The sequence below is a fragment of the Acomys minous genome (genome assembly GCF_964271855.1).
Source record: "Acomys minous genome assembly, chromosome: 1".
NCBI lineage: Eukaryota > Metazoa > Chordata > Mammalia > Rodentia > Muridae > Acomys > Acomys minous.
The window spans coordinates 95,934,978-96,077,633 of NC_140483.1; the positions used below are offsets into that span (position 1 = coordinate 95,934,978).

Below are 142,656 nucleotides of genomic sequence, written 5' to 3' on the forward strand. Positions count from 1 at the left end.
GGCAGCTCAGCCACAGAAGAGAGGGCTGGCCGTGCGGATGGGATGGCTGAAGCAGGATGAAGGTGGCTGCTGGGGGAGGGGCGGGGCGCCCTGAGCCTTTCTGTTTTCTGACTTCTCTCTTTGCAGGTGCATTGGAGCGCGAAGCCGTGGTGACGCTCACGGAGGATCTCCTGGGCTCCAGGCTGGCCATTCGCTATGGCCCCCTGGGAGTCTGCGACTTTTCAGTCCTGGGACGGGAGAAGAGAGGTGAGAGGCCCGTCTTGGAGGCTCCTCTTGGCTTCCCTTCCCAGCCTCACCTCTTGCAGCCTTTGGAGCCTTTTCCTTTCTTGCCAGATTTAGAGGTTCCTCGGTTCTTCCTGCAGCCCGGGCTCTGTTTCCCTGGGGCTGGAGGCTGGTCCAGCCGTCGCATGAGCTTCTGCACCCAGGGCTCTGCTGGGTTTGCGCAGAGCTCAGCCTGGGAGTGCTTCCGGGGCGAGAACCTGAGGGTTGGAGAGTAGCACACAGCTTTCTTAGTCTGCCCCCAGATACTCTCCCAACTCAACCACAGCCTGCACCCAACCCTTTCGGTGTGCTCACAGGATTGCTGGGATGGGGCAGCCCAAGCTTGGCTCTTGCTTCCTGTAGCCTCGGACAATGCTGTAGGGGATCTTCCTTTGGCTGTACTTGAGGCAGCAGTCCTGACCTCCCCCATCACTGCCTGCAAGGTAGGTGCAGAGACGCAGGGGCTGCTTACAAGGTGTCCCTCTGGCCCCCTTCCCCAACTAGAGCCTCTCCTCCCTCCTTGGTACCTTGGGTCCAGGGGATGCAGAGAGCCAGGGCCAGGCTAAGGAGGCTCAGAGCCAGGGTCTGAGCCATGGCTGTGGCTGCGTTGAGGGTGAGACCAGAGCTGTAGGTGAGATGGGGTCTGTGTGTGGGCTGCCACTGGCTGGCTGCCTATTTATGCAGTCCGAGACTTTCGCTTCCCTCACTCCCCCCCCCCCTTTTCCTGCCAGTTGGATCGGATGGATGGCGGATGGCGCTAGTGTGAGCGTCTCTAGTCAGCTCCTAACTGCCTGTCTCCTCATCTCTTCCTGGTCCTTCCAGCCGCTGTGCCCAAGGGCGATGGCTTCCTCACTGTCTTCCAGGCCCCACACACTTCCTCCCCGCCCAGCAGCTAATCACCTAGTGACTGGTTAAGATATATATATAGATATATATCTCCCTGATAATAGGCCGCAGTTTAGATTCATGGCGTGCAGATGTATTCTCTGATTGTATGGGTCTCCTGTTGGTAGTGCACACAGTACGAAAGTTTTGTGAAGTCTACCCCACCCCCACCAATTAGCTGTGGTGTTGATATCACAGCATCATAAGAGTGGAGGTGGTGAGTGAGGGTGCAGCAATTGAACTCTGCAAAAGCAGTGTCTGTTCTTGTCTTGCCTTTTCTTTTCTTTTCTTTCTTTCTTTCTTTTTGTTTTTCGAGACAGGGTTTCTCTATGTTATCTTGGATGTCCTGGACTCTCTCTGTAGACCAGGCTGGCCTCGAAGATCGGTCTGCCTCTGCCTCCCAAGTGCTGGGATTAAAGGTGTGCGCCACCACGCCGGGCTGCAGTATCTGTTCTTAAGGACTGATCCATCTTTCTGGCCCTCCCTCATGTTTTGTTTGCTTGTTGCTTTTTAAAAAATTTTTTCTTTGATGTTTTGAGATTACAATATAATTACACAATTTCCCCCTCTCTATTCTTCCTAGGGATTCTAATAGAGAATGTACCTATCTGCGGACCTCTTAGGTTGGTGTTGTTATTTTAGGAATAGTAAGTCTTCCAGTCCATGAATAAGGGATTAAAAAATTTTGTTCAGTGCCTGCTTTAATTAGCAATATTTTGTATCTTTCAAAGTATAAGTCTTATACCTACTTGATAACGTTTGTCTATATGTATTTTGTTTGATGCGGCTATAAATGTAATTGTTTTCTTGATTTCCTTTTAGGATTTTGTTGTTGTTACTTTTTTGAGCTAGCTTCTCTGTGTAGGTGTCCTGAGACTCACTCTGTAGACCAGGCTGACCTTGAACTCACAAAGCTCCACCAGCCTCTGCCTCCTGAGTGCTGAGACTATTAAGTGCTAATGCATAGGGTCCAACCGATATATTTTGTGTTTTGGCTTGCATCGTCAAGCTTTGCTGAATTAATATATTAAACATGTGTTTTCAACATACAAAGTCATGCCATATATTAATAATTTTATTTTTAATTATGATCTCTCCCTCCCCCCTCTCTCCTGTAGCTTGCACTGTTGGGTTGAGGTGAGCCTGGGCACCTTCTCTTGTTCCTGATCTGAAGAGAGTTAACATCTTTGCTCGTTGGCAGTGATGCTCACTGTGGGTTTCTCGTGTGTCCATTGCTGTGTTTTTCTTTCCCTCTTCAGGAACCGAGTGTTACTTTCTTATCATGAAAGGGCACTGGAGCTGCCTTTTTAGTCGTGTGGTGAGATCATAGAGGTTTCCCTTTCATGTTAATGTGACTTTTTATTTTGAGCTGTTGTACCCTGAGAGAAAATTCCATTTGGTCATAGTATATAATACTTTACTATGCTGCTGAGTTTGTCTTTGAAAAAATACTTTGTGGAGGACTTCTGTCTTTGTGTTTTCACTTATAAGGAATGTAGGTCGGTTTATAGTTTATAGTTTATTTATTTATTTTCCCTTTGGGTGGCTTTGCTGTTGTTTTGTTTTATTTTTGTATTTTGTTTTCAAGACAGAGTTTCTCTGTGTAACCAGGCTGGCCTCGAACTCACAGAGATCAGCTTGCCTCTGCTGGGATCACAGGTGTGACCACCACACCTGGCTTTCTAGCAGCGTCTTTATCCAGCCTTGGTGTCAAGCGATGCTGACCTCGGAGAATGTGCTAGAGAATATGCCAGCTCTTTAGCTCTCCACAACATTGGGCACAATCGATGAGCAAACTGTTCTAAATGCCCGACAGAAGTCACACGTGTGCCTTTAGATCTGGTATTTTCTCAGTTTGGTATTTTAAAAATGTTATTCCTTATTCAGTCTCCTTACTTGGTGTGGACCCATTCAGTTTGTATGTTTCTTCTTTAGCAGGTTTTGGGCGTTTTTGTGAGTTCTGAATTTGTCCATCTCACCTAGGTTGTCTAACTTGTTGGAGCAGAGTTGTACATAGCACCCTCCTTTTTTTGTTTTTGTTTTGAGACAGGGTTTCCTAGCTTGTCCTGGAACTCACTTTGTAGACCAAACTCAAAGAGATCCTCCTGCCTCTTCGTACCGAGTGCTGGGATTAAAGGTGTGCACCACCACGCCTGGTTTATTGGACCTTCTTACAACTCTTTTTATTTGTCAAATTGTAGTGATGTCCTGTCCCTACTTTGATTTCTGACTTTAATGACTTGATCTTTAAAAAAATTTTTTATTTTCTTTCATGTGATGGGTGTTTTTGCCTCTCTGTGTCTGTGCACGTGTGTATGCAGTGCTCCTGGAGGTCAGAATCGGATGTCAGATCCCCTGGCACTGGAGTTACAGGTGGTTGTGAGCCACCGAGTAGGTTTTGATAACTGAGCCTGAGTCCTGTGGAAGAGCAGCCAGTGCTCTTAACCACTGAGCTTTCTCTCCAGCTCTTGAAAGTTTCTAAATTAATTTCTTTGAGACAGGTCACTTGATATAACCCTGGCTGTCCTGGAACAAATATGTAGATCAGGCTGGCTTTGGATTCAGAGATCTCTCCTCCTAAGTGCTACTATTAAAGGAACTGATTTTTTTCTTTATTGTCTTTCTATTTTTCTCCCCCTCCTCCTTCTTCCTTGGTTTTGTTTTGTTTTGTTTGTTTGTTTTTCAAGACAGGGTTTTTCTGTGTAGCCTTGGCTGTGCTAGACTCTCTTTGTAGACCAGGCTGGCCTCAAACTCACAGCGTTCTGCCTGCCTCTGCCTCCTGAGTGCTGGGATTAAAGGCGTGCGCCATCGTGCCCATCTGTCTTTCTCTTCTTCATTTCATTTATCTCCGCTTTAATCTGTATCATTTCCTTCTTTTTACATATTTGGATTTAGTTTGTTCCTTGTCTTTTGTCCTTTTAAGGACCTTACAGCTGTCCTGACAGCTAAGACGCTAAGACACATCTTTACACATTAGTGGTTGTCTTTTTTTTTTTAAATAGTAAAGAAAAATTTTATTACTAGGAAAATAAAGATAACACACAACTCCAATTAATCAAAATTGCAGGAGGCTGAGAGGTCTTCGGCATCGGCTCCATTCACACACACTTCCTGCTTTCCTCACACCTGGGAAACACACAGACCACCTCAAGTCTTCCCTTACTGTGCTCGGGGACTCATCTGGTGGCTGTCCTTGAGCTGGCATCTCCCTACAGGGCTCAGGTCAGCCTTGGCCTCGTCCTGGCTGGTGCCCAGGCTGCCTTTGAACTCCTCATCCTGCGGCTGCCTCCTAAATGCTGGGTTAAGGCTGTGAAGCACAATTTCTGCCTGTCCTCAGCGTTTTCACGCACTGCTTCCTAAACTTCCTATTTCAAAGGGTGGGTGGTTTTCCGTATTTCCTTTACTTCTTTACCCAGGGTTCCCTTCAGCCGTCTGATGGTAGTTAAGTAACAACAGTGTAAACTTCTCACTTAGTGTGCCTGTGGTCTGGGTTTGCCCAGTGATTTTTTTTTTTCTCTCAGCAGATTTTTTTTTCTTCCTGTGAGTGAGCTATACTTTCCTGTTTCTTTGAATATTTGTAGCTTTTTTTGATGACTACTGGAGACTCAGACCACTATAGCGTTGGATCTTTGGACACCAACTCTTATGTTTCTCAGAGGTGGATGACATGGCTAGCTTCCAACTTAGCTATCCACCTGCCTCTGTCTCCTGAGTGCTGAGTGTGCCACCGTGCCTGGCTGATGGCTCTATCTGAGGACTGTGCCTTCCACTTGTGACTTTTCCAAGCAGTTTTCTTAAGTGTGCTGCCTTTGCTGTACAGGGTACTATTTGAGTGTTCCTTTGCAGGAAGAGGGGACGCAGAGCCCACAGGCTGCTTACCTCAGCATCCCAGGCTGGCACTGGCAGCCTAGAGGGGTCCATGAGAGCCGCTGGTCTTCAGATTGGAAGGCAGTTACCCGAAGGGGTTACCTACACTTATGGTGTGTCTGCCCAGTTAGTTAACACACTCAGGAGACTCCTGGGGCTGGAGAAATGGCTCGGTGAGTAAAAACATTTGTCCTGAGTGCCCGATGGCCTGAGTTCAGTCCCAGAACCCTTGAGAAAAAAGGTGTGGCTGCATGCCTCTGGAGTAAGATGGGAGGCAGACACAGGGAACTATCCCAACAAGGTGGAAGGCAAAAACTGTCACCCAAGAGCTGTCCTCTGACCTTCACGCACGTGCGCGCGTGCGCGAGCGCGCGCGCACACACACACACACACACACACACACACACACACTTAAAAAAGAAAAAAGGCTGGCCGTCATGGCGCACACCTTTAATCCCAGCACTCAGGAGGCGGAGCCAGGCAGATCGCTGTGAGTTCGAGGCCAGCCTAGTCTACAAAGAGAGTTCAGCACAGCCCAGGCTACACAGAAAAGCCCTGTCTCAAAAAACTAAAATCAAAACCAACCAACCAAACCAAACCAAACAAAAAACCAAAAAAACAAAAACAAAAACAAAAACAAAAAACCCCAAAAGCCTTCACAGGTACTCTTAGAGGCTGATCTTAATCTAGATATTCCCTCACAGGTGTGACCTGGAGGCTTATATCTTAATTCGAGATCCGGTCGGGTTGACAACTAAGATTAACCATTAGAGAGCTTGGCATGGGTGCCCCCTGCTCTCCTAGAGTTCAGCTATCAGAAGGTCAGAGGGACAAAACGTTTTGCCTTTTGCCTGCTTGCCTCGAGTCTTGCTGGTGAGCTCACCTAGCCTGTTTGGGAGTTCATCTTCTCTGCTGCTGCTATCAGAACCCAAAGCTGCCAGCCTGAAGCCCGGTGGCTCTCATGGACGCCATCGGTGCCAGCCTGGGATGCTGAGGTAATCAGCCCTGTGGGCGGCAGCTGCCTGGATGTCATCCTGTCCGGTGTGAGGCGGCCAGTGTGTGAAGCACCAGACGGTACCTCGTAAGCCAGACCAATAAATAGCCTTTTTAATGTGTGCTCATTCTGTGTGTTTGGCTCCTCCCGAGAACCCTACTATGGTAACCCGTCCCTGAGGTTTCTAAACAGGAAGAGCATGGGCCTGGAGCGAGAAGGCTTATAGACGACAGTCATCTTGTGGTGGACTCTTTTCCAAACTGGCTGCGCCTCAGAATCACCTGGAGAGCTTGTTAAAAATGAAGAAGCATCAGCCATTACCCCAGGTCAGCTTAAGTAGAATGTCAGAACACTGCCAAGTAATCTTGGTTTGTTTTTGTTTTTGTTTTTGTTTTTAACCCAGGTTGTCCGGGTAATTCCGAGCATTTGATGGGTGAGGCTGAAGGAGCCACCGGAGCCAGCTCCGCTCCCGTCCCACACTCCAGATGGGCCAAGAGCTTGTGGGCGGGAACAAAGGTGGGCTGAAAAACTAAAAACGATGCTTCCCCTTCTCCCGAGAGAGGCTACTTTCCAGCCATGTATAGAAAAATAGAAGGGGGGGGGGGGGTGAAGAGTAAAAAGATCACTGTATTGCTTCCACTCCTAAACTCTCTAGATGCGTCTCTCTCATCCGAGATCCTGACGTGGCCCTGTCTTTCCTTGTGGCGCATGGTTCCCCCCGCAGGTCCCGTCGTGCCCACGTTCCTGGACCCTGAAAGTGCTTCTTAGCTAGCACAGGCCAGGACCCTCCCCCGTTGAGCTTGAGCCAGCAGAGGCAGAACAGCCTGAAGGAGATGTCCCGTCCTGGTGTCGCACGGGGAGCGGTCTTCCTGCTTGTGCCTGGGCTTAGTCTAAGGGAAGGAAGGGCCTGGGGACAAGTGAAGATTTGATGGGGAAAAGCCAGAGGCAGGGGTGGGTGGGGGTGGGGGTGGGGGGTGGGTGGGGATTTCCGCCTTAAAGACAAAGACAATGATAGGTTCCTGCCCTGCCTGGTCTATGACTGGACCTGGGGGCTGAGAGAGGGACACTGTGGTGGCCTGGGAGGAAGTAAGGCCAGCGAAGAGGTTACGTAAGGAGGTAGAGTCACCGTTCCCCAGGACTCTAGGGACCCACGCACAGTCCTCTGCCCTTAGCTGCTGGCCTGTCCCCACATTCCACAGCTTACATCCTAGAACCTCTTTGGGTCCTTGAGGCAGACTGCTTGTAAACCTGGGGGTGGGGTGGGAGGTGGTAAGGACGCGAAGACCAATGGCTGCCAATCAATCTGAGATTCCTGTGTCCACTCAAGTGTTCCAGTCCTTACTGTGAAGGTTTTGACAGTAACTAGAAACCTGGTTACCATTTGATAGCCCCGTGGAGGACCAGGACCAGAGGATTCCTACACTGGTACCTGGGCCTGAAGGGTGGGGCAGGTACCGTGGCTGATGCCCACACTAGTGATGAGGGCAGAACAAACACTCTGGCTCACCAGGCCGAGCCTCTGGAAAGTTGAAGAAGAACTGTGTGTGTTGCTGCCTCCCTCGGCCTCAGTTTCAGCTGGCTCACGGCCTCTCTGGGACAGGTACCTGGGGGCTGTTCTAGGGTAGATGTCTTAGGTGTTGCAAGAGTCTGGAAATTCCCGTATTGGAACAGCCACATTCCTTTCGCCTCTGGGCCTGCCTGCTGCTGTCTGGGGGCTCCAGGGCAGCAGCTGCTCCCCCCGCCCCAGCTTGGCAGACAAGAGCCAAGGGGAGGGCATGGCGGGAATTTCAGCACAAGAGTTGGGCTAATCCTGGAAGAGGCTTTGGTGTGGGCCAGGACCCCTGGGCCTGCATATTGAACCAGAGTCAAAAGTCCTGGGCAACTTGTTGCTCCTGGGTTTCCGGGAGAACACTGAGCCATCCAAAAAAGATGGTGGCTGTGCCAATAGGAGTGGTTGAGTCCCTGAAGGTGTGAAAGTTGTGTGCCCAGCATAAAGGTGTATGTTACCCAGTGTGCAACTGTTCAGGGGTGGGGCTGGAATTAGGTGGATGCCTCGAATAAATGGTGTTGACCTTGCGGGTATAGATCAGCATAGTGTAATGGCCAGCCCAGGGAAGGATCCTAGTGATGTCAAAGTAGGGTCTGGAATTGGGTTGTGATTGTTGCTGATAGAAGCTGGCATATCTTCGATTGATCTTTTGAAGAGGGAGCAGTTTGTTCATTGAACTGAGGTTTGAGGTTAAGACTGGCCAAGGAGTTACCTTGTGTGCTGGAGGTTGGTTCTCAGCTTCTAAGACATTCTAGGGAGAGACGCACGGTTGTCCGCCACGTGCGGCTCTGTTCTGATATGGTGGAAGCTGGTTGGCTGCTTTTTTGGGCTCTCTGTGTGTGAAGTTCTGAGTCTCTCTAGAGCCATCCCACTCAGGCAGGTGGCCAGCTAGGTCCCAAGTGAGAAAGAAGACCACAGCCTTCTATGATTGGCTCATTTGGCCATTCCAACGTCTTGTCAACATTCACCGCGCCACCTGTCTCTGGAACACGGGTCTCTCTCTGGGAATGAGGCTGGGGTTTGGGGTGGGGGGGCGGTAAGGCTGGGATTGTAGCTAACATTAAGGGTTGACATAGATATATAAAACGGATTGTGCTTTGTGTCTGGAGCCCCCTTCCTGGGCACGTGGGACTTCGATGGTTCCCTAAGGGTAGTCTGGATTTGACATGTCTGTCTGGTTTGTTATTCCCGTGTGCTTGCTGTGTCTGGAGTTTGGGGGTGGAGTGGGAACAGTAGTCTGCAGGCATGGCGCCCTGAGTAAACTGAGGCTTTTCACAGTGATACCCAGGTGAGCCGTATGTGGGCTTCTAAAGTGGGCGGTGGAACTGATACAGCACCTGGCTTTGGTAAAGTCTTTTCCGAGACAGGGTTTCTTTCTCTGTGACTCATTTTGTGGACCTGGCTGGCCTCGGACTCACATCAATCCGCCTGCCTCTGCCTCCCTGAATGCTGGGATTAAAGGTGTGCGCCACCACGCCTGGTGGTCTTTAGTAAGTCTAAGGGTCTTTTTCTGGTCTCTAGTGTTCACCTCTCTTTGTCATCACTAGTAGTTTACCATTCTCAAGTGTTAGGGGACATTGTTGTTCTGAATCCCCGCCACCCCCATACTTGGTATTGAACTGAGGGGCCTTGCATATGTAAGGCAAGTGCTCTGTCACTGGGCTAGCACCGCCCCCCCCCCCCCTTGGTGGTTCTTTACAACCTAACAGTCAAGTTGCATATATGTGAATGCAAAGCTCTCCCGTTAAGGACAGGCAATAGGATAGAAATTCCAACCCAGATTTAAAGGAAGGAGAAGGGCCATCTTGGTGGCACCGCCTTTAATCCCAGCACTCTGAGGCAGTGGCAGGTAGATCTCTGTGAGTTCAAGGTTAACCTGGTCAACAAAGTGAGTTCGAGGAGAGCCGGGGGCTGCATGGTGAGACCTGGTCTCAGGAGAGGAGAGGGAGAGGGGCTCTTGTGTCTGTGGATCTGTGTGACAGGCTACCTATGTGTGTAAGTCCGTCTTTGTTTCTACATGACTTGCCTATGTCTGCTCCGGCGTATCTGACTTGGGGGTGTTTATGAGTCTATGTAGGTAAATTTTCTAGACAAGATTTTTCATGGTCTGATTCAGTTTTTGAGTGGTGTAATTGACTCTGTCACATGAACCTGTGTGACTGGCTCTCTATCTTTGTGTGAGTTGGCTTCAGTCTCTCCTTTTGACAACACCCCCCACCCCCCCCATCCACCCCACCCCCGCCTTTTCCCCTGACACATCCCAGCTGCCTGTGCTATTTACCGCAAATAATGGCTTCCCTTCCCACTGTCTGGATTCCCGTGGGTACGGCTGCCTGCCCAGGTCGCTGGCCCTGTGGCCTCTGAAGCAGCCTGACCTTGGGAATGCTACCCTCTGGAAATCCCCAGTGCTTCTTGCCTGGGTAGGGGCTGAGAGAAGAAATGTGGAAAGGGAGAAGGCAAGACAGGCAGCAGCTGGCAGCACCCCCCCCCCCCGGAAACAGCATCTTTTCTTGATTCTTTCCTGGGCTGCTGCCTCTCCCTGTGCACTCTTCCTAGCCATGTGCCGAGTCTCTGGGTATGAGAACAGACAGCCCAACCCGAGCCCCGTCCTGTTAGGCGCAGCTCTGCTCTGTGTCCTGGCACCCACGACCCCTGCTTTTTGTCATGCCTGTGTTGGCTGCAGTGAAGAGGCACAGAAATGAAGCAGACAGACTGACAGGCACACACAAACATACATACTGTGCCACACACATACGGTCACACGTACAAGACATATGCGCACACATACATACATGCACACACACATATACACTCACACATAGGCATAGACACTCACACACACAGTCAGAAAAACACACAGTCACAAAACCATACATGAACATACAATACCCATACACATGTACACACTCATACATGCACCCACATACACACAATCACATCCCCCCCACAATCACACACACACACAGAGTCTCTCACACACTCAGTCACACACAGACACACACTGTGACCCACTGCTTAACAAAGCTGGTGCAGTAGAGAGGGTCACCTCATGTCTACTTATTTTCAGTTGCTCAAACTTTTTTCTTCAGGAAATTCTGCTTTATTTTTAAAATTTTCTTTGTGTTCAAAACCATATTGGGAACTGGAACCAGGGCCTTCCATACAAGAGGCAGGCACGTTACCACTAAAAGGCATTCTTTCCCAATAAGATATAGATCTCGCAAGATACATTTTTAAAAAAGATTTCTTTTTTTTTTTTAAAGATTTATTTATTTAAGTATACAGTGTTTCACCTTCATATATGCCTGCATACCGGAAGAGGGTACCAGATTTCACTATAGATGGTTGTAAGCCACCATGTGGTTGCTGGGAATTGAACTCGGGACCTTTGGAAGAGCAGGCAGTGCTCTTAACCTCTGAGCCATCTCTCCAGCCCTAAAAAAGATTTCTTTATTACATATACAGTGCTCTGTCTGCATGTACACCTGCAGGCCAGAAAAGGGCATTAGATTTCATTATAGATGGCTGTGAGCCACCATGTGGTTGCTGGAAGAGCAGACAGTGCTCTTAACCTCTGAGTCATCTCTCCATCCCTCAAGATACATTTTTTTTAAAAAATGTATTTTTGCAAAGTATGGTGGCACATGCCCTTAGTTCCAGCACTCAGGAGACAGAAACAGTCAGACCTCTGTGAGTTCGAGGCCAGCCTAGCCTACATAGTGAGTTCCAGGACAGCCAGGGCTGCACAGTGAGACCTTGTGTCTTGGTTAGGGTTACTATTGTTGTGATTAGACACCAGAAGCAAGTTGGGGAGGAAAGGGTTTATTTAACTTATCTACATCATAGCTAATCACTGAGGGAAGTCAGGACAGGAACCTGGAGGCAGGAGCCTGATACAGAGGCTCGGAAGGGTGCTGCTGACTGGCTGGCTCCTCAAGGCCGCTTCAGGCTGCTTTGGGATAAAACAAAGGACCACCAACCCAGAGATGGCACCACCCACAGTAGTCTGGGCCCTCCCCCAGGGTAAGAAAATGCCCTAGGGGTTTGTCTACAGTCAGATCTTAGGGAGGCATTTTCTCAACTGAATTTTCCTTCTCTCAGATGACTTCAGTTTGGTTCAAGTCAACAAAACTAGCCAGCACACCTGGTATCTTTTTTTTTTCCCCAGGTGGTGGTGACACACACCTCTAATGCCAACACTTGGGAGACAGCAGGCAGATCTCTGTGAGTTCTAGGCCACAGTCTGGTCTACAGAGTAAGTTCTAGGACAGCCAAGGCTACACAGAGAAATCCTGTCTCAAACAAATAAACAAAAATACCCTTTAAGTTTTGGAGAATTTCATATACACAGTGCATTTTCCTTTTAGTCAACCCTCACTGCTCCCCCTAACTCCTTCAAGACCCAGCCGAGATCTATACCCATCCCCCACTTACCAACTTCATGTCTTTTCCCCCCCCCCCCACTTTTTGTTTCGTTTTGTTTTTTCTTTTCTATTTGGTTGGTTTTCTTGATTTTTCAAAACAGGATTTCTCTGCGTAGCCCTGGCTGTCCTGGAACTCTCTCTCTCTCTCTCACTCTCTGTAGACCAGGCTGGCCTCGAACTCACAGAGACCCGCCTGCCTCTGCCTCCTGAGTGCTGGGATTAAAGGCGTGCGCCACCACCGCCGGCAGCTTTATGTCCTCTTTAAAAATTATTTTTTGTAGCCCACTGAGTCCAGTTGACCATAGAGTCACCCCCTGGAATTTAGTTGGCTTACCAAGGGCCACACCCTTAAATAAACTGGATTTTCTCCTTTCCAGAAGCCAACAACTGTCAATCACTGTTCACCTTGGAGTGGTGCTTCAGGTCTTCCGGGCTGTTCATGCTCTTCTTGTGGGGTCTTCCCAGAAGGTCAGTGCCCTTTATCATCATGACAGGAAGTGCCTGGGTGATCTCACCTTCCTACTCAAGGACTGGCACATTCCTAGCACCTACCACTGTAGATTCTTAAATCTGTGCCTTCACGAGGCTTTTGCTTTTTCCAGTCTTCCCTCTCTGAAGTCCGAGGAGAGGGCACGGGAGGGACTGCACTAGGATTGTGGGAAGGAATGGGAGGCTTCATCCTCCATCAGCGTCCTGCAGAGTCTTTGCCAGGAACTCAGGATCCCCAAAGTCTGTTTCTGTTCATCTCTCCAGCCCTTTGCTGTGGGGGGTGGGGTGGTGGTTGGTCAGCAGCATGAGCCCAGGGTGGGTTATGACAGGCAGGAGCCTGTGGGGTGCTCCATCCTGAGACAGGATGTGTGCACAGTAACCTGCCTTCCTACCTTAGGCCACCATGACATCTGAGTCAGTTCCCTTCATTGCCCCTCGCCCCCTGACTCCTAGCTCTGTGGCTCTCTGCCCGGCTCCCACCAGGCAGAGGATGTGCCTGTCACAAGACCTCCTTTTCATCTTTGGGGTGCTCCAGGAAAGCACCTGGGGGAATGTCGGCTCAGCAGGCCTGGTCTTGTGTCTCTCTGGCCTCTGGATCAACTGGGGTCTGGGCTTGCTTCCTTTGTGTGCAGGATCGTCCGTCATTTCAAAGTAGAAACATGGCCATGTCTATGCCATCAGGTCTTTCTGCTGTGGACACTTTATACCAAATAATCGTGTTGTGCAGGATTAAGTAAGCCTTGCCTCTGCTTTTTACTGGTTTGATAAGTTGGTTACTAATGCTAGGTTTTCTAAAGACCAAAGGCATCCCCTTACCCCTAATACCGCATTGTAACTGAGCCCAGCAGAGTTCTTGGCCTCTCTGTGTCATGTTGGGAGAAAGCGGCACATTCTGAGGGCTCTTTGGTGGCCAGTAGGCATTAATGAAAATACTTTGCGGGCCCAAAGACAGAAGGTCTGTCCCTTAACTAATTTGAGTACAGTCGATGACCTTGAGGGGTCTTTACTTGCTGGGTCTCTCCCCTGAGAGCACCCCTCCCTGGGCCTCTGCTGAGCACCCGGGCGCTCCTCTTAGGCTCTGAGCACGCGGTACTTTTCCTGGACTGCCTTGCAGTGCTGATGCTCCACTGGCACCTGCCACAGATGCATGAGCTCTTCAACTTCAACTACTTCTTCATGGGCATCTGGGCTCTCATGCTGCCATCAAATCTTTGTGCAATAGACACTTCCATGGTAAATTAAAGAGTGCCTTTCTTCCTTCGTCTTTTTCTTGTCTTGGCTCTCCTGAGAAGCCATGTTCCCTCCCTAGATTCTCCGTCACCCGCAGAGTCCTCGTCCACGCACTAATTGATTGATGGAGAAACTTGCTTCTTTTGGCCCAGGAAGGACTCTCACTAATTCTATGTTCTATTTGTGGGGGTAAAGTCTTTTCTCTCTCTCCCTTCTCTCTTTGCCCTCTCTCTCTTTTTCAGAAAAGCTCCTGCTATTTACGCCAGCTGGTCCTTGAACCCACCATCTTCCTTTCTCAGGCCCCCAATAGGCATAAAACTCCATATGTGACTTCCACTCCCCCCTCCCCCACCCCCAAAACCGTTCAGTCAGGTCTGCGTGTTTTACCCATGCAAGACTGTTCTTCTCAAGGTCTTAAATAATCCTTTGGTAGCTAAATTGGATGTTCTGCGTCTCACGTGGCAGATTGGCACGTCCCATGCCATTCATCACTTTGTTCTTGGAAATCTGGTCCTTTTCACTTCCAGTGTGCCCCAGTCCTCTGTTGGTTTTGCTACCTTAGGGGCTACCTCATTTTAATATCTTCTGTTTATTAGACTCTCCTCCATTTTCAGATTTATACCTCTACATCACTTCTAGGGACCATACACAAGCTTAAGCAAGTGCTCTACTGCTGCCTGTATCCCCAATCCTCTAATTTAAAAAGATTAATTTGATTAAAGATTATTTTATTTTATTTTAAAAATAACTTGTTCAGATTATATCCCGATGATTATCTTCTCACTTGTATCTTCCTGTTCCTCCCTTCCTCCCTTCCTCTGTCAAGTCCTTCAATTTTTTAAAGTAAAAGCATCCTGAGGCCCAGTCTCCATTTTCACTGGGCCTTCAAGTCTGGAAGGCCTTTACCTCAGTTTCATTACTGAGATTGCAGCACACCTGCCCTGACGGCCTAGCTGAGTTTCTGCCTTACCCAGTCTTGTCTTTGAGGAACAAGGTAGGACATAACTGCGTTCCTCATCGGAGGGTGACTTCTCATGAATATGAAGCTACCAACCAGTGAAAGAACATTCTGGGGTGGGCGGGGCGTGTTTGGGGACGGGCGGGGCCTGGGCGTGGGATTTTTGTTTGTTTTTGTTTTTGCTGCGGTGTCTGGTACTCTCCTGAGAAGATATGGACTGTTGGGATTGCCCGATGGCGTGGAGGTTGAGAGACACCTTTCCTGTGAGGTGGCCCCACGCAGGTTTCAGGAAATCTATGTTGTAGCCCTGAGCCTTACGGTAACCCTCGAGACCCCTTCCGGAATCTTTCTGGCATCAGATGAGGACCTTCCTGGATTTTTTTTTTCTTTCTGGCATACGAATCAGGGTTTGGTAGCCTGTACATCCTGTTACCACGTTCATCTCCACAGCCTGTCGGAACCTTAGTGTTTTCTTTATCTACCACTTTCTACCCTTGCACTGTGGACGACCAGTTCTTGGGCTCCAGGGCTCACCGGTCCCATCCTGAAATACGGGCGCAGAAGAGCGTGGGCGAGCAAGCCTCTGTGAGCGCCAAGCCCATGGCTGATCGAGGGCTGTAGACATTCTTCTCGGGGGAGGCCTCTGATTTGCAGCACCTAACCTTCCAGTAGGATTTCCCCTCAGAGGTGGGAAAGCAGCAGAGCACTGAGGAGGCAGCGCTTGGGCAGATGGGAAAGTACTCGTCGCCTCCTCCTCCTCGAAGGGCTGAATTGTCGGCGCCGCACCGTCCAGCGGAAATAAGACACCAACAACCAGACTTCTTCTCGAGATCTTTACTCAGGATTAAGCTCAGTGGGAATGGCCCTGAAGAAGGGAAGGGCCAAGCTTAAGTACAACTCAAAGGCCAATCAGCTCATGCCAGGTGCCACCTCCTCATAGGTCCGCGTCAGAGCAGGACTGCTCGTCATCAGATCACCAGTTACCCTTGCACAGCTTTTTGCCATATAAGGACTTGTTTATCTTAGAGAGCGCTCGCCGTTGGGATAGCGGAAACCTGTGCCTTGTTAAGGCTTGGCACCTCGCAGCTCTCCACACTGAATGGGGTTGGAAAGCGAGTCGCATTGAACAGTTACATCTACTTAGTCAGCTCTGTAATGTAAAGCCAGCAGAGGGCATCAGACCCTCTGGAACTGGAATCAGATAATCGGGAGCCACCGCATGGGTGCTGGGAATTGAACCCAGGTCCTTGGGAAGAGCAGCCAGTATTTTTATCTGGCCTTTATCTGCTTCCTTTAGTCATTTTCGCCACAGTGTATACGAGTTGAAACTGGGTATCAAATAATTCTACTATACTCCTTTCCACTCTTTTCTAAACTTAATAGGTGTTTAATGATAATCTACGTAGACCGATCAGAGACAAAATCTGCTAATTAAAGGTTCTGCTGTGCCAGGATTCTAAATTCTACATTAAAGGTAGAAGCTAAGTTTATATATAAGACCTGTGGACCTGCAGTACTGCTGGTTACCAGATTCTTTGTATAAAGGGTGTATTTACGGCCCGAAGTCTCCTAAAACGCTGTTTAAGGAAACACTGAGATGATGGCCTCCTCACTAAAATCTATTAATAGCCTCTCAGGTTCCTACTTCTGTCCTCCCAGCTGTGTTATGGTCATTACTGTGCTCTGCGGTGATGGCAGCAGCAGAGGGCGCAACAAGAGGCGGAGTCTGCGTGCTGTTTTGGTGGTAGCGATAATTGGATTTGGACTCTTAGATGAAAAAAAAAAAAAAGGCAAGCGTTGGCACCATTGCTTATGGCCAAACAACTGGGAAAATGAGGCTGTCATCAAACTTCAAGAAAACCTGACTGGAGTGGTTGATACAGGTGAGCAACAGTGCGTTTGTGTGTGTGTACATGTGTGTGTGTGTGTGTGTGTGTGTGTGTGGTGTGTATGTGTGCATGTCTGTATGTGTGTGGTATGTGTACATGTGTGTGCATGTGTACACGTGCATGTGGTGTGTATGTGTGCATTGTGTGCACACGTGTGTGTGTGCATGTGTGGGGTTGTGTACATGTGTAGGGTATGTGGGTGTGTGTATGTGCGCATGTGTGTGTGTATGTGTGCATGTGTTCATTTCTGTAGAATAATGGGATTCAAAGCGGATATGTTGAATGGGCAATTTGGGTATGTCAAGATGACTCCTGCAAGAATCCAGAAACTGTTGTGTGGCAAAGCCTGGGCCTTGTGTTTAGTATATCACTGACACAAAGTCAAGCACCTGGCCCATAGTTGACACACTTGTCAAGCACAAGGTCTTTCTCAAAGTCACACGTCTGGAGACCTCTTCATCATCTGAGAACTTCCTCCTGCATCAGGACTCCATACTCTATGGCATCCATGACACTAATGTGGCGCTGGACCCAGACTATGGCTACCACTCTCAATCTAGCAGCGGATGCAGTAGCAGCTGCTGTCCCGAGCTAGAAATGAAGGCATCTCTGAAAAAAATAAAATCCACAGTGCTGTTAGATACTAGCCAGGAGGACAGGGTTCTCAGGACAGGGGGTTCATAGCCCCCAGCAGAAGCTGGGGCAGGTGACAGTTGGGGAATAGTCATCATCAGAGCTAAGTACATTTTTATAAACTTTGTGGAAAGAGTTGTGTCCCATGATGGCTGTGGACGAGAGGGGCAGGATCATGGGCAAAGGTGATGTTTTGGGAAAGGAGGAGGCGGAGGATTGTGTGAACTTTCTCTTGTCTGAGACAGGGTCCCACTGTGTAGCCCTGGCTGGTCTCGGACTCACTAGGTAACAGGTGGGCCTGGTACTCTGCTGAGATCAACCTGATTGCCTCCCACGTGCTGGAACTAAAGATGTAGGCCATTCTCCTGGGTTCCTACCTAGTTTCTCCTGGATTGGCTGGAGCTAACCATTTTGAATGTTCATGCACCAGGGCTCAGGAACAGTGAGACAGAATTGGGGAGCTGGGCATGTCACATCTATAACCAAGAACAGAGGCTAGAAAATGCCTGTGTGCCTGCTAATGCTTAGCTCACCTTTCTATTCTTACTCCCTACCCCTGAGTACATTTTTTTAAACTTACATTACATCTGGATTATAATCCTCTCACTCTTATCTCTCTGTTCCTACTCCCCCCCCCCCAACCTCTGAGCAGGGGGATTCACCTCCCCAACCATCGGACCACAGCCTATCAGGTCTCATCTTGGTAGCCTGCTTCCCCTTCCTCTGTGTTCCCACAGGGCCTCTCTGCCAAGGGGCAGTGATCAAATCCCGGGCACCAGAGTCTATGTCAGAGTCAGTCTCCTGCCCTCAAGCCTGCCCTGCATCTTTAATGTATATTACACAAGAGATTTCCTTTCTGGTCGAGTCTTTTAATTCCTGTCCTAGGCTGACTTGTCCAAAATGTGAGTTTCAATCTCCTTCCCAAGATGAGGGCAGACAAGTGTCCTTCTTCATATCTTCCCTTAATAATGCACACAGAGACAAAGAAGACAAACAACTCATTTAGAGATATAGAATACATTTTGGGTAGTGCACCCCCCCCTCTTGTTCACTAAAGAAAATGACAATAGTGCTCTTAAAGGGTTACAGAAGTTGGGGAGCCTAGAAACTGTCATCACACTGGGCATTCTCCGTTAGCAGAACCACCTTTCTGAGGTGAACCCTGGCACCTACCGTGGGTTTCTGTGTTGGGTGTTACCAGACAATTTAGGACAGTGCCGAGGGCAATGGCGGGGTTGGCCTGGTACTGAGGCAGAGCCAAGCTGTCGGGCACGTGGTGGTGGGAACTTACTGTCTGGATTATGGGAAGCAGTTAAGGGTGTGATCGCCGATTTCTCTGAGGATGCAGATTGGGCCTTGGGCCCCCTGGAGTTCTCTGTCTTAGTTTTCCTGGTGGGGCTTTTGGCCTGAGGCAGACCCTTTTCAGCGTTTCCTTTACTGGGTTTGGCCACTTTCCCGGGTGTGCAGGCTGTGGGTGACTGTGTGTGTGGTTTGCCTTTTACCGTGGGGTTGATAGACTGGAGAAAAGATTTCACCTTGTTTTTCAAGCCAGCCTCTGGAAGAAGGCTGGGCCTAGTGTGAGGAGACACTGGCATCACCTGCCCTGGTGAGCTGTGACCTTGCCAAGTCTGGCCCAGAAAAGGCTTTCCCTGAACTGGTGGGCGAGGCAAAGGAACGTCCTGGAAGGCCTGGGAGAGCCTGAGCACCATCCTGGCAGGTTCCTGGGTGACACTCGCCTTGCTTTGACCGACTTGCACGCCGCCGCCGTGCTTAGATTTGGCCTCCATAAGTACTTCTGGAGGTGGATCTGGGAACCCAAGCTCAGGGGAGCCCCGGGGGCTGGGACGGTAGGTGCTATGGCCGTGTTGTGCAGAGGCTTGGGCCATCCTGTGCTTTTTCCGATCTCCATCCTGGTGTGTTTTCTCACTGGCTGGGAAAAGCCCAAGACCTGCGACCCCTTCTCCAAGGTTCCCCACTGCCTTGGGTTTCCTTGGCTCTTCCCTCTTTTCTGTCCGTGTGGGCACAAGGGCTGAGTACCGGCTCTTGCCAGGGCTTTGGAGCTCAGTGCTAAAGGGGTCCTTTGGGCTGGGCTTTTCCCCAGTGGTCTCCATCTGAACACTGGGCACTTGGGCTTTGATCATATTCCTGCTGAATTGTGAGGCCTTGGGGCCGCCCTGGGCAGAACCATGGGGCGCGGCTTGGGGACTGGGTTGCTTTGGCTCTTGGTATGCAGCCTGCGCTGCAGCAGCCTGCTGTCTTTTAAGGTGGACACTGTTTGCCTGTGGCGCTGGAGGAGAGTCACACGCGATGGGCTGTTCTTGCAGCACCGGGCTTTCTGGGATGCTTAGACTCCTGCGAGGCTCCTGTGTGGATTCACTCTCCTCTACGGTTAGCTCTTTGTACTCCGTTTCCTTCCCAGAAACTCCAAATTGCATTGCTAGGACCTTTTTTTTCAGGTAGAAATTCAGTTTTGCCATGGTCTGGGCCTTTAGCGTGCCGGGGCTCTCCGGGCGAGGCTGGCTCTCTGATCCTCCTTCCACCTGTGCTTCCTGCTGCAGATGTGACTCTTCGGCAATCTCCGCAGAAGCCTTGCTGTCACCCTGAGTGCAGGGCTCAAGCCGGCTTTTAAGTGCAGCAGTTTGAGTCGGAGCCTCTGGTGGTCGTTTGACAGGCCTGGACATCATTTCTGAGATTCGAGGTTGGGTAGTGACTGCTGGGGACGTGGGCCTAGAGAGAGCCACGCAGTAAAGGGCAGGCAGGCCTGACAGGAAGGCCAGATACTTATGCCGTAGAGTTGTCTCCAGTTTCTTAATGGTTTCCTCAGGCAAGGCTTGGGGACGCTTACAGTGTTCAACGAGGGCGCCCGATAAGGCTCGCTTCTCCTGGATGTGGGCCGTTGGCTTCCAGGGAACAACTTTGCACTGTAGGTCAGGGGTGTTTTCTGTCTGTGACTTCAGGCTTTGGCCTGGTGGAATGCAAGAGGAGGGGGCCATTGCTGGCAAACTCCCAGTAAGTTTGCCTTGCCAGGAGCTTTGGACACAGGCTGGGACCTTGCCCTTAAGGATTTGGTCACATTTGGAATCAATGTGGTGCTTCAGCACTGCCCTGGCTTGGGCAAACAAGTGCGGTGGGAGGATTGACCTGCTGCTGCCCACTGTGGGTGAGAATGTGTCACCAGACCCATCGGCCTTCGGGTCCCCTGGGATGCTCACATTGGGCAGCGCCCTGCTGCTGCAGGACAGGGACTGCTGCTCTGTAGAGGAGAGGAGCAAGTGGATGGAGCGCTGGATCTTCTGGGGCAGTCCCCAGCGAAGGTGAATCAGCTGCTTCTGGAGGTGGAACTCCAGCAGCCTGCGCGCATGCTCAGGGAAGAAGAATTCCCTGCTGGGATGCGAAAAGGCCTTCCTTGGCCACAAGGTTTTCACTGTCTTGGTTTTAACACACAGTTCGCATGGCAGGCGGCTCTGAGGGCACCGCTTTCTCAGGAAGACAGTTGGCACGCCCCACTGAAGCTTGGCCTGCCTCTCCAGGAGGTGGCGTTCCAGTGCCTCACACTCATCTAGAGTCAGAATGGGGGCAGCGGTCTGCGCCCCGTCGCGCTCAGTGGGAGAAGCTGAGGAAGAGGGCGGGGGTGACTTCCGTGGCGTTTTGGATAAGGAAGGGAGTGAGAGACCCCTTGAGGGATGAGGATCTGTGGAGGGCTTGGACATGCTCTTGTCCTTGAAATCCAGGGACTCACAGTGAAGAGATGGAAGGCCGCAGAACAGCTGGCTGTAATATTGGCTCTGAAGACCGCTCCCTGAGTTGTTAGCTTGTGATTTGGGGCGTGGCCAGGAGTCGCTTCGGCGGTCAAGTTCACGAGAGGCCAGGTAAGTATGGATTTGGTGCGAGTGCTTTCTTTGTCTCAGGTTTATAAAAGACCATTCGGAAACCCAGTAGGTCGCGGTGGGCTGGCCTGCCAAATATAAACCATTGGTCTGGCGGGACACGCCCCCAATTTTGTCCAAAGTGACCTTAGAATTAGTGCTCAGAACGGAGGAGAGTGGATTTTTTCTAGTTCGACAAAATAATGTTGGGTCTGGCATAAACTGCCTCAGGGACTCCTCCACACGTCTGGGAAGGCCCCACTTCTGGAAATGTATCCATTTTTTAACATGTAGTTCAAGAAGCCTATGGACTTTAGGACTGAGGAATGGCAGGTGGGAGGGCAGCACCGAGTTCATATGTGTCGAGTTAGCAATCTCTGGTTTCAGGGATAGTAAAGAGGCAGAGGACGTCAAGTGGTGGTGGTCTTGGCTTTCCTGGTCAAGCTTTGTCTTGCTTTGCATTATTTTTTCCTCAATCATTAAAACCACAGGCTCCTCGAGCCTTGACGGAGCCATAGTCTTTGAGACTGCCTGGAAGCATGGCTGGCCTCCCCCCGCGTCTGCCAGCTGCACTGACTGTCCCGGCAGCTGCATTAGTGTTGGAGTCCTGGGCAGCAGTGGAAGCTGTCTGGAGTGCCCGATGTAAGGCTCCAGATTCTCTTCCGAAGACAGAGTGGATGTGTGCAACAGCTCCACGCAAGAAGAGCCCTGCGGCAGTCCCAGGAACACAGGGGGCGGCTGGCTTTTCTCGCTCTCCAGCAAATGCTGGATCTCTAGGGTTGCAGCATCACAGACTTGGCAGCCAGGATCCACACACAGGAGCTGCCTCACATCTTCCTCCTTGGGGAGCCAGCTTTGGCTAGGAAGAGAGAAATGGCAGCCATTGGTGACGGGATGACACCTGCCTGCTCAGAGGAACGTGTCTGGGGATTGCTGCGTCCTTTCCTCCAGTCCCACAAATTCTGAGCCTACACTGTGGGGAATGAGGTTCTCGTGGGAACCAAAGCATGGGGTGTCCCTGCCACTGTACCCAGAAACCCTCGGGAATCACTCATGCTCTCTAGAAATTAAGTGGAGGGTAAGATGTCGGGGTGACGGTGTCCCAGCACCTGCTCCCAGGCCATGAGCACAGACAGGAGGTAACAGCAGCGGGGTCCAGCTAGTTAGTCCCAGGGCTCTGCCCTTGAAAAGGAGCAGCTGGAAGGAGGAATGACAAGGTGACTTCATTGTGCTAAAGCCACTCTCTTGGCAACTTGGTGTCTGGGGGCAACTCCAGCAATGTCTGTTCTGAGATGCAGAACTGCTGAGGCCCTAACACACAGACTGGCATTGGGTGTCTCTTCCCTGCTGAGGTCTGAGCTGTCTCAGCCAGTGAAACTGCCTCCCACAGCGAGGTTTCCCTTCCACCGGTTACCTCTCTCCTCACCCCTGGCCCAGACCAGGTCAAGAGTCATCAGAGCTTAGACCCCAAAGGTCAAGAGGTCACCTTTTCATGACAGAGAGCAGCTCCCATGGCTTCTCGGTTTCTTCTTGGCAAAGTCTCCTGGCTGAGGAATCAGGATACAGTGTTATGTGGCGAATGGGCGTTTTGGGGGTGTCCTATGGGAGTCTGAACAGGAAACCCTTAGCTCAGCAAGAGGACTCTCAGCCCCTAGACTTGGTGCTCTATGGTGTGTTTGTGTATACCGTTTGGTCTTCACTAGGATGTGAGGATCACCTGCATTTTGCAGATGGCTGAATAAGTTATATTTTACAGGGCCATAAAACTAGTTCTTAATCAGATTTTTCTCTTTCCTATGACAAAGTACCTAACTACAAGTGACTTAATGGCCAAGAGTTGGCGTGAAGCGCACGGTGCCTGGAGCACCTGTACGTGAAGCTGTGACGGTGACGCCCATTTATAACAAAGGCACTACGATGGCGGGGATGCCAGAGATCGGGACAGAGAGCTGAACAAGGAATGGTTGTCACTACTCAACGTAGCCAGTCCTAGAGAAAGCCTACATGTGTTGCCAGTGGCAGGGCCATAGGAATGGGCCTTCAAGGACTGCAGCCTTACAGATGTGCCCTGATGTGAACAGGCCACACTGCAAGCCACTCAGCCACTGCGCCTTCCCTGCTGTGACGGAGGGAGGATAAACTCCTTTCTTCTGCTGCCTTTGCCATGCCAGGAAGTAGTAAAGGCTAACCGCTAACCTTGCTGCACGGTGGCTGCCATCACTTCCTCACCTGTTCCTTGTCAAGGAAATTGGGTTGAACACTTTGGGGCATTCCCATGCCCCCACGCCCACCCACAGCAATCTTCTGCGTAAACCACAGGGTGTAGAACCAGGAGCTTCAGTAGTTAGAACACAAGGGTCTTGGCAGCGGGGCTCAGAGAGGGACGGAGACGGTGAGAGCTGTTCTGGGCGGGGGGTGGGGGGGTGGGGGCGGAGGGCAGGGGACACTGGGACTTTACCTTTTGACGCGGCTTCTCTAGCCCTTTGCCTGACTTTTCGGTGACGCTTAAAAAAAGAAAAAGTATTCCTGTATTTCACACGCTCCTTCACACAGCCTCGCCCAGACTCTGCCTCTCTTTCCACCTGAGCATCTCCCTTCTCTGCTTATTTCGGATTCACTTAAGGCTCTCCAAGCCCCTCCCTCGTGTCTCTACTCTCATAAGAACTTCTGCAGAGAGGACGGCACAAGGGGGAAAGCTGAACGGACTCAGAGATGTTTCCGACAGCCTGAGGGCCTCTCTGCTCACAAAGCCCTCCAAGTAGGGAGCCTCCCCTCCCGCCCCGCCCCGCCCCCGCCCCGCCCAGCCCCTGCCCCGCCCAGCCCCTGCCCCTCGCGCCCCGACCAAGGTGGTCTTCTGAGATCCAGTGCACTAGAATTTTTCTATTTTCTGATTTTCAGCTCAAGACATGCAGGGAGATTGTTGGCATTTGGATTGGAGTTCGTTGCAGGGAGGGCCTGGTAAGGAATTATTCATAGGCCCTTTGTAACCACTTCCTTTCTTTTCTAAGTCCGTTGGCACAAACTGGGAGCAATCTGGGAGAAGCACTTAAAATTTAAGTTACTCATAGGCTTAAAGTGGTTCAACTATAGTCAGTGGTTTCCTACCCGGCAGCAGCTCTTTTTAGGTTCCAACCTCAATCCCTGGTAACTGCGTCTTATTTGCCAGGCAATTAGGAAAATGATGAAGATGGAGCTATAGGTACACAGAGGATAACTGATGTCCCACAGAGAACATGCGGAGACCAGCATGGCCTAAATCTCATTAGCGTGAGGAGACCAGTCACCTCTGTATTGGACATTTAGGGGCCTAAGTGCCTAATGGCTCGAGGCACTGAGCACTGCATGGGCTGCCTCACAGAGGACGGAACTGAGGCACCAGAATGCATCACAAAGCCCTGTGTTCCACAGAGGTTGTCCCAGGGGCGTTTCATTCCGTAGCTATGTGTGGTCATCTATAAAGGTTATGGAGCCTGAGTCTAGAGGTGCCATCTGTCTATCTGTCTGTCTGTCTGTCTGTCTGTCTATCTATGTATCTATTATCTATCTATTATCTATCTTATCTATCTAATCATCTGTCAATCTATCATCTATTTAATCATCTATCAATCTATCTATATAATAATCTATCAATCTATTATCTATCTATCTATTTATCTATCCTATCTATCTATCTATCTATCTATCTATCTATCTATCTATCTATCTATTTAATCGCCTACCACTATCTATCTCCTACCTTTACCTCCTTTGTCTCCCATACCAACCTTTTTGTTCAGTCTCCTCTCCCACAGCTGTATGGTCACTTATCTTTGGCACACACGGTTACCTTGTCAGAAAGAGTGGCTGGCTGGGAGAGAGTGACCTCCGCTAACTCTACACCTGACCTGGAGACACACAGGAGTTTAGAGAGGGGCACAGCAGGGTCACAGCTTAGAAATGGAGAGCTTTGATGTTTCAAATAAAGGGTGACCAGAGATCAAAATTACAAGAAGGGACGGTTACGGTTGATGTGATAAAGCTATACACACAACCCTTTAAGCAATAAGGCACTGGTGGCCATAGACTGAAATGGCCACTAAGCCCTCTCGTGAATATTCGTCACCCTGAGCATGCAGGAGGCTGCCATGTGGGTGGAAACTTGAGTCTTGAATAGAGTTCCATGAGCGTGTGACATCAGTGTGCCTTGAAGGAGTATGTTGTTTACAGTTCATCTCCACCCACACACAGGGGCATTAGTTGGGTACCAAGTCTTCAAATACATGAGCCTATGGGGGGGCATTTGTTCGAACACTATGCATCTTTCAACAAAATACTATTATGTGGTAATCATTCTGATTGGGTAATTTCAGCAGAGAGGATAAAATAAAAAATCTGGAAATAGAAAATATGCTAACATGGGCTGGATAGATGGCTCGGTGGTTAAGAGTACTGGCTGCTTTTCCAAAGGACCTGGGTTCAATTCCCAGCACCCACACGGCAGCTCACAACTGTCTGTAATTCCAGTTCCAGGGGATCCAACAACCCTCACATAGACACGCATACAGGCAAACCAAAAATAAAAAAATGCTAACAGAGATCGCCTTTGTCAGGTTTATCAGTAGTCTTGACAGTAGCTTAAAGGCGATTCAGTAGATGTTACCCAGGGTGAAATACAAATAAAAGACAAAACCAGCATCCAAGAGTTGTGACATATATTGAAAAATCATATATATAACAGACATCCTAGAAACAGGCAGGCAGACAGACAGATGGATGGACGGACACACACACACACACACACACAGAGAGAGAGAGAGAGAGAGAGAGAGAAAGAGCGCGAGCGAGCGCAGAGATAGTTCAGTGCATAAGGACTTGTGTGGTACAAGGAGAGAATGCCTCTCTCTCTCTCTCTCTCTCTCTCTCTCTCTCTCTCTCTCTCTCTCACACACACACACACACACTATATATATATTAAAGGAAAAAAAAAGAACAGATCTTGCCGAGATAAGGTAATATTTGGCCTCAGGACATTGCCAGCAGGTGGAGGGGCGATGTCTGCTATGACTGTGCAAGGCTTGTTTTTATCCCGCTCCCTGACAAGCTCATTAATCTCTCACTCCAGCCGCCAGGCAGGTGCTCAATCTGGGGCTTAGTTACAACTAGTCAGACAGGAACACCTTAGCACCCAAGCCGACATTACTGCTGACAAGGGTGCTAACAGAGTACCAGGGTGTACTGAGCACACAGAAGTGGGGGAGGGATTAGAGCAAAGCCCAGCGAGCTGGAACACCACCCCCACAGCCCAGGAGGGCTCAGATGTGGGCTGAGTATCTGGTTCTGAGCTGCGGCGGGGGGAGGGCTGCTGCTTCCGGTCATGCATCCCCTTCCTGCTCCCCCATACCTGGTTTCTTGCATAGGAAGCTTCATTTGCCAAGACTGTTAGCCACGCTAAGAGCAGCAGAGAGAGCAACTGTTTCGTCCTCTCATCTGTCACCTTTGCTGCACTGGTACCTGGCTCCCTGGAGTGAACAAAGTAGCTGCAGCTCTCACGGGAGAGAAGACAAAAAGACTTTCATGGCTTTTTGGAGAAACGATATTTATAGGAAGATGTAGCTAAATGTCCTGGATAGTTTATTATCAACTCGACACAAGCTAGAGTCATTTCGGAGGCACTCTCAATTGGGAAAAGGCCATGAGATTTGCACGGGCACAGCTAGGCCAGAGTTTCGCATCAGGAATCTTCCTCAGCTGCTCTCAGTGAAGTTTGAACTCACCAGTTCTGCTAGGCTGGCTGATGGCTGGGCTCCAGGAACCTGCCTGTCTGCACCCCACTTCTCGTCACTGGGAGTACAGAGGTGGAGCTCTATGTGGGTGCTATGGATATGAATTCAGGTCTGCGTGCGTGTGTGACCAAGACTCCCCAGGTAAACCGTTTCACCAGCCCTGCATATTTCTGCCTTTAATGAAAAGTCCTTTCCGTGTGGAGAGCGGTTCCCTTCCATCACCTGTCCTTTAACACATTACTCACCTCTGCCTTCCCTGGGACTGTTTTGGAGGAATGGCTGGTGAGGAGCACGGTGTGATTATGGAGGAGACACCAAGGAAAAATGCAACTTAATTCACTATCAAAATATTAAGATTAGGCTGGGCAGTTGTGGCGCATGCCTTCAATCCCAGCACTCGGGAGGCAGAGGCAGGCAGATTTCTTGAGTTCGTGGCCAGCCTGGTCTACAAAGTGGGTTCCAGGACAGTCAAGGCTATACAGAGAGACCCTGTCTCAGAAAATGAAATACATACACATTAAAACTATTAATTTCTGTCTCCACTACAAGACGTAGGCTCCAAGAATCCTGGGGTCTCTTGGTCTGCTACTGTTTTACCACCAACATCTTCAGGGCCTCATATCCAATCAATAATTGTGGGAAACCACAAAAGAGATGAGAAAAGCAAGTATCCTAAGCAGTTTGTTCTCCTGGTCCTGGGATCCTTTGAAGGATTTTGAGCCGAGGACTAACGGGGCCAGGCATGGCCACTTCAAGTGTTTTGAAGCTGTCACAATCACGATAAGCAGCTGTCTGTATTATCCCAAGTGGCAACTGTTAAGGACCAAGTGACATATACAGGGAGAAGTCATTACTGTAAATAATAAAAACTGAGAAGTCTTCTGCGAGGAGATGAGAAAGATTTATGAGGTGCAAATTACCTCAGGCCCCTGGGACCACCACCCTCTGACCACTGCTCCCCCTTAACACTGGGCTCTGTAGTCAGCCGAAGCAGCTGCCACAGTTCATGCTGAGACTTAGATTCCCTGCCTGCTTTACTGTGGCATTTGCATTTCATACTAAATTTGTCTATAACATTATAAATTTCACACCCCTACATTTCTGTTATAACATCATCGTCATCATAAAAAATGTCATTTTCGTCTCCTCGTTTTTGCAAGTGAAATGGGCATTTCCAAATATAAATGGAGAAGAGAACTTGCTGGTCATCTCCCTAGGTGGTTTTGGGGGGGCTTGCTACAAGGCTGAGGTGTAAGCGGAGGCGTGGAAGGGGCCACATCTCTGTGGGTTGTCAGGGTTCTCATGACTTCCGTGCTCCCTGGTTGGTTTTTCTTTCACAGAACCTGAAGGAACCTGAGAGGAGACACGGTTTCCAGGCTGCCCTCTGCAGTGTGGTTTCCAGGCTGCCCTCTGCAGTGTGGTTTCCAGGCTGCCCTCTGCAGTGTGGTTTCCAGGCTGCCCCCTGCAGTGTGGTTTCCAGGCTGCCCCCTGCAGTGTGGTTTCCAGGCTGCCCCCTGCAGTGTGGTTTCCAGGCTGCCCTCTGCAGTGTGGTTTCCAGGCTGCCCTCTGCAGTGTGGTTTCCAGGCTGCCCTCTGCAGTGTGGTTTCCAGGCTGCCCTCTGCAGTGTGGTTTCCAGGCTGCCCTCTGCAGGTTTCCAGGCTGCCCTCTGCAGTGTTTACTGTTTAGCTTTCCTAACTGCTCTCACAAGGCCTCTGACAGAGGGAGGCTGACTCACTCAAGAGTGTGTGTAGAGCCCCACAGGCCTAAGAGAGCTGGGGAGAAAGGAGGGAGGTGGGGAGGGGCTTGTAGCTAGTGCTCCCCTCAGAGGAGAAAAGGATGTGTGCAGAAAGGGGCACCAGGATCACATTTCTCTGAAGACCAGGGTCATTTCCTGACCCGAGTATGAAGATTTCTAGTAACCATATGAACTCCTACCCCAGGAAGCAGAATCTGTGAGCAAGACAAAGAAACTACTGGCCACATCTCAGACGGGGTGAAGGATGGGGAGAATTAGCCCTAAGAGAAATTAACATTTTCCTCGATGTTGTAATTCAATGATAGCCTTCTAAAAAGATTCTTAAGCCTTGTATCAATGTCTGAAAAGTGAGAGTTCGAGGCCAGCCTGGTCTACAAACTGGGAACCCTCATCCCAGTTGGAGAGGAATCTAGGCAAGAACCAAACCAGCGCCGGCCTTGTCAGTGGCTGGAAAAGAAGCCATTTCTCTGGACAATTCCAAGCCAGCGTGGTTCGAGGTTGTCCTGAATGGACTGTGGCTTTGATAAAGCTAAAGGACAGGAAGATGTAGGAGTCTGTGTCAACAGGGTAACAGTGGTTATTTATAATTCTCAACTGTTCTGTTTCAGTCTTGGCTTCCCTCGGTTGTCATGAGCTGTCTTCCGTTGCACCTGTTTCTCTCTCCTCTCTCTCCCTCCCTCCCTCCCTCCCTCCCTCCCTCTCTCTCTCTCTCTCTCTCTCTCTCTCTCCCCCTCGCTCTTATCTTTATCTCACGGCTCCCCTCTCGTCTCTACTTTACTCCTCGCCTTCTCCTTCCAGTTCCTTCTGCGCATGTGTGCTAAGGCTGATGCTGGCTAAGTCTGTCCTTGAACTCGCAGAGACCCACCTGCCTCTGTCTCCTGAGTGTTGGAAGTTAAAGGCAACAAGCCACCATATCTGCTCTCTTTCTGCTTCTCAGTGATAGCTCCCTGGAGCTTTAATGAACCTTTAAGCTCCATGTGTCCTCGCAGTACGTGTGAGGTCCACGTTTCAAAGCCAGGGAAGGGTGAGAGTCAGAAGGTTGAAGAAGCTGTGAGGAGCTGGAGACAGGGACGACATCCTTCAGTGGCCGTCACGGCCCGAGGCACATGCTGGGACACGCGGGCTGCACTCAGGAAGGCAAAGACACACGTAGACCAGGACCAAGGCGCGCGAAGGCAAGCACACAGGCCTGCAGATGGGCACACAGACAGGCTGGTGACGGCCCAGGCAAACGCCCTTGCCCTCGGTGCCATATTCTTATAAAACCCCACCAATATGGCATTCTGCCAAAAGTAGCTAAAGAACAGATTGCATCACTGTTTACTTTTGGGTTCTCGGATCATCTAGTGCCTACCGTCATTGTGCTGACTCAGCACCGACCACCGACATCGGCTATTTTGGACCCTGCCAGGTATCTGTATCGTGCTTGTTGCTTAAGTATAAACCGGCCTATGCTTTGTTTTCTAACTTTACTGAGGATGTAAATAAAGTACCCAAGGGTTTTTTACTGCATTATATTATTGCTGTCTGCTTTTCTTACTTCTCCCACCCCACCTTTCTATTAGTTCATTGTATGTGGGTCTTCCCTCATAAAACCTCACTCATACCCCATTCTCTTACCTGAAATCATCTAATAGAGTAAGTTAAAAATAACTAAAGAGCTGGGCGTAGTGGTATATTTCTTAAATCCTCGTACTCGGGAGGCAGAGGCAGGTGAATCCCTGTGAGTTTGAGGCCAGCCTGGTCTACACGGAGAGTTCCAGGAAAACCACAGCCACATAAAGAGACTCTGTCTCAAAAAAAAAAAAAAAAAATAAATAAAGGAAAAATATAAACAAACATATAAAAAACAGTCCTGGTCTCCCAGGAAGAAGTATTCTTGCCACCTGTCTTCCTCCCTTTCAGATGGTGTTTTCAACAAGTAAAGGTCTTTGCCTGATGGCCTGAGTTTGATCTCTGAGACACACGTGGCAGAGGAGAGATGCCACCCCTGCAGGTTGTCCACTGGCTTCCACGGGGCACTGTGGGATGTGTACTCCTGCAACCCCCCCATAAGTAAATAAAATGTAATTTAAATAATCTAAGTTCTAAAGAGGGGCAACTGTACCACTCTCCCTTTCCTTAAAATTGTGGTGTTACCAGGGACACGGAGGAGGGGCTTGAAGCTGATCGTGATGCCGTCCTACCCGCAGGCCTGCTCACTTCCGGTTAGCCACCCCACAGTACTGTTCCCAATAGCCTGCTCACTTCCGGTTAGCCACCCCACAGCACCGTTCCCAATAGCCTGCACACTTCCGGTTAGCCACCCACGGCACCGTTCCCAATAGCCAAGGTATGGACTCATCCTTAGGTGTCCTTTTACAGAGGAAAAGATGAAGACACTCTGGTGTATCCACACGCTGAAGCTTTACTCAGCCACGAGGGAGACTGAGACACCATCCACAGGAAACGAATGGAACCGGAGACGACACAAAGGAGCGTGAGCCAGGCCCAGAAGACAAATGGTTAAAGGTTTGCTTTCCTATGTGCAACCTGCGGGCACGCACACACAGAGGGTACGGAACTAGAAGTGGAACTGTATTGGAAGAGGAAAGGAACTTTCAGGAAGCGGGTGGGAGGGACAGGGGAGGGTGACAAAGGAATGGATATGATCAATGTACTTAACAGGAACGCGCGGCTTCGTGCGATGATACATGCCGATAAATAAATAACCTAATGTTATCTTTTAGTCTCCACAATGGCTACTTCTATCAACCCATGTATCTAACCTAATAGCTTCCCCGCTTCTAGATAAGATTCTTGCAGTGTGCTGACACACTGTGCTAACGTACAAACTAGGACGGTGCTAACAAGGGCTGGGGAGGTGGCTCGGTGGGTGAAGTGCTCGACCTGTAAGTGGGGACCTGAGTATAGTCGCCCGGAAGCTACGTAAGAAAGCCCAGGATGGTGTGGGAGGTGGTGGAGACAGGAGCGTCTCTGCTGCTCACTGAACAGATTGTCCAGCTGAGTCGGCGAGCTCCAAGTTCAGTGAGGGAACCATGTCTCAAACAAAACAAAACAAAACAAAAACAAAAACAAAAACAAACCTCAAAACCGGTGAAGAGTGCTTGAGGAAGACACACCTGAGACTGACGTCTGCAACTCGTATGCATTTACATATGTGTGCATATATGTCTCCCTCCATCTTTCTCTCTCTCTCTCTCTCTCTCTCTCTCTCTCTCTCTCTCATACACACACACACACACACACACACACACACACACACACACTCAAAGTGAGGCAGGGAAGACTAGGAAACAGTTTTAGTAAACCAAGACTTCACTTGGTTTGGGTGATACACAGACCTGCCTTTCTAGTAACTAAGATGCTCTGCAGCCTAGGAGCCGCACCCGCATGCACCATGCACACACCCGAGCACCTAGCAACACCTTAGCAACCAGACCCTCCCCACCTGCCTCAAGTTGCGCGCACAACTCCTCTCCAAACAATGGGATGATGTCTCTTCCCTTTAACAGCCGTCAAACAGACATTTCCTATCCGAATGCACTCCAGTTGTACCTGGGTACAAGGACCAGTGTGGCTTGAGCTAACTTTAGGTCCACGTGCAATAGGGCAAGCCGTGTCTGCTGAGTGAACAGGGGAGGGTCTCCTGTTCACAGTCCTATACATATGCATGTTTGGGGTCCATGTGATTGAAAACTCAGGTGCATCGTGGAAAGAGACATGTGCAAGAGGAGAAACGGTTCCATAATTCAGACCTGTCAATCAAAAAGAGAACGGTCCAGTTGTGCCTTTTAGTAACAGCTCCTTTGCTCTTTCGACCCCATGAAAGATGCCCCAGGTGTGAACCTGGGACCCTTGAGTGCTCTCTCACTCATATGGCCTGCCGTCACTCTTATTAAGCAGATTTCTGATCCATCCTGTCATCTTGGTTTTGAGTACTTTTCTGTCTACTTTGCAGTCTCCGAGTGCTTGTTTCAGTTCCTAAGATGATGTCAAGAACCCAGAGGCACCTGGCCAAGACACGGATCCCTGATAACAGAACAGCACGGTCATACACTGGGGCTGGAGGGATGACTCAGCAGCAACAAGCACTTCCTGTTTTTATGGCGGACCCGGGTTCAGTTCCCAGAGCCCATCACTGTGGTCTGCAAATCCATCTCTAGGGCCTCCAATACCCTTTCTCACTTCCGTGAGCACCAGGCACCTGTGTGGTGAGTGCATAGACACAGATGCAGGCAAAACACTCAAACCCATAAGAAAAGACAAGTGTAATGAAAGAATGAACGTCCAAACCCTGCAGAAGAATTCACCATCTGAAGACCCTACCTGTCAGTGTGCTTTTCTCTGTTACTACAAAGTTTCATATCGTTGGGTAGGGTGGCATATGCATCTAATCCCAGCACTTGGGAGGTGGAGGCAAGTGTATCTCTGTGAGTTCAAGGCCAGCTCAGTCTTTTTTTTTTTTTTTAATATTTTATTTAATTTTAATTTGTGTGTGTTGGTGTGAGGGTGTCAGAATCTTGGAGTTACAGACAGTTGTGAACTACCATGTGAGTGCTAGGAATTGAACCCGAGTCCTTTGGAAGAACAGGCAGTGCTCTTAACCACTGAGCCATCTCTCCAGCCCTCAGCTCAGTCTTCATAGCAATTTCCTGATGAGTTAGGGTTGCACAGTGAGATCCCATCTCAAAAATTTAAAGGCTCACATAGCTTCTTCCGTGGTGGAACACGCCATCCAGTGTATCTGTGTTCTAGGCCAGGTCACTCATATTTTTGTCAATAATCAGGTATTTTATTACTTTATTAAAGCCGAGTTGTTTATGTTGGCATTTTTAATTTATTTTATTTTTTGAGACGGGGTGCCTGTGTGTAGCCCTGGCTGTCCTGGAAGACCAGACTGGCCTCTAAGTCACAGAAATCCTTCTGACTCCTCATGCAGAGGTAACTAAAGGTGTGTGTCACCTTGCTCAGCAATGGTAGAGCTCTGTATGAGCCTTGTGCCTCACAGATCCGACCTACAGATGGAAACTGAGCATGAGGCCTAGAGAGGTACACAGATGTTTCACAGAGCCCAGCCCTCCCCGCAAAGGAAGGGATTTTCCTTCCTCTTAGCTCTGAGAAGCCCAGTAACCATGGTGAAATAGATCATGGTGCATAAGGGGAAACTTCTGCTGTGCCCTGATTTGATTGTGGAGGGAAGCAAGTGGAAGAGGAGGGCCTACTTGGTGGTACTCTACAGGCCACAGGACACAGAGTATTCTGCAGCTTTGAATGCATATTACAATCCCATCTCCAATTCTAGCATTACCCCTCAGGCACTCAGGCATCACTTCTTGCATGTGGTGCAGCCAGACCTGAGCCAGCCCCTGCGTCCTCCTGCTCTAACAACTTTCCCCATCATACACAGTCTTGTCCCCTCTTATGTCACCTTTGCTGGTTCAGTGTCTACACCTTCTTTTGTTAGGGTGTTTTTGTAGCAGGTTTAAGTGTTTAAGAAGGGATGGGAATGGAATGGGTCACCCGTGGTTAGGGTGATGGATGTTTTCAGTCAAATAACGACACTAGCTCACTGTTGAAGGTGTACACGGCTATTGGACAGGGATAGGATCTCAGCTGGAAGTACTTCCCTGTGTGAAATGTCTAAGGACCCAGCAGCCCTCAACAGAGAAACCTTAAAAGACTCAAGAAACTATATGGGCTTACTTCATGTAATTACTTGTTGTATTAGATACTTTCCTGTTGCTGAGCTACAACACCATGACAAAAAGGAACTAGGAGAGCCAGGCAGTGGTGGCACATGTCTTAAACCCAGATATCCTCCTGCCTCTGCCTCCTGGTCTACAGAGAGAGCTCCAGGACAGCCATCTAAAAACAACAAACAAACAAACAAAACCCTTGGGGAAGAGAGTTGTCAGCCAGTGGGTCCAGAAGGATAGCCTCACAGTGGGAACGGCAAAGCGACAGCAGGGCAGCAGAAACAGGAAGCTGGCTGACCACCATCTTCATCCACACACAGAGGGAAGGGAGGAGAAAAAGAAAGATTGGAGACATGAGAGAGAGAGAGAGAGAGAGAGAGAGAGAGAGAGAGAGAGAGAGAGGGAGAGAGAGAAAGAACCGGAAGTGGAGTGGAGTTAGGGTGTAAAAATCTCAATGCTGGCTCTCAGTGAGGTACTTCCTCCAGCCAGGAACCTTGGGAGGAAGGCTTCATAACTTCCCCCAACAGCACTGCCATCTTGGGTCCAAGTGTTCAAATCCACCAGCCTTAGGGGAACAGTCTCATTCAAACCCCACAGTTGTGTTCAGATGGTCCCACCTTATGGAAGCCAACGGAATGCTGAGAGAGGCACAGGGTGCCCCCAGTGGCAAAGAACCCCAACACAGTCTTAAGTACAACCTCGTTATTTCTTATAATGTATTTATTTCATGTTATGCGTGTGAATGTCTTGTCTGTATGCATATATGTGTCCGTGTAAGTCAGAAGGCGGCTTCGGATTCCCTGGAGCTACAGTTACAAGGGCATGTCAGCCACCATGTGAGTTCCAGGAGCTGAGCACTGGTCCTCTACAAGAGCAAGAGCATCCGGGCCTCTTGACTGCAGAGCCATCTCTCCAGCCCCTCATTTGTTATTTACTGATGTCTCATGTAGTCTAACATTATCTCATGGTACAGGAAGAGCCTAAGAAGTGTCTGGAGTCTATGTGAGAACCACAGCGGTAAAGAGAGGTTGTTTCCCACACGACAGAAACTGTGCTTAAAGAAGGCAAATAGCTGCCATAAGACAGTAACTAGACACAAAACCCAGGCAGCCTTTGCTTCCCTTCTCTTTCTCTCTCTGTCTGTCTGTCTGTCTGTCTGCCTCTCTTCCTCCTTCTCTCCCTTCCTTTTCTCTTTCTTTCTTTTTTTCTTGAGGCAGGATCTCTCTACATAACCTTGGCTATCTTGGAACTCACTCTGTAGACCAGGCTGGCCTCAAACTCACAGAGATCCACCTGCCTCTGCCTTCTGAGTTCTGGTTCTAAAAGCATGTACCACTATACTTGGGTCTAGTATTTATTTTGAAGAGCTTGTATTTTATTTAAGAAGAGCATAACATCCTTGTACAATCATATCCTTTGTTGTAATTCTAAAATCATGAAATCTACAGCTCTAAAAATGATTAAATATTTTTATTACAGTTGTAGTAGGAGCAGATGTGCTCTAACACAATGTCTTTTGTGTAAAACAAAGCAAAAAAAAATTTTTTTTTTCAAGATCTAATTCTGCAGAGGAAGTGAAGCTTGTCCACTGGGGTCCTCGTAGCCTTCGGGACTTCCTTACATCGAGAGCCATTGCTAACTCTAGGGACCCACTTCCAACAGACCCAGAAACTATTTGTGCCTTTGCAGTGCAGATAATCCCTATCAGGTGGGGTCTCAGTTCAGAGCACAATACATTAAGCACATCCCACCCACCCTCCTTCACTCACTGAAGCTGGACGCTGGGAGAATGCACAGAGCACCGAAGAAAAAGAAGACGGCCCCTAGGTCAGAGGGAAAGGCCAGAGCTAAAAGTACAACACCAGAGCTGGTTTTAGGATTTTTTTCCCCTCTGACTTAAGTTTAACTCAGCCCGAAAGTTCGACCTAGACACTAGCATAAGCAGAGAGTGTCTAGTAGAAGCCCCGTAATAACTTTCGTTCAGAAATTTTCCATCACAATGGCATGGCACTAATCAAGAAATTTCTATTTAGAGGAACTGAGGTCCCTAGAGGATGGGGTGTACCCCCATAGTGTCCCCCTGCTGTTGGGGAAATGGGATAAACAAAACACTGGCTTTCTCTTACTGTAGGATCAGGAAAGAAGAGTCGCCAAACATAGATAGTGGGGCGATTTCAGCTCGAGAAGGCAATTTGGAAGTTGTTTCTGTCCCTCCAGAGTGCACAGCATGGGACCAGTGCTGCTCCCGTGGACTGGGTCTGCAAACAGTGAAGACGAGAAAAGAGAGGTGGATCCGCGGTAGGGAGAATTGAGCAGGCGGTGAACGGCTGGTTAAGGGAAACCAACCGCTGATGAACAACTAGTTAAAGTAACTAGCTGTTAAGGAGAAGTTGAGGAACAGAGGAAAAAGAAATACTAGACCCAGGCAAATGCGGTACAAGCTGAAGGTTTTAAAGCCCAGGAGAACTTTATTTTTTCTGTCTCTGTCTCTGTCTCTGTCTTGCTTGCTGTCTGACTTCTTGCTGTTCTCTTTGGGCCAACCCCAATATTTTATTTAAAGTGAAGTTCAGTTTTTTTCATTACAGATTACACCGTGATTTTTCTCATATTTTATAATCAACAGGGCATTCAAAAATCAGCAAAGTAAGAGAACAATCTAACAAGGTAATACAAAAAATTCTGTATATCCTACAATAAAGCATACAGCAAAAGTCAATCAATTTCCAAGCAATGGTCAACATAACCTGATTATTATTTCTTAAACAATACTTGGGAAAGTTTTCATAAATTTCCCCAGCTAAAGCCATTGTGTTTACAAGATGGTCATAGCAACATAGATTGAGCTAAATGTTCTCCAATAAGGAAAACAATCTTGACTTACTCCCTGTTCCAAACCAACAGGTGTGCTTCCAAGCCTAGGCTAACTGCCAAGGGGTCCCCTATTGTAAAATATCTGTAAAGCATGACATTCCAAGCACACCTTCTAGTGCTCTCAAAGCAAACTCTAAAGAAATATTTCTACAGGTAACAGCATCTAGCCAGATACTGTTATACCAAGGTCTTAATTTCCTTTCATGCAATTTCTGCTTGGGTGCTCACAGTCAGAGCAAAAAAAACTCTATCATTGTCTCAAGCCTTTGGCCAGATGCCCTCTTTCAACATTCTCTGTGGAAAAAAGTTTTCCCGGTATGAATTTCTTTAAGGTTGATAAATAAAGGGAAAAGACAGTTTTAGGAGAAAAGGAAGATTTTTAGACAAAATCACACCTGGACCATACATAATATTTAAGTGCAGTGATGATCAGCCAGAGATCTTTGGAACTTTGTCAAGCAAAGACTCTACAACTTGTCCCCATGTCTGTGACAGCCAACACTCAAGAGTGTACGTAGTCTCTTTCTGTGGAAACAGTGCTGTCCAAATCCCACACTGGACACTTGGTGGTGAATACGTGTGAAGGACTTGAATAGTGTTGCAAGGCTTTGAAAACTGACCTGACGACACAGCTCAGTAAACGTCATTTAGAACTTAGAGTCGGAATTCAACTGTATCTAGTGTGTGCTACAGCTAAAACATCGACCTCATCAGTAAGACTTAAGTAAGGCCCATAGAATAAAATTTGAGATCTCTGGCATCAAGGCAGTTAGTCAGCTTATGAAAAACCAGAAAAATCTCTAGTAGAAAACATAAATCAACAATGCCAAGGTTAGCCAAATACTGAAATATCTAAGAAAAAGTTAAAGTAAATGAAACAAAAGGAAAAAATAAAGAAAATTCCTGTAAAGAAATAGGTTTTGCTGGGTATGGTGGCAATACATACCTCTAATCCACTGGGGAACCAGAGGCAGGTGGCGCTCTGGGAGTTTGAGACCAGCCTGGTCTATTTAGTGAGTTTGGGACAGACAGGGATACATAGTGAATCTTGCCTCAAAACCTTTTTTGTTTTTTAAAAAACTTCCCAATTTGGAGAAAAGTACAAACACACCAATTTAAGAATCCCCAAATACATGGGTCAGGAATAAATGCAAAGAGCTTTATGCCCAGACCCATAATGACCAAAGTGATGGAAAACAGAGAAGCAGGAAAAGTTTTGAAAGAACAAAAAGCAATGTATTATGAGGCAGAATAAAAGCTCAGTGATGATAGACTCTCATGAGAAACCATGGCAACCAGAAGACAGCGGAACAGCGCTTTTCAAATGCTGAAATAATTACCAAGACTGAATTCTGTAATTACTGAAATATTCCTCAGAGTGACAGTAAAAGGAAGACATCTGAGAAAAAAACGAAGGAAAATGAAGAATCTGTCGTTGGAAGACCTTGTCTGTGAAAACTGCTTAAGAGAGAAACAGCACCAGGAGGACTTAGAGAGCCATGCAGGGAAGAACAGGACGGACCGAGTTAGAAAGGACAAGTGTGTAAGTGCTAGTCCAGTGCTTGTAGCCTCTAACCGGAAGAGCAAAAAGGTTTGGCCCGGCAAGCCTTTTCTCAAGTGAAACAAATTCTGGACTATAAATGTCTGACGTGGAACTGGAGAGATGGCCTAGAGGTCAAGAGCACTGGCCGCTCTTGGAGAGGACCCAGGTTCAGTCCCCAGCACCCACATGGCAGCTCACAACCCTCTGTAAGTCCACTTCCGGGGGACCCTATGCAATGCCCTCTTCCGGCCTCTGTGGGCACCTGTATGTACATGATGCACATACAGGCAAGCAAGCACACATATACAGAAAAAAAAATTTAAAAAAATCTGGTTTAAAATCTGTGCAAGCTGCTCTGGGAGTTAAGCCTCCCTGTAATGGACAAGGCTTCCCAGCATCCTTTGCATACCTTACATGTCAAGAAGGGCGACCCTCTAGGCTCTTGTTTGATCTGGCTACCCAATACAGAACCTCGAAGCTTGATGCCTGCAGGTGGGTGAGTTCTGCTGGCTCACTGCTGACTGGGACTAGAAATCCCCATTCATGAATAGCCCGACGACAAACCTCCTCTGATTAGACCTGGGAACAGCCAGCCACCTCCCCCCTCCGCCACCTCTCCAACCCTCTCAACCCTCCCCCCCACGCACACACATCTCAGCATGCTGTCTTCAAACCACATCTCAGGGAATATGTGTGTCTCGTGCTCTAGCACCGAGACATCTAAAAATACGTATTTTTTATTTTTGACTATAAATCATGGAAGAAAGGCACGGATGAATTTCCAGGCTACAAAAGAGGCCCCTGAGGAATTTTGGTGCAAGTTCAGCTTGTCAGTCAAGAGCTCTGTTTCAGGTGGTGACAAGTGTTATCGTCATTCAGGTGGGTGGCATTTTAAAACTTCCTACTTTGGGGAAACTGGGAGCAGCCTTTGAAACATTTGGAACACTCCGGACAAGTATCTTTTTAGTAGATCTGGAAGTCTCAAAACAAACTTCTTTAGTGGGAAATCATTAGTTTCTGAATTCTTAAAACAAAACAAAGCGCCCAACAACAACATAAAAGGTAGCAGTTCGCTGACATCTTGGGCTCAGTAGTATATTCTGATTAACTTAAAAGGTCAGGAAAGCTGAGGCAGGAGGATGCTTGTCTGAGAGCTCAAGGACAGTCTGAGCCATACAGTGAGACCCTGCCTCAAAAAGCAAACAAAACAACCACCTTGTGATTGTTGATCTTTGTTGGTAGCTGGCTGGGGTCTAGGATCAAAAGATGTGCCTCATTCTGCTTTGGAATTTCCTGTAAAGATGGACCAAGCCTATAGGCATCTCGGTCTCCATAGGGGTCCCCTAGTAAGAGGAGCAGGGGCTGTCCCTGCCATGGACTCTGTTGCCTCTTAGTCTTTGATCACTCCCCTCTGGCGGGGGTGGGGGTGGGGTGTGGCCTTACTAGGACACAGAGGAAGAGGATGCTGGCAGTCCTGGTGAGTCTTGGTAGGCTGGGGTCAGTTGATAGGGGAGAAGGCCTTCCCCTCCCCACCTCTGAGGACTAGGGGAGGGGCATAAGGGAGTAAGATGGAGGGAGCATGGGACTGGGACTGACCAAGCAGGGAAGACCCTTTCTCGGAGCCTGTAGAACCTTTCAACTGCACTCCAGGAACAAAGTGATCAGATGGAAAAAGAGTGGAGCTTTGCGCCTAGCTGCCTCTGTTCCTTGCTGGCAAGTGTATCCACCCTGGCGCTGCCGTTGCCACCCTTTGCTGACACGGAAACCTAGCCCTATGGAGCCCCTGGCTCTCGACAGCTATGGTTGGACCACCAGCTGGTATTGTGTAAAAAGCAATAGAATAGATTCTTTTTGTAATATCTACTCATTTTTTTTGGTTCCATTCCTCAAAAGAAGTCTGACTGGTATACACTCCAAACCAAGCCAAAGGGATGGAGCTGGCTCAGAGAAAAGCAAAGAGGTGAGACGTAGCATGCGAAAGCCTGGCTGGAAGAAGGAGCCAGGACTGATTTCCTTTGAAATTCGGCCATTGTGTGTGTATCCTGAAGCAGGAATGGCTCACTGTTCTCCTAGGTGTACAGGACAAAGCTAGTAACTCCCTCAAATAGCCCAACACTGTAAGCATCTTCCTAGAAATGTGCTAGCATGGGAGATGACCAGAGCGCCGTCTCCAACTGAGTCAGTCATATTCTTGGCTCAAGAACTAGCTCCGTGCAATAGGCCCTTTTACATCCTAAAACAAGATGCACGCTTTAGGGCGAGTATTATATAATAGTCTAAAGCAATGCTATCCGTGCTAGTGTGAATTACTGTTATGTGATGCTCAGGATGATGTGCACAAGCATCCCTTCACTCCAGATACAGCACCGAGAGTAGCTTAAAGAAGTCCCACCCACGCCTAGCTTGGTGAAGTAGCACGTTTCATCGGGGTTACTTACAGGAGCATGGACAGCTATGCCAAGAAAGGAAAGTCTCCTCCCCCAGCAACTGGGGGTGTATGCATGTGTCAAGATGGAGTCTCTCTATGAAACCCTGGCTGTCCTGGAAGTTGATATGCAGGCCAAGTTGGCCTCAGATTTTCAGAGACACTCACTTGGCCTCCCTCAGCCTCCGTCGCCACCTCTGACTCCTAAGTGTTGGGATTAGAGATGTGCACTACTGCCATGCCAGGATGACCCCCAACAGGTAGTAATGGGTCCCCAAGCCACGTCATGCTCCCTTCCTGCCAGGGACCAAAAGGCCTGAGGCCGACTCCCACCCATTCAGTATTTGCAGCAAACATCCTGCTGGGCCACTCATTAGGTATGCAAGGCATCCGGCTTAGTCCTGAGAAGACAGCGATCTGATCCTAAGATATTCACAGAGACATCCTGCTTTGTCTCACCTGAAAGACCCCTCCCCTTGCAAATGTTCCCGGGGCTCAACCCAGAAGATTTTGTACTTTTCCACTACTCTCCTTGCGTACCCCCGCCCTCACTAAAGCAGGTTTTAAAAAGCCTGCCCTTACCTTTAATAAACGAGCTCTTGACAAGCAATTGTTCGCTTGAGCTACTGTCTCTCTCCCGCCCATGTCTTTATGTACAGGTTGCGACCCCCCTCGATCCCCCAATAACTGACCAGCTGGACTGGTTGGTGGACTAATTATCGTTACATGGATTAATTTCATCTGGCGACCACGAAGGGACTCGAGGTGCGGGTTTCTCCCCGAACGGATTAAGGGACCGGTCCACAGGAGTTTTCATGACCAGCCGAGCTCGCCCGGCCGGCTTCGTCATTAGGTGAGTCATCCGTTCGCATATCTCAAGAATGGGCCATTCGCTGTCCAAGGAAGCAAAGTTCATAAAAGGCTTAAAGGACGTACTCAGAGAGAGAGGTATTAGGGTAAAAAAGAAACATTTGATTGAGTTTTTTGTTTTTATTGACCAGACCTGTCCCTGGTTCATGATTGATGGACCTACTATTCATTCTGAAAAGTGGCAGAAGGTGGGGCGTGAGCTTAATGCACTTATTAAAAAAGATGGTAATACAGCGGTGTCGAGCAGTATTTTTTCTTATTGGGGCCTTATACGGGACATAATTGAGTCCGGCGAAAACGAAAGCGGAGAGAGGCAGCTCCTCTCCGTGGCTGAACTCTGCCTGCGCGAATCTCTCCCTCCTTCTCGTGTTCCTTCCTGTTCCTCTTTGCAGGGTTCCTCTCTTCCTACATCCTCGGAGCCCTTAAAAAATCTTTCCCCTGCGCCTGTGTCCAAGCCTTCTCCTTCCTCCCGCCGTCTCTATCCGTCGCTTCCTCCCACCCATGAGGACCCCATTTCCGCTATGGAACGCGGGTGTTCACCACTTTGTGCCCCTGTTTTTCCTCCAAAAAGGGCACCCTCTGTCCGATCCGGTCCGCCAGCCTCTCCTGTTCCCCCTTCACGCGCCTCGCGCCATTCCGCCATTTTCCTTTCTCAGGCCCCAGATGAGCCCTTGGATCCGGATGCTGCTGCCACCCTTGAGGAGGAGGCTGCTCGACATCATTCCGATGATGGCCTCCTCCGCGCGGCGCCAACCTTTCCCTCCTCTACCTTGCTCACTCTTCCCCCTCCCCTTACTAAGCCCTACCCTGCCTCCCGGCTCCCGCCACCTTGTTCCCTCCCAAACTGCTTTTGCCAGACGGAGGCTCATCTCCAACACCAGATCTCCCATGCGACGAAGATTCTTCAGCTTCAACAACGGCTTTCGCTTTTAACAACGCGCATTTCCTCCACAGCTCCGTTTATTTTCCCTGTCACCCGTTCCCAGAGCCAGCCCGCCCTGAGCGGGGCGAAAACTGAGGCCATTGATTCAGGCGCTGCTTTGGGAGACCCACCTGCCCCTACACCCTCCCAGTCGTCCGCGGCCCTTGTAGATTCTGATAGTGAGCATGATTCCTCAGGTTCGGAGGGAGAACAGAAAGGTGGTGGAACGGCTCCTGACCCTACCCCCACTGCTTATCATAAACTCAAATTTAAAAAGCTAGAAAAACTTAACACGGCTGTCCGTAGTTACGGACCTAATGCGCCGTTCACACTCTCCCTCCTTGATGATTTGGCAGATGGAGGTCATCTAACGCCCAACGAGTGGATCACCACTGCACAGACTGTCCTCACTCGAGGACAGTTCCTTTCTTGGAGGGCGGACTGGGCTGATCGTTGCCGTGACCTTATCCGAAAAAACGTACAGCAGGGACATCGCGAGACCCGTGAATGGTCTCTTGACAAACTCCTTGGCCAGGGCAAATATGCCACTGACGAAAAACAGCGTGCACTCCCCTTTTCCTTACTTTCACATTCTAGTTCTGCCGCTCTCGCTGCTTGGAGAACTATTGCTTCCACGGGCTCCGCCCTGTCCCCTATTACCAAGATTCTTCAGGGACCTCAGGAGCCCTTCAGCGACTTCGCTGCGCGCCTCCTGGAGGCTTCAGAAAGATCCCTTGGTCCTGGCCAGACAGACAGTAAATTTCTTACACAATTGGCCTTTGAAAATGCCAACTCAGCCTGTAAGGCAGTTCTTAGACACAAATATAAGGGCAGGGATCTTGATGAGATGATTCAGCTTTGCCGAGAGGTTGATCCCCTAACTGATAAGTTTACCAAGGCCATTATGGCCGTCGGAGCCCTCCCTAGCGGGGCCTCCTGTTACCGGTGCGGCCAACCGGGACATTTTGCCCGCGCCTGCCCAAATGAGCGTAACCGCCCACCCTCACAGGCTGGACAGCCGCCGGTCGTTCCGCCACCCACTGGATCCCGGGGACCTGTGGCCCGGCCCCCCCCTACTACGCTCTGCCCTCGTTGCCGTAGAGGTCGTCATTGGGCGAACACCTGCCGTTCCACTGTTGATGCCATGGGTAACCCTCTCCCCCCGCGTTCGGGAAACTCCTCTGGGGGCCAGTCCCGGGCCCCTCACCCTATCCAATTCCAGCCTGCGTCGGGACCGGTGTCACAGGCTCCCCCCAATTTACAGACCCGCTTCCATCCACAGACCTCCTACCCCACCTCCCAAACCCAACCTCCTCCCATTCCAGCGGCGGCCCCTTGCCCTCCCCCACAGGATTGGACTTCCGTGCCACCACCTCTACAATACTGACGCCCGAGGATGGAACCTTGTCCTTGCCTGTCGCCCTCTTTGGAAACCCTCCCCCTCTTCCCCTCCTGGTCCTCGGCCGTGCCTCTTCTGCCCTTATCGGGCTACTCATCTATCCCCTCGTTTTAAAACACCCGCTCCCTTCTCCTACGCTCCTCCTTGCCGCCGCTACCCAGGGCCCTCTCTCCATCTCTCCTGGTCAGATTCTGGCCTGGGCCCTTCCGTTAACCCTGGCTGACTCTGTTGTCTCTCCTCCCGCCACCCCGACTCCCTCCCTGCCCCCCTCCGCTTTTTGGGTCCAACGCTTAACTTCTGATAGACCCCATCTTACACTAAGGCTTGATGGCCGCCCCTTTGAAGGCATCATTGATTCCGGGGCAGATTCGACGGTCCTGTCCCAATCTTCTTGGCCCTCGTCTTGGCCCTGTCAGCCCTCCCTTACTCACCTTCAGGGCATCGGAATATCTACCAATACCCTTCAAAGTTCTAAGGTCCTTCGCTGGACTGACCCTGATGGCCAGACAGGGACGGTGCAACCGTTCATTGTCCCAGGGTTACCCGTTAATCTGTGGGGCCGGGACATACTCTCTCAGATGGGGGTCTTTATCTATAGCCCCTCCTCTCCTGTCACGCATCAGCTTTTGGATCAAGGCTATTTGCCAGGCCAGGGCCTCGGCAAGCTGGGACAGGGGCGTCTCGAGCCCATTGTCCCTATGCCTAGGATTAGTCGCCAAGGGCTGGGATATGAACAAAATTTTTTATAAGGGCCACTTCTCCCCCTGCACTCCAGGCCGATAAAATTACTTGGAGAACTGATTCTCCTGTCTGGATCGATCAGTGGCCCCTTCCTTCCCGTAAACTGGCCGCAGCCTCAAGGCTGGTGCAGGAGCAACTTGATGCAGGCCATGTTGAGCCCTCTACTTCCCCCTGGAACACCCCCATTTTTGTCATCCAAAAAAAGAATGGTGCCTGGCGACTCCTCCAGGACCTCAGGGAAATTAACAAGACCATGATGCCCATGGGAGCTCTGCAGCCTGGTCTCCCCTCTCCTGTAGCTATCCCTAAAGGATTTCATAAACTTGTTCTCGACCTTAAAGATTGCTTCTTTTGCATTCCCCTACACCCTGACGATTCCAAACGTTTTGCCTTTAGCCTCCCTGTTGTTAATCATGTTGGGCCCTCACCCAGATTTCAATGGCGGGTACTTCCTCAGGGCATGGCCAACAGTCCCACTCTTTGTCAAAAATATGTAGCCCAGGCCATCGACCCGCTACGCCTTAGGTACCCACATTTATATATTATTCATTATATGGATGACATCTTACTTGCTGGCCCTAACACGGCTGAGCTCTCTCTCGTCACCCAGGAACTTGTTAAGAGTTTGGGTCATCTGGGACTTAAAATTGCCCCAGACAAAATACAACTACACCCCCCTTTTCTTTTTCTGGGCTATGAACTTGGGACCTCTTCAGTCAGGACCCAAAAGGTCCAGCTCCGCCGAGACACCCTTAAAACACTTCATGACTTCCAGCAGCTTTTGGGGGACATAAACTGGCTGCGCCCCTACCTTAAGCTCACTACTGGAGAGCTTAAACCCCTTTTTGATATTTTAAAAGGCAACTCTGACCCTTCTTCACCACGCAGTCTCACTGCTGAAGCTTCAGTGGCCCTACAAAAGGTCGAAGACGCCATCTTCCACCAGTCCATCTCCTATTATGACCCTACCCAGCCTTTCGCGCTCATAATTTTTCCTTCCCTCTTTGCCCCCACAGGACTGCTCTGGCAACGGACCCCTCTCTTTTGGCTCCATCTCCCCTCCTCCTCCACTAAGGTCCTTCCTACCTATCCTACTCTGGTTGCGTCTCTCATTCGACAGGGGCGGGAAGCGGCCACCAGGCTTTTCGGAAGGGACCCTCACTCTATTATCACGCCTTACTCGGCCACACAAATAAGGTGGCTTTTTCAAAATTCAGATGATTGGGCGGTCTCCTGTATTTCTTTTTGCGGCCTATTAGATAATCATTATCCCCCAGATAAACTAATTCAATTCCTGCAGCGACAACCTGTCATCTTCCCGAGAGTCACCCGCTCCAGACCCCTCCCCCAAGCTTCCCTGGTTTTTACTGATGGCTCCTCTACCGGGGTTGCTGCCCTTTCTGTGGACGGAGCTATCCTGCAAAAACAAACCCCCCATACCTCTGCTCAGCTTGTTGAGCTGGAAGCTGTTGCACACGCCTTTACATTGCTTCCCCATACTCCCTTTAATCTATATACTGATAGTGCCTATGTAGCATCCTCTGTTCCACTCCTCGAGACGGTTCCTCGTATTAAGCCTGCTACTAATGCCTCTCCTCTCTTCTCCCGTATCCAACAGCTTATTCTTTTGCGCTCTCAGCCTTTTTTCGTTGGTCATATTCGCGCTCACTCTACCCTGCCAGGGCCTCTGACTACACTTAATGCCCAGGTGGACTCAGCCACGCGCCCCCTGCTTTCAGGGCTGGCCGTTCCATCCGCCAGCGACTCCGTTGCTATGGCCAGGGAGGCTCACGCCCTCCACCACCTTAATTCCCAAAGCCTCCGCCACATGTTCTCCATCACTCGGGAACAAGCCCGGGCTATTGTTAAAGAATGCCAGGCATGTGTCACCTTTCTTCCCGAGCCACATACGGGAGTCAACCCTCGTGGCCTCATGCCTGGACAGGTCTGGCAAATGGATGTTACTCATTTCTCCTCTTTTAAGAAACTTAAGTATATTCATGTGTCTATAGATACTTTTAGTGGATTTATTTGCGCCTCTCCGCACGCTGGAGAGGCTACTAGAGATGTTATTGATCATGTTTTGTATTGCCTTACTGTTGCCCCCAAACCCTATACCTTAAAGACTGATAACGGCCCTGGGTATACAAGCTCTGCCTTCAAGTCCTTCTGTGCCCAACTACAGATTAAACATGTTACGGGGATACCTTACAATCCCCAAGGACAAGGAATTGTCGAGAGGGCCCATCAGACACTTAAAGCAATGCTTAATAAGTTACAGTTTTCTAAAGGAATCCTATATCCCTCTACAGCAGGGCCTCGCCTGCTTCTCAATCATGCATTGTTCGTCCTAAATTTTCTACAAAAGGATGATCTTGGCCATTCGGCAGCCGATCGTCTTTGGCACTCTTCCACCTCCTCCACCTATGCCAAGGCTCTGTGGAAGGATCCACTGACCCACCGATGGCATGGACCCGACCCAGTCCTTATTTGGGGCAAAGGTCATGCCTGCATTTATGATCAAAAAGAACAAAATGCGCGCTGGTTACCTGAGCGCCTAATCAAACCTTTTAACCCCCCTCTCCCAGGGAACTCCCCTGAGGAAAAGATGTAATTGTGCTCTTTTTTAGGATAAAAAAGATACCGCCGATTCATCATGTTGCTACTCACCGCGTCGCTCCTTTGCCTCTGCCTTCCTGAAGTGATTCTCGCCGCATTCCTGCGCCAACCTCAGCCTTATACAATCTATAATTTTACCTGGGTCATTATTAACCAAGCGGGAGATATTGTTAGTTCCTCCTCCTCTCAGGGCATTAATCCCCAGTGGCTCGATTTACAGGTTGACCTCTGTGCCCTGGCCCTGGGAGGCCCCTCTTCTTGGGGCGTGGAAGACATTTTTTTTTTCTCTCGCTCGGTTGGTGGTCCCAGTCCCGGCTGCTGTAATGACCTGGAGCGCATCATGCTCCACAAAACCTTACACCAAGATGGGATTGCTTGGGCCGGAGGGCTCTATGTTTTCCCGGGACCCTCTCATCGCTGTGGTGGGGCCCAAGATTTTTACTGTACCTCTTGGGGGTGTGAGACCACTGGCGACACGTACTGGAAGCCATCCTCTTCTTGGGACCCTTAAAGACCTTTGCAATGTAGCTCGTTCAGTCACCAATGGCTGGTGCAACCCCCTGACCATTCGCTTCACTGAGCCCGGTAAACGTGCCATTTGGACGGGTCGTGGATTTGAATGGGGCCTCCGTGTTTATAAATCAGAGTACGATTTTGAACTTACGTTCAGGTTACACCTCCTGAAAGAAGGTACCCAGTAAGGGCGCTGCAGTGGTTGGGCCTAATCATATTTTCCATCATCCTGTTCCCGTTCCTGCTCCTGACCCGCCACCCCCATGCCTCCCTCCCCTCCCACCCCCTCCCTTCCGACCTACCCTCCCCGTGGGCCCCCCCCCCATTTCGGCTGATGTCATTCCCCAGTTGACAAATGCCTCCATATGGGCCTTAAAAAAAAAAAAAAAAAAAAAAAAATGAATGACTCCTCCTTGTCATTTCCTGAATGTTGGATGTGTTTCTCCCCCTCCCCGCCCTTTTACGAGGGTATTGCTCTTCTTTCCACCTTGCTCTTTACTAATGTTACCCCACCCTCACCGGCTTAGCTCCCGACAATCGCATTACCCTCCAGCCTGTTTCCGGCATAGGTACTTGCCTCCTGGGTCCCCATATGCTCCCTCCCCAACCTCTTCCCCTCAGCGACGTTCGCGCCCAGACTGTCATTCCCGACCTCTCCCTCCCCTACATTCTCGCGCCAAATAACACCCATTTTGCTTGTTCCTCTGGTTTAACCTCGATCGTCTATGCCCCTACCTTCCTTTCCTCCAAAGACTGGTGTGTCCTTGTTATTCTTCTTCCCCGTTTTACTATTCATGACCCCGACTCATTTTTAAATTTTCTGAAAGGGGGAAATTCCCCAACCCTAACCTTGCCTCCCCCTGGCTTACTACTCTTCTCCCCACCCTGCTCGGGCCCCTCGTTGGTGTTCTCCTTCTATTATCCTTTGGCCCATGGACTTTAAACCGTCTTACAGGGTTTGTTAAAAGTCAGGTTGAAGCTGCCACCAAGAATATCCAGGTTCACTACCGCAGCCTGGAGACTGAGGACTCAAATGAGACTTCTATTTCCATCCAGGAGATTTCACCTACGCCTCAGTCGGTTAACTACGGGCGGCCTTTGCAGTTCCTATGGGCGGCCTTTGCAGTTCCCGAGGATGCAGAATGCTGGATGGTGAGCCTGGTTGTGCCCTCGGTGCCTTTGGTAAACCTGTGCAAGCCCTCCCCTATATCTTTTGGCCTGAGCCCACCTTGACCTGACCCGCGATAGTGCCTGGTAAGTCAGAGACGGAGCGTTCGAATAAGTCTCGGTTATCAGACGTCGGTCGGTCCTTGGTGGGAGGACAGACCATAGGCGTGGTAAGATTGAGCATCGATCCTCTAGCAGGCTCAGGCCATCGCGAGGCCCCCTCTCCTTGGGAATTTGGCCGGTCCAGAATAACTGTTGTCCTGAAACATTGGACATTAGTGATTCTTAAATATACCGCCATCCTGTAACAATGACTGGTGACCTCCTAAAGGTCATTCGCTGGGCTGTAAGGTCTCCCTCAGGCCAAAGTAAACAAAAGGGGTGAAACTGCCAGGGACCAAAAGGCCTGAGGCCGACTCCCACCCATTCAGTATTTGCAGCAAACATCCTGCTGGGCCACTCATTAGGTATGCAAGGCATCCGGCTTAGTCCTGAGAAGACAGCGATCTGATCCTAAGATATTCACAGAGACATCCTGCTTTGTCTCACCTGAAAGACCCCTCCCCTTGCAAATGTTCCCGGGGCTCAACCCAGAAGATTTTGTACTTTTCCACTACTCTCCTTGCGTACCCCCGCCCTCACTAAAGCAGGTTTTAAAAAGCCTGCCCTTACCTTTAATAAACGAGCTCTTGACAAGCAATTGTTCGCTTGAGCTACTGTCTCTCTCCCGCCCATGTCTTTATGTACAGGTTGCGACCCCCCTCGATCCCCCAATAACTGACCAGCTGGACTGGTTGGTGGACTAATTATCGTTACATGGATTAATTTCACCTTCCTCCTTCCACAAGGGAGTCAGTGGAGCCAGTTCCATGAAGGCCAGCCATGGGCAAGCACAGCTGCTGTTTATCTTAAGCTGGCAATGACCAGACCACGTCTAGGGGCAGAGTGCCACAACGTTGCTAAAACTCCCTTACATTTGGAAAATACATAATTCACATAGCTTCTGGAAGGAATCCCTTAGATTAAAAAAAAAAAGTTGTTTTTGTTTTGCTTTGGTTGGGCTGGGAGATGGCTCAGTGGGTAAGAGTGTCGACAACTCTCCCCAGAGAATTTGGGTTTGTTTCCCGGCACCCACACATCGCCTCACAACCATCTGTAATTCCAGTGCCAGGAGATCAAACACCCACAGGCAACGTATGCATGTGCTGCACAGACAGAGATGCAGGCTAAGCATCCTTACACATAAAGTAAAAATAAAGGAATACATACACAATGTGCAGTGTGTGTGTGTGTGTGTGTTTAAGAACACACAAAAATGCTTCAGCCCTTACGTAGAAGTGAGAGGCCCGCTTGCAGGAGTTGGTGCCTGGGGATGGAACTCAGGCTGTCTGGCTTGGTGGTAAGTACCTTTAAGCTAAGCCTTTTCAACACACACCCTTAAATTTAAAGACACAGCTTATAGGATATTACATAAGGAAGATTTCATAAACTAGAATTTCAGGTCTAGAGGTTTTGTTATTTTGGAACACACCTGACATTTCTTAAGTACTTGACCCAGGCTCTGCACTCCTTAGTATGCTCTGTTTTATTAAACCACCATGTCAAAGGTGAAAAGACTGAGACTCAGATGAACTGCCATAGCGTGGAAGTTAAATATGCTCCAAAGGTCTGTGCGGCAGGGTTCAGCCCAAAGTACAGAGCAGTTTGGAAGCCCTCGGGGGCCTTCCAGGTGTGACACGGGCTTTAGAGGAGGCCCTTAGAGCTCTGGAGATGTGCCGTCAAAGGGCATCGGGAAACCTTGCGTCTTGCCTTTTGCTCCATGGTGAAGTCACTAGGTTTACTCCACTGTGTGTATGTGTCTTTGTATGTGTGTATGTGCATGCGCATATATGTGTGCATGCATGTGTGCACATACACATGTGTGTGTGCACATGTGTGTATGTATATGTTGTGTGTGTGCATGTGTGTGCATGCACATGTGTGTGTGCATGCGTGTGTGCGTGCACGTGTGTGTATGTGTGTGTCTCACCATGGTGAGCTGGCAAACCCAGCAGAAGACTGAAATCATGCCCATCAGCTGTAAACTCTGCGGCCATCAAGCTTTGAGGTATTTTATTACAATGATAGCCCACTGACTAACACAGACTTTTCGCACAGATTTCTCTGATGTTAGAGCACACGCTTGCTTTTTGTTTTAAATATATATTTACCGAGTTAGTTGTGGTGGCACCCACCTGAAATCTGAGCACTTGGGAGGCCGAAGTAAGAGGATCATGAGATCAAGACAAACCTGGGCTGCATAGCGAGTCTCTATTGTTAAAAAAAAAAAGTGAGATGTAAACTACATACTTTAACATAAATTAAATTCACCAATTTATTCAATTCCATGGTTTTGGTATACTCAGAGATAATGAAACTACAGGTTAGAACATTTTCATCACCGTAGAAAAGAACTCCACATCGCTTAGCTGCTGTCGTCTTAGTGTTTCCTTGTGACTGTAACAAAATAGACTGAGAGGGAGTAATTTATAAAGAATAGAAATGTATTTGGTTCATGAGCGATCAGGAAGTCTGAAAGGCCAGCTTCTACTGTCCTTCCCCTGACTGCGCTATTGCTACAGCATGACGTCATTGCACGGCCATCAGTATGTTTGTTTGGGTATCTCTTCTTCTTCTTCTTCTTCTTCTTCTTCTTCTTCTTCTTCTTCTTCTCCTTTTTTTTCTTCTTCTTCTTCTTCTTCTTCTTCTTCTTCTTCTTCTTCTTCTTCTTTGTCTTCTTCTTCTTCTCCTTCTCCTTCTCCTTCTTCTTCTTCTTCTTCTTCTTCTTCTTCTTCTTCTTCTTTGTCTTCTTCTTCTTCTTCTTCTCCTTCTCCTTCTCCTTCTCCTTCTTCTTCTTCTTCTTCTTCTCCTTCTCCTTCTCCTTCTCCTTCTCCTTCTCCTTCTCCTTCTCCTTCTTCTTCTTCTTCTTCTTCTTCTTCTTCTTCTTTTTTTAAATTAAGACACATATGTCATTTGGTTCCTTACCTACAAGAGATTATCTCACCCTAATAATTATCTTCTAGAGGTCTTACTTCAAACACTATTAAGATACGAGTTTGGAATTTTTTTGTTTCCAACTGCAACTTTTTAGAGAGCACATTATAATCAAAATACCCTTGTCATCATCTCCCCCTCCTCCAGTCATCACCCCCCCCCACCCCCACATTCCCCTCCCCCGAGTCCTTAGGCAACCATGACCCATGTTCTCCACCGAGCTCACTTTTGTGAGCTAGCTGGCTGCCTCCCCCCCCCCCCTTCCTCTTGCCCCCTCTCTTTCCTTTCCTCTTCCTGTTTCTCTTGTTTGGTTTTTGTTTATTTGTTTGTTTGTTTTTGTTGTTGTTCTTATGTTTTGAGACAGGATCTTGCTATATAGTCTAAATTGGCCTCGAATTCACTATGTAGCCTAAGTGTCCCTTGACCTGGAAATCCTCCTGCCTCTGCCTTCCTGCCCCTCCCCCCTTTCCCTCACCCACCCATGTATGCTACTTCCTCCACAGAACATGGCAGCACTGAGCTGCGTCTGCTCGGCTGACCTGAGTTGCTGCTTAGGAATTCCAGGCCTTGGAGAGGCTCCAGAACCTCGGCCACAGCTCACAGGCTCCACAGAGTCAGACGGAAGGGCCTCAGGGTGCCTATCCCTGGGACCTTCCTGTGGGGAGACTGCATTGGTCCAGAGCTCATGCGTGCTGCCAAGAAAATATTCAAGGCTGCCGATGTCCGGGTGTAATTGCAGGTGTACCCCCGAGCCAGGTGCAGAAGAGCACCTGAGGAATTGGAGCAGGTGCTGGGTCCCATGAGGAATGAAGTCGCCGTCCCTGGAAAGATCTACACTCCAATGGAGTATGAGGGGGAGTGAGTGTTGTGCGATGTGCAGCTGAGGCATAACTTGGACTTGGTTGCCCACACAGTCCATGTGAAGTCACTTCCTGGCTTCAGGACCCAGCTCAGCAATCTATACCTAGTCACCTGTTGTGAGCAGACAGACGGGGATCACCGCTCTCTGGAACACCAGAGCTGGAAGCCGGGACGGGTGTAGCTGAGTGGCTGAAGATTGTCTTCAGAAGTAATCATGCTCAAGGGATTGATTGCAAAGTTTGTGTGTGACTGTTCCTTCAACAAGGGGCAGGACAAGGTCACAGCTGTCCCTAAGGCCAACTCTATGAAACGTGAGCATGGGTTGTTCCTGCAGTGACCCGAGGAAGCTGCCAAACTGTATTCCTACGGTGGGTATTCTTGGTTGTCAACTTGACTTCGTCTGGAACCAACTGAAACCCAGCAGCTGGGCACACCTGTCAAGGATTTTTTTCTTTTCTTTCAAGACATGGTTTCTCTGTATAGTCCTGGCTGTGCTGGACTTGCTCTGTAGACCAGGCTGGCCTCGAACTCATGGGGATCCACCTGCCTCTGCCTCTGCCTCCTGAGTGCTGAGATTACAGGTGTGTGACCAGATAGATTTTTTTCCCCTTAATTAAATCACTTGAAGTAGGAAGACCCACTTTTAATGTGGATAGTTGAGGTGGAAGATCCGCCTTTAATCTGAAGGCTTTCTCTGACAGTCCGTATAAAGGGCATGGGAGGAGCTTGATTTCTTTGTCTCGTGCTCTTACCTTCAATGGCAAGTTCACCCCTTCGCTGGCAGTAGAGCCTACCTCTTTGGAATTCTGGCATAGACTGAAGACCAGCTGAGACACCCAGTCTCATGGACTGAATGACCACTGGATTCTTGGACCTTCTGTCAGTAGACAGCCATTGCAGGGCCTGTGAGCCACAGCCTGTGAGTCATTCTAATAAATCCATGAGTTCTGTTCTCTAGAGAACCCTGACTAATACAACACCTAAGTCAATCAGAGACAATCAATGCGGGCAGCTGGTGCCAGGTCCTCATGACACTCAGTCTCTATGGGATCATTATTGACAATTTGGCATTGAAGTAGAGCGATGAACAGCCAAGCAGTGCGAATCGGCAAAAACGCAATTGATCTTTGCTAGTTGGACGTCCATATGGGTTGTTTCTGAACTGAAGATCATGCCCCCACATGAGGCAGTCCCCTTTCTAGTGGGCAGACATCACATGCCATCACACAAGGCTGTCACACATCCCACACTTGGGATCAAAACGAAAACGTGTTTACGTTCACTATGTATGACTCCAGTGCGTGCCTGCATGCCACCATGCTCCCTCCATGAGGATAATGGACTAAACCTCTAAAATTACAAACAAGTCTCAATGAAATGTTTTCTTTGAAGAGTTGCCTTGGCCATGGTGTCTTCTCACAGCACTAGAACAGTGACAAACACAGCCTCTATAGTCTATATGTTTGAATGCTTGGACCCCAGTTAATGGAACTATTTGGGAAGGGTTAGGAGATGTGGCCTTGTTGGAGGGAGTGTGTCAGTGGGTGTGACTTTGAAGTTTAAAAAGCACAGGAAAGGCTGTCTGTCTGTCTGTCTGTCTGTCTGCCTCTGCCTGCTGCCTATGCATCAGGATTCAGAAACTCTTAGCTCCTGCTCCAGAGCCATGCCTGTCTACTTCCTGCCGTGGTGATTCTGTGCTAACCCTCTGAAACTCCAAGCAAGCCTCCAATTGAATGCTTCCTTTTTAAAAAAAGATTTATTTATTTTATTTATTGTATATGAGTGCTTTATCTGCTGAAGAGGGCATCAGATCACATTATAGATGGTTGTGAGCCACCATGTGGTTGCTGGGAATTGAACTCAGGACCTCTGGAAGAGCAGGTGGTGCTCTTAACCACTGAGCCATCTCTCCAACCCAGAATGCTTCCTTTTATAAGAACTGTCTTGGTCACGTTCTTTTGTGACTGGGCCACCACATGCCCCTCCTCCCAGGATGGCCTGGACCTTACTATATATTTCAACTGGCCTCACACTTGTAGACACACTCCTGTTCAACCTCCCATGTGCTGGGATTGCAGACATGAACCACCACCCTTAAGTCTGATAGCATCTTCCCTAGTGGCATGGGAAAGCCCAGTTCTACCTACTGAGTAAAGAAAGTCATTGTTAATCAAGAGAGGAGTTTTAGTTAATTGATTTTATTTTTAAACCAAATGACTCTTCTAGGAATTCTCCAGTGCTGGGAAATGTAACTAGTTCTTTTCCTACTCCTGTCTTAAGAACCATTTGCTTTTGCCCATCAGGTATCTATTCTGAGATAGGCATCTTGCCTTGGGCTCTTAGAATGCCTGAATATTCTTATTGAATATGCCAAGAAGGAAAAATTAGTTGCTTCCACCCTTTGTTTCTTAGTTACCTTTCTATCGCTGTGATAAAATACTACTACCAAAAGCTGAAATAAACCCTTCCTTCTCTAGTTTGCTTTCTTATACACCCCAGAGCACCTGCAAAGGGATGGCACTGCCCAGAGTGGGCTCGGCCCCTCCTTTATCAACCATCAATCAAAATACCCATAGGCTTGTGTATAGGCCAGCCTGATGGGGGCAACTACTTTATTTTATTAAGTGTGTGTGTGTGTGTGTGTGTGTGTGTGTGTGTGTGTGTGCAGGTACCCACAGAGGCCAGCAGGGTCAGATCCTCCTGAAGCTAGAGGTACAGGTGGTTGTAATCCACCTGATTTCAATGTTGGAACTCAGACTTAGGTTCTGTATGCTCTTAACTGCTGAGCCATCTGCCCATCCCTTGGGGGGCAGTTTCTCAATTGGGGTTCCCACTCTTGACTCTAGCTTGTATCATGTTGATTAGAAATAATTAACAACAACAACAGCAGCAGTAATAATAATAATAATAACAATAATAACAACAATAATAATAACAATAATAATAATAATAATAACAATAACAACTTCAACCAGCACACTTCTCAATGTTGTTTGCACCAAGCAGCCTTGAGGGGTAAGGTAATGTCTCCTTTTAGAGAAAAATCAGGCTTGCTTTGTCTTACTTGCTTTGACAAGCAGCATATCACTAATGCCGTGTTCTACTACGCTACAGCGCACTGCAGGGACAGGCATCCATCACTCACCATTGCGATCCTGCGGAACTTGGGGAAACTGGAACAAAGACATAGGTCAAGCCTTTGCCATGGCCATGCTGTGAGCGGTCAAGTTCTTCATCTCCAGCTTGGGAGGGAGTCCTGAGGCAGGAGGAGAGCAGTGTGCTAACCTAGAAATAAAGACTCAAACTCGGAATGGTTCTTGACAATCACTGCTACCTCTTTTTCTAGATGTCAAAGCTGATTTTGTTCATTTCTCAGTTATCCCAGGAGTGTACCTGGGATTCAATTAGAGAGAGAGAGAGAGAGAGAGAGAAAGAGAGAGAGAGAGAGAGAGAGAGAGAGAGAGAGAGAGAGAGAGAGAGAGTATAAATAAGATTAATGTGTACCTCAATTAAGCATCAAAAGCTTAACTTATGGTCCAGGTGTGGTGCCACACACCTTTAATGCCAGCACTTGGGAGGCAGAGGCAGGTGGATCTCTGTGAGTTTGAGGCCAGCCTGGTCTACACACTGAGCTCCAGGCTAGCCAGGGCTCTACAGAGAGACCCTGTCATCCCCATAGCTTGCTTTCAGAACTAAGTGTATCAGTTTATAAAAACAAATTGGTATATTAAGGTTCTCCAGAGAGATGGAACCAAAAGGACACATAAATATAGGAGAAGATTCCAGGGGGTGTCAGTCCGAGTGATCACGGAGGGAGGCTGAGAAGACCAACTATAATGTCTCTAAGCTGCAGGCCCTGAGATGCTAGAAGCACGCAGGGCACAGTCCACGCCTGAAGGACTCAGGACCAGGGAGGCTGGGGATGCGAATCTCAGTCTGACACCAAAGGCCACAGAACTTTAGAACCAACTGTTATTAGTCATTGGAGCTCAAAAGCCCGGGAGAACCTGGGGCTTTTAGCATCCAAGGCGAGGAAGTTGTTTATCAGCCTCGTGCTGATGAGCACACATTTCCCTCTCTTCCCGGTTGCTGTTGGTTTGTGTGTTTTAGGTTTTTCCTAGTCCTGTGCTGACTGGATGGTGTGTGCTCACACGCAGGGCGGCTCTTCGCCTTTTCTAAGTAAGACTCATCTGCTTAATGCCCGTAAATATGAACCGCTCCTAGACACTGTTCCCCGCCCCCTCCCTCTAAGACGAGGTCTGCGCCCCCCCCCACCTCATTTCTGTGACCAAATGCCTGACAAAAAGCAGTTTAAAGGAGGAGGGTCCAACTCACAGATTCAGGGCAAGTGTGGCCACAAGAGTGGCTCATGGCCATGGGGGCAGGGGCCTGAGGCTGCCTGCTCACACCTGGGTTAGTCAGGGCCGAGAAGGAACGCTAGCATTCAACTGGTTTCCTCCTTTGTCTTCTTTTTGTTCAGCCCTTTCTTTTCTCTTCCTTCCTCTTAGTCTCAGACCCCAGCCCACGAGCACGGTGCAGCCCACTTTCAGGACAGCCTTTCCCTCCCTCCCTCCCTTCGCCTTCTCCAGAAAGAAAGGCCTCCAGATACGCTCCAGATCGGCATTTCTTAATCCAGTCAAGTTTACAGTCAACATTATAAAGCATCACAAATGTCTTACCAGTTTCTAGGCATTCCTTAATCTAGCTGAAGTGACACTTTCAGTTCATTGTTCCACTGGGCTAACTATGCTGCTGTTACTGTGAGCAAAACTTCCCAAAAAGGAAGTTGTGTCTGGCTGTGAACAAAAACTCCTGGAAGGAGTTTCCATGTCTGCAGAGACTGAGGCAGCGAATGGAGTTTCAGTATTGTGGAGAGATGGAAAATGTCTTAGTTTGAGGCTAATTCCTTTATCTTGGGCCAGTTTTAGCCTTCTGAACAGCCGTTCCCTGTCCGTGATAGTAAGTAAAAACCTCTCAGAAGCTGTTGACTTAGAACTAGCATCCTGTGATAATAAATAAAAATCACTTAGAGGCTGTCGACTTAGCGGAGCACTAGCTTCTGCCAGCCCAAGAGCGACGGATGTCATCAGACAGCAGCAGCCTGGGCCTACAGAGCGGCCGCCTCACCTCACTGTGGCCACCCTTCTGGTGTACTTGTCAACGTATTCCAAACTTGCCTTGACTTATGGCTTCCCTTGCTGTGTAAAACTATAAAACTCCATGTGACTGCTTCCACATTTGGAATCAGGGGGCAACAAAAACCTGTGACTCAGGCCTTTGTCACTCATAATAGCTCCAAAGTAAACTGTCTCTTGTTCCCTTGAAGATGAGAGCTGGGGTTCTGTTTTGTTTTCTTGAACCAGAGCATTTATTCTATGGCTGATTGAAAGCCTCAAGATGGGCGGGCTGCCGCAGCCGCTGCCCTCTTGGGTTAGGCAGTGTTTCTTCATGGAACCCGTGTCTGAATCTGCGGTGTGTAGCCTTGTGGGTTTTGCCTTTATCAGATTCTGACTAAGGTGATTTGGTGCTGTCCTCTGGGAATCCTGGATACGGGCCTGTCCAGTGTACACTGTCCTGGCCAGCATTTAATAAAGCTTGCTTCAAATTTGGCCCCAAAATTGTGGCAGGCCCCTCTTCTCCCCAGTGGGACTCACATGTGTTGGCATATACCTGTAATCCAAGGTGAGACAGGAGGGTTGCAATTTTGAGGCCATCTTGTCCATCTTGTGCTGTGGTGAGAGCATACCTAACAAGCAAAAACCAACCAAACAAACAAAAGACCCAAACCAAAAAATGATCAATGTCACCCAAGTGCCTACCCTAGGACCCCGTGACCTGGGTGCCACTATGATGAGTAAAATGTGATGAAGAGAAGGGAAAGATGGAGTAAGTGGTGGAGAGACGGAGAGGAAGTGAAGCTGAGCGGCTCACGCACTGTGGAGAGAGGTAGAGCTAGATGTTGAGAAGACACTGAGACAGCCAGGTGTGAGAAGCCTGAAAACGGCCTGAGGCCATGGTGATGACTGGGCCTGGGCTGCAGCCAAGAGCCACGTCTGGGTCCACGGCCGCACTGCAGTGGGGGTCTGTACTGGTGTCTGTGGCCCGTGTAGCCACCGAATGCCATCTGGTTGCCAGCGGTCTGAGCCATGTTGATGCCCGGAGGTTGTACTGACTGACACCAGAGGCCAAGGTCCTCTGAGAGGCCCCGGAAGTCATCTGACTTCCATGCCCGGAATGCCACTGAGAGCCAAGTCTGGGTCCGTGGTCCCCTTCCTCCCTCTTCCTCTTTTTCCTCTTCCTTCTCCAGCTGCGGATTGAACCTGGAGCCTGGCACACAGTCAGGTACCATTTAAGGTTTGTGTGCAGAACTTTTTTCAGTCAGGCATACGCGCATCTGTCCCTCTGTGCTTGACCTTCGGTTTCCAAAGACTCTTAGGAAAAAACCAGCATCAATAATAATCTGTTCATGTACCACTGTGGTTAAGGATGCTGTTTACACCTCACGTGTCACCCCTGTCCCTTAGGGAAGACCATCCATCCATCTTTCTTTCCTTCCTTCCTTCCTTCCTTTCTTTCTTTCTTTCTTTCTTTCTTTCTTTCTTTCTTTCTTGTGTGTGGTGTTTGCTTGTTTTTGAGACAGGGACTCTCTACAGAGCCATGGCTGTCCTGGAACTCACTATGTAGACCAGGCTGGCCTCAGCTCTTGACCAAGGACCAAGCAGCCAATCCGCACACATGTTCTGGGTCATGTTCTTGTAGACCAAGCTTGGAAAAGTTTCTAGGCCACATGCCCATTTTCTTTTCCTCTCTAAAGACTAGTTCTGAATGTTTTTGTTTTAGTGTTTCTGAATTATGCTTGTTTGGGGCTGTGCCACAGAGTGTCCATTGACAGGGACATTTAAGATGTCTCTGGTTTTAGTTATAATAAATTAAGCCTTTTTACAAGAACTCACAAATGTTTACAAGAACTGTGCATCAATTTCTCTTAAGTAAATTGGGATTGACGAGTATATAATAAACGTTATTAAGTTTACAATAAACTTCAAGATTGTTTTCCAATGTGACTGTACCATGTTGAATTCTCAGTGGAAATGTAAGAATTTTAGCTGCCCTGTTTTTCCTGAAGTTGGCATTATCACCCACCTGTCTTTTTTTTCTTTTTCTTCTTTCTTTCTTTCTTTTTTTCTTTCCTTTTCTCTGTCTTCCTGCCCTCCTTTCTCCTTTTTTGTAAAAACGTTTTTATTATTATATTTTCTGTATGTGGGTGTTTGGCCTGCATGTCTGTCTGTCTCTGATGCCTGCAGAGACTAGAACAGAGCGTTGGGTCCCCTGAAACTTGAGCTCTGGACGTAAGTCTCCTCATAATTGTGGGAATTGAGCCCCCTGGGAATTGAGCCCCCTGGGAATTGGGCCTCCTGGGAATTGAACCCTGGTCCTCTGAGACAGCAGAGGACCCTTGGGGGGGGTTTCTCTGGCCTCACTGTCACTTTTAAAATGAGAGCCATTTAAATAGGTGTGAAATGATACCTAATTGTGATTTTAGCTGTATCAATGACTAATAATTACTTGCTTATTTTACATGTATCTTATTATTTGTCTGTTCGTGTGTGCGTGCATGTGTGTGTGCATGTATGTATGTGTGCATGTGTGTTTGCTTGTGTGTGTGTGCGTGTGTATATGTGTGCATGCACCTGTGCATATGTATGTGTGTGTAAGCATGTGCGTGCCCATGTGCATGTGTGCATGTACATGTGTGTTTGCTTGTGTGTGTGTGCGTGTCTGTGTGCGCGCGCGCGCGCGCGCGTGCGCGCGCACACACTCGACATACATGTGGAGGTCAGACAACAACCCGTGACAGTCATTTCTCCCCGTCCATCATTTGGGTCAGCTTGTCAGACTTGGTGGCAAGCACCCTCCTGGCTGCATCATCTTGCTGGCTCAGCACCTTACTTTTCTGAGACAGGGTCTCTTGCTGCTCTGAGCAACTTGGCTGGCTGTCAGCTCCTGGCATCCACCTGTCTCAGGCCTTCAGTGCTGGGGTTGCAGGCAGGGTGGTGATGCCCAGCTCTTCATGCGGGAAGGACTTGAACACACTGCTTGCATCACAGCAGGTGGTCTGGCCCATGAAGCCACCATGCCAGCACACAGGTTTTTATGTGTTATACACTTAAGTCACATATCTGATGCATTGTTTGAAAATATCTCCCCAGTTCTTGGTTGCTTTATTTTCTGAAAAATACATTTTAAAGATTAGAAAGTCTTACTTTAATGAAGGCAGACATTACTGTTATCTTATGGATCATGTTTTTCGCTTCATAGCTCAGAGGCTGTTGGTCTAATATTTAGTTTCTGTATCTTTGAGGACTGGCAGATGCCTCCCTACCTTGCTTTCTAACAGTTCTGTTATGCTTTGTAAGTGAACTGTCTGATTCCTAAACTCTAAAAACAAACAAACAAACACTTTTATTTATTTACTTATATGAATGTTCTGTCTGCATGTCCATGTGAGAGGTAGTAGAGGCCCCATTACACATGACTGTGAGCCACCATGTGGTTGCTGGGAATTGAACTCAGGACCTCTGGGTTCTAAGAGCTGGTGCTCTTAACAACTGAGCTGTCTCTCCAGCTCTCTGATTCCTAAACTTTTATGAGTTGTCTTGCGGGTCAGCATGTGGTCTAGCATGGTAAATTTTTGGTGTGCCTATGGAAAAATATGTATCTTGCTGTTGATGGAAAAATCAATCTATAAATAGCAATTATGTCAATTGTTGGCATCTATGTTCAAATCTACAATCCAGTTCATTTTTCTAAATCTAATTCAGAACATTTTTACCTTAATTGTTGTGAAAGATATTTTTAAAATCTTCTGTTTTAATTAAACATCTGTTTATCTTGCCAGATTCTGCTTTGTAGACTTTGAAGCTGTGTTATTTAGATTGATTAACATTTATGGTTCTTGTGTCCTTTTGATGAATTGAGCCCGTTCTGAAATTGTCACTAATCCTGGGGGTGACTTTTGCTTTGTCATATACTTTAGTTAATAGTGCATGTCCATTGTAGCTTTCTCTAGGCTAATGTTATCACAACATATATTTATCCAATCTTTTGATTTTTAACCTACTTATGACTATATGTTCAGATTAGGTTTGTTGAGGCAGAGTGCCATTGGGTCCTGCTGCTTCCTAAAATCCCATCTTAACCATCTCTGTGTCTTATTGGCACATTTAAGACATTTATATTTTATGTAATTATTATAACTGAGCCATCTTTGTATTTGATTTATCATTGATATATACAAATAGGAAAACACCCAGCATGCATCCTAGGGTTTGGTACTATTCACGATCTGGGTCATCCCCTGCGAGTCTGGGGCATTTTATTGCTGTGTGAATACCTCACATTTGCCGGGCTAGCGTGTTGGCTGGAAGGCAGTAAGTAGGTCTGCAAGAGTCTCGCCTTTCTCTGCATGCCCACCGGATTCTCTGGTTTCTGAGTTAAGTGCGCATGTTTAACTCCATAACTAAGAGCCTTGATCTCAGTAGGGTGCTCATGCTGCCAAGACCAGCAGACCAGAGCCGCCCATCCTTGTGGCCTAGCTTACGCTTTGGGGCTTTGGCTTGTTCTTGCTACCTCTCGCCTCACATTCATCATTTCCCCCCAGTTCTCTGCCTCATGCACCATAGTCTCTGGCATTGGAGGCAAAGATGTAACCGCAGAGGACTGCTTAACCAGCACTCACACTTGCCATTAGGCTATATGTCTGCCACAAGTCCAGACACACACACACACACACACACACACACACACACACACACACACACACACACACACGCATACATACATATGTACTCCAGCTTTTATTTATATAAAACAGCTGCTATTGTTTGCAAATGGAATGCTCTCCACAGAGAACAATTCTCAGCTATTAGCACTATCTTGGGAGATTCTAGAAACTTTCTGGAGTTTCTATAGGACCAGTTGCGGGAAGTAGGCAGGTCACTTGGGGCGTGCCTCTGACAGCCATAGCTCCCAGCCCGTTCTTCACTCTCTGGCCCCTCTGTCATGATGTTCATCGCCACAGCCCCAGAACCAGAACAGCCGAGGACTAGGGACTGAAGGCCTGAAAACCAGGAGCCCAAATAAATATTTAGCCTTAGACGGTTTCTGTCAGGATTTGTTACAGCAACTAGGAAAGTGACTAATACAGAAAAGCAAGACCAGAGAAGTGGGGGGAGGGGGCGTGTCCCTGCCACCCCTAAACCTAGCCATGTGCTTCAGAAGCCTTTAGGAATGCTTACGGAAGGAGTCTGGAAATGCTAGAGAAAGAAGCCTTGCTATAGGCACAAGGGACCGATGGCTGCCTGTGGTGCCCATTAGCATACCAAAGTGCACGCTAGCCTCCAGGCTCCCTCAATACCACGAGCATCTACAACACATTTCAGCATCCATGCTGGCATCCGGGCTCTTCTCAGGTTCTTCACCACCACAAGCCAACGTCCCCAGCTCATGGGGACCCCTCCCCAACAGCTACTCAGCCTCCTTCGTAGCCCCGCCATTTTGGCTATGCGCTCACCCACACCTTCTTTTCTTTTCTTTTCTTTCTTTCTTTCTTTCTTTCTTTCTTTTTTTTTGTCTTCTCTTGGTGTTACACTGTCTTCCTTCTCACTTCGCTCCCCCACCCCCTCACTCCCTCCCACCCCCCTCTGCTCTGCTCTGCTCCCAGTCTCCCATGGCCAGGGTCATTCTGCTGGCCGTGCTTAGCCTACTTCTCTTCTCTTTCTGCTCTAGGCTTTCCCAGATGCCTCTGGCTGTTCTCTTCCTCATGTCTTCCCCATAGCCATGGCATGGAGCAACTGTGTCGTCCTTTCAGACGGTTAGGTACGCAGGAGATCAGAACAGCAACAAGGATGTGGACGGTGAAGGCCAAAAGGCTCGGGAGGTTCTAGCTGGGAGGAGATACTCTTGGGAATTAGACCGTGGGCTGTTTATGTATAGCCTAGGAGAGAAATCATCTGCAGTTTCTTTGCATCCTGAGCCTGTGAGGAAGGCTCAACTTAAAGGCGATAAACTAATTAACTTGGAGGAAATTTTGAAACAGCACAGTGGTCTTCAGGCTGTTTGTATGGTTCATGCAGAATGCTTTTAGCCAGATTTACAGGGAGAATTAGAACAAGTGGAAAGTTTTGAAGATTATGCAACTTGGCTAGAAATTACAATTGGTTTTTTACAGTTTTTGGATAAGAAAAGTCTGACAATAAGAGATATTAGCATCATTAAAAAGAAATAATCAGGAAAAATGTCATATGTACATCTTAAGAATGGGTCAGACCCCACCTATCACAGGCTTAGACAGTATAAAAAAGTAAAATAATTTGAAAGACTTTTCCAAGAAGAGACCTGATAGCAGTTGTGTCACTCGGATTTCTGTTACTGTAACAAGATACCTGAAACAATACTTTAAAAAGACAAAAAGTGGGAAGAGATGGCTCAGCAGTTAAGAGCACTTACAGAGGACCTGAGTTCAATTCTAAGTACCCACAGGACACCTCACGACTGTCTGCAGCTTCAGTTTCTTCTCTTGGCTTCTTTAGGGATGGGTCACGCAAGTGGTACACAGGTACACACGCAGCCAAAACACTCACGTGTAGAAAATTAAAAAAAAAAAAAAGGGCCAAAGAGGGAACACCTGTGTGGAGTCGTGCTTTCAGTGGATGTTTACTTGCCTTCTTGCTTTGGTCCCTGTAGCAAGGCTGCACAGAATGCTTGGGAGAGTGGGCTAGCCAGAGCTGGTTAACCATCTCGTGACAGCCAAGAAGTGAAAGAGAGATGTGGGGCACCACTACGTCCTTCAGGATCAGGGTCCAACTGAAAAAAGCTGCCAACAAAGCTAGGACTATGTTGCTATTCAGTGCTGGAGCCTTGTTCGGCAAGGGCAAGGTCCTCAGTCCTGTCTTCAGCACCGCAAAAGCCTCCCACTTGGACCCTCTTGTTCAAGTGTTCACTATCTCTTAACGCACCCCTCGGCTGGGGACCAACCCTAACCCAGCCATCTTTTTGGGGGGATACTTCGGATCAAAGCTATAGCAGTAGTCAACAGTTGCTCCAACAAAGGCATGTTTATGCATTTCCACTTCAGCCCTTAGCCCCACCTACTCCAGCCTGCTGTGAGGTTCCAGGCCAGGAAAGGCTCCCTGTTTGGCAGGAAAGAGAGAGAGCCCGAAGGTCGAGAGCGAGAGCGGGAATATGAGTTCAGGGGCTGAGCTGGTCCCGGAAGAGGCTTTGGGGTGGGCCAAGCCGCCCTGGGCCTGTACATCCAACAAGGGTCAGACACGGTTTGATCCTCTTAGGTTCTCAGAAGATTGTCGAACCCTCCAGAAACAGAACGTCCCAGGGACAGAGCAGCTGCTCCCAAAGACTATGTGCCCTTAAGGGTGTAAACGACACAACCCTTCTTGTGCGTGTGATGTTCCTGTGTCCAGCGTAGAGGCATGTGGTATGCAAGGCGTGGCTTCTGTGGGCTCTTGTGTCATGCTGTGGCTTGGCACACAGCATTGTCACGGTCGCAGACGGGAGCTGGGCAGCGGGAAGGCCAAAGTGACCCTGTGGATATTGGAGTGGAGTTTGGAGTTGAATTTGTGATCCTCATGGAAAAGGTCTAGCATATTTTATGCCGATGAGATGACTTAGCAGGTTGAAGGTAACTTGCCTTCACTAAGCCAGATGGGCTAAGTGATTGCTGGGGTCCTACATGGTAAAGACAAGAACTCCCAAAAGTTGTCCCCTAACCTCCGCACCCATATCGTGGCATGAGTGCTGTGCATAAGCACACCCTTGTGGCCATGCACATGCGTGCATGCACACACACACACACACACACACACACACACACACACACACACACTGTGCAAGATAAATACATTCTTAATTCTTAACATTTAAAGACCTGATGTATTTTATATTAAGATTTTATTAGGAATGGGACAGAAGACTGCTTGCATTTAGCATTGGGATTGAAATGTCCAAGGAGATATATGTGTATGAAAGGTTAGTTTTAATTTTTCTTAAACTTTTTTTATTTAAAAGAATCTTTTTAATATTTATTTTTGTTTTTTATTTATGTGTGCAGATTGTGCAGATGTGTGTGCTGGTATGAGCACATGCCACATGTATGTGGGTGTCCTTGGAAGCCAGAAGAGGGTGTTAGATCTCCCGGAGCTAACACAGGCTGTTGTGAGCTGTCTGGTGTGAGTGCTGGGAATCGAACTCAGGTCCTTTGGAAGAAAGACACCAAGGGCTCTCAAATTCCCAAGCCATCTCTCCAGGCCCGTTTAACTTCAGAGACAGTCAGCTGGGCAGGCAAGAGGCGGGAAGAGTATGGTGAGAATTTGAGCTGAGACAGGCTTGGGCTTGCGTACTCTGTGCAGCTTATTTTCTGGTTTAGGCGGGAAATTTTTGGCTGTTTTCTGGGCCCTTTATGTGTGATGATTACGAGGTCCTCAACAGTCACCCAAATGGGACAGGTAGCCATTCAGCTGCCAAGGAGAGGGAGAACATTACAGTTTTTTTGGTCAAAATCTGCTTGGCCACACAAACATTTTGTGAGCACCAGCGTACAAACCACTGGGGCTTGCGTGGTAAGGGCACATAACTGAGTGACAAAGCTTCTGGAGAGGGGAGGGGAACTTCTGCCTGGCTAGAATCTCTAAGAGTAAACAACCAGGCTGTTGAGACCCAGGCTATGTACCCGAGTCTGAGGTTATCCTGTTAAAGTACAAGCAATAAGATAAAAACCACAAGCCGGGTTTAGCAGAGGGAGGGAGAGGCCAGGTCGGAAGAGGCCCAGAGGTTTAGCGGAGGAGAGGGGCGTGGAGCGCATTTGTATCCATGGGTCTGTGTTATACGGACATCAGCACTATGTGCACAAATGAATCACTGTGTCTTTGTGAATGTCTTTCCTGTGTCTGCTCCGGCACGCCTATGTGGGGTGTGCATGTCCATGGGTCTGTATAGGTGTGTTTCCAAGACAAGATGTTGTGCTCCCTGGATTTGTCTCTGACTGGCATGGGTTACCTTTGACCCACTTGCATGGCTGAGTGTCTGTTTTGCTGTGATTTGGCTTCGGCCCTTCCTTTTTGCCTTCCCTCTGTCCACCTGACACATCCCAGCTGCCTGCACTATTTACGGCAAATAATGGCTTCCCTTCCCGCTGCCTGGAGTCCCATGGGTACGGCTGCCTGCCCAGGTCCCTGGCCTTGTGGCCTCTGAAGAAGCAGGCCTGACCTTGGGATTGCTACCCTCTGGAAATCCCCAGTGTGGCTCCTCCTAGCTGAGGACTGAAGGAAGTTATGGAGAGAGAGAGCGAGAGAGAGAGAGAGAGAGAGAGAGAGAGAGAGAGAGAGAGACAGAGAGAGAGAGAGAGAGAGAGAGAGAGAGAGAGAGAGAGAGAGGTGCAAAGTGGGGAAAGCTACAGTGGCAGCAGAGCCCAGCCCCTCTGGACTGAGCCCTGGGTGGGTTATGACAGGCAGGAGCCTGTGGGGTGCTCCACCCTGAGCCAGGATGTGTGCACAGTAACCTGCCTTCCTACCTTAGGCCACCATGACCCGTCCAGCCAGTTCCCTTCATCCAGGCCTTTTCTGGTCATAAGGCTCTGTGGCTCTCTGCCCGGCTCCCACCAGGCAGAGGATGTGCCTGTCACAAGACCTCCTGTTCATCTTTGGGTGCTTCAGGACCAGCTATTGGCTGGCCTTCTCCTTTTTGGGCACAGACACCCTATTCAGGGAGGAGAAGCATCCGTACCTCTTGGGCTCTCTGCTAGAAGTAGACAGGGTGCAATGCACTGTGAAGTCTTGTCCTATTAGCAAGTCCTCCGCTACTCCTTGGTTTGACCAGACTGGGTAGTATTTTCTTAGAAACCTAGAATAACCATGTTTCTCATACCACATCGTAAAGAAATTCAAGCACCCTTCAGCTCTTGCTATGCTACGACAGACGGGAAGGGGGTCACAGAAGTGCCGCTTTCTGAGAGACAGAAAATGTGCAATTAGAGGCCCATGATCCCCGCTCGGGAATCCCTTGTCCTCCTGATTCTCAGTGATCGGTTCTCATCTACTCTGAATCGGTTGCTTTTCTCGTTGTGGTGACAAATTACCTCATAGAAGCAGGAGCTTAAGGGAGGCAGACTGGCTTCAGCTCATGTTTTCAGGGAGTTTCAGTTCATCAAGGAGGAGCTTGTGGATGGGAGGAGCTAGCAGGTGGGAGGAGCTTGTGGGTGGGAGGAACCTGTGGGTGGGAAGCGCTTGCAAATGGGAGGCGCTGTGGCTGGGAGGAGCTTGCGGGTAGGAGGAGCCTGTTGGGGATTAATCCAGGCTAGGAAGCAAGGAGCTGGGCCACAACAAGAAGTCATTACCACCTTCAAAGTTCTGCTTGCAACCGTCTACTTCTTCCACCTCCTCAGGCAGTGGTTCTTCTGTTTGTTTTGGTTTTGGTTTTTTCGAGACAGGGTTTCTCTGTGTAGCTCTGGCTGTCCTGGAACTCACTCTGTAGATCAGGCTGTCCTCGAACTCACAGAGATCCTCCTGCCTCCACCTCCCCGAGTGCTGGAATTAAAGACATGTACCACCAACACCCAGCTAATGCAGTGGTTCTTAACTTGTGGATCTTAACCCCTTTGGGACATCAAACAACCTTCTTACAGGGGTCGCTTAAGATGATCAGAAAACACAGATATTTATTTATTTATTATTAAATATTTTAAAATTTTTACATATACATTTCTATTATTACACACATATATATACAATAAACTACCTATAGCAAAAAGAACCATGACATAATCAGGAATTATATAAATGTTACATTCTTAGTGTTTTGGCTATTTGTATTTGACAGCCTTGAGGAAAACATCTTTCCTATCTTGTGCATCTAAAATTCTGAATGTAAATCAATATCCATCATATCTTGTCATTATCAATTTAAGACATCTATCTAGTCCTAAAAACATCTTAACTCCTAAACAACTAAGCTTCTTTGTAAAACTAAGCTACCTGGTCTTCAATCCCATCAGAGACTTGAGAAGGAATAAACTTGATTATGTGAGTATGCCAGGAGAGTAGGTTAGTAGCTTCCCAAATGAGAATATGACAGAGACAGTTTGCTACCTGAATAGTCACCTAAAACTCTCTATAACATTGGAGCATCATCTTCAGCCTTCTGGCCCAGTATATCTGACAGATGTGTTTGTGAAGCAGGAACTATTGAGGACTTGCTTACCCTGTCTTGTCAGAGTTTGTCCATTGACTCTACCTGTGTCCAAGCTTGCCCATTTTTAGGCAGGATTCTGTCTGTGGTAGAATTGAGGACATTTTGCCCAGTGGCTTGTTTGCCACATTTGAAGCCATCTCCATAAGGGGGTTCTCTGATGCTCATCATCCTCTTCCAAGTAGGCTGGGTGTTGCCAGGAGTTAACCTGTATCATTGTCAGTGAATCTTTAAAGTAATAAAAACATTTTAAAATGTCATATTCTGTATGTCTCTGAGGGTTTTGAAGACCTTGTTTAACTATTTTACCTTATCTTTCTATAGAATCATATCTATCTGTTGCATCTAAGATGTATATTGTGATAAAAATAGACTAGTAATTGATATGACCATGGTGTGATCAACTAACAGTTAACTTGTATAAGTTATTTATCCTAAACAGCCTGCATTTGCACTTTCAAAGTATTGGAAGTAAACTTTGTATTATAATTGAGTCATATGGGTACAATATCTCATACTAGAGTAGAAATACATACATACATACATATATATATATACATATATATATATATAGTGTGTGTGTGTGTGAAGAATAATCTTACATTTGAATTCTATACCACTGTATCTAAAATTAAACTTATTTTGCATCTATATACAAAATTCTATACCAGTGAATTAAAAATAACCTTGTGAGGCATTAATTTGAGGAGTAGATTCAAAAACTTACTTTTTGTTCTAACTTCCATATATATTTCTATATTCCCCCTTCTTTTTTTCAACCCCTATCTCTAAATCTAACAATGGAAGATAAAGGAAAAGAGAGATATCTTTGAGTCCAACCTTGTTTTCTCTCTAAATAAGACCAATAATAAGTTGTAACCAACTCCCACTGATAATAACCCTCTATAGGCCAAGAGAGCAACCAAAAACCTACCTGACCCCCCTTAAAGGAAATGGGGTATCATTCTCTTAAGGTTTCTTCCAGCTGATTTGGGATGAATAATGCCTTTGTAGGGGCCCAAATAAAATTGGGGAAATGGTTAAACAAACTAGGAAGAGCATTTGTGGTCTAGTTTCTAAATGTTGAGAAATTCCAGGCTTAGTTAGAGTCCTATGCGGGACAGTCTGAAATGCTGGACCAATTGGGATTGGAAGCTTTCTTTGAAACAGATATTTATATAATTACTCATAACAGTAGCAAAATTAAAGTTATGAAGTAGCAACAATCTTATGGTTGGGTATCACCACACAGGAGAAACTGTATTAAAGGGTGTCAGCATTAGGAAAGGCTGGGAACTACTGTCCTAATGGCTTTGGGGCCTTCAAAATTAGTGCCAGAAGCTGAGAACTAAGCATGCAGACAGGAGCTTGTGTGGGATACCCTGTATTCAAGCCACAAGACACTCCTGATCTATCCCCATCCCTTTCTAAGAGTTAGGTCGATGTCCCTTCTGTCTCTCAGGCTCCAACCATTCAGAGATTTCTCTGGTATCCGGTCCTGGGTACCAGGAACATTGGCTTCATGTACATGATCGATGACCTCCACCACATTTTACGCCCCTGTATTAGGGTTCTCTAGAGGAGCAAAACTGATAGAATGTGTGTGTGTGTGTGTGTGTGTGTGTGTGTGTGTGTGTGTGTGTGTACATATATATGTGTGTGTATGTATGTATATACACGTATATGGGGTTTATCATAATGACTCACCGGCTGTGTTCTGGCTAGTCCCACAATGGCTTCTCGAAACAGAAAGGCCAGGAACCCACTAGCTGCTCAGTCCATGAGGCTGGATGTCTCAGCCAGTCTTCAGTCTGTGTTGGAATCCTGAATAAGTAGGTTTTAACACCAGTGAAGGAGTTGTCTCGGCAACACGATACGTGAGCTTGGCAGTGAGGGTGAGGCCAGCAGGCACAGAGCAAAAGCTTCCTTCTCCCATGTCCTTTCACGGGGGCCACAGAAGGTCTTCTGGACTCAAAGGATCCAGATTTTAGGTGTGCCTTCCCACTGCAAATGACCCAACTAAGAAAAGTCCCTCACAGCTGTGCCCAGCTGCTTTGGGTTTTAGTGGGTTCCAAGATCAGCCGCCACACCTGGTAACTTCCAGAATCTCTCCAGTTTTCAACTTTCATGGTTCCCTGCCATCATTCCTTCTGTGTCTGTGCTGGTAGTCACTTATTTGTGAGAGAAACGTCCCTTCTTCATTGCTACCGTTTCTGCACCATCTCGTTAGACATCTTTGCTAATTGTAAAAGAGGAAGGTTTTCCTTTGACTCACGCCTGCACGTATGTCTGCTGAGCCATCGCTCCAGCCTCGACTTCAGAGACTTTAGTTTGTGATAAGTGAGCTTTTGCTGCTGTTGAGTGATGAGAGGCAGTTTACGGTCAAAAAACCCCGCTCATCTCAGAATGGCCAGGCAACAAAGTGGAGATGAAGCAAGGAGCCAATCTCGCGCGCGCACGCGCACCCACCTCCTTCCCAGCAGCACCTCCCTGCCAGCGGCACCAGTCACATTAGGAGTCTGCTGTGTCAAGATGCCTGATGAAAACAGCTAAAGGAGGAAGAAAGGTTTATCTCGGCTCACTGTTCGAAAGAATACTCCATCCCAGGAGAGAAGTCGCGGTGGCAGAAGCGGAGCTGGAGGTGGCCGGTCACATTGCATGTGCAGTCAGAGAGCAGGCAGGTGGGAATGAGCACTTAGCTTTATCAAGTGTGGGGAACCCCAGGCCCTGAAACAGTACTGACCACATTTGGGGTGACGCTTCCCACCTCAGTTAACCTAATCTGAGCAATCCTTCGCAGAGAAGCTCAGAGGTTTGGTTTTCACAGGAATGCTCAGTGTCTCCAAAATGACAGTCAAGGTTACTAATCACAGGACATCGAGCTGGCAACTGTGCCTGGCGCCTGGTTCTTTCGAATACGTTTCAGACCCAAAGCACAGCGTCACTCTTCGAGTGACGGCAATGTTCCTTCTCCAAAGCAGCACTTTGCTTTGGGGTTCTCTCCTCCCTCGGTGTTAATTTATTCCTGTCAGTCAGAGCTTTCCTGCCTGACTTCCACAGCCTGTGCCTCTCTGGCTTTGGCACTTAATTATTAGCATGTGAGAGGCCCTGGATTTGATTCTCAGCATCACACAAACAAACCAACCAACCAACCTACCCTCTCTGGGGTCTCCATTTCTTCTTATGACTATTCTATACCCTCTAAGGAACAAATTTCTTGAAAAAGTGATTACTATTGCAACTGCCAGCTACTCTCTGCAGTGCTCTCTCATTTCAGTCCCCTTCAGCTGATGCAGGGAAAACTTGAAGTAAGCAAAAACAAAAAAAGAAAGACAGAAAGAAAGTTGATGCTATAAATAAGCTTGCTGAGGAGATTAAGTTAAGTAGAATTTAACTGAAGGAGCGCTGCTTCCCACAGGACAGGAAGATAAGCAGCGTCCTAGCCAGACTTGTTGGAAACTGTGAGGAGGTTTGAGGTTGCTGAGAAAGTATCTGCTACCTTCCGTTCACCAGGACTGACCTCCAGGTAGGCTCCGTTCCTATAACAAGAGGATACAGCGTTATCTTAACAGCCAGCCATTGGGCCTGTCCCTGTATCAAAGAACCAGCCTCTAGGAGGCAGCTCAGGGGTGCAGCTCGGGCTGACAGCCAGCATTATGTCCTGGCCTACCAGTAAGGCCCCTGTGCTGTGGAAATAAACACTTCAGCCAGGTGGGCCAGATGACCTAGTAACAAGGGCCCAAGACCTTAGCACACCTGACTCCATGATGGAGATGCCACTCAGCTGTAAAGCTCAGCGTGGAGACAGCACCACCTACCTGCCAGGGTGAAGAGAGAGACCGAACCCATCAACGTCCACAGTTCTGAGAAAGTCTCTGAATTGTACTAACCTTGCTTGTTGGCTTCTGTGGTGGTTCTTCTGGCTAACTGTTCTTGTTAACTGAAGTATGCCAACGTCGGCCATGGTTTTTGTGCTTAAGAGCTCACCCTGAGAGATGCTTAGTGTGTGACACTGGGATCCCCAAAGCAGGGAAGCCAAGAAAGACCTGTCTATTGGCTTTACCCTGTCTTCTCTGGTAGATACCCCGACCCCCAAACAGCCCTGACTAACAACAAAGGAACACCTCTGGCCTACACAAGAAGCAATTCTGACAGCGTCTTTGCTGCGTAAACTTCACATCTGCCCAAGTGTCCAGACTTGTAGTCCCCTGTCTCTGTTTAAATCAAGCCTGGGGCTGGGCCCTGAAAAGGATTCAAGTATGACAGTGTACATGTCATGCAGAAGGCCGCAGTGTACGTTGGTTAGTAAAACCTTCTGTGTGAGGTGAGGCTGGCTCCTCTTTGAGCGGGAGCCAGCGCAGGACCTGTGCTGTTATTAAAGAGCTTTGCCTTGCTCAATCCCTAAGCGTGTGGAGTGATGCCCCTGGAAAGGCGTCTTACTTTTCCTTCCACACCCACCTGAGGCCTGCTCTTCTGAAGACCATACATTTGCTCTCTGTTTGGGAAAGCTGACGGATTCCACCTTTCCCAGCCAGTTGGCACTTTTCACGCAGTTAGTTACTTCCTATTTTAAATGTTCTCTTGGCTTCTATTACACCACACAATCTTCTGGCTTTTCCTGCCACCTCAGTGGCTCCTGCTTTTCTCTCACTCCTGCTTATTGGTTATTCCTTTCTAACTTTTTTCTTACCCATGTTCCCCACACATTTCTCCCCCACCCCACTCCCATCCCTGTTTTTCTTCCTTCTCTCCTGTGTTTTCAATTTCTTAGAGCATCGGTATGCCTAGGTCCAGTCCCTAGACTTCCCCTTTACCGCGGTTAACTGTCAGCCTGTCTGTCAGTCTGTCTGTTTTAGGAAGCTATGACTCATCCTGAGGGTCTTCGTGTTTCTGTGTTAAGGACAGACTGTTGGTGATAGTGTTTCAGGACAAAACAGAGACTAATTACGATAGTACTACAGTAAGGAAGGCCACAGAGGGCGTGGCGAACTGCTCACAGTCGGGATGTAATTTCGAAGGAAAAGACAACAGGATTTGCTGATCACATGGATGTGGTCTGTTAGAGGGGAAAAGCCAAAGATGGCACCTGGAGAAAAAAAATGACCAAATTTAAAGGTTGGTGTTGTCAGGCTTATCTGGAACTGTCCTTGGCGGGAGAAAGTACAGGAGTCATCCTCCTTAGGGAAATTACCATGCAAACCATGGGAGGGGTGCTTAGCTGACAGAGATCAGTGCCGTTATCTGCTATGGAATTATACTGCGTGGAGAGACGGCTCAGTGGTTAAGAGCACAAGCTGCTCTTCCAGAGCACCAGGGTTTGACTCCTAGCACCTACACCCCGACTCCCAGCTTCCTGTAATTCCAGCTCCAAAGGTTCTGTTAGGAACATAAGTGAAACCATTTTGTATAACTTGAAAACCAGTTTATGTGACTTAGAATAATCTGTCTGCAAGATGGGTTGAGCCACCAAGCTCCCAAAGGCCCTAACTGGAGCAAAGTCCCCAGTGGAACCTGCAGAGGGTGTCTGCTAGTTGCTCTTCGTTTGGTGAGATGTCTGCTTAACTTCCATGAACATGGTATTGTAGGAATGCTTGTGTGGATAACCAGTATATTTGAAAGACAAATCTCATGCGGGGGCATCCTAATTGCTGATCCCCACACAGCTCTCTGCAGGATCTGACACCCTTTTCTGGCCTCTGTGGTCCATGTACACATGTAGTGCACAGAAAAACCTACAGGGAAAACATCCATATGCATAAAGTCAAGAGCTGGAGAGATGGCTCAGCTGTTAGGAGCACTGGCTGCTCTTCCAGAGGTCCCAAGTTTAATTCCTAGCACCCACATAGCAGGTCACAACTGTCCATTAACTGTAGTCTCATGAATTCTGATGCCATCTTCTGGTGTATAAATGGGCTTGCAGACAAAACACCCATACACATAAATACATCTTTTAAAAATAAATTAAAATGACCATATATTGGGAGAGTAGTAGAGAGGGTATGGTAAAAAGGTGTGTGTGTGTGTGTGTGTGTGTGTGTGTGTGTGTGTGTGTGTGTGTGTGTGACAGAGAGAGGAGAGAGAGAGAGAGGGAGGGAGGGAGGGAGAGAGAGAGAGACAGGGGCGTGGCAGTAAGGCTGGCCACAACCTATTTGCCTTTATGGGCTGAAATATGTTTACTTCTGGTCCTGTGGATCTTCGACAACAACTTTCATGCCCCATTCACTCCTTTGTCATGCAAGCATCGTGCAGTAGTCTCGCTCCTATCCCCACAGCTGAGCCTTGGCCTAGCCTCCTGCTTAGGCTTGTTTTAGTGCCCAGAGAACTGACCTTACAGCAGCTAGCTACGTCTCTCTAGGCACTCCCCCTCCCCTGGATCCTCCTTCAGGAGGCACCTATGCCACACAGCTGAAGCACAAGAACCAGGCACGGGATGAGCCCTCAGGAAGATATTCCCAACGCCGACGGCGGGACACACGCGGATTCCACAACTCAGTTGTGATATTTGCCGCGCACGCTCTGTACATTTTCTTTTTAGCTGCTTGGTTTTGGTAACCAGAGAAGTATCCCTTGAAGAAAGGTGTGCTAATGGTACTTCTCTAAAACAAGCCGTGAAAATTTGAGGCTAAATTTCCTCTCCTGGATGGGGTAGACATCATCACTTCCTTCATACCGCCCCGTAATAATGAACAGCAGAGACAAGAAAAGACAGCTATCTCTTTGTTTACAGGTACACAGTGTATTTTGGGTGGCTCTTCAATCCACCTGTTCATTAAAGAAAATGACAATAATAGTGCTCTTTAAAAGGTAGGAGGAGGGGAGCCTGGAGGCTCACCCTGAGTGGTCTCCGTTAGCAGAACAACATTTCTGAGGTGATCCCTGGCACCTACCATGGGTTTCTGTGTTGGGCGTGACAAGACAATTTAGGACAGTGCCGAGGGCAATGGCGGGGCTGGCCTGGTACTGAGGCAGAGCCAAGCTGTCGGGCACGCGGTGGTGGGAACTTATTGTCTGGATTATGGGAAGCAGTTAAGAAGGATGCGATTACAGACTTCTCTGAGGTCACAGGTTGGGCCTTGGGCCCCCTGGAGTTCTCTGTCTTAGTTTTCCTGGTGGGGCTTTTGGCCTGAGGCAGACCCTTTTCAGCATTTCCTTTACTGGGTTTGGCCACTTTCCCGGGTGTGCAGGCTGTGGGTGACTGTGTGTGTGGTTTGCCTTTTATCATGGGGTTGATAGACTGGAGAAAAGATTTCACCTTGTTTTTCAAGCCAGCCTCTGGAAGAAGGCTGGGCCTAGTGTGAGGAGGCACTGGCATCACCTGCCCTGGTGAGCTGTGACCTTGCCAAGTCTGGCCCAGAAAAGGCTTTCCCTGAACTGGTGGGCGAGGCAAAGGAACGTCCTGGAAGGCCTGGGAGAGCCTGGGTGCCTCAGCCATCCTGGCAGGTTCCTGGGTGACACTCGCCTTGCTTTGACTGACTTGCATGCCATGCTCAGATTCGGCCTCCATAAGAACTTCTGGAGGTGGATCTGGGAACCCAAGCTCAGGGGAGCCCCGGGGGCTGGGACGGTAGGTGTCCATCAGCTGAGAGCTACGGCCGTGTTGTGCAGAGGCTTGGGCCATCCTGTGCTTTTTCCGATCTCCATCCTGGTGTGTTTTCTCACTGGCTGGGAAAAGCCCAAGACCTGCATCCCCTTCTCCAAGGTTCCCCACTGCCTTGGGTTTCCTTGGCTCTTCCCTATTTTCTGTCCATGTGGGCACAAGGGCTGAGTACAGGCTCTTGCCAGGGCCTTGGAGCTCAGTGCTAAAGGGGTCCTTTGGGCTGGGCTTTTCCCCAGTGGTCTCCATCTGAACACAGTGTACTTGGACCTCAATCATATTCCTGCTGAATTGTGAGGCCTTGGGGCCGCCCTGGGCAGAACCATGGGGCGCGGCTTGGGGACTGGGTTGCTTTGGCTCTTGGTATGCAGCCTGCGCTGCAGCAGCCTGCTGTCTTTTAAGGTGGACACTGTTTGCCTGTGGCGCTGGAGGAGAGTCACATGCGATGGGCTGTTCTTGCAGCACCGGGCATTCTGGGATGCTTAGGCTCCTGCGAGGCTCCTGTGTGGCATCGGCCTCTGGGGCCGCTGCAGTTAGCTCTTTGTACTCACTTACCATTAGAGGAATTCCCAACTTTATCTCTAGGAGTTTTTTTTTAAGGTGGAAACTCATTCTTTCCAAGATTACTGTGTTTAAAGAGCAGGGGCCCTTCGTGGGAGGCTGGCTCTCTGACCCTCCTTCCACCTGCACTTCCGGCTGCAGCTCTTTGGCAACGTCACTGTCACCCTGAGTGCAGGGCTTAAGCCCACTCGGACTTGGGTCTTCAAGTGGGGTCATCTGAGAGAGGGGTTCCCATGGGCTTTGGACAGGCCTGGGCACCGTCTCTGTGACTGCAGATTGGCCAGCAGTTGCTGAAGGCTCCGTTCTAGACGGGCCCACAGAGTAACGGCCAGGCAGGCCTGACAGGAAGGCCAGATACTTATGCCGTAGAGTTGTCTCCAGTTTCTTAATGGTTTCCTCAGGCAAGGCTTGGGGACGCTTACAGTGTTCAACGAGGGCGCCCGATAAGGCTCGCTTCTCCTCGTCAAGGTCCGTTGGCTTCCAGGGAACAAGTTCGTGATGTAGGTCAGGGTTGTTTTCTGCCTGTAGCTCCAGGGGCTGGCCTTGTGCAATGTCTGGGAATGAAGTCCTTGCTGCCAAGCTCCCGGGAAGTTTGCCTTGCCAGGAGCTTTGGACACAGGCAGGAGCCTTGCCCTCAAGGATTTGGTCACATTTGGAATCAACATGGCGCTTCAGCATTGCCCTGGCTTGGGCAAACAAGTGCGGCGCTGGGATTGACCTGCTGCCCACTGTGGGTGAGAACGTGTCACCAGACCCATCGGCCTTTGGGTTCCCTGGGATGCTCACACTGGGCAGCGCCCTGCTGCTGCAGGACAGGGGCTGCTGCTCTGTAGAAGAGAGAACCAAGTGGATGGAGCGCTGGATCTTCCGGGGAAGTCCCCAGCGAAGGTGAATCAGCTGCTTCTGAAGGTGGAACTCCAGCAGCCTGCGCGCATGCTCAGGGAAGAAGAAAAGGTCTCTGGTGAGGACTGAGAAGGACTTCCGGGGCCAGACGCCTTTTAAAGCCTTATGCGGTTTGGCTTTATTGCATGGCTTATACGGTACGGGGCTCCTCACGTACGGAGACGCGGGGTTGGCCGCTGGCAGGCCCCACCGAAGCTGAAGCTGTCTTCGTAGAAGGTGCCATTCCAAGGTTTTGCTCTCAGCCAGAGTTAGAAATGGGATCCCGAGCTGAGCCCCTTGCTGCTCATGCGAAGAAGACTCGTTTGGAGATCTTGAAGGGAGCGGGGCAGCGTTAGGTGGAGTGTGGGCCAGCGAGGGGAGGGGCGGGGGCTCCCTCAAGATGTGAGGCTCTTGGTAGGACGGTTGTACTGTGTCCTTGGAGAGACCTTGAGTGTCTAAGGAGGCATAAACTAAGGACTCGCTGTGCATGGAAGGGCTGCCGCAGAATAACTGAGTGAATTTCTTTTGAAGATTGTGCCTGGGGTCGTTAGCCTGTCCCTCAGGCAGTAGACAGAGGTCATGTAGAACTTCATGGTCAGACATGGGTGAGGGCTTTTCCACACGGCTTGAGATTTGTTCAGAGTGCAGTCTTTGGTTTTGGTCCACATTAGACCACTCAGAAACCCAAAAGGTCTGGGTAGGTTGTCTGCTCATATATGAGTACCAGGTCTGCTGGGAAATACTCCCAAACCTATGAACGCGTTCTTGATGAGTATTATTATTCAGGTCAAAAGAACCCGGTTGCTCATTTTCTGGCTGGAAATACATTGGTGGGTTTGGCATAAGTTGCCTTAGGGACTCCTCTACCCGTCTGGGGAGCCCCCATCTTTGGAAATGCATCAATTTTTTCACATGTAGTTCAAGAAGCCTGAACACACCGGGACTGTGGAATGGCTGGGGGATGGTGGTGACAATAGATAAGGCCGTAGGTTGTGTGACTTGAGTAATCTCTGGGTTCAGGGTTTGAAAAGCGATCTGTGAGTTCAAGGCCGGATCATGGTCTTGGATCTCCTGGATAAAGTTTAGATCGCTGTGCATCATCTCTTCCTCAATCATTAAAACCACAGGCTCCTCGAGCCTTGACGGAGCCATAGTCTTTGAGACCACAGGCACAGCGTCTGCCAGATAAAAGTCCTGGCCTGCCTGGAGGTGATCAGCCCAGCATGGCTGGACTCCCCCCGCGTCTGCCAGCTGCACTGACTGTCCCGGCAGCTGCATTAGTGTTGGAGTCCTGGGCAGCAGTGGAAGCTGTCTGGAGTGCCCGATGTAAGGCTCCAGATTCTCTTCCGAAGACAGAGTGGATGTGTGCAACAGCTCCACGCAAGAAGAGCCCTGCGGCAGTCCCAGGAACACAGGGGGCGGCTGGCTTTTCTCGCTCTCCAGCAAATGCTGGATCTCTAGGGTTGCAGCATCACAGACTTGGCAGCCAGGATCCACACACAGGAGCTGCCTCACATCTTCCTCCTTGGGGAGCCAGCTTTGGCTAGGAAGAGAGAAATGGCAGCCATTGGTGACGGGATGACACCTGCCTGCTCAGAGGAACGTGTCTGGGGATTGCTGCGTCCTTTCCTCCAGTCCCACAAATTCTGAGCCTACACTGTGGGGAATGAGGTTCTCGTGGGAACCAAAGCATGGGGTGTCCCTGCCACTGTACCCAGAAACCCTCGGGAATCACTCATGCTCTCTAGAAATTAAGTGGAGGGTAAGATGCCGGGGTGACGGTGTCCCAGCACCTGCTCCCAGGCCATGAGCACAGACAGGAGGTAACAGCAGCGGGGTCCAGCTAGTTAGTCCCAGGGCTCTGCCCTTGAAAAGGAGCAGCTGGAAGGAGGAATGACAAGGTGACTTCATTGTGCTAAAGCCACTCTCTTGGCAACTTGGTGTCTGGGGGCAACTCCAGCAATGTCTGTTCTGAGATGCAGAACTGCTGAGGCCCTAACACACAGACTGGCATTGGGTGTCTCTTCCCTGCTGAGGTCTGAGCTGTCTCAGCCAGTGAAACTGCCTCCCACAGCGTGGTTTCCCTTCCACGGGTTACCCCTCTCCTCACCCCTGGCCCAGACCAGGCCAAGAGTCATCAGAGGTCAAGAGGTCACCTTTTCATGACAGAGAGCAGCTCCCATGGCTTCTCGGTTTCTTCTTGGCAAAGTCTCCTGGCTGAGGAATCAGGACACAGCGTTATGTGGTAAATGTGCGTTTTGGGGGTGTCCTATGGGAGTCTGAACAGGAAACCCTTAGCTCAGCAAGAGGACTCAGCCCCTAGACTCGGTGCTCTATGGCGTGTTTATAATGCATTGTCCTCTGTAGGGCTAATCAATGGTATGCTTATTTTACTGATAAGCCTCCAGGTGAAATGAATTCTGTAGGATCATAAACCTAGTAAATAACAGTTAAAGCAGAGACTCTTTCAACATTCTTAATTTCTGATTTCCCATCCAGAGCAGTCCTTTGTAAATTAACCAGGAAGTAGCTCTGGAGCCCCAGGGGTTACAGCACTTGGCACACCAGACAGGGTCATAGAGAAAAGGAGCCGTGGGAAGCTGGGGGGGGTGGGTAAAGTGGGGGGGACGACACTGGGACTTTACCTCTCCATGCTGCAGCTCTAGCCCTTTGCCTGACTTTTCGGTGACGCTTAAAGAGAAAAAAAAAAAAAATTAGAATGTGAAGCCGAAACTGTCCTCTTTTTTCCTGTCCACAGAGTGTGTGACACACCACGTTCCCTTCCCCTGTTATTATGTGCGTCATTTTCACACTCTCCTCCATCACCTTTTGCTTTCCTTTCTCTGCACCCCAATTCCTCTCCAGCCACTGAGTGACGTTCTCCTGGAGGGCGGGGGTGAGGGGTGGGGCGGAAACAGTAGCAAGGATAGGACACATTATAGGATGTGTTCTAACGTAAAATGCCTTCCACATATACCTTCCATTAACCAACTAAACTGGGAAATTCTCCTCTACTGGGAGATCCCGAGACACCAGCAATCTTCTACTCAAAGCAGTGCGAAGGGTTTTGGTTTCATGCCTCACGGCCGTCCTGGTAAGCAGAGATGTGTAGCCTCACGGAAGAAAGGTAAACACACTTGAAAGGATCAAATCAAAACCGTCAGGTGGGGTGGTGAGGTCACAGGTGGAAGGTGGGGGTGGCGGGGGTGGGGAGCAGGCACTAGACCGTGAGGCCTCCCTGTCCGCTAGCTCAGTCGCGGGGCACAGGGTCTCCCTACCCGGCAGCAGCTCCTTCTGGGCTCACACTTCAATCCGCAGTAACTCTGTTGCACTTGCCAGGTAATCAGGATAAGGATGAGGATGAAGAAACAGACATATAAGGAGTATTCACTATCCCACAGGAAGCACGGAGAGCTTAACATGGTCCGAACCTCCTCAGCGTGAGCAGACCAGCCATCCCTACTCCCAGGACATGCAGAGTCCTGACGCTCAACACCTCCCAGGGCAGAGCCTTGTCATGTCCGCCTCACAGAAAGTAGAATATGGCCACCGGACTGCATCACAAAGGCCTCCATTCCACAAAAGAAGCTTATGTGGCAATTCAGTCTATAGGAGAGGTCGTGAGGCCCTCTTTAAGGGTTATGTACCCTGGGGCTGAATATGTCACATTCACAAGCTCTGCCTGGTCCCCATTTTCACTTCATACTCGCCCCCCACCATACCAGCCTGCTGGCTTCGTTCTTTTTCTGGATAACTGGGTGGTTGTTACCGGTGGTCAGAGTCTGGGCTTGGTGCTCCCCCGTTCTTGACACCTTATTCAAGGCACTGAAGTGAGCACACACAGATTTCCAAGGTAGGAAGTAATATTCAAAGCAGAGTGATGGTATAGATCAGAAAGAAAGAGTAGTGTTAAAATAGTGACCCTGGACCACATGTCTAAAGGTACACATGGCTCCCAACTGCTGTTCGGCACGTCCTTTCATGGAATGTAAAAAAGGAAAAGTTTGGTTGCCAAAGGTTGCATATGTGTTGTTGTTGTTGTTGTTTTTTATCTTGACTCACAATGGTATCTAACCTCTTGCCTAGTATGTGTGTTCCTTCCCATTAACGCATCTCATTTTAAACATATGTATGCCCAATTATGCACAGGCATCATTGGGCTTTACTTCCTAAAAGTTCACTCAGAGTACAGACTTTCATCTTGTTACACATGCACTCAAAGTTAATTCAGGCCACATTGATCTTTCTGCCCTCATACAGGATGCGTTTGAAACATCTTTGAATAGAAACTGTCCATGTCTGATGGTTGTCGGGTGTGAGGAAACTTATTCCATTCCTTAGGGATGGCTGTGCGCACAGCTCGGGACAAGTGAGTGTCCTAGGTTGCTAACAGGCTGCTAGGCATACTGTTTGGAGAGGAGCATGTGTGTGTGTGTGTGTGTGTGTGTGTGTGTGTGTGTATGTGTGTGTAGCCCAGGCCAAGTGGAGTCCTAGCATGCTGAGCCATTCTTATGTTTGCTACTTACAAGTTACTCATCCCCAGAAACCAGGCACACTGTCAGGAAAAGTGAGGGGATGGAAGAACCTCCATGAGACTCTCCTTCCTCACCTGGCAGTGTGTCCGAGGACAAGCACACCTGGCAGTGTGTCCGAGGTCCGAGGACAAGCACACCTGGCAGTGTGTCCGAGGACAAGCACACCCGGCAGTGAGTCCGAGGAGAAGCACACTCGGAAGTGTGTCCGAGGACAAGCACACCCGGCAGTGTGTCCGAGGACAAGCACACCCGGCAGTGTGTCCGAGGACAAGCACACCCGGCAGTGTGTCCGAGGACAAGCACACCCGGCAGTGTGTCCGAGGACAAGCACACCCGGCAGTGTGTCCGAGGACAAGCACACCCGGCAGTGTGTCCGAGGACAAGCACACCCGGCAGTGTGTCCGAGGACAAGCACACCCGGCAGTGTGTCCGAGGACAAGCACACCCGGCAGTGTGTCCGAGGACAAGCACACCCGGCAGTGTGTCCGAGGACAAGCACACCCGGCAGTGTGTCCGAGGACAAGCACACCCGGCAGTGAGTCCGAGGAGAAGCACACTCGGAAGTGTGTCCGAGGACAAGCACACCCGGCAGTGTGTCCGAGGACAAGCACACCCGGCAGTGTGTCCGAGGACAAGCACACCCGGCAGTGTGTCCGAGGACAAGCACACCCGGCAGTGTGTCCGAGGACAAGCACACCCGGCAGTGTGTCCGAGGACAAGCACACCCGGCAGTGTGTCCGAGGACAAGCACACCCGGCAGTGTGTCCGAGGACAAGCACACCCGGCAGTGTGTCCGAGGACAAGCACACCCGGAAGTGTGTCCGAGGACAAGCACACCCGGAAGTGTGTCCGAGGACAAGCACACCCGGCAGTGTGTCCGAGGACAAGCACACCCGGCAGTGTGTCCGAGGACAAGCACACCCGGCAGTGTGTCCGAGGACAAGCACACCCGGCAGTGTGTCCGAGGACAAGCACACCCGGCAGTGTGTCCGAGGACAAGCACACCCGGCAGTGAGTCCGAGGAGAAGCACACTCGGAAGTGTGTCCGAGGACAAGCACACCCGGCAGTGTGTCCGAGGACAAGCACTCCTGGCAGTGTGTCCGAGGACAAGCACACCCGGCAGTGTGTCCGAGGACAAGCACACCCGGCAGTGTGTCCGAGGACAAGCACACCCGGCAGTGTGTCCGAGGACAAGCACACCCGGCAGTGTGTCCGAGGACAAGCACACCCGGCAGTGTGTCTGAGGAGAAGCACTCCTGGCAGTGAGTCCGAGGAGAAGCACACCTGGCAGTGTGTCCGAGGACAAGCACACAGGAGCTCAGGTAGAGACCATATTTAAGGCCTGGAAATGAAGAGCTTTCATGTCCCACCTAAGGCGCAATCAGACATCAGAAATACAAGAAGAGCTCATGTGGCAGGAAAAGCCAAAGGTGGCCATAATTTTTTTTAATTAAGCATGCTTTTTATTGAAGCTTGCATTGTGGTACAGAGATGTATTTCAACTGATTAGAATACAGCTTTAAAAAAAATTCATGACACCAAATCCCCACGCCACCCCAACTAATCACACAGAAATGACTACCCAATCTGCATTTTTTTTTCTTCAAGTTTTTCTTCTTGTCTTTGCTCCACACAAATTTGTACAAATTTTCAACATTAAAAAATTTTTTGTTTGTTTTTTTTTCGAGACAGGGTTTCTCTGTGTAGCCTTGGCTGTCCTGGACCCACTTTGTATACCAGGCTGGCCTCGAACTCACAGTGATCCACCTGCGTCTGCCTTCTGAGTGCTGGGATTATAGGCATGTGCCGCCACCACACCTGGCTACATTTTAAGTTTTTAATTCTACTGGAGGGAAGGGAGCAAGAATCAGACATCAAGCCAACACTGTGTCATCTGATCTATTAGGTTCAAGTAGTGGATCTACTACTGTTTAAGAACAAACTCCAGCGGGAGCGCTGGGTGCCCAGACAAGTTGGGCCGTAGCCGCTGCGCTCATTACAGAATCAGACCGCTGGAAAGCTCCCTCAGTGAAACATTTGATCAAACTCGTGCTGAAACTAAAAGTCCAGACAATGCTCCAACCACAAAGGTGGCACAATCTTTAAATGGTACAAGCCTTGGACAGATGTGGCTCACCACTAATGTGGCTCACCACTAACGTGGCTCACCACTAATGTGGCTCACCACTAACGTGGCTCACCACTAATGTGGCTCACCACTAACGTGGCTCACCACTAATGTGGCTCACCACTAACGTGGCTCACCACTAATGTGGCTCACCACTAACGTGGCTTACCACTAATGTGGCTCACTAATGTGGAGCTCTGTCCAAGGCGTTGAGTCTATCCATGTTACAACCTCTTGCCTGCTCAGGGCAGCTGATGCCCGCACAGAACGTAAGGTGGCCACTTCCAGCCTAAATCCTGAAACAGCTGCTAGATGTGGCTGGATATTCTCGGGGGAGTTTTATTTGATGTGCATTTTAAAAATCTAAGAAATGGGGCAAGTGTTTTGCAAGTCATTTCTAGGACCAATCACACTTGTGCTCTTCCCATTAATGTGTGCGTTTGTGTCCCCTGCTTGATCCCCATGGATATTATAATGTTTCTGTAAACGTTCAGGATTTCGGAAAAGTCTTGCCTGGTATCTTGCCCGGTAAAAATGGCCTCATAAAAATCTTTGTATCCCAATGGGCTGGAGAGATGGCTCAGAGATTAAAGGCACTGACTGCTCCTCCAGAGGTCCTGAGTTCAATTCCCAGCAACCACATGGTGGCTCACAACCATCTGAAATGTGATCTGATGCCTTCCTCTGGCCTGCAGGTGTACGTGTTGGCATAGCACTGTATACATAATAATAAAATAAATCTTTACAAAAAAAATCTTTGTATCCCAAATCTGTGAAGAGTCTATTTCCTCCTTCCTTCAGCATCCAGTCTTCCACCCTACTGGTGTGGTAAGCTCAACCCCACTTTGAGTAGTTCCCGGGTACATTTGCATCTTTCCATCCTTGTGACAAAGCGCTTGAGCTTGGAGCAGGACTGCCCCCTCTGGATGCATGGCTGCAGGCAGTGTAGTACTCATTCACTTGGCCCCATCGGTCAGGGTCCAGGATGGAAACCAATGGTGAGAAGAGCTCCACTCACCCATGAAAGCCAGAAAGCGAAAGAGTGAGAGAGCAGAAAGAGCCAGGGACAAGCCATGCCCCCAAACATATCCCAAGGAACCATTCCCACCTTCCAAGTTAAACAATCTTTATGCATTTATTTATTCATGCACATGCATCATAGCACACCTATGGAGATCAGAGAAAATCTTTCAGGAGTTGGTCCTCTCCTTCTACTGTGTGGCCTCGGGAATGGAACACAGGTCACAGGGCTTGGTGGCAGGTGCCTGTCCCTCCCAACCTCCCCTACCTATTAAGTTTCTACCACCTCTCAATACATTAAACTATGAACCCATCAATGGAATAATCCATACTAAGGAATAATCATAATTCAATCACGTCACCAAAGCGTGCCTCTGATGATGGCTACAGTGAAGACTGAGGCTTCAACATGAGCCTCGGGGGGGGGGGGGGGAGTCTTCTCAGATCCAAACCATGGCACAAGTATTTACATAGTAGAAATATACTTGAGAAATACTATCTTCCTGCTCTCAAGACAATTGACAATCTAGTTTTAAAGGTGAACTCATGAGTCAACGATTACTTAAAATCATTTTATCTGCGCACATCAAGAGTTTTAGGACCCAAAAATAACTTTGCTAGGAGTGGGCAAGATGACCACTAGGTAAAACCATTTGTTGTACAACCCTGAAAACCTGAATTTGATTCTGAGACTCACATACAAAAACTGTATGTGGTAGTTTGGGTCTGTCACCCCAGCCCCAGCACTCTTAATGCAAGGGGGGGAGCACAAGACAGGAGGACCAGCTGCAAGGGGGGAGGATGAGACAGGAGGACCAGCAGCAAGGGGGAGCATAAGACAGGAGGACCAGCTGCAAGGGGGGAGCACAAGACAGGAGGGCCAGCAGCAAGGGGGGAGGACAAGACAGGAGGGCCAGCAGCAAGGGGGGAGCACAAGACAGGAGGACCAGCTGCAAGGGGGGAGGACAAGACAGGAGGACCATCAGCAAGGGGGGAGCACAAGACAGGAGGGCCAGCAGCAAGGGGGGAAGACAAGACAGGAGGGCCAGCAGCAAGGGGGGAGCACAAGACAGGAGGACCAGCTGCAAGGGGGGAGGACAAGACAGGAGGGCCAGCAGCAAGGGGGGAACACAAGATAGGAGGACCAGCTGCAAGGGGGGAGGACAAGACAGGAGGACCAGCAGCAAGAGGGAGGACAAGACAGGAGAACTGTATAGCATTTTCTCAACTAATGATCAATGGGGGAGGGCTGAGCCCACTGTAGTGCCATCCCTGGGCTGGTGGTCCCAAGTTCAATAAGGCTGAGCAAGCTGGGGGGAGCAAGCCAATAAGCAGCACCCCTCCATAGCATCTGCATCCACTCCTGTCTCCTTGTTCCTGCCCTGCTTGAGTTTCTGTCCTGACTTCCTTTGGTCGTGAAGAGCAACGTGGAAGTATGAGCTGAATAAACATTTTCCTCCCAAACTTTTTTTTTTTGTTCATGATGTTTCATCTCAATAGAAACCCTAACCTAACTAAGACCAGTGTTATTTAGTTTGACCGTAGGTCCCTGGGATAACTAGTCTCAGGTCCTTGGTCATCTATGCAGTGTTGGGTGTGGGTTTCATCTTGTGGAATGGGCCTTAAATGAAATCAGATCTCGGTTGGTTACTCCCCCAAGTTTTGTGTCATCATTGCCCTAGCATATCGTGTGGATAAAGGGTGTGTGGTTGACTTGGCATTTACGCTTCTCTTTTGATAGAGTGCAGAGCACAAAGATGCTGGAACATCAGGCCCTACGCAGACACCAGCTTGACACCTCCATGTTTATTGAGTTATGTAGGTGTTGTCTTCAGCAATGGGGCTTTGCTGTCAGTTTGTGGTGAGCAAGAATCTGGGTTGTTTGGGGGGATTCCCATGGGGGGCCTTTAGGCCACCAACTCAATTAGATGTAACCCAATGTGGCACTGGAAGTTTCTTTGATGACAAGAGTTGGCCATGTGTGATTCTGTCTCCCCCAATATTTGGCAATTTCATTTAGATCACTTCATATATGTATATATGTTAGGGAGTCTCTAACATATATACATATAGACTTCCATACTACCCCTCACGTGCCCCTTAATTTTAGCTAATTCTCCCCATAGTCCCTCCCATAGCCCTCTCTCCTTTCCCCTCCCCGTGTGATTCTCCCACTCCAGCCCCCCCATTTATACCTATCTATTCTATTTCTATTTCCTAATGAGATATACCTCTTATCACTTCTATACATACCCTCAGTGGTTTTTATGGATTATAGTTTGGTTATTATTGACATAACAGCTGATCGCCACATATAAGTGAATACACACTGTATTTGTCTTTTTGTGTCTAGCATATCTCACTCAGGATAATTTTTCTAGTTCCAACCATTTGCCTGCAATTTTCATAAGGCCGTGCTTTTTAATGGCCGAGCAACACTGCATTGTGTAAATGGTGCACAGTTTCTTAATCTATTCTTCTGCTGAGGGCTATTCAGGTTGTTTCCAATCTCTGCCTGTTAGAAACAGAGCAGCGATGAACATGGTTGCACAAGTGTCTTTGTGGCAGGATGAAGCATCCCTTGGGTAGATGCTCAAGAGCGGTCCAGCTGGATCTCAAGGTACATCAATTCCCATCTTCCTGAGGAACCACCATGCTGACTTCACGGTGGCTGTACAAGTTTGCCCTCCCATCAGCAATGGATGAGTGGTCCTCTTACTGCACATCCTCAACATCATTGTTTTGTTGACCTGGAATCTCAAAATAATTTTGACCGCATTTCCCTGGTGGCTAAGGATGGTGAACCTTTCTTTAGTGTTTCTTAGTCATTTGAGTTTGCTCTACTTAGAATTCTGTTTTGATCTGTATCCTATTTTTAAGCTGGGTTGTTTGTTTTCTTGATATCTAGGGGGGATTGTTTTGGTTGCAGGGTTGTTTGTTTGATCGATTTTTAGCTCTTTATATATTTTGGATATTCACCCTCTACCGGATGTGTAGTTTGTAAAAAAAAAATCTTTTCCCATTGTTGCTTTGTCCAAATGAAGCTTGTAGACGCTTCTCAATTTCTTGAGGTGCCTGATCTAACAGTGTTCTGTTCAGAAAGTCTTTTCGTATCCAGTGGGCTCAGGACTACACATATGCACAGTAAATTTAAAACAAACAAACTAACTAACTAACTAACTTCAGGGAATGTTCCAATGGGATGGGTTAGGGTCAGACAAGACTCCTGGGATGCAGGATTGGAGTTTAGTCTGAAACTATAGTCTTTAGGACAAGAACTGTCCCGAATCTGTAACACACCCAGGACAGCCAGGAATGGGCCCCAGTGTTTATTTGATAGTGAGGAATCCTGGTTCTCTGCACCAGAGGAAGGCCAGAGATGCCAACGCAAATGGGGAGAGGGGTTAAGGGAGGGCCATAGCGCCCCCTGCTGGAGGATCTCTGCATTTGCTTTATTTCAGTATCTAGCCATGAGAGGACAGGGTCTCACTCTACTGCCCTGGTTGGCCCGAAATTCGCCAGAGATTTGCCTGCCTCTGCCTCTGAAGTGCTGGGGTTAAAGATGTGTGTCTGATTAAAAGTGTCCAGACTGTTGTTGGTTAAAAACAAACAAACAAACAAACAAAAAAAGCAACAGAAAAGTTGGCACGCATGTGCATAATAGAAAATGCAAATGGCAAAGATAAAATTCACTCTGTGTGCCATTTTTCATGCTCCTCTCACACTTTCATTTTGTTGTGTGTGCTAGTTTATTTGTGTGTATTTCCAACTATCCCAGTACACTTTGTAAGGGGAAAGATTTTGTCTCTAGGGAATTATATATTTTTTTTCCAACACGGTATTTTTATTGGGAATTATACATCACTCACCCTGATTGGGCTCACATCCCAGTTCTCCCATATCCTCTCCCCCTTTTTTGTGACATCTCCAAAAGAGAAAAAAAAAAAAAAAGAAGAAGGAAAGAAAAACAAATTCCCATTGTATTGCCCATATACTTACTGAAGCATGGTCAAATTCCCAGTGGCCAGCCCCCTAAGAAAAGCTGAGTCCTTCTCCACCTGCGCCCCCCACCCCCAGAAGCCATCAATTGCGAGAGGTACACGTCAGCATCCTTATCACAATTTTAAGAGTTCTCTTTGCTGGGCGTGGTGGTGCACACCTTTAATCCCAGCAGAGGCAGGCGGATCGCTGTGAGTTCGAGACCAGCCTGGTCTACAAAGTGAGTCCAGGACAGCCAAGGCTACACAGAGAAACCCTGTCTCGGAAAACAAAAACAAACAAACAAACAAAGAGTTTTCTTCAATGACTCCCTTTTTAGGCTGTTACTTCTTTGGGAGGGCAGGATTGGAGACAGGGCTTGTCACAGAAGCCTTCTCTCTCTCTCTCTCTCTCTCTCTCTCTCTCTCTCTCTCTCTCTCTCCCTCCCTCCCTCCCTCCCTCCCCCCTCCCCCCAGCAGTGCATCTGCAGTCACAGACACCGCTGCAAGAGTAGCTTCCTTGCCCTTCGCAGTCATCAGGAGCACGGATCCTGGGCTTCTACATGGTTTCCCCCCAAAGCCAGGAGCACGAACATATGCATGGTCTTCCGCGGCAGTACAGCCAGTGGACATCAACACGACCCTCTGCTGAAGCGTGGACCCTGGACCAGCATCACCTCCAGGAGGAGTACAGACCGTGGAGGTCTTTCAAGGAGGTCCAATCCAGCAAATGGACCATTCTTCATCTCCATCCTCTCACTGTTAGGAGCCAGGATGACTGTGCAGCTGGGCAGCTTGTTTAGGGGCTGAGTCTCCACAAACTCCAGGCTGCTGCACGCCATCCTGCGGAGCATGCTGGGTAATGACCTGCTCTTCCATCGACTGCAGCCTTCTCTCACACACCGTCACAACTGTACATCTCCTGCTCTGCTAAAGACACAGTGCTGTGCTCCTCTGTCTTTCCCCACCTCTCCCCATCACATGTTTGTTTGTCATGGTGACCCTGGAAGCTCACTGTGTCCCACAGTATGCCCTTTTGCTCAAACACCTTCACATGCAAATGTTCATCGCAGTGAGTCATTGGTCTGGTTCGAGGCCTCTGGCTTCTGCTACACCATCAATCCTGGATCCTCACTGGGGCTCCTCTCGGGTAGCCTGTTGTTGTCATGGAGACCCTGCAGCTTTGGTTCTGCAGGCCGGCCCCTTCACGTGATCCAGCAGCTCATGGATGAAGAAGACGTTGGGACAACTCAAAGCCCTGGATTTGGGCTCGGGTGGTAGCTGAGTTGGTCAGCCAGCCCTCCCGCCCACACTGCCAAAGCCACGAATTCTGTTTTTAATTTGGAGGAACTATTTATGATTTCCTTTATAATCTCTCCATTCTGTCCCATTGCTCTGTTACTTTTCTGAATTCTGTGTTTAGATTAACATGGTAAATCTAAACTCAAATTACTAAAATTACCACCCAACACACACACACACACACACACACACACACACACACACACTATTTTGGTGAGTCTAGTCTCTTTGCCTTTCCATAAAACTTTAGGGATACTTTGTTCAGTTGTTGGGGCTCTGGAAGGCAGTGCTGAGTGGGATGTAGCTTACAAGGGCCAAGTTCAAGTGGTTTCAGAGGAAAGGGGAAAAGAATATTAGTAAGTTGCCTAGAGATGATTCTTAGGACTATCACAAGATGGGGCTGGTTTTACTCCTTTCCTAAAAAAAATATGCCAGAGAATAAATTGAAGAGCTTTAGAGACGTGAGACCCTATCTCGTCTTGTGCCTTCCTCCCCCCAAAAAGAATAGCTGGGAATTTCCCCCACATCTTCCGTTTTCTGGAAAGGTTTGTGTTATTGGTGTCTCCTGGGTACTTAGCAGGAGCCACTAGTGAGACCACCTGAGTTAGTGTTCTTATGAAAAAGTCACTAACGTCAACTTTAATTTCCTTTTTTCCCCTTTTTTAATTATAATTTATTCAGATTACATCACAATTGTTATCCCTTCACTTGTATCTTCCATTCCCTGCTCCCTCTCTCCTTCTTTCGCCCTATTCTCCCCTAGACCTCTGACAGAACAGGATCCCCTCCCCCCACCATAGCCAGTCAGGTCTCATGTGGATAGCCTGCTTCCCCTTCCTCTGTGTGCCACCAGGCCTCCCCTCCAAGGGGAAGGGGTCAAATTGGGGATACCAGAGTTCATGTCAGAGGCATTCCTCGCTCCCCCGCAACGGTCGGGAATGAGCTGTCCATAGGCTAGACCCGAACAGGGGGTCCAGCCAAGCGTACTCAGGTTATCAGGGAGAGAAGGAATTGTATTAACCACAGCCTGAATCACTTGCCTCCTGCATCTAAGTTCCTCAGTGCAAGCCGCACTCTCTCTGTTCCTGTAGTGACTGTGGCACTGTCTTCTCCTTCGTTCCTCAGACTGGCAAAGTTCATTCCCTCAGTCAATATAATTAGAATTTTATTGTTTCAAGAAACCAGATTTTTCAATGACTTTTTGTTTGTTTGTTTGTTTCTACTTTCAGTTTGGTTGACTCTTGGTTATTTCTTTTTGTCTGCTTGCTTTGTGGAAAATTTAACTCTTTCTAATTTTAGTGATAGAGATTATTGTTTTAAAATATTTTCTAATATGGATATTTAACACCAGAAATGTGTGTGTGTATGTGTATGTGTGTGTGTGTGTGTGTGTACACAGGGTGTGTGCAAATGCATGTGGAGGCCAGAGGACAACATCAGATTCTTTTTTGAGACAGCAGCTCATTGCTGGCTTGGAGACTGACAATTAAGCTAGGCTGATGGAGTAGCATGCCTCAGGGATTGATCTGTCTCTACCTCTCCAGTGCTGGGAATACAAGTGTGTGCCTAACTTTAAAAATATTTTTATTTTTGAGAATTTAGTACATACACACAAACGGGTATCTATCTCTTTTTAACCCCTCCAACAAGCTCCGTTCCTAACTTACTGTATTTTTAAAAACTTTTTATAGATTCTTTGTGAATTTCACATGGTGTACCCCAATCCCACTCATCTCCGCATCCCTTCATACCTGCCCTCTGTCCTTGAACTGCCCCCCTAAAATAGAAAATAAAGATAAGGGAAAAAAAATAAAAGCAAACCTCCCCATGGAAGCTGCAGTGTGTCATAGCATGTCACATAGTAGACTCTTTTGTTTACATTTCTTTACTTGCAAATCAGTCACTGGTCTGGTCCAAGGCCTCTGATTTCTGCTACATTGATCAATAGTGGATCCTCGCCGCGTCTCCTCTAGGATAGCCTGCTGCAGCCCTGTGTCATGGAGATCCTGCCGCTTTGCAGCATCAGAGATGGGGTAGATGTTGAGGGGCGGGGCCAGCTCAAAGCCCTGGGTCTAGGCCTGGGTGTTCGCCCGCCGAGCTGGTCAGCCCTCCAGCTCTCACGCACTCACCCCACCAGGTGAGCTCTAATGCGAGATTTCTGGACAGGGATTGGACTTGCCTCTAGGAACCCGGCCACGCTAATCAGCAGGAAGAAGTCCAGGGAGATCTGCGGCCCCTTTTCCTCTAAGCTCTTTCTCGCCTACCTAGTGTTGGGATGTTGGAAGGCACTGGGGTGGAGAACGGAGGGCGTGCACGTGGGCGATCCATCGGAGCATGGGAGTCCTCTCTGCCAGCGCCTGTCTACTGCTAAGGGCTCCTGAGCAAGGGGCGGGCTGGAGACCCCCTCCGTCTACACCAAGGCTTCTGGCTGGCTTGGTCTTGCACAGGTCTTGTGCAGGCCGCCCCAGCAGCTGTGGGTTTGTAAGTGCGACAGGGACCGCGCTCAGCAGACGGCGTTTCACAGCACGCCTCTCTGTCTCTCATCCCTTCCAGCTCCTGAGCCTTGGCGGTGGTGGCTGCGGGTCGGGGGGGAGGGGGGGGAATTAATACCGATATTCCGTTTAGGCTGGAGCGGGCAGTCTCATCCCTAGAACTTGCATTAGTTATACATCTCAGCGTTGACTTCTTTCCACTGTAAACAGAAGCTTCTCTGACCAAGGTTAAGAACAGCCCACATCTATGGGTATAAACAATATTTAGAAGACAATTTGACAGCTTGTGCTTGCAGCAAAATAGCACTAGCAGGTTCCACCCTAGGGCCTATTACCTCCATAGCCATGGACTTTGGACTAGGATGACAGTAGCCGGCACAAAATTCCTTCATTAAAAAAAACTGGGCCTGGTGACCTTTAATCCCAGCACTCGGGAGGCAGAGGCAGGTGGATTGCTGTGAGTCTGAGGTCAGCCTGGTCTACAAAGTGAGTCCAGGACAGCCAAGGCTACACAGAGAAACCGGGTCTCAAAAAAACAAAATAAATAAATAAATAAATAAATAAATAAAAATTATGTGTGTGTGTGTGTGTGTGTGTGTGTGCATGAAATTCTCAGAGAAGCAATTCAAAATATAGCTATTTAAAATGCTGTGCTACGGGTACTGTTAAGATGGGCGTGGTGGCACATGCCTGTAATCCCAGTCTGAGGCCGAAGGATAAGGAGTTCGAGGCCAGCCTGAGCTTACACAGAGAGACCCCGTCTCAAGAAAACAAAGGCAGACACACGGTGTGGCTCACAGCCACGCATAACTCTAGGTTGGGGGGACCCAACACCCTCTTCTGGCCTCTGTGCACCAGACACATATAAGGTCCCAGGCACACATGCAGCCAAAACGCACATACACATAAAAAATAAATGAAGTTTCAAAAAATTTAAAAGCCCACCGCTAGGGAGGCATAGGTACTAGGGTAGAGCATGCTGTTGTTATTTTGAAAGAATGGTCAATGTTGTGGCTTGAAATGCCGCTCCCCTTTCCCCCAGCCCTGGCTCCCCCTTCCCCCCACCCCTGGCCCCCCAAGTGTGTTTGAGCACTTGTTGCCCAGCTGGTGACCTGTCTGAGAACAAATGGAGCCTTGCTGGAGGATGTGGGTCACCTGGGGTGGCCTTTGCCTCCTGCTCTCTCCCTGGGTTTTCTGTGTGACTCCTGACTGCCAGGCTCACCTCACTCTCCTGCTGCTGCCCTGCCTTTCCTGAACGCCCTCTGGAAACAGAAGCCAAAATTCAGTTTTGTCCTGAAATGGCTTCTTGTTGGGGTATTTTTATCACTGCAACAGAAAAGTCACCAGTACAGTCATGTTTGTCGAATTGCATCTAAAAGACTCTGTGCCTCTCTCGACCCTGGTCAAAGGAGCGGGTTTTTTTGTTTTTTGTTTTTTGTTTGTTTGTTTGTTTGTTTTCTTTTGCAAAGAACGTCAGTCATAGTAGAAGTGCACAGCTGGTCAGGGTGCTGAAAACAGGAGACTGAATGCTGACCCCTAAAATGGGACGTCTGTGTTCACTCCCCTAGCACCAAGGCTCAGGAACACTGCAGAAGAGGGGATGGGAGAAATGTTGAACACACTCTACTAAGTAGATATGATTTTTAAAGTCTGTTTAATTCAGGCTATCGTAGTATTGCATGCCTGTAGCTCTAGCGCGTGGGAAGCAGAGGCAAGAGGCTTACTGTAAGCGTGCGGCCTGGGACTACATAGTCAAGAGCTTGTCTAGAAATAAAATAAGTAAACAAATAATCATCCACTCCAATATGAAAGAATATGATCAAGTGCTTAGGCCATTATGTGAGTTCATATATGGAAAGTATTTCCAAATTCTGGGCATGTGGATAGAGCCTGGGTTTTGAAGAGGTCGCTACACACACACACACACACACACACACACACACACACACACACACACACACACACACAATTTTTCTCTTAAAGAAAAGACACTCAGTAGAGCTGGTAAGATTGCTCAGCGGATAAAGCCACTGGCTGCCAAGCCTGGTGACCTGAATTCCACCCCTGAAACAACGTAGTCGAGTGGGGAAACTGACTCCCACGTGGTTATCCTCTGATAACCATGTGAATTTTTAAAAATTGGGGCTGGAGAGGGCTCAGAGGTTAAAAGCACTGGGTGGGGCGGGGCAGGGAAGAATGCTGTCTCAAGGTCATGAACTCACGGCAGCTGTGGCTACCCGCACAAGACCAAAGCAGCCAAAATCCTGCCATGGATGGGGTGGACGATCTCCAGGTCCTGCCCCTCACTAAAGAGCTGTTGTCAGTTGATAGCTGCAGCGGGGGTGGGGGTGGGGGTGAGAGGGGAAAGGGAGGGAAGAGCATTAGTGTTCGGGGCGGGGCCATTGTTGGGGTCCCACGCTCTACTGGACGGGCCCCACCCCACGCACATATATGTAGCACTAAGTAGACTTAGTGGGCTACCAAAAAACGACACGAAGTTGAAAGAGGGCGTAATTGGGCGGGAGGAAGGGTAAGGGGGGAGTTGGAGGGGGAAATTGAAGGTGGGTATGATCGCATTTCATGTTCCATGTGTGACATCCTCAAGAATGAAGAACAATTATGACAAAAAGCTTAGAGATTAAAACAAAATGAAACAAAAACAAAAACAAAAAACAGAAAGAAGAGCACAGCATGTATAACACACATAGGAACCTCTCGTCAGTGGGAGAGGCCCGAGGTAGGCGAGGTAGGCCGCGGTAATAATATGTAAGCCACAGAGCCCATTCAGCCCAGTCGGGAGTCAGGCATTGGTACGCACCTGGGAGGGAGAGGATGGCCAGGGCCATCGTAGTACTGCTGCGTGTGTCCTCGGCAGTGCTGTGCCCTCAGTCCCTAACACAGTGAGTCTCCAGAGGCTGCGGTCCAGCAGGGCTTCTCCGTCCTCCACACAGGAAAAACTTGCTGGTGTTTCACTCACCTCCAACCACTCTGAGGTCTGTGGAGTCCTCCCTGCGTCATTTCAACGGCTTGGGAAGTCTCACTCTGGCAAGCGGATCCCTGCCTCCGACAGTTCCAGGGTGACTCTGACCAGATTTCCCAGGTGGATTCCTGCCCCTCTCCCTCCCCCCGACCCCCCAGCCCCCCCACCCCATCCCCACACTTTCCCCTTTGGTATAATTTACTCCTTATTTTGACAAAATATTCACTGTCCTTGTAAAGATGTTTAAATCAGTCGTCAGTGACTGTAAAAAAACAAAACAAACAAACAAACAAAAAAAACCAAAAAATGAATTTTAATGTACGAGGTGGACTTTAGTAAAGTCATTGACAGTGGTTCCTTGACTGTAAGAAAGATGCCACACAAACACAAGATGCAATAAAAGAGACTTCCAGAGCCAGGAAAGGGTTAGTGAGAACATCGTATTTCCCCAGAGTTGTTCTGAAAATCGTAAACTGCTTTTGTTTTAAAGTTAAGACATAATATGGGTATTTTTACAAACTGCCATCATTCATTTTAGCATCTTTCCAGGGATTCAGGTTGCCCAGGCAGAGGCAAGATGGCAAGGGAGAGAGGTCTGTTAAAGGACAAAGTCTTTGGTAGGTAGCCTTCGGAGGCCGTGAGAACTTAGGAGCCAGATGTTTTGCATAGAGTACATGGAGAATTGAGGAGTGAGTGGATAGGGCCATAGAGTCAGAGATTTTCCCACAAGCTGAGATTTTGAATAGGGACAGGGAACTACCCTTCCCCACCGCCCAGGCCTCAGGCCAGTGACCCAGTCACTTGCTGGGGGCATGACCTGTCACAAGTCCACTTCTGTGCTTGGCATATCTCATGACCTCCCTTCTAGGATGGGATCGACCAGGAAGGGGGTGGGAGGGGGCGGTGGGGGTCTGCAAAAGTTAGGAATCTGTGGGAAAGGCACTGCTTCCTTGGAGTTGTCCACTGCCCCTGGCTCCTTCTGCCTCCAGTTCCACACGGATCCCTGAGGCTCGAGGGATAGGTTTTTAATAAAGACATCCTCAAGACAGAATGCTCCAAAGATGCCTGCTCGCTCCACATTGTCCAGTTTGAGTCTCTTTGTTAATTACCATCCACTGCAGGAAGAACTTTCTCTGAGGACGGTTGAGTGGTGCCCTAGTTTATGAGTGCTGTAAAGTCATAGGTAGCAATATATGGGTAGAGAGAATCTGGAAGAAAAGGATGAGCAAAATATATTTCATGGAAAATTTAACAGCACTTAGGGAGGCAGAGGCAGGCAGATCGCTGTGGGTTCGAGGCCAGCCTGGCCTACAAAGCAAGTCCTGGACAGCCAAGGCTACACAGAGAAACCCTGTCTTGAAAAACAAACAAACAAACAAACAAACAAAAATTTTAAGTAAAATTAAAAAAAGAATTCATGGGGATCAATTGCCCAATTTTGCCATGAAGTTGAAGCCAGAGAACAGCCTGGTGGATGGATGCCATGGGAAGAGCCCACTTCATCTTAACCCATGAAGTGTTCACGTTAACTCGGTTTCCCACCTGAGCCCGTCAGCTCCCTCATTCGCCTCCCTCTAGTCTCCTAGCTCTGTGGCTTTCTGCCTAGCGAGAGAGGAAGCCTGTCAGAAGACCTCCTTGATCTCTGGGATTGCTTCAGGAAAACACCTGGAGAGTGTTGGCTCAGCGAGCCTGGGCCTGGTGCTTCTCCCTGCTTCAGGGATCAGCTAAGGGCTGCCTTTCCTTCCTTTAGAAACAGAAATCACTCTCGAGGGCCAGGATGACCCACACACATCCATACTTTCTCACATCTGGGTTTTCTGCATCCTGCTATCAGCGAACACGTGCTAAACCAGCAGGGGGGTCCTATGAGAGGAAGCAACTCCCATCACCACTTCCTTTTGACCTGATGGGATGGCGACAGATCCTGGATTTCCTTATCAGCCAAAGTCATCCACCCCTCTCTCATACCACATCACAAGGAAGCCCAGTGCTTCCTGCCCTTGCTTCAGCTCTCCTCCAAGGTAGGCTAGCAAGACACTTGGGTGGCCAACAGCAGTCCATCCCATGTACTCTAGTCATTTCTTTTCCTTCCTGCTTCCTAATTTTCAACTCCTGGTTCACTTCCACATCCTCCCTGGTCCAGTGCTGAGGGTAGGATGACCCACCCTGTTTCTCTATCTCTGGCCCCAACTCTTTTTCCAGCTCCAAGAGAAAGCTCTGAGATCTCTGAGAAGTTGCTCCCAGTTTTAAGAGTACCTGCCTCCCACCTGGGGTCAGCAGCTGCCTCCCACCTGGGGTCAGCAGCTGCCTCCCACCTGGGGTCAGCAGCTGCCTCCCACCTGGGGTCAGCAGCTGCCTCACACCTGGGGTCAGCAGCTGCCTCACACCTGGAATTAGCAGCTCCAGCTTTTCTACCCACCTGGGGTCCCAGTTGCCTCCAACTCCTTAGTTACAGGTAAAAACTTGTCATGGTACCCTCCAGAAACCACCATCCCTAGCTCTCCAGCTTCAATTCTCCAGCCACCCTTTCCCCCTTAAGTCCAAGGCTCTCTCCTTCTCACCCACTCCTCCCTCTTGGTCTATATGCACACTTACTTGTGTATGGAAGAAACTTTCCTTCCCCCACGCTTCATTCACCACCACCAGCCAAACATGGTTCCAACTGCTCTTCAGTGTTCTGTTTATTCGCTCTCCTCCTAGAAGTTCTTCACTCACTTCTTCTCAAAGCACCCGTTTATCTCTCTTGACTATCTTTGCCATCAACTGCACATAAACTGTTCTCTATCTTTATTTTTACCACTGCCCCTTGCACTGTACTCAATAACCTACTTTCTTCAAACAAAACGAAGAAGCCTTCCCTTGTGGGTCCCATGCCCCTACCTTTAATTGCATTTTAATGTAACAAAAGTCCTCGAAGGAGTTAATTATATTTATTTTGATTTTTCTGTGTAGCCCTGGCTGTCCTGGAGCTCATTCTGTAGGCCTCTGTGGCCTTGAACTCCGAGACCCGCCTGCCTATGTGCTGGTATTAAAGGCGTGCGCTGCCACAACCTGGCTTGCAAGTCTCATCTGTTCCTTGACACTGTTCTCCTCACGACTGTGAAGGATCTCTGTATCGCTCAGTCTGACAGGCGGCACCAGCTCCTCGCCTCACCTGCCGACTGCGCTGCTCAGCTTGCTGGTAATTGTCTGCGTTGAACTGGCTGGTGCTTTCTAGAGGCTCACTGTTCTTCAGGACTTTTCCCCCCCCTTTTCTCCTGACTTCCTGTCTTTTCTTTGCTTCTTCCAGTCCTTCTTTCCTTCCCTTCTGACTTCCAAAGTAAGTGTGGTTGAGTTTCTGAAGTACACAAAGTGTTCTTTTCGGTGGAGCCAACAGAATAAGTAAATTGCAAACGGGAGAAATGGACACAGGGACAGATAGAGCATTTTTAAAGGAAGAGATATGGAGGTAATTTCTTTAGGGGGATTCAAGTGTGATCTACACCTTCAGGGCACTTAAAACAAGGTGTCTTTCCGCACACGTCTCTTTACCCAAGGGGTATTATCTATATCTATATCTATATCTATATCCCTATGTATCTTTATCTCTATATATACCATATCTACATATACTATATCTATATATCTATATCTACTCTATCTGTACCTATGTCTACTATATCTATATCTACATCTATATTTATATCTATATTTGCTATATCTATATCTATATGATATATGCTGACCTTTCTAAAGGAAAGGCAGACTTAAGCACCCACTTAAGAGAGCATTTCCTACTGTACCACATACAGCAATGAAAATAAAAACACAGGTGGCTCTTGGCTTTACAGGTATAGAGTATATTTGGAGAGTAACATGGCGTACGTGCATGGGAGTGGGAATGATGGTTGACAGCCTTTGTTGGGGGGTGTGCAGCACTTTGGGAACCTACGGACTCTTTGCGTGGGATGCGTATGCTCTCTGTGTAAGCCAATGCCTTCTGCCAAGTTGAGAGGAGATGTGATGTTGGTTTCCTGGGTAGCAGGAGTCAGCCATGGACACATTCTGAAACAGCTGTGGAGTCGCCATGGGGGCCAGGGCTGCTTAGGTGGAAGGGACATGGCCGGAGTTGTGCAGGCACTATAGGCACCAAGGAAAGGTCAGATGTTGTTCTTAGCACAGAGAGGCTTGGCTACTGGGTCCCTTGTGGTCTTCTCCACGCCAGCCCCCCCTGCACGGTCTTGGGGAGGAGCATGACAGTTCTTAGGCTCTTCCTTCTTGGGTTTGGCCTTTGCTTCAGACTTAGAGGGGACGATGGGTTCCTCCTGCCTTTCGCATTTCACCTCAGGGTTGACCCAGTGTGAGAAGAACGTCATCTTGTTTTCCCCTTCAGCTTCTGAGGGTGCTGGAAAGGTGAAACTCTAGTGATTATCATCCTCCCCTACCAGACCCTCCAACTCTCGGCCTTCCAAGTTCACCCTCTACCACATGGCCTGGAAGAATTCCGCCTTAGGGGGAAAATGGAGCCCCTTCTAATACTGGACTTGCCAATTTTGGCCCAACAGTTGACGGCCCAGTAAGTGGACACTGCTAAGATCTGACCTTGAAAGAGCTGGGCAATCCTCAGGAGCCTTTGGATGAGATCATTGCTCTAGTCTAATGGCTGTGTAGCTCATTTTTACTTGGTTATTTGCCCTCAAGTCATCCTGAAAGGGACCAGTAAAGAAGCTGGTGGAAGTGCTGGCATGGAACTGAACACAGAGGGGACAGAGATGGTAGCCTTGCTGGTGAAGGTCTTACAGGTTCCCAGAAGGCAACTAAGAGTGCTTAAACCAAAATTCTACAAGCTAGCACCGGTTGCAGTGTGGGAAATCTTAGGTCATACAGAGATATAAACCGGATAAGGAAGTCCCACAGCCCACTGTGTTGTGGAAAGATCTCTCAGGGCAGACTCAAAACCCACTGTGCGGAAGATAAACTACAGAGAGAGAACTACACGGCACACTGGTGTGGCCTCCCCCGCACCACCACCACCACCACCACCACCACCACCAAAACCACCACCACCACCACCACAACCACCACCACCACAACCACCACAACCACCACCACCACAACCACCACAACCACAACCACCACAACCACCACAACCACCACAACCACCACCACCACCACCACCACAACCACCACAACCACCACCACCACCACCACCACAACCACCACCACCACAACCACCACAACCACCACCACCACCACAACCACCACCACCACCACAACCACCACCACCACCACAACCACCACAACCACCACCACCACCACAACCACCACAACCACCACTACCACAACCACCACAACCACCACCACCACAACCACCACCACCACAACCACTACCACCGCAACCACCACAACCACCACCACCACCACCACCACAACCACCACAACCACAACCACCACAACCACCACAACCACCACAACCACCACCACCACAACCACCACAACCACCACAACCACCACCACCACAACCACCACCACCACAACCACCACAACCACCACAACCACAACTACCACAACCACCACAACCACCACCACCACAACCACCACCACCACAACCACCACAACCACCACAACCACAACTACCACAACCACCACAACCACCACAACCACAACCACCACAACCACCACCACCACAACCACCACAACCAGCACCACCACCACAACCACCACCACATTCCTTCAAGGCAATGTATAAAAGTTACTAAAATAAAAGCTAAAAAAAAAAGCGGGGAGTGGGGAAGGAGAGTGGAACCTAAGCGATGGAACTCCTCCACAGATCAAGGGTTATAGCCTCTTGTACTCACAGGCACCTTGGGGGCTTTTGGACCTAGCAATGGCAGGGCACGGAAATATGAGAAATTTGGGTGTTGTTTTAGGTTCCGGCAGCTCTGGGTCCTGGGAAAGGGAAGGACCCTCAAGGGCTGCTGACCTTTGCTTTTCAAGACGAGTCTCTTGTCTTTCTTCTTCCTTTTCTGCTGGCTTGCAGGAATCCCAGGCTCTTCCATGCTTGACGATGACAGAGAGCCTGCATCCTGGGACACGTTTGACCCTTGAGGTTCTTGCTTTTGCTGATGACCAGTACAGTAATGCTGGGAGTTGGCATCACCGGTTGATGGGGCAGCTGACTGAGTAGACGACTTATGATCTGTTGATTGTGACTGCGTGAAACTGGACGCCCATGAGCCGGTCCCGGAGTGCTGGGAGCAGAACTCCAAGCTCTTGTCAAACACTGCCTTGGATGGAGCCAACGACTGCAGGCTAGGGAAGCTCTTTGACTGCCTCAGCGAAGCATGAGAGGGCTGTTTGTTCCCACCCCCGAGCAGCTGCTGGATTTCCAGGGCCATCGCATTGCAGACTGGGCAGGAAGGATCTGAGCACAGGAGCCTCCGGACACTTCCTTCCTGGGGAAGCCAGCCCTGGCTAGGAAGGGCAAAGGGCAGCCATTAATGACAGCAGCGCTTTTGGCACCCGCCTCCTCAGAAGTGGGTGAAGATTGCTTTCCTTCCCTCGCCCTCCAAATCCTGGGACTAACACCTTCTGATTTCTACAACTTTTTCTCCCTAGGAAAATTCCGTTTGATAAGCTGTGTGAGTTGGTCTGAGAGTCTGGGCAGAGGTCTCAGACAACCTGTCAGAGAGACGGTACGGCACCCAAGAGAGATCTGGGAACTTGACTCAGTTTCTGCCAACCTTATCGATCAAGAAGCTGAACTAGAAGAGAAGTGATGGTAGACAGACGCTAGGTGACCAGCTGATGGGGTACCACGGAGGACACCACCACGGAAGGCCTGAATCAGTTTCATTCGGGGGCTTAGAAACCTGGTGCCCGGTAAACAGTGTACGTGAGACACGAGGTAGGTCTTCGTTATACGAGCCGTGGTGTCCCTGCTGCCATCCCCAGCGTCTCTTAGGAATCAATCCCATGCTCTAGAAATCCTAATGGAAGTATAAGTCAGCTGACGGAGGGTGTCCCAGGAATGGGCCTTATGGAAGAGAAACTTGTCAGCTGAATTCAGCCAGACCCAGTGCTCTACCCTTGAAAGGATGTATCTGGAAAGAGCTAGGACAGTAGTGGCTTCTTATGTCAAGCCTGTTCTCTTGACTGACACGCGCAATGCCAGGACTAGTTAACCCTGAAATGCAGAAGGACTGAGCCCTAGAGTAAAATGCGGGGGTGTGGGGTGTGGGGGGAGCTCTTCCCTCCTCTCTGCTCTGGCAAGCTTCTCAGCTTGGACCAATACGCTCCACACTCTCTCTTTAGTCAACATCCCACCCTCCTCCTTTGCCCAGACCAGGCTACGACATGTCACATCCAGTCCAGGAGCGGGAGAGGTCACCTTTTCATGGTCTCGAGCAGCTTCTGCAGTTTCTCTGTTTCTTCCTTGGATGTCCTACTAGCTGCAGGAGGAGGAGGACACAGAATCAGGCAGGGTGGAAGGTTGAGGGGACGAACTGTAAGCAGCTGAAGGCTTTTGAAGGGCAGGTGCTCTGAGTACAACTTAGCTATCTGCTGGCTGCCCTATAGCTAATGTCTCTTGGTCTTTACCGCTCTGCTAGTGGCCATTTTGTGGAGAAGACAGAAATGGCGTGACTTGTACGGGGCCTTTGAAACTCACAAATGACCGAACTGGCACTGTCTCTACACCCTTGTACGCCATCTCAGGAAGGCCGGACAGTAGACGCCTGACAGTCTAGACCTCCTTCCCACCCACGTGAGTCTTCGTTAGTGGCCACTGGTTTGTGGTATAGTCCTCAAGTTTACAACACCGGCTCCTGGTGCCAGTTACCACAGAGGGTCAGGATCTGTGGGAACCTCACCCACAGGGGTGGGGGTGGGGTGGGGGGCAGGTCAGAGATGTTGGCATTTACCTCTTGATGTTCTATCTCTAGACTTTTGTTGGATTCTCTGGTGACACTTGAAAGACAAAAGCGTTAAAATGTGAAAGAGAATACCGATTTTTTTTTCATGTCTAAAGCGATACAAAATTCAGAACTATCCCCTGATCGTCCTCTGTATTCCAGCTTTGCGCCGCCCCCCCCCCCACCTTCCCTTCCCGTTTCTTCACCCCAGCTTGTCAGTCTCTTCTTGTTTCTGACTCACTTTAAGGTTCTTCTGGACTCTGTACCTTCCACCCCATTTTGTGTACAAGTTCTGTGGGAAACTTGGGGAGCAGAGGGGAAGATGGGACAAGACCGAAGGACTTCAGAGGTCCCAAATGTCCACCAACCAAGATAAAGACCCCAATCCGAGCTGATCTGGGATCCAGTGAAGAAATCCTTATTTAAAAAAACAAACCCAAGGGTTAAGATAATCAAGAGATAGCTGGGCATGGTGGCGCACGCTTTTAATCCCAGCACTCGGGAGGCAGAGGCAGGTGGATTGATGTGAGTTCGAGGCCAGCCTGGTCTACAAAAGCGAGTCCAGGACAGCCAAGGCTGCACAGAGAAACCCTGTCTCCAAAAACAAAACCAAAAAGACAATCAAAAGATGACGAGGCGATAAACTCCGTATAAATGGCACATTGAGGCCTGGTTGCAGGATTGTCCTACCTTGTAACAACTCTTGTTCGGTCCGAACCTCAGTCTTTGGCGTCTCCTTTTCACATGCCAAATAACTAATGCAATAATGAAGATAGACCCATAAGTATATAACGAGTAACCCACATCCCACAGAACAAAAGTAGGGCTCAGCATCATTCAAGTTCCCCAGTCATCCCTCTCCTCAGCTTCTGGGGTGTTAGAAGGCAATGCCTCTGAATTCTAGAACCTGGCTCTCTGCCTCACAGAAGACGCATCCAGGCCACATGATGACATCACAAAGCCGTCCTGTTCCATGGAGCAGGGACAAAGTCACAGACCTGTCTCATCTTGGGTAAACTCATGGGTACTTCAGTGTTCAGATAAGGGTGTCTGGTTGTCTGTATAGGCTGCAAAGCCTGTGATAAAAGACACCACAGTCACAGGTGGCGTATATACACACCTTCACGCTTTCCCACTCATGCACTGAGTTTTTCTGCACACTACATACGCTCCAAACAAGATGGAGGCCGAGACAGAGGAATCCATGAACTACAGACACATAACATGGTTGGGCAGGCATTGCATTGTTAAATCTTAAAAACACGATTTTAGTGTCACAGGCAATGACTGATAGCCGCTATTGAAAAGTGTAGGATGGGGGTCATGTAAAATAGGCCAAGGGGGAAAGGAAAAAAAACTTTCTGGCTTTCTATTTATAATTTTTTATTTGTTTGTTTGTTTATTTTGTTTTTTGGGTTTTCGAGACAGGGTTTCTCTGTGTAGACCAGGCTGGCCTCGAACTCATAGAGATCTGCCTGCCTCTGCTTTCTGAGTGCTGGCATTAAAGGTGTGCACTACCACGCCCCAGCTGTGTAGTCAGGGATATTATAAACACATCCACAGAAACGCATGAATGAACTTGACTAACTTTGAAGGTTCCACCCATGGCTTCTGTACAATTGTCTCTGCAGATCTTGTGGCACCCAGCCTAGTCCTTGAGATAGGCAAGACTTTTGATCACAGGCTGCAAATCTGTGCGTCTTTGGTTGAACCTACTCTGATTACAATATTTGACTGAAAAGGTGTTTTTATGAAAATCTGAATGCCCTTAGGCATAGGAAAAATTTCCTCCATTTAACCCCAATATCTACCCTTGCTATGTCCACTGAGTCACACATTAATGTCAGCATCATTGCCCCTTAGTGACAGGACAGTACATCTCTGACAATTTCCTTGAGAAAGTCTTGTTCTGACTGAGACTATCTTGGATCAAAGTCTCAAAAAAAAAAAAAAAAAAAAAAAAAAAAAACGCCATTTGGTCCAGCTCCCCTGAAACAGACATGGTAAGGTTTTGATATGTGCTCACCCTGAGCTGGACAGTGGATAGAAAGATAGAAAGGCAGGTAGAAAGGTAGGCAGATAAGTGAGAACTGCATCGCCTGCTTGTTCACAGGACGCTTAAAAAGTCGTCTGAAGCAAGAGCCAGCCTCTCCAGGCACCAGGAAAGTGTGTCTTAGTGCTTAGCAGCGACACTTTCTGCTCCGAAAATTACTGTGCAATGTTTAATGTTTGAGTGCCTTGAACTCTACAGTTGGAAATGATTATGGATGGGCATGGAGCTCAGTGAGGGGACCTTTGCCCAGCAAGTGTAAGGCTTTGCCTTAGTCCCCAGCACCAAAATAATATAATAAATAAATAAATGCCAAGAAAAATTATTAAAATGGTAATTTTACTTTATGCTAAGCATATCGTAGCAAAAATTTTAAAACCGTGGTTCTGAGTAAATTTTTTTCATTATAAGGAAGGATATTATGGAAATTATTTGATAAATGAATGCATCAATAAATGTTTTTCTTAAATATCTCTTATCTACAAAATCAATTTTTAGATTAAAGATGACTTAGGAAAAGTCACATGCGAATACGAGACGGACTTGAGCCGTTTCAACATCTTTGATGAGCTTGCAACTATCAAAATGCAGGAAGGAGCATATTTCGTCAAACCAAGAGTACCAAGTGGCAGGTTGGCCAAAGCCAAGTGAGAAGCACTGTGTGGGCTTGAATCTGGAACACACCGGCAGGTTTTGACTCTGGGAGGCTCTGCAGACCTCGGGAGGGGCCCTGGCTGGCGGAAGTGGCTCGCTGGGGCCAGCCTTTGCCGCCTATAGATCTGGGTCAGACCCTTTTTCTGTACTTTCTGGCCCAGCACCACGGGAACAGCCACCGCCTCCTACTGCCACAGGCTGAGGCACTCTGCCGCGCTTCTCTGCTCTGAGAACTAAAGCTGTAAATAAGCCAGGAAAAATCACCCTCCCGACCCTCAGATACTTTGTTCCCAGTGACGCAAAAGCGACGTGTACAGTCAGCAGGTGTTGGCGGCGTGTTAGTAGCAGGTCCACTTGCCTGCAAAGTAGCAGATTTCTTTTTACTGCGGAAGAACCTTAACCTGAAACTCAAAATGTTCCACCACCTGAATTAAAAAAAAAAAAAATCTAGCATGACACCACACATGGAAAATTCCGTGCCTAATTTCACGTGGCAGATCATAGACAAAGCACAGGTGCGTTAAACAGCCTTGAGTCCACATCTGTAAGGTACCAACGAAGCCTAAGTGAACTTCAGGGTAGACTTGTATATGTGCAAGAATGTTTAGAAATCTACAGTGCTTCTGGCTGCGAACTTTTCAGATAATCTGTATAACCTGTTTTGGGGGTTTTTTGTTTCTGAGATAGGGTCTAACTATGTCATCCAAGCCAGATGTGTTTCATTGCTTCCAGTCTCTGGCTTCCAGCAGCTTCCGCTGCCCTCTAGGCTTCTATGGCAGCAGGCCTTGGGCTTTACTTTCCTGACTTCTTACCTGAGGGTGGGGTCGGGGGTGGAGCAAAACCCAAAAAACAACGAAGCTTGCAGCTGCTGCTATTAGTGAACCCAGCACTACAGAAGCGACCCCCAGCCTCTGTGAGCCTCGCAGTGCCACTAAGACCTGCTACACATTTGTCTCCATTGGCTTCCCAGGCGCTGCTCCCCTGTCTCAGGGCTGAGGAGCTGGAACCACGTGCTAAGTGAGTGTTTGCAGGGAGCCCTGGAGCATACTGGGTTTATTTGCTGGCTTGGCAGTCGTCGGCAGAATGCGCCTGCGCAGACCGCACTGTGGGGTTGCAGCTCCTGAACAAAGGCGCCGTTCCTACAGTGGACACGGCTAGGCTGTGTGTGTATATGGATCATCACGTCTGCTCTTCAAACGTGTCTGAAGAGTAAAAAAGGGAGATGAGGCTCATTCGTTTGTTTCTGGGAAATGTGCGTAAGGCAGACCCTGCTTCCACTGCCGCGCTGTAGTGCCACAATCATTGTGATCGCCTTTCCCCGGGAAGTTGTTCACGGCTTGTCAGTTCGTAAGTGCTGTGGGTCACAGCACTGCAAAGAAAAATCTGGACAGACACACCGTTAAGTGCCAGTGTTGTCTCTCCAGGAAAGCCTTCGGGAGGATTTCACTAGGTCTCACACTCAGAAGCCGTTAGCGGCATCTGAGATGTTCTAAGGTTCTGGGGAACCGATATACGTGGCCACTTTCACACATGAGCCCCGTTGCGCACAGTCCAGTACCCGTATCACTAGGTGCCTTAAAAATGAACGAACCTCCACAGAGGCACTAGAGGGCAGCACAAACCCGCCTAACGGTCCTAGTCCCCGGCAGCAAGGCACTGAAGAACCTTCACAAGGTCATCCACTCTACCGCTATCAGTCCTCATCTACTGGCAAATTCCAGGGAGGCTGTACAAATATTTTTATCCAGTCCTTACCTCAGACTTAATGAATCAGGATCTCTAGGGGCAAGATCCAGCAATATGATAATATTAAATCAATATTAAGATTAAAACCTTATGCAATAGGGTACCAGGTTCTTTATACACACCTGCCATCAACTGATCTCCAAAAGGGGAAAATAAAATTACTTCTTTATCTGTTTGTTTGTTTGTTTGTTTGTTTTGAGACAAGGTCTGTTTACGTAGCCCTGACTTTTCTGGAATTCACTATGTAGACCAGGCTGGCCTCAAACTCAATAGAGACCTGCTTGCCTCTGCCTCCCAGGTACGAACCACTACATCCGTTTTATTTCCTTATCTACACTTTCAATTTATGAGTTAACATCAGGGGCGTGGATTTATTTGTGGACATCCTAGGAAACACATAAAACTTGGTTAAGAAACTTTAGTATGATTCACACTGGGCCAAAGATCACAGCTAGGACACGGGACCCTTATTAAGGCCAGAATCCTTCATAGTCTAAGACGTTATAGGCAAACGAGGGCGAAGAGCGATGGCACAGGCTACCAATACTAGGAGTGAAAGGGGTGGCTAACGCCAAATTCCAAAGCTATTAAAGGGATAACAGATTTTTAATATGAATGTTTCAGTGTCTATAAGTTGACAGCTTAGATGATATGGGATATCATGCCTTCAATGTATTTTCTCAAAGTTTGCATATCAGAGGGTTAACCAACAAAACAACAGGGTTAGGAAGATATGCTGCTCTCAAGGCTGTTGTGGAAGCATCTCCCCCTCTCTCCTGCTCTTTTGCTACTGGGGGCACAGTCTCTCTCTATCCCTTTTCCCTCACAGCTGGGGGCACAGTCTCTCTCTATCCCTTTTCCCCTCACAGCTGGGGCACAGTCTCCATCCCTTTGCCCTCACTGCTGGGGCACAGTCTCCATCCCTTTGCCCTCACTGCTGGGGCACAGTCTCCGTCCCTTTTCCCTCACAGCTGGGGCATAGTCTCCATCCCTTTATCCTCACAGCTGGGGCACAGTCTCCATCCCTTTGCCCTCACAGCTGGAACATAGTAATCAACCCTTTTTCCATGTGCTACTTTTGCCCTCACAGCTGGACTGGTCTCTACCCCTTTGCCCTCCTGATTTCCACCAAGTGAGGACACAGCTGGAAAGTTCTCATCAGAGTTGAGTGTCATCAGCTTGGACCTCCCAGTTTACAACTGAGAGAGAACACATTCTGAGTCTTTGTAATCTACCCTGTTTATGGCAATTCTGTTACAGCAGCACAAAAATGAATTAAGAGACTATTTATTTTTTTCATATACATTTATTTTTTTAAAGATTTATTTATTATTATGTATACAGTGTTCTGTCTGCATGTACACCTGCAGGCCAGAGGAGGGCATCAGATCTCATTATAGATGGTTGTGACCCACCATGTGGTTGCTGGGAATTGAACTCAGGACCTTTGGAAGAGCAGGCGGTGCTCTTAACCACTGAGCCATCTCTCCAGCCCCATACATTTATTTTATTATGTATGCATAAAACAAACTACATACAGTAGGGGAGAACCATGTGACAATCATGAGTTCTATAAATGTTAGATACACAGTGATTTGGCTATTTGTATTTGTCAAACTTGAAGGAAACATCTTTCCTGTCTCGGGTCTAAATTTCTGAATGAAATTCAATATCTATTATATCTCATCTCTATTAACTTAACTCCTTTATCTTGATCTTATATGGCAAAGATCTTATGCCATAACAAACTAAACTTGATTGTAAAACTAAACTATCTGGTCTTCAACACCCCTCAGAGACGTGAGAAGAAATAAAACTCATATTTCTGAGTGAACCAGCAGTGCAGGTGAGCAGCTTCCAAAATGAACAAAATGACGGAGGCAGTTTACAGCCTGACCAGTCACCCAGCACTCTCTATAATGCTGGAGCATCATCTTGGTCCTTCTGGTCCAATATCTCTGCCAGACTTATTCGCAAGGCAGAAACTATTGAGGACTTGCTTACCCTGTCTTGGCAGAGTTCGGCTATCTGCACCTAAGCTGCCCATTTTTATGCAGAATTCTGTTTGTGGCAGGAATGAGGACATTTTGCCTAGTGGCTGGTTTGCCATATTTGAAGCCATGTCCATAAGGAGGTTCTTTGATACTCATCATCTTCTTTGAGGTAGGCTGGGTGTTGTCAGGAGTTAATTTGTCTTGTTGTCAAAGAAACTTTAGAGTAATAAAGGCTTTTGAAGACCTTATTCACCTATTTTACCTCATATATCTATAGAGTCATATCTATCTGTTAGACTTAGGATATATATTCTTGTGCTAACAATTTATTTTTTAAACAGAGATAGATAACCTGAGCAGCCATTGTAAAGAAATCACCTAACCTACCTTAACATCTGTGTGTTTACTTAAACTCTCAGCACAAAAAAATTATTGCTGCAAAGAAAATTTCGCGCACGTATTTGCTCACTGATGAATCCCACCAGATATTTAAGGAAGAAATAATATTAGCTACACAAATTCTCTCGAACACACACACACACACACACACACACACACACACACCTGAATTTAGATTCCATTTATGAGAGAAGACTCATAGCATGTCTCTCTCTGAGTCTGACTTATTTCTTTTAACATGGTTTCTACTTCCATTTCATTGGAATTTTACTTTGTTTATGGATGAAAATGTACCAATTTCTTTAACCATTTCTCTATTAATGGACATTGTGAAGAGGCTGCGGTGGCCGGCTGTCTTGGTGGATACCCGCAAGTTCAGGCCACGGATGGTGTTACATAGATGATCTGCGGGACTCCTGAGAATTACGCCAGGGGAATTGCCCCGAGGAACTGACACCCAGAAGGTTTCACTCTTGTTCCCCTTAATCTCCTTTCCCTCCTATTTAGGGTAGTCGGGTTGTAAGGGAGGTACATGTCTTTAATGAATCTTTAATAAAGTGGAATCATTAAGGAATTGGAGCCAACAGGACATCTAAAGTATTTCCTTTTTTTTTTTTTTTTGCTATTGTAAAAATGCCGCAATAAACATGGATATGCAAGTATCTCTGTGATAGGACTTAATCCTTTGGGGATACCAAATTATGTTGTGTAAACTTTGATCCCCAATTAAGTCTGATTGGCTAATGTTAAAAGGCTGGACAGCCTGTAACTGGGCAGAGGAGAGGTAGGCGGGGCATCGGTTCTCAGGCTTGGGGTCTCAGGTGGGGAGGGAAGAGGAGGAGAAGATGGAGAGAAAGGACGCGGTGGCATGGCCGGCAGGAGCAGTGAAGACGCAGCAAGAACGACCCCTCCCCCACAGGACCGATCCTGGCAAGTAACTCTGTGCATGTGGCTGAGACGTAGCCAGAGTGGTTTAAAAAGTCGGTATAAATTGTACCTGCCCAGTAATTGTACTTAAGTGTGTTAAATAAATCGATAGGGCTCTGTCCCAAGTATTTGGGAGCTAGTTGGGTCAGAAAAACCTGCTGATTTAATAAAATTTACAATATGCATGTACTTGAAATAATCAGAAATTGATTTTTTTTTTTGTTTTGGTTTTTGAGACAGGGTTTCTCTGTGTAGCCTTGGCTATCCTGAACTCACTTGTAGACCAGGCTGGCCTCGAACTCACAATGATCCATCTGCCTCTGCCTCCCAAGTGCTGGGATTAAAGGTGTGCACCACCATGCCCGGCAGAAATTGAAAAAATTTTAATGTTATTTACATTTGCACCAAAATCAAGATAGAGTTAAATATAACCCCAAAAAAGGGTAAAAGTATTGTTTTTTTTTAAAAATTATCTATATTACCTGTAGGCCCAGCTAGCAATCAATCAAGACACAGACACTTGTTATATTTTAAAATAGCTTTAGTTAACCTGGGGCAGGACAGATATCAATCCTCTAAAGTGCCTTCCACAGTAGGGCCTCAGGCATGGGATCCCTGTGTCAATCCCATGCCATCTGCTTCTAATAACTTCTATCAAGCTACCTCCCATCTATAATCCCAAATACTTGCTCATGTTCTTCATCTGGGCCAGATTCTCCATCCATGCCAGTCATGTGCTTCTCCTCCAGCTAACCCATGGCGGCCTTCCTCTCTTCTCTTCAGGTCTCTCTCCTCCTCCTCCTGGCAGTCTTTCTTCTTCCCAGAATTCCTCTTTCTTGGCCCCACCTATCTCCTCTGCCCTGCCCAGGTGGGATGGCTTTTTATTAAGCAAAAGGTTAGGTCAGAGAGAGCAAGCAGTGTTGCTTACTTATCTGGTCAGCTTGGAGTAGTCGCCCAAAAAGGTTTCTCCACATAGTCTTTTCCTGCCTTTTCAATCTTCACCATGGGTAGAGCGGGCTGAGCTGGCCACATAGAGGTGGCAGCCTCAGGAGTGTGCAAGGAGTGTGGAGACGGAAAAAGTAGCAGAAAGAAAGAAGGTCTTCCCCAGTTGGGTTTCATGCAACACATGGATTATACTCAAGCACTTGCAGTGAGCACTGCAGGAAAGGCAGGCAGTGTGCACCTGCGGGAGAGGCAGGCAGTGAGCACCTGCAAGAAGGTCAGGCAGTGTGCACCTGCAGGAGAGGCAGGGAGTGTACACCTGCAGAAGAGGCAAGCAGTGTACACCTGCAGAAGAGGCAAGCAGTGTACACCTGCAGAAGAGGCAAGCAGTGTGCACCTGAAGGAGAGACAGGCAGTCTGCACCTGCAGGAGAGGCAGGGAGTATGCACCTGACTAATACAGGGCCATGCAGTTCATAGCCCAGCACTTTCAGAAGGCACACTATCCCTCAGCTCAGTAGACAACTCCTGTTCTCGTGCATGCTTCTCCTTTCTTAATAAACCCGCCTCTGTTTAGATTGAAGACTATGAGTCATAGGACATGGGAGTGTGTATACAGCCTCAAGCCCATGCCTGTAACGGCAGAGACAAAAAGTGCCAGGGGAGTTCCAGAGAGTGACCTGGGAGACACACTACAAATAACGGCAAAATCATCAAAGAAAGCTGTGAGTAGCCCACAGAGAGTTCCAGGGAGCTACAAATCCTTGGGGCCAAAGGTCTAGACACCTAAGTTCTAAGAAGTACAATGCTAGTCCTTCTAAGTGTGAAGACTCAAGAACTGTGATACCAACCGCAGCTAAGAGTCACCCCAGTGCTGAGCTAAGAGGATTACATTAGCTGCCAAGTGCCAAGCCCTGGGCAATCAAAGCCACAGACTCAGCCTGAGCACCTGCATCTGTAAGGCTTTGGCCTCCAGAGCCTGCATCTGTAATCCCATAGCTTTCAGGTGCTGATGTAATAAGCAAGCCAGCTCAGCCAGAAAGCCTTTAGCTCACAAGGGCCTACCCCAGACAACACTGGAAGAGCTAGTCCTGGCAAACTCATGATTTTTATTGGAGTAAAACAAAAGGGCCTGAGCCAGCCGCGTGCAAACAGAACAAAACAGAAAACCCATAAGTGGAGGCGCACATAACAGACAAATGATTTTTGACAATAAATGCCAAAGCAATTCAGTGGCAAAAGGAGAGTCTTTTCAGTAAATGGCTTTGGAACGACTGCTATCAGGATGTAAGAGCAATTTGTTTTTAGTTGATTCCTCGCACCATACAAAATACGTCTGCAGAATAAACCAGGAATACAACAATATAAATGAACTTCATGCCATTGAGCTAGACAGTTAAAATGATTAAAATGGGGAATTTTATATGATACCTATTTTATCATAATAAACATTTTGGTAGACATTTGATGCAGGACAAACATATTTGTGGCAATTTTTATGGTTCCTATAAAATACAGAAGAAAAAAGTCAGTATTCACAGTTCATCCACATATATTCTTGTCTTTTGTTTCTACATAGTTTGTCCTTAGGAAGTATAGAATTTTTTTTAACCAGCATTAAATATTTAAATAGAGAAATCTTTACAAATGTCATTTAAGAGTAAATCATGTAGTCTCAACCTTTTGTGCGATTATTCATTTAATGCCATCCATATTTAGTTATATCATGACTTTATATTACTAATAGATTAGAAAATGTAACATTTGTCAGTGTAAAAATGGTTTTAAGCTAGGTATGGTGTCACACACCTTTAATCCCAGCACTCAGGGAGGCAGAGGCAGGTGGATCTCTGTGAGTTCAAGGCCAGCCTGGTCTACAATGCAAGTCCAGGACATCCAGGACTACAAGAAAAACCCTGTCTTGAAAAACAAAGAAAAAGTTTTAATTGGTGCAGTGCTCCTAATAAATGTACAAACTTCTTAAGAATTAAAGAACTGAATATATAACCTAAAAAGAAAAATTTCTGGAGAAAACCTTCGTGATCTTTGAGTATACAAAACTTTGCCAAATTTTTACACCAGAAGTATGACCCATAAAATAACAAATTGACAGGTTTTGTTTCATCAAAACTAAAATGTGGTCAGGTGTGGTGATAGGCACCTGTACTACCAGGTTGAGGCAAGTACATCATGAGTTCAAGGCCAGCTTGGCGTACATAGTGACTTCTAAGCCAACCCGAGTGTCCAAATTAGCGTTACTATTGTCGTGATAAAACACCACGATCAAAAGCAAGTCGGAGAGGAAAGGGTTTATTTGACTCACACTTCCACATTGTAGTTGACCACTGAAGGGAGCCAAGACAGAAACTCAAATTCCAGGGCAGGAGCCTGGAGGCAGGAGCTGATGCAGAGGCCATGGAGGAGTGCTGCTGGCTGGCTTGTTCAGCCTGCTTTCTCATAGAACCCCGGACACCAGCTCAGTGATGGAACCACTCACAATAGTCTGGTCCCTCCCCCCTCAACCACAGATTAGGGAAATGGCCTACAGATTGATCCTACAGAGATAGTTTTCTCAGTGGAAGTTCTTTCCTTCCAGATGGCTCTAGCTTGTATCAAGTGGACATAAAACTAGCCAGCACACTGAGCTGCATAAATAGTGAGACCTTGTCTCTAAAAAGGAACAACAAACAAGAAACCCTAAAGAGAAGGGCAAAAAATTTAAAACTTTCAACATCCGACTTTGTACATTATACTGAATTAGTGGAAATACTCATTAATAAGCAAACATCACTAATAGATTGTATTCATGTAAAATATACACTCAGGTATTATGCATATGCTGAAGAAAATGTTTAATGCCACTTACCGAGTGTTATTGCTAAGAAGAATTTAACTTAAATCTCTTCAAGTCCTTGGGTCTAATTACCATTTGGGGGTGTGGGGAGTAGAGGGAAATGGGGATGCCCAAACCATAGGGATGCAAGTAGTAAAACCAAGACTGTAGCCAAATGACCTAGTTCACTTAACAGCAAGAATACGGGGTCGGGGGTGGGGGTCGGGGGGCATGAGATCAGTGGAGCAGAAGCTGTGTATTAACAAGTATTTGCAGGGGGCAGATGGGGGGGGCTAAGCAAAATGAAGAATACCCGAAAGGGCCATATGGATCCCTGTTTTGTAAGCTAGTTTTAAAACACACTTTTTCAGAGAAAGCGTTTGAAGGGAAAGAGGGGAACCATGCACCGGTAGACAACACAGCTCCCAGAAGCCGTAAGTTATTAAACAGAGAGGCCAGTGTCAGGTGTGGTCACCTCCTTATGAGTGGCCAGAGAAGCCTCAGAAGCACCACCCCCTCCCCCGGGGAAAAAACCATTTACAGGGTATGGCCATTGCTCTTGGTTGCCCACCAGAAGTAGACAGTAAGAGCCAATTACCGAAGACACCACGTACTTTAGTAGCAGAACCGAGACATCACACTGGGACTTCGTGCAATTTCTCTTTGCTGACTAGCTTTCATGGTGCCGGGAAGTGCTACTCTACAGGCTGCCGAGGGAGAAAAGTCATCCACAGTTGGCTGTGAACCGTGTGAGATGAAACCTCAGATTGTCCTGCAAGATGGGTCACTATTGCACTAGTGCCCTAACTGCTATAGAGGTAAACAACCACCTTCTGACTGGATTTTGTCAGGTCCACAGAAGGAGTTCTCAACCCTTTCATTTGTTTGGTTGGCTGGCTGACTGGTTAGCTGACTGGTTTTTTTCGAGACAGGGTTTCTCTGTGTAGCCTTGGCCTCCTGAACTCACTTTGTAGACCAGGCTGCACCTGCCTCTGCCTCCCTGGGTGCTGGGATTACAGGTGTGTGCTACCACACCCAACTCACAGAAGGAATTCATACTATACCCCTGGTCAAAAGCCCTTGACTGGGGAGGTGATAGGCCTTATTGGGGAGTCTGCTATTGTCTTGCTAAATGTACAAGGACATCAAACTGCCTTCTAAATATATGTGTTTATATCCAAATATTAGTGCTGCGCTCAGCCTTTACCAGAGAAGCTTCTGTTTGCAGTGGCCAAAATGCTGAGAATAAGTGACTGCTAAGTGCTCATCTCTGAGGCTCAGGGGAACATCTCAGAAGAAGCAGCAGCAAAAAGAATGTAAAAGCCAGAGGACTAGAAGGAGTGATAGAAAATGCTGCCTTGTAGACATGCCACGACCACACAGCAGCAGTGGTGGCCTGCACAAAACCCTCACAAGACTAGGCCCACCTATATGTCATCGGGGATGTGGGAGGGGCTCATGGAGGCCCAAAGCTCCCTGAGGAGCCACAGGCAGGAAATGGCTGCAGGAAATGGAAGAGCAGCTGTATTCCTCCGTGGTGTAGGCATTAATGACTTGCTCTTGCCCACGGAAACAACCCGCCACACACGCTCAAGCAGAAAATGCTTATAAAGTCATGCACACACACACACACACACACACACACACACACACGCACATAGACACACAGACACACAGATACACACACACACACACACACACACACACACACACAAGAAAGTATGAGGGGATACATTGGTTCTAAAAGAGGGGAGGGGACCTGGAGAGACAGTTGCGTGGTTAAAAGCACTGTCTGCTCTTCCAGAGGTTCTGAGTTCAGTTTCCAGTGACTACATGGTGGCTTGCAACATCTGTAATGGGGTCCTATGTCCTCAACTAATTTTCAGGTGTACATGCAGACAAGCATTCATATAAATAAATATATCTTAAAAAAAAAAAAGGAGCCGGACGCAGTGGTGCACACCCATAATCCCAGTGCTTTGGAGGCAGAGGCAGGCGGATTTCTGTGAGTTCGAGGCCAGCCTGGTCTACAGAGCAAGGCCAGGACAGCCAAGGCTACACAGAGAAACCCTGTCTTGAAAAACAAAAACAAAAAGGTTTGATAGAAGAGGAACAGAAATAAGAGAGTACAATATGGGGATGGAACATGATCAAAGCACATTGTATGTATGTAGGCCTATGAATTATGAAACAATAAATAAGCCAATTAGGGTTTTAGACACCTCTGGTATTTGATATAAGCCAAGTGTGGTGCTGTGTTGTAATCCTAGTACTTGGGAGGTGGAAGTTGGGAAGGCAGACATTCAAAGGCATCCTCAGCTATATAGTAAAAGTCCAAGGCCAGGCTGGGCTACATTAGAGCCTGCCTCAAAAAATGAAAAGAAGCCTCCCAGGATTTAATCATGGCAGCTTAGTCACTTTAAGGATGTATGTAGCCTGGCCAGGCAGAGCCATGAATGCTTTCCCGGTACTTGGGACACATGACATCCTTGTTCACATCTTGTTTGGGCAGCTGTGAGGTGGCACCTTCATGCGTGTAGCTTCTCTGACACTTCTAGGAGCTACAATCGCACATCAAACACCCTGCTCCTCTGTCTCTTCCAATCTGTCTGCTCCCTCTTCTTCTATGAGCCCCGAGCCTTGGGTGCAGGAGCCGTGTTGTAAGCAGACTAGTTGGGACCAGGTGCCACGTGCTCACTTGTTCTCTGCACTTTGATCAGTTATGGTTTTCTGTAATGATCTCTTGTCTATTGCAAGAAGAGATTTCTTTGATGAGAGGTGAGACCTATAGTTATCTGTAAATATTAGGATAAATATTTATAATGTAAGTTAAAATTATGCTGGTGTTAATAGAGTTCCTGATCTCTAAGGAAATAAACCATAGACTCAATCCAATTATAATTAAATGATTTATTGATTACTGTTAGCAAGACAGCCATCTCTGAGCCAAACCTGAGATTGTTGTGAGAGAGGAGGTAAGGGAAGGATTTTTGTGGTTGTGCCTGTGGCTTATTTGTTTGTTTCTTTGTATGTATGTATGTTTGTTTGTTTGAGACAGGGTTGCTCTGTGTAGCCTTGGCTGTCCTGGAACTCACTCTGTAGACCAGGCTGGCCTCAAACTCAGAGATTCACCTGCCTCTGCATCTTGAGTACTGAGACGTAAAGGCTTGCACCACCATACCCAAAAAGGGAAAGATTTTTTTAAAGGCAAAATCCACAAGGAGACCTTGAGAATCTGCACAAGAAAGCTAAGAGCTGGTTTTCTCTACGAGGATTAGGTAGTCAAGGTGACCCAAATGTCTGCGTAAGCAGCTTACAGAAGGCTAAAAGCAGTTTGTCATAACGTAACACGTAGATGGTCATGGTTGAACACCTCTGGATTTGGGGATCGGGGGTGTCACTGAGCAAGTTACAGGAACGTATCTTCCAGGGACTGGAGTCAGAGATGAAAGAATAGTGGGTACCAAGATGGATGCTTAGCATCACATGCAGGAATTTAACCACTGTGCTGGCTTATTATAGTGGTAGTTGTAGGTTCTCCTCAAAAACTTCACTAGCTCCTGGTGGCTGGCTGGATTCCCAGTACCAGGCATTATTTCTCTTTTGTTGAGATGGTTGTAAATCCAACTAGAGCAGGTCTTAAATCCAGTTAGATGGCTGTTGGTTATTGCCAAGGTATGCATGCCACTACTGCACCCTTAGGGATATTAGAGTGTGTGTGTGTGTGTGTGTGTGTGTGTGTGTGTGTGTGTGTGTGTGTGTATGTGTATGTGTGTGTGTATGTGTGTGTGTGTGTGTGTGTGTGTGTGTGTGTGTGAGAGAGAGAGAGAGAGAGAGAGAGAGAGAGAGAATGAGAGGAGGGACCATCTTAATAGAATCTAGAAATTAGAAAAACAAAAAACAAAAAACAAACAAACAACAACAACAACAACAAAGAACAAAGAGAAAGGCTGGTCCCAAAGACCTAAAGTATCCCACAACAGCACACCTGGATATTCCAACTAAGCATTCTCCTCAGGCGCTAACAAAGGCACCAAGCTGTCCAGCCCAGTAGATTCATGCTTCTGACTCGATTGCAAGGTCACCAATCACTTTCTGTAAGTAGACCTACAAGAAGAGAGTGCCCTGACCTCCAGGGTGGCAGCGTGCCAGGTCCCTGGAAGTGGAGCTTGTTTCCGATGTAAACTAGGACAGTGGCATTCTGGTGCCCTCTTCTGTCTCACCTCAGGCTAATTTCGATGGCTCCATCCCAAAGAAACCAAACTTTTTGGCTCAATACTTCTCAACAACATCAGAGCCTCATGGCTGCAAAAGCAGAGGGGTGCTGACACCTGATTGTCTCAATTGTCACCTGCTGGCCAGATGCAGAGGCGGGGAGACAATTCTGAGCACCAACTACAACCCCCAACTCTAACAAAAACAGTGTGAGTGTGCGTTTCTCCTCTAAACTGACCTCTTCTTTGTTTCCTCCCTCTGAGATGAACGTGTTGCCCACCAAAGCTTATTGACTTCAGTATTGTGGAGAGTGTATGTTAAATCCATCTTGCTAACTCTAAAAATTGCACGTGGGCCACAGTGGCACACACCTTTAATGGCAGCATTTGGGCGTTCATTCAAGTCAGCCCGGTCTTGACTCCAGTCCAAGGCTACACAGTGAGACCTTGTCTCAAAAAATAAGTAAATAAACAAAAGTCACATATTTTGAAGCTGAGGAGACAGCTTCAGTCCTTGCCTTGCTAGCATGAGGATCTAAATTTGGTCTTAAGAACTGATGTTTTAAAAAAAACAAACCAAAATCAGCTGTGATGGTGTGCCCCTGAAGTCCCAACACTGTGAACATGGAGTCAGGAGGATTCCTGCAACTCACCAATCCACCAATCCAGCCAGCCTAGCACACTTGGCAAGTTCAAGACCAGAGAGAGACTTAAAAAAAAAAAAAAAGGATGACACTCGAGGTTCCCTTTAACCTCCATAGGCGTGGACACACATGTATGTGCAAGTGTGCCAGCACCTGTGCCTACACACAGAGTCCCATGTTTTCTGAATGGCAGGAGTTGCCATGTGTCCACCCATACAATAGTAATCTAAGTTCCTGGGGTGTGTGCCTGGTAGGTAAGCTGCTACAGAAATCTGCAAGGGAGAGAGAGATGGTTTGGGCTGAAGCAGTCTGGGAAAGCCCCCCCCCCGCCCCCCCCCCCCCCCCCCCGGTAGACGAGGGTGGTTAAGCTGTGGTTGGCCAGAGAGGTTGGTTTTATGGTTGTTGGTGTTTTTCCCCCTCCCCCTGAGTGATTTGAATGTAGGAATCTGTGTGTGTAGCCTGCTCAAATCTCTTTAAGGCTACGTAGGTTCCGAAGCTTTGAGTGTGTTTTGTTCTGCACATAGCTAATATGAATTCAGCGAATTTGGGGCTTTCGCTTTGTCTGTGTGTGGAAAACGAGGTTGCGGAAGTCTCCCCGTGGGCATATTTTTCCTTCTTCTGCATCACATGAACAGGATCTGTGGAGACAGGTCTCCTGAGCTTGACCATATGTGTTTCTAGGTATAGACATCTGTGTGGGTGCACTTCTCCACAGGATTTTTGGTCTTTGTGGGTGTGCGCACATGCAGTCCTAAAGGGAGGAGAAGAAAAGAGAAAAGGGGCCAGAGGGAGGGAGGGAGGGAGGAAGGGAGGGAGGGAGGGACTGAGCGTGTGTGGAAGGGAGCCCCTGCTCAGAAGCCCATGGCCTTCACACCTTATATTTCATATAATCAGTAACTGAAAAAAAGGTTACCGTGGTGACCTGGCTTTGAAACCCTGGCTGACTGGCAAGTTCCTGGCCAGTGAGAGGCCCTTTCTCAAGTGAAAGAAATCACAATTTTAAAAAGGCAGAGAGCACCTAAGTGAGGGATCCAAGTTTGTCTTCTGACCATCACACAGGTAAACATACATGTGCATCCCGCACCAGTAGTGCTCCCACCAAGTGAACACGTAGCTAGCCTGCAATAGCTAGTCTTTAGCTCTAGATGTTTTAGAACATGTTTACACGATAAATACATTGTCAATCCAAATAATAAACGTTTGAAGTCTAAAGCAGGAGAAATCGTTATCGGACCATGTTTCTCCTTGTGAACGCTAAGCGTATAGTGGTCTCTACACTACAGTCATGTGCTAAGAAGAAGCAGACTGAGTTCAAAGCCAAAGTGAGAAGCTTGGGTACAATTCTGAGCCTCTAAAGGTGTAGAGACTTACAAAAATAACGACACATACGATTTTGGCTTTTGTAAGTAAATAATCTCCCATGACCCAAAGTCCCTAATTTTTCCAACTGAGTTGTCTGAATTAAGTAAAGTATTCCTTCTTCCATAGCATCCTCTAAATTTAAAACAATCCCTGCATATGTATTAGTCTAAACACAATGAACAGCCATGGGCATCTTTTCGAAGGGGTATGATTTTATGAAATTGTTGTAGCTAGAAATCATAAGCATATATGTTTTTAAAATTGTGATTTTTTTTTCATCCTGGGCCACAGCTTGCTGGCAGACTCCTGCTGAGTGTGTAGAATCTGGGTTTTGTTCTACAGCCCTACAAGAAAGCTAAACCAAAACAGTGGTCATTTCCAGACCTTTAACTCAGCTTAAGAATTGAAATAAATTCTAGATAAGCTGTGGATGTGTGGATTCTCCCAAAAAACATACAAAATAATACTCGCTAAAGATAGTTTTGATTTACCCTTTTTTTCTTAGAATAGAAATACAGGGGCAAATGTATTAACGGGTTAACTGCTATTGCAAATCTGTTAGCGTAATGCTCATGATACAAACTGGCTTGTGGCTTTCTGTCTTCTGGTTTCTCTTTGTCCTCTCCAGAAAAGAAAAAGAAAGAGAGAAAAAAAAGCAAAGATGCTTATTTTAGTTAAAGATGATAATATAATTGATTGGATATATAAGATGTAATCATAGAGGAATATGAAAGTAAAACAATGGGTAGTTGCTAGGATTTTTTTTTCTACCTTCTCCCGCGCAAAAATAGCTCTTCGTGAGGAGTTTAATCTGCATGTTGAGATATTAATCAGTGGACTTGAAGTTGAGATTAATAGACATCTTCCAATCCTGGGTAAAATTATGAGTACAGGCCGTCTCCGTGTGAGCCAGGGAAGGGGAAAGGTGAAATGAGGGGAAAAAACGGACTTTGTCCCAAATAGTGAAATAGAAGTTGAGGGGGAAAATACAGGAAAACTGTGTCCTAGCCATGGGGACGTGGTGTCTGGCTTGTTTTCCTATCCCAAAACCACATAATTCACTCTTAAAGAATATTGTGGCAGTGGGGGCAAGGGAGAGGCGCCCTTCCCCAACCCTAGTGTGAGCGCTGGAGAGCCCGGTCCTGCCTCTCTCTGCTGTGTGGTGGAGGGAGAGCCGCCCTCCTCCCCCTCCCTCGTCCCTTGCACCTACGGCTGCCAGGAGAGCTGGGCCCTGGGGTCATGAGAATGTCTGCACCTCGGCTGGGCAGTAGGGTAGAGCTGGCCCTGGTTGGGGGTTGAGGGAGAGGTTGAGGTGCGGAGGTTGTAGGTGAGCTGGTCCTGAGGGCATGAGAGCAGCAAGCTGGAGGGCTGACCAGCTCAGATACCTCTCAGGCCTAGACCCAGGGCTTTGAATTGGCGTACCCCAACATCTACCCCATTGATGAACTGCTGGAGTGCACAGGGACACTGTAGACCCGTAACCATGGGGTCTCCCACACACAGGGCAACAGCAGGGTATCCAAGAGGAGTCCCAGTGCGGTTCCAGTAGCAGAGTAGCAGAAGCCAGGGGCCTCGAACCAGATCAACGAGTCATCGAAATGAACATTCACAAGCAAAGGAGTGTGGACAGAAGGGTAGGACACACTGTGACACACTACAGCTTACACAAGGAGATTTTTTTTTTTCAAGCTGTTGGGGTGGAGGTTGCAAGGTGGAGGGTAGGTACAAGGAAGGGGGAGATGAGTGGGATTGCGGTGCATGATGTAAAATTTACAAGGATCCAAAAAGATGCCGGGCGTGGTGGCACACGTCTTTAATCCCAGCACTCGGGAGGCAGAGGCAGGTGGATCACTGTGAGTTCGAGGCCAGCCTGGTCTACAAAGCGAGTCCAGGACAGCCAAGGCTACACAGAGAAACCTTGTCTTGAAAAAAAAAATCCCCCCCAAAGTTAAAATTAATACTACTGTAAAGGGACTGGATCCATGGCTGCTTGTCCAGAGGACCCTGGCAGCCCACAATCATCTATAACTACAGTTCCAGGGGACCCGGGGGCCTCTTCAGGATCTGGGTATGCATGTGGTGCAGAGACAAGCAAGCAAGCAAGCAAGCAAGCAAAACATCCACACGTATAAAACAAAACTTTGAGAAAAATAAAAAATAAAAAGGAAAGAATTTTGAGAAATTCTCCCTCCCCATGATTCTATCACCCTCATTATCCAGGAAATGTTAGAAATATTAATAGAATCTTAAAATTAAACTTTGCATACTTTTAGGTTTCAGAAATGCTTGGAATTTTATGGCCTGACGCAGTGGTCAGAAAGCTTTGCTGTGAAGAAATTGATAATAAATAATGTAGGCTTTGTAGCTAGTGCTCTAGGAAAGGGCCAGTCTGTAAAATATTTAGGCTTTGCAAATCTTGTTCTGGGAAACCCTCCTCCAATATCCTTCCCAGAAGGCAGTGCGGCAAGGGCGCTGTCCCTGAGTTCTCAGTGCTCTCCTCTCCCTTGCTCCTGGGTTTGGGGGACTGGGCTCTCTTCACCAGTTTCTCCGGAGCAAACCTTTTAATGTTGCCATCTTTGGGAAGGGGATACTGCAAGTGTGTGAGGTGTGGGAGAGGAGATTTTTGGGGTCTACCTTCATATTTTCGGCACACTATCTGCCGTCCCCACTTTCTGAGGTAGCTGCCCGAACCCTAGGCCCCTTCTAGAAGTTGTCTTTTCCTTATATCTCTCTTTACAGCGTTTAGCCTTCTCTTCCTCTGGGCCACCATTCCTGTCACCACCAGTCCATCTGGTTTTCAGCTCTCCAATTTTTGGAAATCTTTATCAGCTTCCATCTCACTCTTTCTCCATCTGCTCCATTAAAAAAAAAATCATTTTGTGTATTTATTATTTATACAGTGTTTTGCCTGCATGTGAGCCAGCAGACCAGAAGAGGGCGCCAGATCTCATTCTACATGGCTGTGAGCCACCATGTGGTTGCTGGGTATTGAGCTCAGGACCTCGGGAAGAGCAGACAAGTGCTCTTAACCTCTGAGCCATCTCTCCAACCCCTGCTGCTCCATTTTCCTCCTTTATTTTCTTTAGATTATGAGTTCATTCCTTTTAGTAAGCACCCCCCCCCCATGTGTGTGTATGTGTGTGCGCGCGCGTGCGCGTGTGTGTGCATAACGGGGAAGGAAAAGAGGTAAATGAAAATGATTAAACCTTGACTACAAACCCAAGTCCCACTAGGGTATAGATAAGCACCGCTCTTTGTTAGCAGGAAATATCGAGGCCTTTCAGCACACACTTTGAGCTTCCCCCCCCAACCCCCCCCTGAGTAAAGCTTTCCCCTCTTTCTCCTGAAGACGTTACTTCTGTTCCCACCCCAGAATGAGCCTCTGACTTCTACTTTTGGTTCCATGCCTTGTTTCACAACCGCAATGTAGTTTTTGTTTTGAAGGCCTAAAGGTGGTTCAAAAGTTCAGTCTACACATTAGGAATCTCTTTTTTAAAATGTTACTGTTTTATGTGCACAAGTGTTTTACCTACAAGTGTTTCTGAGCATCGTGTATGTGCTTGGTGGCCATGGAAATCAAAAGAGCGTGTCGGGTCATCAAGTCCAGCCCTGGGACTGGAATTACAGACAGTGAGCTGTGAGCCGCCATATGGGTGCCAAGAATGGAGCCTAAATCTTCTGCAAGAGCTGCAGTGCTCCTGACCGCTGAACCGTCTCTCCTGACCCAGGAATCATGGCTTCTTTTCAGTTCCAGCTGAGCTTCTTATGTAATATTTGTTTTATTACAATGTAGTCTCTCTTAGCTAACACCCTTTTCCAGTCACCCGATGCTTAGTCAACCACCTGCATCTGACTAAAAACGCTGGCTCAGAAGCTGTGTGTGCCTCAGCTTTCAGTGTTGTGTGCGCCTTCCCAAGTCTTCAGTTCTCCTTACAACGTGGATTCGCAAAGGTCCATAGTGGGTTTGCCTTTTTAAAAATTTACCATTGAATATAAAATTTTTTTAAAAAAATGGTTTATTCTGAACAACAACCAAAATATTAAATCCAAAGAATAGGTAAAACCAAAACCAGCCACATAAAGATGAGAAGACAGAATCGATTACACAGAAGTTGTTCTCTTACCGACACACATGACACACACACACACACACACACACACACATTACACAACACATTAAATAAACACTTAAGATATTTCTTTAAGCTGGGTATGGTGGCACAGACCTTTAATCCCAGCACTCGGAACGCAGAGGCCGGCAGATCTCTGTGAGTTCGAGGCCAGCCTGGTCTACAAAGCGAGTCCAGGACAGCCAAGACTACACAGAGAAACCCTGTCTCGAAAAACCAAAAACCAACCAACCAACCAACCACCACCACCAATAACAAAAAGATATTTCTTTAAAAGAAATCAACCAAACAAAACCAGGCAGACAGGAGGGCCCTGTGGCGGTCCTCTGCCAGCCCACAGTGGCACTATCTCACCCTGGTCCCTCCTACTTCATCCCTGCCAACAGTGTGTCCTGCGTCCTCCTCGGGCATGTGAGATGCCACCACCAGAACTCCGAAACAACAGCTTGCCTTTCTGCCACCGTCCAGTGGCCCTGCTGGGTGCTCTGGAGCCCCCGAGGAACCCTGGAGCCTCTGCATTCCGCTATGCATCACTGGCAAAGGAGCCCTAACTACGCACAAGCCTTCGTATGCCAAGGAGAGCTCCTCCTAGGCTGGCACTCTGCCACCAGGCTGCCATTCCCCATCTCCATTGGTCTTTGCCTTCTCCTGGTGTCACAGTCCTACGCTCAGTAGCAACTGCTTCTCCTATCCACCTCTCTGCTGAGAGAAGTTTCTCTTTTATCCTGTGCCCCTGCCCCCTGTTTAAAGCAGGAGCCATGTTTGCAGAGAAGATGCCATAGGTAGGTAGGATTAGAGTGTCAATAAATGATTTTGGTGTGCTGCCATCAAAGCATCCACGTTGCCTTGTTGTCCAGATATCATTCCCTTTAAGTCTGTTGTTTATTGATTGTTTATTGTTACCTATGCCACAAGATGCAAGTCTCTGGTGGGCAAGACTCCCTTGTCCTGTCTCTTTACCACTGTGTCTCCTACATCTAGGATGAGGGCTGTAGCCCAGAAACGTGTCCATAAAGAACGGAGGAATGAGAGAGAAAAACAGGAAACCGGAGGACATTCTTTATTTTCCTGCCGCTGAGGCTCTCAGCAAAGGCCTAAAGTGATTGGATTTGCAGGTGGTTAAGTGTCTTCACACTATGATAATCATCAGAGGCAGCAGCCTGCACCGTCCCCACCCAAGTAAGAGCCATTAAATTGGGTCTCAATTGCATGTCACGCAGTAGGGAGATTTTACCACTGTAAATATTCAAATCTGTAACATGGCCTCCTGAGAAGAGCTGAGCAGACATCACCAACCTACGCCAGCCAGTCAGCCATCCGGCCTCTCCTTGTATCCTCTCTTGTTGCGCCATCTTGGCACCCCCCTCCCCCCACCCCCAATTGGGGCTGGTTATTTGATCTAACACAGTCTTGCTACATTGCTACAAAGTAACCATAGGATGCTGCTATCTTAGAACATCACTTTCCTATGTGAAATTAGCATTTCCTTGTAAAATGAGGAAGGAAAAAAAATGCCGATCATCTTCCTAAAATCTCTAGGACTTAGCCAAGCCTGGAGTTTAAGCCTCCTGTGTCAGGAAGCGGCCTCCTGCTTGCACAGAGTATCTCACAGGCTTAAACCTCCATTTTCTCCGCAGGGCCTGACCCAGCCAACTTGTCCCCTGCCAGAAGGAATCTGACGTCTGACAAACCCTTTGGGAATCGTCGCCCAAAATGTTTAACGGCTCTTGTTTCTCTTTACAGAAAATCGTTCCCAGAATCCTACAGGTCTGGTGGAGAAAATAAAAAAGTGATGGGGGTGTCGTAGCTAGTCCCCACCTTTGGAGCAAATCAGAACACACGCCAGAAAAGGTATTAAAAGGAAGCAGAAGAGGCCAGGCACAGTTGCATGAAAATCAGGGACATTCTGCTCCCAGTATTTTTTAATATCCAAAGTAACCGTGTTGCTGCCATTTTGTAGATATGACCATCAGGGAACTGTCGGTTTAAGCTGTACAGGAAAGGGACACAGAGAATTGAGGTAGACGACCTTTTTGGTGTATTTTTTAAGGTAACAATTCTAACCATAATATTAACAGTGGCTCTAAAGGTACTCCAGCGTCAAGGGTGCGGAACAGATTGACAGACTGTATTGCAGCTGGAAACATACCTAGGCGTGAACCCAGCCTGGGACAAGTTGACAGAAGCCAAACGAGACAAAAAACTGGACAACCAGCCTGAAGGACTCAGACTCGACTTGCTTCCAGGTGAGTGTTGAGGGGACCCGGATCCTCATTCAATGCCATAAGTCAATACTCAGGGAACAACAACAAACAAACAAACAAACAAAACCACATCATGTAGAGGCAGCTATGTCCCTAGAAAGCACCTGAGGTGAGAAGATAACAGTGGAACTGTCTCTCTGATCTTCAGGTACCTGGCATGTCTCAAACGTTAACCCATCTTTGGTCTGTACCCTTGTGGTTCTGTGGAGCCTCTCTCTTTCTCTTCTCTCTCTCTCTCTCTCTCTCTCTCTCTCTCTCTCTCTCTCTCTCACCCTCCCAAACATAACCGTGGCCTGCGAAGGCTCTGATGTGCTTATGTGATACTGACCTCTACTGTCCCCATCTCTCTAAATTGTCTATCATCCAAGCCATTCCCAGTTGGGAAATGAACCCAAGTTTGCCTACATGATAGCAACAAGAGCTCTGTGAATGTTAAAAGTTAAAGCATAGCCTGAGGGTCTGTAGAGAGCAGACGGGCAGACTTCCAGTAGGTGTAGTTTTCCTTTCTTTTAATATTTTATTTTTTATTGTGTATACAGGCTTACTTTCACATAGACCAGAGGCTACACACACACCCCACACACGATGCTTAATAATATGTTCCAAATACACTATACAAACAATTGAAAAGAAAAACAATAGTAATGAAATGTTGGATGATTTTTTTTTAGATTTGCAAATGTCACTGCAGTAGTTGCATTCCTCAGTTTTCTGTTACTGTAACGGATGGCCGAAATGGTCAACTCATAGAAAGGAAAGGGTTACTTTGACTCACAGTTTCACAGGATACAGTTTATGCTCAATTATCCATGCTGCTTTTGGGTCTGTGTCAAGACGGCACATCATACTGGGAGAGGAATGGGTGGCAGAACCCAAGCACACATCTCATCACCGGTCCGCAGTAATTTAAAGATTTCCTGCTTGGGCCCACATCCTAAAAGTTTCCACTGCCTTCAAGCGGTGCTTAGAGGAGACCAGGTGTTTAAGACTGGGGCCTTCTAGGGAAATTCCAGACTCAAGCAGGAGTAGAGGGGAGGCAATAGCACTTATATAATAGTAAGTCATTTCCTTCAGATATTTTATAATTCATGGATATGTTTGTCTTAGTTGCTTTTCTATTGATTGACAAAACATCATTGTTGAAGAAACTTATAAAAGACAGCATTTAATTTGGGGCTCACGGATTCTCGGGGTTAGAGTCCATGAGCACCATTGTGGAGGACGTGGTCGCAGCATTACGGTGGAGCAGTAGCTGAGAGCTCACATCCTTATCTGTGAAGTAGAAGGCAGAGAGAGGCAGCTGGGAATGGCATGGGCTTTTGAAACCTCAAGACCCTCCTCCATTGACACGCCTCTTCAGAAAAGGCCACGCCTCTTCTGACAAGGCCACGCCTCTTCCGACAAGGCCACGCCTCTTCCGACAAGGCCACGCCTCTTAATCCTTCCTGAACAGTTCCAGCAACTGGGGACCAAGTATGCAAATGCATAACTCTATACCTAGGGGCCATTGTAATTCAAGCCACCACAATATGTTTAAAACCAGATACGGAAGTGTAGTTAAGTTTTTCATTTGAAGTATAAACAGCTTCTCAGTACTAGACTATCTCTATAACAAAACGGCTACTATTCTATATATTCCAGAAGTTTCATTGTGCGTTTTCAATGTACTTATCACTGCTCTCTAGCCAAGGCTAGCCCCCTCTAAAATGTGAGACACTCCACTATGATAATACGGGCCACCGTTCTCACCCCAGAAGACAAGCCACGACAGCAGGGATTCTGGGGCCTTCATTGCTGTATCCTAGCTCCAAGAACGATGTTTGATAAATGCCAGTCACTCAGTATTGCAGAATAAGTGGATGACACTTTGTATAGCTCTCCTTCAGTACTTTTAATTGTGTGTGTGTGTGTGTGTGTGTGTGTGTGTAAGTATGTGCATGTGAGTGCCAGTACCCTCAGAGGCCAAGTTGGATCCTCTAAAGCTGGGGTTACAGGCAGTTGTGTTTACAGACAGTTGTATAAGCCGCCCGATGTGGGTGCTGAGAATAGAATCCAGGTTCTTAACCACTGACCCATCGCTCTAGCCCCAAATCTACACAACTCTTTATCCAAAGTCAAGCATACCAACAGAGTTAAGTGGAGGCTAGGAGAATAAACGTATTACGCCTACTTTCTCAAGAAAAATGTTAAAATGTATTTGTTGATTTTATGTGTATGGGTGTTCTGCCTGCCTGTATGTCTGTGTGCTACATTACTGCCTGCTGCCTGCAGAGGCCAGGAAAGGGTGTGGAATCCCTTGGGATTAGAGTTACAGGTGGTTGTAAACTGCCATGTAGGTGCTAGGAATCGAACTTGGGTCCTCTGGAAGATGAGCCAGAGCTCTTGAATGATCAGCCATGTCTTCCAGCCCTCTTGCAGAATTTATAACGGCAAACACTCATTTAAGTAGCTACGTTAGGCTCTATACTAAGCCCCTGGCTTATAAAAAACCTTACTATATAGATTCTATAATTGACTTTATTTCTAAAAACCTGGGATAGCAGAATCCCAGGGAGCTTAGCAGTGCTGTCAGCTTGCTATGCATGATTTCTTTTCTGATAGTGAAACCCGAGTCAACGTCATGAGTCGTATGTACTTCGTGCTCTTCATCTCAAAAGGCAACAAAGAGAGACCCTGTTATTTGGATTCTTAAAATACACAGTGAGCAGAAGGGCTGCTGTGAATTCTTAGAGTCCTCGATCCTGGTACGCACCACAGTGGCCCCAATTCCTCCCAGATGACAAATACAAGCTCGTAGTGAGGCTGCCGTGTCACAAGGCTATGGCGAGGGGGCATTAATAAGTGATTACAAAATTCTTTGTAAATACAGGGTACCATAGAAATGCAAAACATCTAACAACAACAACAGTAATTAGCTCTAACTACCACCTCCATTCTGTGTGTGCAGCTGTCTCTCAAACCCCAACTTGGAGAGCTTAATCATCCAGTCACCTCCCTCCCTCCCAGGCCTGACTGACAAGCTGTCTTGTCTCCCTCCACCCCCCACTGCCCAGCCTCCTCTGTGTTTCCTTTTCACGCTCCCAGGTGGTCAGCAAAGGCTAAATACTAATATTAATGTGGAGTGGTCTGCCTGGGCCTCGAGCTTTTCAAATCGCTTGCTTTCAAACAGAATTGGCCAAGGCAGCCTGGAGAAGCATACAGATCTTCGAAACCAACACCCACTGCCCCCTCCTATGCAGGGAAAGAAAATTAAAATGTCCCCTTCCAAAGCTCTAATCATGCTCACATAAAACTATAGTTTGGATTCATCGCCCCCCACCCCCCCATCCCCACCCCCACCCCCAGAGTCTCACAATGTAGCCCTGGCTTTCCTGGAGCTCGCTAGGTAGGCCAGAGCTCTTGAACTCAATGCAGATCTGCCTGTTTCTGCCTCCCAAGTGTTGGGATTAAAGGCATGTGCGCCATCCCTGACTTAGAGTTTAGATGTTGACTGTCCCCCAAAGGCACATGTGTCAATGGCTTGGATTTTGGTCTATGGCACTACTGGACAGTGGTGAAACGTTCCAGAGGTGGCGGCTACTGGGAAGTCACTGGAGGCGCTATTGGGACACTTGCCTTTTCCTGTGTCTTTGTTTCCTGGACATCACAGAGTGAATAATAGTTACTCCACACGCTTCTACCATGGGACCCCATGGGTCCAAAGCAACAGAGCCAAACGTATTGAAATCTCTCAAAACCATAAGCCAAAGTCAACCTTTCTTTCTTCTGAGACTCTCTCAGGCATTTTGTCACAGTGACGGGAAGCTGACTTATAGTAACTATAGGGAAACACTGGGCAGACAAATTATTACCTATTTAACAACATAAGGCACTGAGTAAATGTAGCAGTCCTGACCATGATAATTTCAACATCCAACATTCATGTAGGCACTGGTTACAGCTTCTTGAGTGAAAACTAAAAATGTTTATTCTCTGGTCCTTTACAGAAGCATTTTTTTTTTTTTTGGACAACTCCTGATCGGGTGTAGATACAGAGAGAGGAACGCTCGCACCCTGAGTCAATATTTGGAAACAGGAATAGGTCATGATATAGGCAGAAAATCTGGAGAATGTCCTGTCCCTAAAGACAGTGGAGATTGTTCTTTGGATGGGGGTGTTCCTGGAGGTGCTGGAGGCAGAGCCCGAGCCCTGGAAGGCTTCAATGGAGGCTCGGCCCTCAGCCCTCAGTTGACCAATTACACAGGCAGGTGGTCAAGGAGAACAGAACAGGGGCTCCTGCAATGTGGCCACATTGGGAACGGGAACAAAAAGGTCCAGTGACCTCCTAGATCCTTCTTTGGGGTCCTGACATAAGGTTTAGTTTTAAATAAGAGGCAAAGAGGCATAAGCAGCCCCGGTCAAGGCCTGCCCGTCATCATCATCTTGGCTCCAAGCCCTCTAGCAACGCCTGACAAATGATCAAAACTGTGAAATCTCTTTCCCTGAGTCACCAGGCTTTAGCCTTTTCCTTCCCCCAGCTGGAGATTCCACGGGGGACTCCAGTTTCTCTGGGTCTGTCACTGCAATAGTCTGACAGCTACAGAAAAGGGCATAAGTGTCTCCTTAGAACATGTTCATTCTTGGCGCACACACACGAGAGAGAGAGAGAGAGAGAGAGAGAGAGAGAGAGAGAGAGAGAGGGAGGGAGGGAGGGAGGGAGATGGACATCAACTGTAATAACAGTGGTTAGAGGGGAAATCGCATGGAGAAACAAATGCTGGTTTCATAACCTGAAGTCTGGCATAGACCGTCCCAAGAGTGAAATTTCGCTAGGCAGGGAGCCGAGAAGAGCTTTTTGTTTTGTGTGGTGTGGTGTGGTGGTGGTGGTGGTGGTGTGTGTGTGTGTGTGTGTGTGTGTGTGTGGTGTGCTTTGTGGTGTGCTTTGTGGTGTGGTGTGTATGTGTGCGTGTGTTTTGTTTTGTTTTTGGCACAGAGGTATCTTGTGACATCTTTTGATAATATGAAACTGATCCAGGAGAGACAAGAATAACAAAACGGCACACACACACACTCACCCTGAGCTCACACACACTCGTCCTGAGCTCACACACACTTGCCCTGAGCTCACACACACACTCACCCTGAGCTCATACGCACTCACTCTGAGCTCACACACACTCGCCCTGAACTCACACACACTCGCCCTGAGCTCACACACACTCGCCCTGAGCTCACACACACTCGCCCTGAGATCACACACACTCGCCCTGAGCTCACACACACTCGCCCTGAGATCACACATACTCACCCTGAGATCACACATACTCACCCTGAGATCACACACACTCGCCCTGAACTCACACACACTCGCCCTGAGCTCACACACACTCGCCCTGAGATCACACACACTCGCCCTGAGATCACACACACTCGCCCTGAGATCACACACACTCGCCCTGAGATCACACATACTCACTCTGAGATCACACACACTCGCCCTGAGATCACACACACTCACCCTGAGCTCACACACACTCGCCCTGAACTCACACACACTCGCCCTGAGCTCACACACACTCGCCCTGAGATCACACACACTCGCCCTGAGATCACACACACTCGCCCTGAGATCACACACACTCGCCCTGAGCTCACACACACTCGCCCTGAGATCACACACACTCGCCCTGAGCTCACACACACTCGCCCTGAGATCACACACACTCGCCCTGAGATCACACACACTCGCCCTGAGCTCACACACACTCGCCCTGAGATCACACATACTCGCCCTGAGATCACACACACTCGCCCTGAGATCACACACACTCGCCCTGAGATCACACACACTCGCCCTGAGCTCACACACACTCGCCCTGAGATCACACACACTCACCCTGAGCTCACACACACTCGCCCTGAACTCACACACACTCGCCCTGAGCTCACACACACTCGCCCTGAGATCACACACACTCGCCCTGAGATCACACACACTCGCCCTGAGATCACACACACTCGCCCTGAGATCACACACACTCACCCTGAGCTCACACACACTCGCCCTGAACTCACACACACTCGCCCTGAGCTCACACACACTCGTCCTGAGCTCACACACACTCGTCCTGAGCTCACACACACTTGCCCTGAGCTCACACACACACTCATCCTGAGTTCACACACACTCACCCTGAGCTCACACACACTCGCCCTGAGCTCACACACACACTCACCCTGAGCTCATACGCACTCACCCTGAGCTCACACACACTCGCCCTGAGATCACACACACTCGCCCTGAGCTCACACACACTCGCCCTGAGATCACACACACTCGCCCTGAGATCACACACACTCACCCTGAGCTCACACACACACTCACCCTGAGCTCATACGCACTCACCCTGAGCTCACACACACTCGCCCTGAGATCACACACACTCACCCTGAGCTCACACACACTCGCCCTGAGCTCACACACACTCGCCCTGAGATCACACACACTCACCCTGAGCTCACACACACTCGCCCTGAGCTCACACACACACTCACCCTGAGCTCATACGCACTCACCCTGAGCTCACACACACTCGCCCTGAGATCACACACACTCGCCCTGAGCTCACACACACTCGCCCTGAGATCACACACACTCGCCCTGAGCTCACACACACTCACCCTGAGCTCACACACACTCGCCCTGAGATCACACACACTCGCCCTGAGCTCACACACACTCGCCCTGAGATCACACACACTCGCCCTGAGATCACACATACTCACCCTGAGCTGCAGTGGTAAAGGACAGCAGTCTAGCTGTGAGAGGGAGGCAATTCCCAATTCTCGTGTCAAACACACAAACGCTTCCTTGAAGACCAGAAATGGAAACCAGAATAATGAATGCAGAAGCACAGGAGCTTTTAACACCGTATTAAAGGTTCACACTAGTACCCATAGCTGGCAGGCTGGAGCACGGCCGCTGCGCTGTCCTGCTCTGCTCCATCACTGGCTGGAAGCAGACGTGAGAGCATGTGTGGCTATTTACTCAGGAGCAGCAGTAGCCAGGGCTTCGGGGACAGTCACCGTGATTCCCTCCCTGGGGTTTAAGATAAGCTCCATCATACTGAACATTTCCGGCACCACAGGGTAGGCTTCAGACATTCTCTGTGGCCACCCAGGGATGGGCTATCACCTCTCTGCTATCTTGATGGGACAGGAGGACAGGTCCATTAGAAAGTGTTCTACTTGGCCTTGCTATGATATCTTTTACCCCAGGGGCCAAGAACCCAGTGTGAGAGTTATGTTAGCATTTGAGTGCATCAGTGCAGTCAGGAACAGAGGATGCGGCCACAGAGGACATCTGCAAACCCAGCAGGCCCCCACGGACCCAGGACTCAGGACAAGGCTCCCCCATAGGTCCTCAGTGTAGTGTAACTAGGATAACGCTTTCCCCTTCCCAGGCCCCTTTGGGGGAAGAGCTGAGGAATCTTCACCAGGGTTGGGCCTTATTTTTCTTCTAGGTCAAGCCCCTTGGCGCCTTTTTGTCATTGAAGGCCATCGTATGATTATGGCATCTTACACACTGGTGCTTTTCATCCCTCTGTGGTACTGAAGAACCCAGGTCTGTGGCTTTTCCTGTTGTCGGCCTGAACCAGAGAGGAGAGCCACCAGGTCAACGCCGGTGCCCTTCTCAGCAGTGTTTCCGCAGTGGTCTGGTGGACTGCGTGTCTCTGGGCTCCCATTGGAACATACTCAGCCGGGAGATTATAATTTCACACGGGGAAAGCCCTCTGCTTGCTCATCTTCCTCCGTTTCTTTGGTCTTCCCACCTCTTCTAGGATAGCTAGGCATTTCTTTTTCCCTCAGCACTGGCCATCACGTCCTTCAAGCCTCTAAAAAAGACTCTGTCCTCCTGGGCTCTTAGTGGAGTATTAAATCCTGTGCCAACATGTATACGCATGCATACATGCACACACACAGAACTACCCACAAGTGAATTCTTCTTTATCCAATATTATACAGCCTTATGAAGACACCTGCAGGTGCTAGAGAGATGGCTCAGTGGTTAAAAGCACTCCTTCGGAGGGCCCAGGTTCAGTTTCTAGGGCCCACATAAACATCCCACAGCCTTCTGTAACTCCAGTCTCAGGGAATCTGATGCCTTCTCCTGACCTCTCCTGACCTCTCTCTCTCTCTCTCTCTCTCTCTCTCTCTCTCTCTCTCACACACACACACACACAACATATCTAAAAGGAAAGCACCCTCAAAACACAATCTTGGAGACACTGTCTTGCTTCCATCAATATGTGACAGTTACTTTTTAGATGCAAGAATACACAGTGTCTCTTCTCCCTTACCAGACACAGGCCTTCTCTCCAAGGCTGTGCTGTTTAGCCCCTGCATTGGTGGACTAGCAGGAGGAGAGGTGGGGGGGGGGCACCTGCTGCCCTGTGGGGCTTACTAAAGAAAAGCAGGCCGCATCTGCAAAGCCTTAGCATTAGGGAGGGCCTGAGAGTCCCCAGAGCATCCATCCAGATGTCTCCTCCCATATGTCATGGTCCAAGTTTTCTCCAAACAGGACTCTGAACTTAGCATGACAGATTTCGCTTTGACTGATTATTTAGGTCTCTGGAGCGCTGCCACGCTATCTCAGATGATCTCTGGGCTGCTTTCCTGTGTCCTCTTTTGACTGCAGTGTTTCATGGCTCTGCTGCTTGGGTCCCCACTCTTTGTTAGCAGCCTTCAGGTGCTCACTGTCCATCTGCACAGCCTTGGTTGGTTTAGCAGTAACTAACAAACTCCATGGCCTTTGTATGCTTTGCTGCCACCGTACTACAAACAAATGGATGACTGAGCCAGCAAAGTCAATCCTTCAGAAAAGGTGCCACCACTGGGTGCCAGGGACTAGCCACCCAAAAGGGAGCAGCCTTTGCCCCCTGGGCAATGGTGAACTGTAGCCAGAGTGTGTTCACGGAACGTATTTCTCAGACCACGTAGACCACGAAGATATCAAAATGAAATAAGACACACAGAGATTTGTGGTGGGGTCAGGATGAGGTTCCTGAGAGGTAAGAGGGAGAGAGACTGAGAGAGAAGCTGAGAGAGGTTTGACCTCAGAGAGAGAGAGAGAGAGAGAGAGAGAGAGAGAGAGAGAGAGAGGGAAAGACAGAGAGAGAGAGACAGAGAGACAGAGAGAGATATACGGAGAGAAACACAGAGAAAGCAAGGCCAAATATGAGGCTCTGTTCAGTTCTAAGAAGAGTCCAACAAGGCTCCATCGGAAGCTCTGAAGACAAGGTGGCTGTCAAACACAGGTGGGGGAGGGGAATAGTCCTGCCCAGTGTCTCCTCTGGAATCCCTCTCTGCCGGAGAACAGGTGTAGAAGGTGTGGCCTTACCAAGCCCAAGCTGTCAACCATACGGTGCAAAATGACGTGTTTTTTCCTTGGCTCCCACAATACCTCACAGAGCTATTTTGAACATGAAACAACACACACAAGAATGCTTGATTTTATCTAGCATGTAGCAAGTACCTAATAACACACAAGGATTGTGCTTGTTGGTAGAAGCATAATGTTTATTAATGGCCGGAGCCTGTTCCAGTGAGAAGGCACTATTTCATGGTCCCAACCATATAGATGCAACACCATAACATCCTGACGCCTTCATGTTCAAGACTGCTATAAGCAGATTGTTTCTAGGCTGTCCACCAAGGACTTTAACTCCCCTCACTCCCCTCTCTCTTTTTCTCTCTCCCCACCCTACTACCCTCTTCTCCCCTCTCCCCTCTCTCTTATTTTGGTTTGTTGGGGGTTTGTTTTTGTTTTGTTTTGTTTGAGACAGGATCTCATTTTGTAGAACTGACTGGTCTGGAACTCACTATGTAGACCAGGCTAACCTTGAACTCAGACATCTGCTTGCCTCTGCCTCTTGGCGGCAGGGATTAAAGGCGTGAGCCATCATGCCCTGCTGACTTATTTTATAAATCACAATATTTGTCTAGTAAGAGTCTATAATCTAATTTCCATACCCATTAGAAGATACTCATTTGCTGTTTTACAGTTTTATATTAATCTAACAAAAACCAGTATACTGTATGCCAAAAAATTTTATTCTTTTTTTTTTTTAGTTTTTCAAGAGAGGGTTTCTCTGTGTAGCCTTGGCTGGCTGTCCTGGACTCTCTTTGTAGACCAGGCTGGCCTCAAACTCACAGTGATCCACCTGCCTCTGTCTCCCCGAGTGCTGGGATTAAAGGCGTGTGCCACCACGCCTGGCAAAAATTTATACTTCTAAGTGGACCATTTCTGATGACTCATGAAAGCACCTTTAAAAGCATATCAAAGTCCAATAAATGCTGACAGTGCCACTTTACAGTAACGGCAACAAAGTCTGTGCTGTAAGAAGTGGCCGTTAGCGAGCCAGGCACAGTGACTCATGCTGTGTGAGCGGCTGGGGGAGAAAGAGCGCTGCACTCAAGGCCAGCCTGGGCTACATAAGGAAGTTCCGAGCCAGTGTAGGCTATAGTGTGAAGCCCTGTGTAACACAAACAACTGGATTTGCACATGGAATCTCTGAAGATTAGTGCCACAGAGGCAGGGGGAGGAGGGTGGCGTGGAGCTTATTGTCACAAGCAGGTGTGAGGCCGTGAGGAGTCACACCAGAGGAAAGATCGCACTCGCAATGGAAACAAAGGCAGTAAGAAACTTCCAGAAGGAAAAATGTCATCAAAGGTCAGCCACTAATTTGCTCTAGTGAGGGGGGGGGGGGCGAGTAAAAAAAACTAAAAACTCCCAGGTCCCAAGAAAGAAAATGGGCCAAGTGAAACCTTAAAAAGAGACGTGCGGGTCTCTGCATCTGTCTCTGTCAGCTGATGGATGAAGCCTCTCAACTCCACTTTCAACCAATGTTTTTTTTAGTTGTGTGTCTGTGTCTGTGTGTGGGCATGTGTTGTGAACACTCACAGAGGTCAAAGGCATCAGATCCCTCCAGAAGCTGGAGTTGTAGGCAGCGGTGCGCTGCCCAGCTGAGGTGCTTAAGGACAGGACTCGGGCCCTCTGTAAGAGCAGAGGACACTCTTAACATGGAGCCATCCCTCCGCCCTTTAAGATCCCGATCACACGAACCCTTGCTTCAGCATATTTCCCTTTACTTGGATTTGCTTGAATTGCATTTCTTTCATTTGAAAGTGAAGCTCAGACATTGCAAGAGTGAACCGAATTGATGGATAAGTGTGAAGTTTGTGGGAATATTGAAAAGAAGACAAAGACAGGACAAAGGAGTGTGCATTTACCAACTAGCAGGTGTTTGGTTTTTGTGTTTTGTTTTGTTTTACTTTTTAAAAACTTTTTAATGATTCTTTGTGAATTTCACATCATGCAGCACCCCAGTCCCACTCATCTCCCCATTCCTGCATATCTGCCCTCCACCTTTGCACCCTCCCCCTCAAAAGAAAAATAAAATAAAATAAGAAAAACCAAATCTCGCCGTGGAAGCTGTAGTATGTCACAGTGTGTCACACAACACACTCCTTTTGCTCACACAGCTTCTCGTGCAAGTGTTCACTACAGTGAACCACTGGTCTGGTTTGAGGCCTCTGGCTTCTACACTACCAATACAGGAGAAGCCTCACTGGGACTCCTCTGGTTAGCCTGTTGTTGCCCTGTTGCATGGAGACCCCGCAGCTTTGGATCTGTAGGACTGGTCCCTTCACGCGCTCCAGCAGTTCATCAATGAGGGTGGCCAGCGCAAAGCCCTGCATCAGGTGACCTTAAATAACGCAGGAAACTATACACTGTCTTAACATTCGTGTGGCTGTAAGCTTAGAGAGAGCACTGTGTAAAGGCCATGGTGCTCGTTGTAAAGTTTGGATCCCAACACTGAGCAACTTCGTCATGGTGCACAATGTAGTAACTGGCATTTCCCAGCACATACTTTATATCACTCACGACACGAAGAACTTTAAGTGCGTTACTTTATCAGCTCACACTTGAGGTGGCCGAACGGGGACTATTAAGAACTTGCCTCACGGCGTGTTTCTACGAAGTGCAGTTTTACAGCTGGAGCACGGGCCTCTCTCACTCCAGGCTCTTCGCCACCCGTGATGCACAGCCTCTCTTGTGGTCAATTTGTATCTATTACATGAATCTAAAAAATGCTTTCAGGATCCGCAGATACCACCTTCCTACCATTCACGATTCCTCTGTTCATTGGAGTTTCAGATGACAATTTTTAAAATGCTACTTTCATTCCGTGCCTCTGAGCGCTATACCAGGGGGCTTTAACTCCGTCTTAACTCGAATGCTGACTTCTTTCTAAAGGCAGGACAAGCTGGCTTGTCGGAAACAGTGACTCTTGTATAGAGGTACAAGGAACAGAAAAGTCTTTTGTTTGTTTGTTTTGTTTCGTTTTTTCCAGACAGGGTTTCTCTGTGTAGCCTTGGCTGTCCTGGACTCGCTTTGTAGACCAGGCTGGCCTTGAACTCACAGTGATGCCCCTGCCTCTGCCTCCCGAGTGCTGGGATTAAAGGCGTGCGCCACCACGCCCGGCTCAGAAAGGTCTTGAATTGTTCTTTCTCACTCCTAGAATCCCCACAGCGACGGCTGGAAAGTTCCAAGTTCCCTCTTTTCTACTCCTCGTGGTCTTTTGCCCAGGATACAGGAGGAAAACCTAGGGGCACGATCAAACACTCAGTGGACAGAATAAGTCCTCACTCTCGTTTATGACATCAGTGAGGACATTTTCCTCCCAATGTCCATCAGGTGTGTGGAAACCTTGGTTGGTTATGTGTGACGTGCTCACCCAGCCCCTCTAATGTAGACACTTATCCCGACAGAGACATTGACAAGACTCATCTTAAAGTTCCCCATTATATCCCATAACCTGTTCAATCTGGTTCCTGCCACCAAGCTCTTTGCTGAAATTGCTTTTGAGACATTCCCAGCAACACCTGCATTGTCTAATGCGGCCAGTACGCAATATGTGCCATTAAAATATGCCATTAAAACGTTTTAAGTTGACTGAGCCCGGTGGCAAACACCTTGCAACCACAGCAATCTGGAGGCAAAGCCTGGAGGATCACAAGACAGACCGTGTGGTAAGTTTAAGCCAGCAGTAGGCTACTTAGCAAGACTGTCTCAGAAAACCACAGAAAGCGAGGGGATGTGGCTCCCAGTGGTAAACACTTGTTTCGTATGCATAAGGCACCAGCTTCCATTTCCACTGCAGCCCCCCTACCCATGCACTCCCCCAAAACAAGACTGTTGCTGACAGTCAGCAAGTGTTCAGCTTGGTTGCCCCTTGCTGTTTCTGCTGCCTCTGTCTGGTTTCTTCTTGCTGCTTCTGGTCACTTTCTGGCTCCATGTCCTTCCCAGGCAGTTGCACCTCAGTCTCTAGCCACGCCTTTGCAGCTTCCCCCAGCTCCTTAGAGGAACGTGTCCTTGCTTCTATCCTCTTCTGTCTACACTGCCATGGTAACCACACAGGTACTGCCACAGCTCCCTAAATGTGTTTCTTAACCACTGGCCTTTCCTGTGAGCTCCCTGTCCACATACCTTCCGTCTCCACCCGGTGCCCAGTCAGCCTCTCAGATTTGAACATTATGTCCGTGAGTTCCTGCGCCTTCTGCCTCAGGTCACAGCTCCAATAATGACTACATGGTCCACAGTCTCCTG

At 48.3% G+C, this 142,656-nt stretch overlaps 3 protein-coding genes and 1 pseudogene across 7 annotated transcripts in view; 1 reads left to right on the plus strand and 3 right to left on the minus strand.

Annotated features, from left to right (window-relative positions):
• CCL21 (C-C motif chemokine ligand 21) overlaps positions 1 to 937 on the minus strand; it is a 1,125-nt gene extending 188 nt beyond the window's left edge. The window contains exons 1-4 of the mRNA XM_084792158.1: positions 789 to 937; positions 577 to 697; positions 297 to 479; positions 1 to 227 (exon numbers count right to left, since the gene is read on the minus strand). The exon at positions 1 to 227 is cut by the window's left edge and continues 188 nt beyond it. Coding sequence (XP_084648284.1) covers positions 194 to 227; positions 297 to 479; positions 577 to 697; positions 789 to 855 — 405 coding nt within the window. The 5' untranslated portion in view covers positions 856 to 937 and the 3' untranslated portion in view covers positions 1 to 193. The remainder of the gene's footprint in view (positions 228 to 296; positions 480 to 576; positions 698 to 788) is intronic.
• Positions 938 to 18,188: 17,251 nt separating this feature from the next.
• Positions 18,189 to 82,024, minus strand: SPATA31F1 (SPATA31 subfamily F member 1). 4 transcript variants are annotated; one of them, XM_084792109.1, is made up of 5 exons: positions 81,799 to 82,019; positions 81,166 to 81,211; positions 80,677 to 80,737; positions 78,357 to 80,063; positions 18,189 to 20,323 (listed from the first exon to the last, which is right to left on the minus strand). In XM_084792109.1, the coding sequence occupies exons 1-5, from the start codon at positions 81,940 to 81,942 to the stop codon at positions 18,349 to 18,351; spliced, it is 3,933 nt and encodes a 1,310-aa protein (XP_084648235.1). In that variant the 5' UTR covers positions 81,943 to 82,019; the 3' UTR covers positions 18,189 to 18,348. The 4 variants fall into 4 exon arrangements, with proteins under 4 accessions (XP_084648235.1, XP_084648237.1, XP_084648236.1 ...); XM_084792111.1 differs by lacking the exons at positions 78,357 to 80,063; positions 80,677 to 80,737; positions 81,166 to 81,211; positions 81,799 to 82,019 and adding exons at positions 22,532 to 22,592; positions 23,504 to 23,549; positions 24,810 to 25,226 and having other exon boundaries at positions 18,189 to 21,904; XM_084792110.1 differs by lacking the exons at positions 78,357 to 80,063; positions 80,677 to 80,737; positions 81,166 to 81,211; positions 81,799 to 82,019 and adding exons at positions 22,532 to 22,592; positions 23,504 to 23,549; positions 24,151 to 24,413 and having other exon boundaries at positions 18,189 to 21,904.
• An 18,756-nt stretch (positions 82,025 to 100,780) lies between these two features.
• SPATA31F3 (SPATA31 subfamily F member 3) lies at positions 100,781 to 105,750 on the minus strand. The gene is made up of 5 exons (XM_084792149.1): positions 105,538 to 105,750; positions 104,857 to 104,902; positions 104,325 to 104,385; positions 102,918 to 103,408; positions 100,781 to 101,339 (listed from the first exon to the last, which is right to left on the minus strand). The coding sequence occupies exons 1-5, from the start codon at positions 105,682 to 105,684 to the stop codon at positions 101,095 to 101,097; spliced, it is 990 nt and encodes a 329-aa protein (XP_084648275.1). The 5' UTR covers positions 105,685 to 105,750; the 3' UTR covers positions 100,781 to 101,094.
• A 32,289-nt stretch (positions 105,751 to 138,039) lies between these two features.
• Positions 138,040 to 142,656, plus strand: part of LOC311606573 (large ribosomal subunit protein uL22-like) — a 5,285-nt pseudogene continuing 668 nt past the window's right edge. The window contains exon 1 of the transcript in view: positions 138,040 to 138,055. The product of the transcript in view is annotated as a large ribosomal subunit protein uL22-like (transcript). The remainder of the gene's footprint in view (positions 138,056 to 142,656) is intronic.

Bases quoted from the DNA above. Each gene is read 5' to 3' on its own strand.
- SPATA31F1 (XM_084792108.1), bottom strand. From the start codon at position 81,942: ATGTTAAGCTCTCCGTGCTTCCTGTGGGATAGTGAATACTCCTTATAT. The intron at 81,212-81,798 runs GTAGGGAGACCC...TTTCTCTTTAAG, and splicing joins CCAGAAGGAGCTGCTGCCGG to CGTCACCGAAAAGTCAGGCA. The intron at 80,738-81,165 runs GTAAAGTCCCAG...CTGATTCCTCAG, and splicing joins TAGAGCTGCAGCATGGAGAG to CCAGGAGACTTTGCCAAGAA.
- SPATA31F3 (XM_084792149.1), bottom strand. From the start codon at position 105,684: ATGATGCTGAGCCCTACTTTTGTTCTGTGGGATGTGGGTTACTCGTTA. The intron at 104,386-104,856 runs GTAAATGCCAAC...CTCCTCCTGCAG, and splicing joins TAGAGATAGAACATCAAGAG to CTAGTAGGACATCCAAGGAA. The intron at 101,340-102,917 runs GTCAGCAGCCCT...TCACCTTTCCAG, and splicing joins ACTCGTCTTGAAAAGCAAAG to CACCCTCAGAAGCTGAAGGG.